The sequence below is a fragment of the Plasmodium knowlesi genome (assembly GCF_000006355.2).
Source record: "Plasmodium knowlesi strain H genome assembly, chromosome: 10".
NCBI lineage: Eukaryota > Apicomplexa > Aconoidasida > Haemosporida > Plasmodiidae > Plasmodium > Plasmodium knowlesi.
Window position 1 is genome coordinate 1,041,526 of NC_011911.2, and position 139,229 is coordinate 1,180,754.

The following is a 139,229-nucleotide window of genomic DNA, read 5'->3' on the forward strand; positions in this document are numbered from 1 at the left end:
TTTGATTTAAAAACAAATGCAAATAAATTAAATGATGCTACTGCATATATGAAAGGCACATTTTTAAAGTCAAACACATTTGGAGCGCTTTAACACAAACATAATAGGACAATTTCATACTGTGTGCGCCAGCTGTTTAAATTAATAAAGAAACATAACAGAGTTTTATGAATCGTATTTTTCACATTATTAACAATTTCGGCATAATTAAAAGTTTTTCTAATTCTCTTTTTCCGCTCCCCTATCATCTACAATTATTTGGTGGCAAGCTTCAAGAGCTTAAAACTATAAAGAAAAGCATGCTTTGTTTTATATAGAGAAAAGTAAAGCAAAGTTGTTAGGGGAATATAGTACATTCTTGAATTTATGTTTAGAATTGTATCATTTTATAATATTGTTTTTCAGGATTTTATCTAAACCCCTCTATTTCCTTTTTATAGACACGAATGAAAATGACGAAATGAAAGCACAAAAAGTTTGTTTCGTAAGCGTTTTACCGTTGTGTACATATGCTTCGGTTGGAAATATGCATTATATTTTTCAATTTTGATAATACGTTACGCAAAAGAGGGAATTTTTTTTTAAATGTATAATTTATTCATTTTTTCCATGAAATAGACGTGAAAACGAGAAGCACTCATTTAACGGAAATGTTTCTTTTGTAGACGTGTAGGAGACATAATTGCGTAATATATGCTGTTATAACATTATTTTAGGTTCACATTATCATTTATTCGATCATATTTTTTAGTCCCTAAGAGGGATACACTGAAAATGTGTGTTCAATGACGTTTGCAAATTTTTGAACTAAAACGTTAAGTAGGTAAATGCATTCTTAAAACGTATTTTTGATATTTTTAAATAGATAGCACTTGGGGGTAAAAAGAAAACGTATAGTTACACAATTATAATACGAATAATGGTCTATTTTCAGTTTTATCATTTGGAATTGTTCACAGAAAGACTTGGGAACTCTCTTCGCAGTGCAAAAAAAAGCAATGTTAACGCGTAAGGAGAACACACACGTGATTCAAAAGGGTTGTAAGTAGAACACTGAACAAAATGGAATTGGCATTTGTATAGTTTTTATCGGGTGAAAATTTTTACTTGACAATTTCGTTTTTAATTAACTCCATGAAAGCGCCTCTGTGCCCTCATGAACGCATCATCTTATGTTATAGGAGATATTTTTATTGAAAGAAATTAAAACATGGCACAAGCGTGAAATGCATCATAATTTTTCAAATTTTTCTTTGACCGTTGCAGAAATGTTTGTATTTTGATAACTAATTTTTAATATATATATGGAAATAAGTTACGATGCGAGAAATCATGAGGGGCGGGCTATGTTATCCTCCATGTTTTGTAAGAACACTATAGGTAAAGCGGAAAATAACTTGAACAGGAATTAAGAATACCGTTGTAAATTTTTTTTAGCGAAAATTCTTGGAATATCTATAAGACCGCGTGGTATGAAATAGTGCGGCAGATGCCATAATAAGTCCGTTATGTTTCCATGAACATGAAATATAATTAAATGTTTTTCCTTCGAATAAAAAAAAAAAAAAAAAAAAAATTATATTCAAAAGAATTAGGTTCTAAACACTATAATGTATTAATTAATATGACCGTAAAAACTACGAAAATTTTTTTCCCCTTTCTGGGTAGGCAATAAAATTGTCAGAAGTGGGGTTCGAACCCACGCCCTTTCGGACAGCGGCCTAAACGCTGCGCCTTAGACCACTCGGCCATCCTGACATCATCTTTATGCACGCGCAAATTTGTCCATATAGAAATACTGTTATGCAATAAAAAAAAATATAATAATAATAAAATAATAAATAAAATCAAATCATGTTTTTCATTCTCTTTTTACGCCTTAAATTTAATGTTAAACTCATTTTATATGCTCTTACCAATTTTGAGTTTACGTTACATATAAGGAAATTCGTTTAAACATTAAGAAGATCATTATATAAATTATTTTCAGTTTTTATACCTCTGCAAAACCTACCTACATTTTTACTTAAGCTAACTAGAAATAATTTCTTTTTCTGAATGAGTGTCAATTTCTTGTGGATAAACTAAGGAACGTGAGAAATGCGATGGGATATAAACTTACAATTTTGTTTTTTTCCACTTTTGCATTTTCCGAACTCCTTTTTAAAGGGAATTCCATTTTTTTTTCAAAAGAACTTCACAACATTCATTTTGGCATAGGATTATCATAAGATGAAGTTATAAAAATTTCCACATTTCAGTACATAAAAGTAAAATACTCGTAAATATTTAGGAAGATGGCTCAAATATAAGGGGATGAGCATTTCGTATAACACTACAGCTTTACTATATGCAATATAATGTTGAACTTACAAGCGGGAATAACATGCCGAAAACATAGTGTGTGTTACGCTGTGTAGATATGTATGCTAATGTGCAACGATTCAGTGACCTTCGCTGCTAAAAATGTTGAAAATTCGTGAGAATTATTGAAATGTTTTTTAAAATACGTTGTTCAGTATGTTCTGAGTATAGGACTTAATCCTCTCAAATACACAAGTGTGTGGTGGTAAAAAAAAAATAAATTTATGTTATTAATTTATAGAAGCTCATAAAGGAATGACTGGACAACATACTGAGAAAGTGTTTTTTTCAGTTCTTCTACTTACCCCATGGGGGTATTTCCCTACAAGGAAAACGCACCTTAAGGGAAGATGATCGCATGATAACAAATTTTAAAGCTGCAATTGTTCATGTCCTCATTGGGGGAAGGTTCCATCTACGGTGCGGGTTATATACTGTGCATTATGCTGATATTAGTAAAAACGGTTCACGCGTACGCACATATGTACATGCATATATACGCATGAGAAAACCCAGTGGAAGGCATAAACAATTCATGTATTGTAAAATGGGGAAAATGAACTGGTTAACATCGCGTACTTCTTATTTTCTTAAGTCCGTTCATTATTTCTCCTTTTGCATTTCCCAGTAATAGTGATTATGAATCTACATTAATACAACTAGCTTTTTTCTTTTTCCTGCACTTAAATTGTAATTCTTTGTTTGGATATCCTCACATATGTATGCACAAAAATAGAGAAGTAAACAACTGCGTACCATTTTGGTATTGCATTACTATAAAATACGCGAAGTTGTCTTTTTTATTATTTGTATCATTTTCCTTTTTTTTTTTTATGGCATGAAAATGATAATTTATGAATTTTTCCCCACTGACTTGTAAATGTGAACAGGAAGGTATATATTTGCAAGATGAAAATGCGTAACCTTCAAATTAGTGAGAATTGTAAGAATTGTCCATTTTCATTGTATTGTGAAATTCACGAAATGCGCACTAATGATGAAAATAAATAAAAAAAAAAAAAAAATTGAAATCCATTTCTGACATCTGAGAGTAAAATTTTTGTCATTAAACGTGAAAGTTTAATTTTATTCTATTTTGCCTAATTTTTTGGGGAAATTTTTTGCCTTATACGCCCAGTTGTACGTTAAAGTACATCCTGTTGTAGGTTTTTATTTTTACAAAAATTTCAATCATTTCATTTGTAAGATAAGGGAATGGTCTTTTAAAAAAAAATGAAAAGAGAACAAGCTAGCAATACACACCACTCATTAATTCGTACAAAGTAAAATATTGCAGAAGCTGAATTTAAAAATGTACTTTTGCTCCCATTGGTACTTTATGCCATGTGTTTGAAATGATGTAAGGAAAATTCCCTTCTGTTATACTCAAAGCGCACATTTCATTTTTTACATTCATTTTTAAAGGCATTAAAAGAACTCAGGATGGGAAAAAAAGAAAAATAACGCGTATAGAAGTGTAGGTAGTAAATGTGATGACAAAAATGAGTAAAATAATCAATGTAAAAGGAGGCAGACAAGCAATGAATCGTCAAACGCAGCAGGGGGAGGGGGAAAGCAATTCTTTCAAAATGATTTAAAACTATATATAAATATACACATGTATATATGTATACACAAAAGCAGCACATGTACTTCCAAATTGGCATTAATAAATTAAAAAAGCACAGTAATGTCAAGTACACTTCAACGCATAGGCCATTTTAATGTTCTCACATATGAGGGAATAAAAGTTTTACAAAATTTGCTCTTCTCATTTTTATTTACAATGAGGTGGTTCGTAATTTTCTTTTTTTCTTTTTTTACGTAACAAGTTCATCATTTTACTGGGATAAAAATCAATACATTATTGTTGGCAAGTGTGATATGAATGGGGCGTATGTTATCACATTTGAGGAGCATTTTAAAAAGACATTCACTGTGAAAAAGGTGTATGATCATCCATCAGATTAAGGCCCTATCTAAAAAATGAATTTTAAACGATAAATGATACACATTTTTCACCATTTGGATAAGGATATCACCTGCTTTTAATTAAATTGCATATTTTGTTTCTTCTCATTCTTTTTATTTTTCCAATTATTTTTCTGTGTACTTTATTTATTTTATTTTATTATTTTTTTTTTTTTACAGTTCTGGCAAAAACAAACTGTTCAATATTAAAATTTTATTTTTTCCTTTTGGATGGACGAAAAGAGAGGAAACCATTTAATTTGCTACATGACTCCCCACTTTTTTTTTTATGTAATATTTTTAATTTTGCTTTATGATTTATATTTTGTGGTTGCTCTGCAATTCATTTGTGGTCCACTTCACACCTCGCCTGCGCCTGCGCCTGCTCTGCAATTCATTTTGTTTTCACGTGATGTGCCAAACGCAGCACACTTTTTTAGCAATTCCTGAGATAAGCCATTTGGCTCTTTTCGCAACTTTTTTTGTCGCATAAAATTTTTATATGAACTGGAGGGAAAAAAACAAATTTTCCCTGCTCACGGAACTTTTTTTTTATGTATAGCAAGTGTATACCCAAGCCGGAAAAGAAGGAAAAGCGGAGGGCGCGAAGGAAGAAGCAGTCGCAGTACGCACAGCAGTACTGGCATTCGTGGCGGGCAAGTCAGCCCCTTTATGAGAATCAAAATTTGCAGCGTTTATTGGCCCCCCCCATCGCAGCTTAGTCCTGTTCTATTCGCAAAGCATGAACGAATGTTCATTCTTAGCGAATAATTTTAAGGGCGCTTTGCATATGTAAAGGGGGACCCAAGTCTACGTAGAAGTATACACCGTACCGTATTGTCACAACACTTACAAATTACTTCCCATTTTGCGAATTTTTTTGGGCGCTCATCTGAGGGAAAGGCTACGAATCATGCGGAGTTGCTTAAAGTGTATGTGGGTAAAGCCAAGCAGATGGTTATTGTAGTTCCTTCAAAAATTGGCCCAGTACATATGCAGAGGTGAACTCACCGGAAGGAGAGAAACATTACCGCAGTTCGTTTTTATTTTATTTTTTTGTATTTTTTCCTGTGCACACCATGGAGAAGAGCGAACATCACAATATGGATGATAAGAGCACATCCGATGATGACATATTGATTGAAAACATTAAGAAAAAAAACCGCTGCATCAAATTAAAGGACTCGAAACAAATAAATGAAGAAAAAAAGGAGGATACGAAATCGAGGAAGGTTGTGAAGAGCAATAGTAGGACAATTTTGAAGAAAGAGACAAGCACCGTTATTCGAAAGACCAAGTCGAAAACGAGTGCGAAGGAAAGCAAAGAGGCTCCCCTAAATGAGTGTAAACTGGTGAAAAGAGGTAAGGGGGCTACCAACACGGGGGATGGAGTTAAGGAAAACTCCACTATTAGCAATAAAAAGACAGATAAAAAAAAAACCCTGGTGAAAAAAAGAAAATCAAGTGTAAAGGGGAAAAAAGACACTGATGGGAAGACCACAGGCGCCAAAGTTGTAAAAAAGAGAGAAAGCAAAGTCAAGAAAGAAACAAATAAAAGACCGAAAAAAATAATTAAGAAAACAGAAGAAAATTTCGAACCCATAAATAGATGGTGGGAAAAGATAGATCATCAAACTGATATTCAGTGGCATTACTTAGAGCATCGGGGTCTTATTTTTTCCCCCCCATACGTACAACACCATATTCCAATTTTTTATAAAAGCATCAAATTAGAGTTAAATGAAAAAGCAGAGGAGTTAGCTACCTACTGGTGCAGCGTAATAGGCAGTGATTACTGTACCAAGGAAAAGTTCATCTTAAATTTTTTTAGAACATTCATATGTACCTTAGAAAAGGATAACATAATAAGACAAGAAAATGAAAACAAATTGAAAAAAGGAGATATATCCAACTTTCAATTTATCGATTTCATGCCAATCAAAGATCACTTAGTTAAGCTAAGAGAAGAAAAACTTAATAGAACGAAAGAAGAAAAAGAGGAGGAAAAAAAATTGAGATCAGAAAAAGAACTACCACATACGTACGCCTTGGTGGATTGGATTCGTGAAAAAATTTCGAGCAACAAAGCTGAACCGCCTGGTCTATTTAGAGGTAGAGGAGAACACCCAAAGCAGGGGTTGCTGAAAAAAAGAATATTCCCAGAAGATGTCGTGATAAATATAAGCAAAGATGCCCCTGTCCCTCGATTGTATGGCGACATGTGTGGTCACAGTTGGGGAGACATATACCATGACAATAAAGTAACATGGCTAGCATACTACAAGGACAGTATAAATGATCAGTTAAAGTATACATTTTTATCGGCCCAATCAAAATTTAAAGGTTATAAGGATTTTCTCAAGTACGAAAATGCAAGGAAGCTAAAATCATGTGTTCATAAAATTAGGGAAGATTATAAGCATAAAATGAAGAGCAAAAATATCCTAGAGAAGCAGTTAGGCACGGCTGTATATTTGATAGACTTTTTGGCCTTAAGAGTGGGGGGGGAGAAAGACATAGATGAGGAAGCAGATACGGTTGGCTGCTGCAGTTTGCGAGTGGAGCACGTTAGCTTTTCCCACGAGGTGCCCATTAAGAATGAATGTTTGCGAGGGGAAAATGCCAAGGGAGGGAAGATGAAGGGGGAAAAGAGCAAGGTGAAAAACACCAAGGAAGAAACCACCAAGGGGGAATTCACCAACGGGGAATCGGCCACAAACGAAAGTGACAAGAAAGACAGCAACAAACTGCCGCTACCGAAAAATTTAAACGACATAGAGGAAGACCACTGCTATATAACTCTTGATTTTTTAGGAAAAGATAGCATTCGCTATTTTAACACTGTATTGCTGAACAAGCAAGCATACATAAACATGATAATATTTTGCAAAAACAAACACAAAGATGAAGGGGTCTTTGATCAAATTAACTGCTCAAAGTTAAATGATTATTTAAAAGAAATTATGCCAACGTTGTCAGCAAAGGTTTTCCGTACGTACAATGCATCCATTACCCTAGATCAGCAACTGAAAAGGATAAAAGAAATTCGGGGTAAACCAACGGACCCCTTGCTCGCATATTATGATGATTTTCCAAAGAAGAAAAAGAGGAAGCTTGAGAACTTAACTTCCTCAACCAGCATTCTGAGCGATACAAGTGACTCCACGGAAAAGGAGAAAAGCGGAGATGAGGAGAACAACAAGAACAATGGCGATAATGCGTCTGGGAACAACGCCCTTGGCAATAACAGTGCAGCATCCCCAAGTAGAAGTAACACCAACTCCTTGGGAGGCGTCCACGCTAGTGAAAAAAACACGCCCATAGAAGTAGACGTTTCAAATGTGAACGAACTCATCAACTTTTTCAACAACGCCAACAGAGAAGTTGCAATTCTGTGTAACCATCAGAGAAGTGTCCCAAAGCAGCACGACACAGCCATGTCCAAAATAAAGAAGCAAATAGAAATTTACAGCGAAGATATAAAGGAATATAAAAAATATCTACAGTACCTGAAAAAGGGAACGAAGGAGGAAAGCTTCACCTTTGTGTCCAAGGTTGTTGCGTTAGATGGATCGTTAAGACCCAACAAAGTGAAGGAAAATATGAAGGAGGAGTCTTGCAAGAAGAAACTAATTGCGCTCATTAAGAAAGTGGAGCAGTTAAAACACCAAATGAAGGTACGTGATGACAACAAAACAATTGCCCTTGGAACTTCTAAAATAAATTATATGGATCCGAGAATAACTGTCGCCTTCTGCAAAAGGTTTGAAATACCGATAGAGAAAATATTTAATAGGAGCTTAAGGCTTAAATTTCCCTGGGCAATGTTCGTGACGAAAAATTTTACCTTTTAACAGAGTTGCGTCGAGGGGATTAACGGATGAAGTGGAGCGACTGATCAGAGACCGCGCCACATAACTAATTAAATAATCGCACCTGCGATTAACCTTAAGTGCAGTGTCCATACTAGCATATGTTGCCCACACATGTCTGTGCGAATGTAATTTTTTTCCAACTCGCACATGAGCGCGTGTTATAATTCCCTTCAAAGGAATGCTTTTAAGATGACAAAAAAAAAAAAAAAAAAAAAAAAAAACCAAAGGGGAGTTAACGCAGACAAAAGTTGCCTGCAATTCTGCAACGGTGCACGTGTGCCACCTCCCTACTGCTAAAAGACTTCCAACTCGACGTGCTCATATGAATACATATCGTCCACCGTAACACAATCCCGTTCACATGTGAATATGATGACATTTCCCACGTTGAAATTGTTTAACAAATTTCCTGAAAGGTTATCCTTTTCTTCTTCAAGTTTTTTCTCTATTTGATAGACAAAAGTGGAAAAGAACTGCATTTCGAAGAGAAGCTTGCTCCCACAGTGTACACATGTCATTGTCCGTTCCTTGATGTATTTCTTTGTACATTTGTACATATATAAAAATTTCCCATTATAAGAATACCTTAATATTTGATTGTAATTTTTACTTAAGTAGGAATAAAACTTTACACATCCGTTAAAATCATTTTCAAAAAGTTCGATCTCTCCAATGTCATCCAGATCGTGACCATTTCCTATGGCCAAATCTGTGTCCTCTTCTGTGTTTTCCTTATTTCGTTGTTCATACGTTTCATGCATTTTCTTCGCCTTTTCATAGAGGTAGTCTCCCTGTCCACAATCATCTCCATCGTCTTCAATGAGGGAAATGTAAAAAGTGGGTAGTTTATAACTTGTGTCTTCTCCGATAAACTTCTCCTCATTCTGCCTCCTTTGTGACAGTCCAAGAAGTTCGTCTCCCCTGGTAGGTTCACTTGCTTGGGGATTATTACCTACGTCAGGTGAATGGTTATGTCTTGTCTTTTGATTTACACCACTAAAGGTTGCACTAATGGCGTTACCAAATAATGAGTTGTTCCTTTTCTGTTCGGTAGCCTTGTTCGAAAATAAGGATTTCCAATCGATTAATTTTTCCTGCATAAAACTTACACCTTCTGTGAGAGAGTCTTCTTTTTTTATATTTTCGTTTGAGAAATCAAAAATGGGTTCTCTCCTATTTGTTCTGTTATAATTGGAGAAAACTCCTTTCTGGGGATCATTTGAATTTCCTCTTCCATTGTGACACATTTCATCTTTGGCACAGCCGCTGCTTACCCCTACCTCTGGACAAACTTCATCATCGCCCACATTTTGAAATAGTTTTTTTTTTCCCTTAATGCATATCCAACTGTTCCTGTTCACATTACACTTCCCACTGTTCAGGCAACAGAACAAGTAAAGAATTCTTACGTACTCATTATAGGACGTTGATAATTGAAATAAAAAGGTTAAGTCTTTTTTGCATGTTGGACACTTCAAATTGAAGTTTGTTGGTTCTTTCCCATATAACCACACGGGGGCACCACCAAATTTGGAGTCATTCTTCAAGTCAAATTTGGAGTCAATTTTCTTTGATAGTACTCCAATGTACATGCTTTATTTTGGGGGTGGTGGTGGTTAGGGGAAAGTAATGATGTTTTATTTTATGGTTACCTCCCTTCACTTTTGAGCGCTTGTGGGATGCGTATGTATTAGTGAAGGCATTTATATTTATGTGGCCTTTTTAATTCGTCCCCTTTTTTTTTTTTTTTTTTTTTTTTGGGGGGGAGGAAACCTTTTTAAGAGAACTTATAAGAGTTGCGCATTTCAGTTGCATATAACAGTACCCCTGTGCTGAAAATTTTGTTTGAGAACTTGTGCCATAAGAAAGTCCCTCAGGATGAAGTTAGAAAAAAGGGAGAACTTCGCCTCTAGGGTCTATTCGTAAAAGCCATTTGGTCATATTTCTATCTTTCACAGCTTAACATTTCGCGCATACTTTTTATTTTATTTTAATTTTTTTTTTTTTTTGCCCCCTTTAACAAACAGCAGGTCCTTCGGTTCTTTTGCTGAACACATGATGTTAAATGTAAAATTTGCTTCTACGGGGTGGTGATGCAGTGGAGTTGTACCTTTGCTTACAACGCGTTAGGGCTAGGGAAAGGCGTTTTCTTAGTGTGCTTAAAAGGGGAAGTCCAAATTGGGTACAAAAAAAAAAAAAAAAAAAAAACGCTTAACTATTTTTGTACAACTGATTTTAGAAAAAAGGGGGAAATGCACAACATGTGGTTTTCATGCTTTTAAGAGGGCCACGGTCACCCTGCCTAAGGAGTACACATAGAAAAATTCGTGTATATGGGTTACATCAAATGTGGAAGTAGTTCCACTCTTGAAAAATGTATAGTTGGGTGAAGTTAAGAACCCGCTTGGCGGTCTACGTGCAACATGCTAAGCAGGGACATCCGTTTCTCCCCCCTTATCACACCAATCATGTTTCTTAACAGGGTGTGTGTTTTCTCCAACAGAAAAGGAGCAGTTTTAGAATTTTGCGCCTCTAAAAAGATTTCTGCGATTGCTCATTCCTTTTTTGCACATCCCTTAAGAAGGTGAATCATCCCTCTGTGTGTATTCATAGCGCATTTGACATTTAAGCCAAATATGCGTGGAAAAAAAAAAATTTAGGGGTTCACTCTAATTTGCTTGTTTGTCGTTTTTTTTTTTTTTTTTTTTTACTGCGATGAATTTGTTCCAAACGAGGAAAAGAACAACCCCGTCAATTAGTAACCACTGAGACATTATACGCATTCGAGGTGGTTATCCTCGACATGCTAGATTATGTAACGGTCTCTTCTGAAAACGAGATCTCCTTCGCCATTTGTATTTGGCAAGCTATCACTAACCAGGTGAGTATCGGTTTTGGCTTTTTTTTTTTTTTTTTTTTTTTTTATTCTGCTATTTTTTTTTTTTATTAACAGTTAAGGCAAAAACGTGAAATGTGCGACCCTTTTACGCACACGAATTGAGAAATTACCTGAACCGTTAATACAATAAATAAGTTTTACATTCCCAAATGGTAGAAAGTTATTTGAAAAGCGAAGCTGTCTGGAAATTGCAAAGCCGCTCGACGTGGCATTTCTTCCATGGGTCTACACAAACACATGTAGTGTTATTTTGTGGCTTTACAAAATTGGTATACATATAAAGCATGTTTTGAGTATTTCTGCAAATATTGCTTACTCCTTAAAAACAACATCACAAAAGGAAGGAACATTTCTATCGTTTCTTTTTTTTTTTTTTTTTTATATTTAAAAGGTTACCTCCTGTGTATAAGAAAGAATGGGTGAGATAATTCACGGGGAATATTTTTTTTTTTTTTTTTTTTTTTTACGCTTTGCTTTTGAAGGGGTAGGCATAATAAACGTACTGGACAGGCAAGGAAGTCCAACTTGTTAGACCATACTTCCTTTTGATTTTTCCCTTTTCCCTATGCCTTTATCACGTTTTGTTCATTTTTGATGTGCGTGAACGGTTGCCTTTTAGCGCGTTTGTTAAAAAGAAAACGTGGTAAATGAAAAAATTGCAAAGCTATACACTTGGCCAGTTTAAATTCTGCTGAAGGGGGAAAAAAAAAAAATATATATATATATTGCCTCTGTATATCCTGCCTCTGTGTATGTTACCGCTACACGCCCTACCCACTTTGCTCGAGCCAAAACGTCCAATTGGAAGAAACTCCCCATGCCTGTCTGCACACATACAAACGTGAAGGCTTGGCAAAATGTCCAAAGATTCCAGCGTGGCGCGTTCCCATGCGGAGCATAACTCCGATAACAAGTCAAAAGTGGAAGACGACTTAATATCAGTCGCAGGCAGCAATTGCAGCTCCACGAAATCGAATAAAAAGAGTCTTTATAGCAGTAATTCGAATGTCCATCAGTTGTTGGCACGAATAGCGCAGGTAAAGAGGGGCATTAACGTGGGTGCCGTCAGACAAGTCTTACCATGTGCCCCCAAAAGTATGTGTAATAACAAGTGGAGTCCCATTTTTGGCGTAAAATTTGAATAAACACGCATCTCTTCATTTATTTACAGGAAATTGATGAACAAAAGCCCAAGAACGTTATACATTTCATCGTGGATTTTTTATGCAAGCACTACCCGGAGCACTTGCACGGATTTGAGGCCATATGGAATGGAGGTTTCTGAACAAAATGGCGGTTTCCGTTAAAAGCAGACTTAATTGGATAACACAATGTCCAACTAGAGAACATGCATCCCACGAAAAGGAAAAAATAAAAACAAATTTACACAAGTGGATTCATTTTATTATTTTTTTTTTTTTTCTGACCCTAATTTGACTTATCATTTTTATGTTTCCTTTCTGTAGATCCAGATTTGGAACAAGAACGAATCCTCGTCGTGGAGTTTTTCAAGCAGCAAAAATTACCAGTTGAAATATCTGTCCATTTTGTGAATGCAGGCTTCGACACTGTTGAGACGTTATGTACATTATCTACCAACGCTCTTGATGACATTGAAAAATTTAACAACACGAGATGGTTACCTGGACATAAGGTGCGACTACAACAAACCTTTAACGATATTACGAACCGAGTTCGGATCTTCAAAGAGCAAAGAGATGACCTGGTAAAATATGTGAAGCATCGATTTGTGGGTAATGCCACTCCACAACTAGTCAATTCTGTTGTCGTTCCTAAAGTGTCAAGCCCTATGATATTACCAGCTCACCCCCATACTCACCCACCATTTGGTGTTTCCACTAGAGGGGGAAATTATATAGCAGTGGATAAAATGGTACATCCTCCGTATTTTTACAAGAGGTAAGAAGGGATGATGATTCACTCAGTTGAAGTGTTTTTTTTTTTTTTTTTTTTTGTTTTTCTTTTGACTGAGGAGGGGAAAAAAAAAAAAAAAAAAAGTTATACTTTAATTTTTAATGAATTTGTTTTTTTTTTTTTTTTAATTTAAACTTGAGTGATCAGTAGGTGAAGTGGCTCCTTGTGGGTATGGGCCACGAAACTACGCAGGCCACTCGGTCTAATAATTTTGTCTTTCCATTCGGTGGAGTAGGAAGGACTAGATGGAGGATTTTCATCAAGTTGCGTTTATACCTAGTGGGTGATAATTTAAAAAAAAAGACAATTTGCTATACCGGGGGGATTGGCACACACGAAAAAAGGTGTAGGCAGTATCTCACGTGACACGCCGTCAATCCATTTGTTATAGAATGTCATCTTTCGTGTTTTACATTGCCGCGTTGCTCTGCCTACACAGACAGCGCATTTTTCCATTTGCCCATTTGCTTCATTTTTAAAGTTGTTGAGTAGCTACATTTGTCGCAACACCTGTGTGTACACAACGAGCGGATATACCCATTTTAAACGCCCGCTGTTTTGTCTTCATGGTTTTTCATCGAAACTGAAGAAATTTCATTTATGATGAGAACTTTATGCGTTTTTTTTTTTTTTTTTTTTTCTTTTTATCTTTTCAACGATGTGGTAAATTAGGACGATGCGGTTTGTCGGGGATACCCCTCCGCTTCCAACCACGTGTGACACAACCTAACATAACACAGTGTTGCATAACAGGGGAGGATTAAAAGATCGGTAGTGGTGGTTGTTATTAGTGCCAAAAAAGAGAATCAGCCTCGCTCAATCATCGCAAAGTTGAAAATCGCGGGGTGGGAGGGGAGTAAAGAGGGGGTTACATCTCCTCGTGTGGTTCAACAAAACGGAGGAGGGATAACAACAAAAAAAAAAAAAAAAAAAAAAAAAAAAATACAGACGAGAAGACGGAGGAAGGCCACCTCAGAACATGCTAATGGCACATTTTGATGTTCAAAATTTTGATATCCTCGAGGGGCTTGTCCCTTTTGTCTGTGCGCACTTTCTCTATGTCTAAGACAACTTTGGTCCCCTGGGTGACTTTTCCAAATACAGTGTGTTTGAAGTCAAGCCAAGGGCACGGAACAGTGGTTATAAAAAACTGGGAGCCATTGGTATTGGGCCCACAGTTTGCCATGGACACCATAAAGGGTTTAGAGTGATTCAGATGGTCAAAAAATTCGTCCTCAAATTCCTTGCCCCAAATGCTTTCCCCACCAGTTCCATCTCCCAAGGGGTCTCCAGTTTGTATCATAAAATTTTTGATAACACGATGGAATATGCAGTTATTGTAGTATCCATTTGTAGAATGAATAGAAAAATTTTCAACTGTTTTTTTGCATTCTTTGTGAAAGAGAGCAATGTGTATTTCTCCAAGGGTTGTATAAATTATTGCACTTTTATACGTCCTGTTGTTACCTTCTACCTTTTTAATAGGTGAAGAAAAAAAAGAGTCCAAATCATTTTTGCTTGGTTGTTCGTTGTAAATATCTCTATCGTCCAGTTCCTGTTCTGATATGGTCTTTTTGGTGAAGACGTAGAAGCGCGCCTTTTTGTACACCGTGCAGAAAAGAGCACAGTCGGAGATATTTTCATCATTGATGTAGAGTGACTCGTGAATATTTGCCCTAGTTTTATTTGCTGAGATAATTTTTTGATAAAGCCCAAGGGACAGGTACCTCAGATTCATTTCGTTTTTCCCAATGATGTAGCACAATTGGTTACTAACAAAATTGACGACCTTAATTCCGATAAAGGTCGAATAAATAATGTATTGATTGGATTCATCAAATATCATCATATTTAATTTGATGTTTTTACTTTTAATGTGTTTTTTTATTTCCTTCTCTATGAAGAGTCTTTTTCCAAAATCTAGGCTATCAATGTGTAGGTCCTTTTTCAGGGGGTCGTTTTGGGCAGTTAAATACATCTCTGTACTTTCATCGTACACTCTGTACAACTTCATGGTGGCAAATTTGTAGATAAGCAGAAAGTAATTTTCCGACATGATCGCCATGAACTCTCCATCGGGGCTTATGCTCACACATAGTGCGTACGTTTTGTATTTGCACAGTTCGTATAGGTCTGTTTCACTTTTGAAGGAAAAACTCAGTTGCTTCTTCGTCAAATGGTACCCTTTTCTATATCGGGGGGCGTCACCACCATCATCATCATTATCATCATAATCATCTTCGCTCTGGCTATCCCGATTGGGTCTACCCCTTGCGTGATGGCCCTTACCCCCCCTATGTGTACTTCCCTTGGGAAAGTGAAAAGTGTCGACATCCACTATGTCAATGAGACCACTATTATCGCTAAGCACACACAAATCATACTCCTTGTTGTACTTAATAATTTCTATCACATTGGAACTAAAGTTTATTACCTGTGTACAGACATCACTCTCTAAAGGCTTGTAAATATATATGCACGCCTTTTCGCTAGACGAAATGGCTACTTTCACTGATGGAGAGAAGAGAGAGGAATACACAAATTCTCCCGTCTGAGGAGAGAAGTCTAACTTTATTATAATGTTCATGTCGAAACTACTCACATCAAATTGTTTGTACGTCTTATCTTTGGATAAACTACCCATCACTTCCTCATCTTCCGAAAGGAATAAACAAATAATTTCATTCAAATGAATTTTAAAATGCTTTACAAATTCTATGGAGCCCACATTTTTGTACCAGAATTTTACTACTCCATTTGCGCTTCCAGTTATTATGTATTTTTTTTTATTGCTGACAAGGACATGTGTCACCACGTCAGTGTGCATGTAGCTCACTTGGTAGTTCTTGTTCGTTGGTAGGTTCTTTAAGTATATGTCGTTGTTTATTCGTTTTTTCTTCGTGCCCCTGGTTACCGGGTTGCTTTGTCTCTTGCCTGGCGCACGTGGGCCTGGCTGCGCCGTCATTTCAGCGTCCTCATCCGAAGTTCCATCTTCCTCTTCTTGTTCTTCTTCCTGTGCCGCCTCTTCATGAGGACTGGAGGCCTCCAACGGGGCGGGGCCAAAACTGGCGTCGCTGGATTCGCCATCCGATGAATGCGCCTCGCTCTTCCTCCCCTCTTCTTCTTCATCTCTGCCTGGGTCACTTTCTATCATTTTCCCCTTTCTTCACGTTCAAAGGGAATCTCTTAAATAATGTTGTGAAGAGCATCCGCTATGTTTCACCTGCATGGATGTTCACTTTTTGGGTGTACGTATATAAACAACCCCCCCCCTTCTCTTTTTTTAGAAAGCGTCTCCAACAAGAGAGCTGTGCTTTTTTTGTTCCTTTTTTGATGCCTGTTTTTTTTTTTTTTTTTTTTTTTTTTGGAGGAAAAAATGACAAGCTTGGTAACTTAACCGCTAGGAAGAGTTAAGATTCTTCCCACTTTGTTTTACTTTGATATTTCATTCGTTTTTGTGAAAAAAAAAAAAAAAAAAAAAAAAAAACACAAAAGGGAGATGTCCCATAAATATGTCGTTTTGAAGGTGTCACTTTTTTTTTTTTTCTCTCTTTTTTATTCTAGGGAAGGGCCCCTTTTTCCAGAAATTTTTTTCAGCATTCAGGGGGGAAACCCGGAAAAGAGCAAGGAGAGGTCCACTAAGTGGGACAAAAAAAAAAAAAAAAATGCCTTTTAGCAATCCCCTCCTTAGGATAAAACTTCCCGAAGGAGAGAGTGACATAATCAGCACCGCAATTTTTACCAAAGATGCAACCAGGGTTGATACTGCAAAGTGGAAAAAAAAAAAAAAAAAAAAAAAAAAAAGGCATAACGAGGCAATTTTTCCCCGCGTAGGAGTCCATTTTTAATGTGTCACAACTGTATACATGGGTATGCCCTAACGCATTTACATGGGGATGTTTCTCCCCGTTTCGCACTCTCCATGGCTGATGGATCACCCCATTTTTGACATTCAGCCAGTGAATGACTTTAATGCCAAATGCTCTATATGTCGTTGTTCGCCTTGTCCGTGGAGACAATGATGCCATTTCATTTTTCTGGGAGGGCACCTCCCCCCCCCAACTTACATTATAACTTACATTGTGTGTGCAATCACCGATTCGGTCCTATTTTCTGTGCGACCGAAGTTGCGTGAATTGTGCGAACGCCTTTTCGAAGCAGATCGAAGTACTCCCCCATATCCTCAACAATAAAACCACCAAGAGGGATCATCCACTTTCGAAAAATCGACATAACCTCTGAAATTCTAACTGTCCATCACTCGTACTGTCCTGCATATCCACAAATGACGTATCCGCCATCATCCTAAATGCAAGAAGTAGCACATTTAACAACTTAAACAGTGTAGACATTTTTTGGGGGGGGGAGAGGTCGTGCAGGTGGCACAACTGGTGAGAATAATATATGTTGCCATGCTTCGACAAGAAAGTTAGGTGGCTCAACTTGGTATATGTATATCTACATGAGGATCCAATCGGTCCTGATTAATAATGACACCATTGACTATGCGTATGCTAATATTTGTGTATTCTTTTTTCTCTTCTTCACGATTGGCCGGAGGGAGAACCTTTTCGCATAAGTGCAAACCCTATGTATGGACATAAACAAAAATGCAACAAGCTTCTTTTGCCCACTCGGATGAAAGAAATAACGTCGTGCCCTATGTAGCGCGACTGAAGAATGTGTGCCGACTTGGAAACACCTTCCATGGAATGACACAGAAAACCACCATCATGGCCATTGCCACATATCCTAGAAATATTCTTTAGGCGCATTTTTTCGCTTCATGACAAAGGTGCCCGCCCCGTAGCAGTGTTACTGAAATGTTGGTTCCACTTACGCACGTACGTATACCTACCCAACATTTATAAAAATTGCTACACGATGCGATGCCGCAAAAAGGGGAGGAGGCACTTTTTTTTTTTACTTCCCGCGTGGGTGAAAATGATGAAGAGAAGATGCTACTGTTTTGTTTTCCCTTTTTAAACATGGTACTTGAAATGATGATTGGGGTAACGAATGACATACCCGTTGAAGAATTTTTTTTTTTTTTTTTTACAGTGTATCCTTCATTCTTTTTCTCCCCTTTTGCACAAATGGCCCTGTTCGCTGGGGACTGATGCGACATCATTACGTGAACAAGCATGTGTTAGTTCATTTACCCAAGAAACCAAATGGGTGAGGGGAGTGTATTCAGCTCATTTCGTGCAGCCCTTTGTGTTGAAGTTTTCTCCCCTTGCGCATGCAAAGGATAAGTGTGTACACTTCCTTTCCCTTGTGAATTAAAAACACTCGCCACTCTCCCCCCTCCCAAAAGAAAAGTGAAGTGATATGTGGCGCATTCTAGGCATAACACATGAATAGGGCATGCGTCACACGAACAAACGTGAGCACACCTATGTGGTGGTTTCCTCTTGCTACTTCTCACTTTTCACCGCTATGCAATTCGTTTGCAATCCTATTTAGGTTTCCACTCAGGTGAAGACATACCAACGCCTTCCTCACGCCTGAAGCAATTTGCACAGGTGGTACATTTCCTCTTGTAGTGACATTCCCGCGTTTGCAGTTTTTCACGTACTTTTTGCGTAGTGGCTTTTTCTTCACATTTTCACCTTGCCGTTCAGGTGAAAAAGAGGAAAAAGAAGAAGAAAAAAAAAAAAAAAAAAAAACACACACACATACATACGTACGTACGTACATATAGTATACATGCGTAGCACATACACACAGTTACACATGTGTAGCATATATGTACACAGATCGTGCTGATGTGGAGGTAATGTTATTTTTCACACTTATGGCTCTGCTTTGGAAACATGAAACCCAGTGTGTAGCATTCGTTCGTGATCACCTCGTTTTCACATGTGCCGAAAATATGCGCATACACCCCTGCCACAGGTAAAAGGGTACGTATAGCAGTTTTGCATTTATTGGTTCCGCGCACGACTGTTTCACCCGTTGGTACCATCTCTACCACAGCTCAGCACTGCGTATGTTTATGTGTAAAGCACGAGCGCATGAATGTTCGCCCATATGATGCTCGTGTATGTGATGTATACAGTGTATGCGTATAAAAACTGCGCATGCCCTAATGTACATCCGCGTGAGGAGCCAAGCGCTCGCGAGAAATACGAATGCATGAACAGAAAAACCATTTGATAGGATAATTACAAAAAATGTCATCTGCCATTTTGTCCTCCCCCCACTGAGCATCACTTTAAATGTACGAAACATTTTTATATTTTTTCTTTCTCCCCCTTTTAATGAACCATTTAGTTACCAAAGTGTGCATTGCTCGGGGCGAGTACGAAATTTATGTACATGCACATCCATACGCAATTGTATGACTGGAAAAAAGTTCATCTCACGTGAACGCATAGACATATGCATATGTGCCGCGTTCCGCCAGGAATGTATTTTTCTTTGCGAAGCCGATAAGCGTATGCTCGTATCCTCTCTTGCGCCCACCATTTCTCCACCCCCTTGGCTTCATCGCGCCAGTTCATCGCGCCAGTTCATCGCGTCAGTTCATCGTGTCAGTTCGTCGCGTCAGTTCGTCGTGTCACTAATTTTCATCACTTCGTCGCTTCACTTCTTTACTAACCCCTTTTGGCTTAATTTTTTCCCCCCCACCCCATTTTCAATTTTTTAAAAGGGAAAAATTCGAGTTTTTTAAAACCCTTCCCCCCCAGAGGCAAAGCTGAGTTTGCAAATATCTCGCTCCTTGCACATATGTGTACGTGAATGCATACCTGTTACATACATGTGTACATATGTGTAAAGGCCATGTATGTACACATTTATGAATATACATATGCGCATTTGTTCATGCTAAGAACGCCATTCCTTTTTAATCCCCAACAGTTTGTTCATTTTTACGAAGGCTCAATTTGTCAATTTTTAATGACTGCCTTTGTGTAAATTTGGCAGACATACTGTACTGGCAAAAAAAAAAAAAAAAAAAAAGAAGAAGAAATCTGTTTAACTGTGGGGGATCCACAGAAGAATTTCTCTTTGCTTGAAGTCGCATTTTTCTTTGAACTCCTGTCATGTATCGTGCACCTTTTATTTTCTTCTTCATTTGATACTTGCACGTGTTCACATTTTTTGAGGCACTTTTTTCTCTTGTGCAAGTCCACTCCTTTAAGGGGTGTGAAGAGAAAAAACACACATACCAAGTGCCAAATGTGCATGTATTTTTTTTCTTTTTTTTTTCTTCCTTTTCTTCCCCTCTCCACCAGTTTGTAAACGAGTGTGTGTACGGTAACTACTGCAGTTTCCTGTAGGTTGACATGTGTATTTACGGGTTGTGCAAGTTTTGCATAATCTGCGTGATATGTTTGTTATGCGTGCTCAGCGCGCGTTGCGTGTTGATCATTTCATGCATACTGTACCCTTTGCACCTCTGTTTGTGAAGTGAAGTTATGTTCGGAAGGGGAATTACCAATTACACCCCGATTTTTTCAATTGTGTACATTGCAAAGGGGAGAAAAAAAAAAAAAAAGAAGCAGGAAAGGTGGAAAGAGGCAAACAAAAGAGAAGGGCAAAAAGAGCAAAATCATTCATTTCTTCTTTTCTTTTTTTTTTTTTTTTTTTCCTTATCAACCAAACTGTGTTGCATTTTACGCATTTATTTCACCCTCTTTAAGGAAACCATGATCATGCACTTAAATTTCAATTTCACCCCCTTTTGTTTTCTGTAAAATAACCAAAACGTCATACTTCATTAAATGTTTGCTAATTTATGTGCCATTTTTTATTGCCCCTTCTTTTTCACTTTAGCTTCGCATCCTCTTCTTTTTTTTTTTAAATGATTTTTTTTTTTTTTTTTTTTGAATAATATATATATATATATATGTATTTTGAATAATATGTATATATATATTTTGAATAATATGTATATATATTTTGCATAATATATATTTTTTAAATTAATTTACAAAGTGTGTCAAGCATTTAACCATGGAATGTTTGAACGGAACATTTTTTGTGTATGCCAAAAAAATTCTTTGACTCTGTGTGTAACAGTATTCTTCGCGAGCTCCATACTACGACTGCTTTCCTGACCCAGGCAAGTTCGTTTCTGGCGTTGCGAACGCGCCAGTTCGTGAGGATGCAACAGCACAGTAGTGTCATGGCGCAATCAAGCGAAGCTACACGTGTGTTAGCGCCATCGGTGTGAGCATCCAAGAATTAATCTTCTAACGGGTACACGCAGGCGTTTGTGTATGCACGGACACACGGGTGTTCGTGTTTGTTTATGCATACGTGCATACATACACACACACACACATACACACGCTTTCGTGCATCACCCTGTACTCGCCTACCTCCTCTCGTGCGTGTGCCTGATGATGATACCCGTGGGTTTGTCTTTAACGCCCCCCCATTTCATGTTGCACAGGGCATCTTGCATTTTAACAAATTAGTTGCAAAGGCTACTTCACATATACCGTTGCGGTAGCTTAGCGCCAAACCATTCGGCTGTATTGTACTACACCTTGCATCCCCGTGCCCGATTGCCTTTTCTATAGTTACGCTGTTTTTCTCGTAAAAAAAAAAAAAAAAAAAAAAAAAAAATTCATCGTCCTGCTTGGTGCAATTGTTTGTCCTGGGGTGAACACGGATAATGACCCATGTGTCCACTTGAAGAGTGTGATTGTTAATGGACACATAAATCCCTTTTGGCGTTGAGTGGCATTTCAATCCCTTTGGCTATTTTAAAGGGCCAACATCTGTGCGGTGTGGAGCTCGAGCAGGCACAGACAAAAGACTTAGGCGGAGCCGTGGTCGGCCTTTTCTTCCCTGTGCCAATTTTATAAGCATAACCTCTCCACACTTCAATCTTCTGTTCAGAGGAGAGAAGACGCAGTCTTTTTTATTTCGAAGCATTCTTCTGTCATTTCTAAATTTTTTCACCTGCACACATGAATACATACACACATGCATACGTATACACATGTATATATTTGAGAGTGTACATATACACCCAGACATTTTCCCCCGTTAAATTATCCCCTTTTTAATTGAAACCAATTCGATTTACCCACTCATCTGTTTATTACTTCTACATTGAGTCTTGCCCACCAGTAATTGTACAGTTGTGCCAGTGTAGTGCCCACGCGAATATCTTTGCTTGTTCATGCTCTCGCGTGGACACTACATTGACAGAAAATATTTTTTTTTTTTTTTTTTTTTTTTTTATAAATATGTCTAATTAACCATCCTCCTTGTGCATGAGTGAGAAAAGAGGTTGTCTAAGTGGGAGAGGACACGACACAACACGAATGCTTTTCGGACTGAACTCCGTGGCGTGCAATGCGTCGTTGTTCTTCCCCCTCCTCATTCGTGTGTGTGTAGACAACCCAGTTCATGTGCGCACACATTAATCACGCTGCATGCACACTGGCTACCCCAATTAAAAAGAGAGAATAAAATAAATAAAAAAAAAAGAGCAGGTCTTGATTGCCGTGTTCTCTGGCTACAAGGATGTCGAATTATCCATCCTTGTTGCACCGAGTTGGCAGTAGACCTAATCTTCCTTTATAATTAAAAGAAAGCACAAGCTTCAAAGTCCAATTTTAAATCTCCATTTTAAATCTCCATTTTAAATCTCCATTTTAAATCTCCATTTTAAATCTCCATTTTAAAGATTCATTTTAAAGCGTCATTTTAAAGCGTCATTTTAAAGCGTCATTTCAAGGCTCCATTTTAAAGCTCCATTTTAAAGATCCATTTTAAAGTGCAATTTCCAGAAACGCAAACAGGCTTAAACAAAATGTAAATGCCTCTTCCCCCAAGCAACAGTAATTAGAGAGTGATCAGTTGCGAGGAGGAAGACGCAGAGAGACACATCCCAAGTTGGAGCAGTCCTAAAATAATTTCATACAAGATCGAAAGAAAACGTTATCTCAAATTAAACATCTAGCAGATTATCCAAAATTAAAAAAAAAAAAAAAAAAAAAAAAAAAAAAAAAAAAAATTCATTTCAAATTAAAGGAGAAAACAATTTTAAATTAATCAACTAGGGAAGAGCAATTCGTGGGAATTGCAACCCTGTGTGTGTTTATCTTCACACACATGCGCTCTTTTAAGTGTATCTTTTTAAACACCTGTTTTTAAGTGTCCATTTGTTGATCGTTTCTTTATTTTCATTCCTTTGTTTATTATTGTTCATTGTTGTTTCTTATTTTTAATTTCTTTATTTTATATTTTATTTTTTTTTTTTTAATGTGAAGAGGGAATTCTGGCACCCGTGTCACCACGACTTCATCGTTTCCACTACACACCTGTTTGTGCCTCTCTGAGAAATCACACGTTATTCTATCCTTTTCCTTTCTCTCTCCCTTCCCCTTTGAACATTTGCGCCTTAAGGGGGGCGGCAACCAAAGTGACGAAGTAACGTTGCCTTGTTTGCCCCCTGCGACGAAACGCGATGGAGAACAAGAAACTGCTCCAGGGGCCCAACGAAGGGAGCTTCTACACCGCCCACGAAAGAAACGTGCACGGTGAACCTGTAAACAAAGAGATCGATGAAGTGGGAGGTACGCAGGGTAAGATGCAATCGAATGAAGGGGTAGAGAAGACAGACAAAATGCACTTATCCGAATGCAAAATTGTTGAGTCAGAAAAATTGGGGTGTTCGGGAGGCCTGATCGATGCGAATGACCTAATGGATGAAAAGGAGGTGTTTTTTCTTGGGAGTTCGGCTACATGTGTTGGAAGAAGTGTCGACGAGGGGGGTAGTGACCGGGACGATGGGTACCACGTGGGTACTATTCCGGCAGATAGAAGTGTGAAAGATGATGAACGGAGCGACCAGAATTGTTCTACCCCTAACTATAACAACGTTAAAGTGAACTGTTACGTAAGGACTGGCGAGTCGAATTATCAGAACAACTTAAGTCACCAAGTGATGAATCACGGTAAGGTAAATTTCACTTATCTGAATGGTAGGGAGGATAGCCATCATAAGTCGAATGTAGTAATGGCAGATCATTCTAAGGACAAAACAGGGGAGAACATACGCACTATGAGTTTTAATCACGAGGGAGGTTGTTACCTCAGTCTGAGGAAGAGTTCTCCCCCTTATTGCACTGGTTCATTGAATGGAGGCGATACAGAGAATACGCCCCAAACGAGCCTACCCAGTATCAGTCTTCACTGCGATAAAATCACCTTCACACGCGAAGGATCAAATACATATGAGGGGAAGGTACCCCTCCACCAACGTAACAGTGCCGAATGGGGGAGTACCCCTAAAATGCAGACAAATGTGAAGGAGAGTTCACATGGAGGAAGAACAAACTACACGATGGTACATTCACACAATCAGATGAAAAAGAATTGTTTTATCCATTCGGGGAAATCTAATGATGAAGAAGGGGGAGGGGATCTCTACTTTGTTCAGAGTGGAAAGATATCACTACGGGAATGTGTAGATGATTATAAAACCGTTCGCGACAATCGAGCAGGGGAAAGTGCCAATTGTGATGCAAGTGGCAAGGTCACCATGTTAACCAGTTTGGATAAGAACGAGGAAAATGTGAAGTTCCTACATGAGGGAGAAATTATGAACACGCAGGGGGAGATGGGTAGGGAAAGGCTCCTCCCAAATGAGGAGCATTCAAAGAATTCACACCCCATGCAACATGATGGAGAAGTGCATGGACATGCTTTCCCGCAGGACTCAAACAACGGATCGACTCCAAATCGACATCATGTACAAAGTAGAAGCGATAGAAGTGTTTTCCTGACCGATTATGGATATGTGAAGAACTTGGATGATTTAAATAAAAACAGGAAAGAAGGCATCATCAATAACTCCCCCTTCAGTGCATACGACTCCAATTGGGGGATGGAAAGATGCAAAGTCGATATGTGTAACGAAGGGGCAGACGCCTTTCTAAATTACCACCCTGTAAATATACAAGGTGGAAGAAAGCCAGTTCGAATTAGTAATAAATCATATTGTTGTATTCCGATGGGAGATAATTCAGGTGGAAGATATTTCGACGGAACCGAAAGGTATGCCGCAAATTGTATACTGCATAAACAAGCAGGTCTAGGTTGTGAAAGCGCTAATGTGTTTGCGGATGGTGTAATATACTCTCCAGGGGGAGAGAAGAACCATCTCGCAGAAGGCAATAGACATACACCCGCCATAAGAATGGATGAAGAAACAACCAGTAGCAAACAGGTACCCTTTATCAGTGATAAGATGCAGTTTAATGAATACAATGGTGTAGGCAATATAAAGGGGAAAAAAGCATTGGGTGATTTTAGCAACTTGGTGAAGACACATGAAGAAAACTCGTTGAGTGTGATGTCGGCACCCCTGGTGGGTAAGTCAGATCAGAATGGTTCCTATGAGGGTGAAGACTTAATGTTCAGAAAAGAGAAGTTGGAAGAAGAAGCAGCGTATTTAAAGTTTGAAGGAGAGTTTAAAGAAGATTTTTTTTTTGATGAGATGTTAAGCGGGATTGGGCCCAATGCATCAGTCGAAAGGGGTGTGTGTGCCACGAATGGTACAATGCGAGATCAAGACTGCGCAGAAGAGAGTGGAGAAGATCACTGCGACCAATTCAAACGACATGCGAACAAGGAAGATGATAACGAGTGTAACGCAATATACAGCAACAGTGATACAACCAATGTGAGTTGCAATGCCCTGGAAAGCAACCAAGTGGTTAAGTGCAACGACGGAGCGGAGATGATCACACAAAATAGGGTCTCTGGAGACAACACAAAAATTGCACCCACAGGAGGAAGAAGAGAAGAAGAGGAAGAAGAAGAAAGAGACAACGAGGTGTGCCCTCGTCCACGTGATGGTAGCCTTGTGGATGATGCCTTCAATTTATTCATTAGTAATGAGGATCTCAATTTTGGAAATCCATGCTCCTCTGGTAGGAATCTAGAAAATGGAATTGCAAACGGCGTGGAGAACAGTGGGGCTCATTTCTACCCGGATGAAAGAGGCACAGACGATAAAGCCAATGATGATTATATACGTGAAGCACCCCACGACAACCAGGAAGATGTCGTGAGGAACTTACTGTACAGTGACTCCTACCTGCACATGAACGACCTGGAGAACCTAACCCTAGAACCCTCCAGCTCCAGAGCACAACCCGTTTTTTCTGCAAACTCCTACAGCACATGTGCAGGGGAAATTGGTGGCAACGATTCCTTCATGGCATACATAAAAAAGTTTCTGAAGAATAACTACCTAAATGACCACAAGAATTACATGGAGTTGTTTTACCAGACGAAGGGGGACGGAGGTGTCAGTGGGGTAGCAACAACAGAAGGAGATGCCCCCCTGAACGTAGAACCAACTGATGGTCATCGGGAAGATCAGTCCAATCGGGTAGATCTCCAAACTGGTGTGGTGAAAAGTTTGTTCAACGGCAAAGACGTAAGTGAGTGCGCCCCCACGGGTTCACACGTGGGTGCTGATTTGAGCTTCGATGTAGATCCCAAAAACGACAGCCCCACGGCTACCCTGGGGGGAGGAATTTCACCCTTAGATGCAGATAATGTGAATACCATAAAAAAGCAAGACGGAGGGGACTACCATCTAGAGAACTTTGCATGTGATTCCTGTATAAATCACGTTTTCAAATCTTTGGACCAGACACAGAATGATGCTCCTACCTCGCATGGTAGAGGCCGCGTTAATCCCCACTATGATGTGGTAGACAATTCTATGGAGCAGATGGAACCACTGGCCTTCTCCAGTGTTTACAATTGGGTTCAGGAGGTAGACAAGGACATGGAAGGTGATAAGGGTCAGGTAGACACCAAGGTTAGCATCGTGCCCAGTGAGAAGTACGGTGAGGGAAGGCTAGTCGGTGGCATGGGTCGTCCACACGGAGGAGGCGAGCCATCGAAGGAGGGAAATGTGAGTAGCCGGGCCAATATGATCAACCGCCTTAACAATGGCAACATCTCCAACATTGATAACTCAATCCAGGAGAAGCGGGAGTACTGCGGGGATGAAGAAAAGGTTCATCTGTGCGAAGCAGAAAGTTGGGCCATGGGTTCCGGGACCCAGTACACGACCAGAACGGATGGAACAACAGGATTTAACTACAGCGAAGGGAGAATCGATGTACGAAGTGATAATCGAGTGAATCAGTTTAAGGAGAAGACCAGAAATGCAGGCAGGTTTTTGAAAGGAGATAACGTGTATTACGGGCAATCCTCCCCCTTCTTTTTAAATTCTGCCACATTGAAGAAAAAGGAGGAAAGTCATCCCTTTTCCTCATCAGAGAAAAAAAGATCCATGCACAGGGTGCAGGATGAGAACTCCGGGGGGGTGAGCTACCCAAATGGTGTTCATAAGAACGTATCTCCCATGGCGGAGTGCCTACCCTACAATGAGAACTTTACACCTTACCTTCCGAATCAACGTTATGGAGAGAAAATGAACAACTTGGACGAGAGCATGAAGGTGAATAACGGAATGCCTAGCCATGCAGATTTTTACGTAGAACAACGTGGGGTGTATTCCATGGCTAGCTGTTACGATGGAATCACTTCATCTGTTAGACAAAGAAATCATATAAAGGGAAATAAGACAGATGATAATAATTCGAATGGAGTTGTTCGTGGGAGAATATCTCCAGGTAACAGACGAGGGGGAGTAAATGGTATCATCGCGATTGATGGACTGAGTACCTCCTCCCTCGGAGTACCAGTGAATGGGAATGGTTTAAATGGGAGCAACGTAAATGTGCACGTGGCGAACGCAAGGGGCCCCGCAGTAAGTATGGCATCAGGGGCGGCGACTAGGACGCTTGAGTACACCGAGCCGTTAATACGTAATCACATAGACGATAAAATGATGAAGGTTATTTATAGTGCAGATGGAAAGGAGAAAGGTTCCCTGAAGTCGAACAGCGATTGGGCTATATGCCAGGGGGTTTGTAGCACACCTAGCATAGGTAACCTCGCGAATGGATCCATTTCATACAACCGGAGCCCTTTTGGTGGCATGGTGCCCTCGGAGGGAGAAGACCATGATGATGGCAGCATTCTGAAACAGGAGAGCAATCAACAGAATGAACACATCCCATTTGAAAACGAAGGCTTTAATAATCTCTCCAATTGCCATAGGACCATGGACAAGAGCTACAGCAGAAATGTACCCCTCGATGAAAAAAATTATTCAATGATGAACTTATCGAAGGGAATGTATGGAATCCAAAGGAAGAAGGACGCAGACCATAATTCACCAATTGGGGGGGTGATGAAAACATCTAACAGTTACAAAAAAACATTTGACCAGTGTAATTTTATGGGGAAAGGTGGCTCCAGCCGGGAGAAGGCGTACGGAGAGATGGAGAACAGTTTGGGCGGAGCCTTGGATATCCGTTTCGATAACGGCATGTACGGTAGGAGGTTACAGAGCGTATACCACTACAATGCGAGTTGTGCTCCAGATGGGATGGGTTGCGGTATTACCCCTGTTAGAGGCCAAGGATTCAACTCTCTTCAGTTCGTTAACTACAGGAATGGGACGGGAAGGGACAGAGAAAGCAAAGGTCACCACGTGCATTTGGGAGGGCATTTGGGGGTGACTATGGGCACGCCATCTCACCATCAAGGTATGAGAAATTGCAGCGATGTGAAGGGAAAGAAGTACACCAACGGGAATGTTGGTTCCGTGGGCGATTTTGGTGGCATTGTCTTGGGTGCTAACGGAAGGGGCGGGATGACCCCCCCGAATAATTTTGCCAATGCAACCCTAATGAATAACTCGCATATGATGGATTACAGCTTGCCCACCAAGGGGAGCCCCACCTCCCGATGTTTATCAGACGACACAACGCTGGAGGCACATAACCTAAACAACCAAACGATGAAATTCAATAACTCCCTCATGTCTAGCTACTTCAGCAACGGTTCCCCCATGATGGAGAAGAGCGGTGCAGTTTACAAGAACAAAATGAGTAATGATGAAGGCATCTGTAACTTAGTGGAGAAGATAAAGGCATATGAAAAAATGAAGTCTGATTCGAAGGTACAGAATGGAAGCTTTGCTTACGACGGTGGGAAGGGTAAGGACCAGGTGGGAGCTTCCCACAAGGGGTCCAACGCCGGGGGGGCGAGTTGCGGAAACGGAATTATTGGCAGTGGAGTGAATGACAATATTGGGGTGCATTCGGGTGGCCACACGATTGCACACGCGAACGGACACGCGAACGGACACGCGAACGGACACGCGAACGGACACGCGAATATCCACGCAAGCGCTCATGGGAATGCCCAATCGAGTAGAGCGAGTAGCGCTAACGGAGAGGGGCATCCCAAGGACAACGGCACCCTGCTCTACGACGAGAAGGAAAAGTTGCTCCCAAAGGACTCACCAAAATTTGGGGACAAGTTAAGCTCTGTTAATGCAAAAAATTTCAACAACATAAAGAACAATTACCACATACCCAATGAGTCTCCTTCCTCCGACAATTTCGTTGTCATTAAAAAGTACACGGCTAAGTATGAGATGCAGATAGATCCTTTCAACGGGTTTGATATAGCGAAACGAATTATCGGGCTTAAAGGAACAAACATGAAGAAAATTTGTATCGACACTGATTGTAAGTTAAGGTTAAGAGGTAGGGGTTCGGGCTACTTAGAAGGGGAAGAGAAAAAGGAAGCAAATGAAGCGCTACACCTGTGTGTCTCTTGCCAAAAGTACGACCACTATGTACTAGCGAAGAAGCTCATCGAGCAACTCCTTGTCAAAATCTACATGGATTACGATACATGGCTATACAACCACGGAAAACCCTACGCGAACTTGAAGCCGAAAACATATGAGAAGTTCATTCCCCTGTTTAAGTTTAACCAAAATGGAAACGGGAAACAGCAGAACGTAAATCAAAACTGAAGGGGAAAGAAAATGTGGCGTGGTTAAGCGGTGAAGAGGAGCGAGACATATCCTTTTGGGTGATGGTGCATTCCTCTCTCTGCGCGCCACTCTGCACCCCAATCCCTTGGACAACACACGGAAGGACAAAAATGGAGACAAGTACCTGGATCGTTATGTGTCATGTTGTGCTGTATCCTTGTCCCTTTCTTTATGTAAATAGTGTGGGTATTACCTATTTAAATATTTTCACATTCCCTTTTTTGATTTTTTCCCCGGGGAATTTCAAACCAGTGGTGACAGTTTCACAAATGATGAAGTGTGACTTTCTGTACTTCGTACATGTTACCTTTTAACACCATTACATTATATCACATTTTTTTTTTTTTTTTTTTTTTTTTTTTTTTTTTTTTTGCTCCTGGCAATGTTCCATTTAAAGGGGCTCCTTACGACCTGTGTGCACCCATACAGACATAATTCTCCCCTCCCCCATGTTGGGGGGGTTTTCCCTTTGGAAAGCGCGTCATGTCCCTTTCCACGTTCAATTAAGTAAAGTTTAATCGAATCGAGTTCAGTTTGAACGTTTAAGTTACGATTATGGGTCAGACGATTCGTAAGCGCCTGTTGTGTAAAGGCTCCCCCCCTTCCCTTCCTCCTTGGGCCTGCTCACTGTTAATTCTACCTGACCCGTTCAGGCAATTTTGTGCGTCTTCTCCGAATGGAGAAATTCGAAATGAAGCTTTCCCCTTTTTTCACTTTCGTTTTTTTATTTGCACGGGTCATGGCCCCACTTGCTCAGTTGCGAGCATTTCTAAAAATGAATACATGTGAAGGAAAAGACGCAAGGAGGTAAAATGCAATTCCTTCAGTGTTAGCCATTTGAAATAGGAACATGAATGTGAATGTGAAGAACGAGCAACTACTGTACAGATGAGGAAGGGTGATGACTTCTCTTTGCTTTTCTGCGCCAACCTTCATGAAGCATTGGCAAGTTGTTCTTCCTTCACTTTAATAATTGCCTTTAAAATGTCCCTCGTCACCTGAGATGTGTGCAAATGTACACAGCGCAAAAAAAAAAAAAAAAAAAAAAAAAAAAAGAAAAAGAAAACGGAATGTGTGTTTCACATCCGGTGTGCAATTCGATATACATTCTGATGACATCGCCTTGTTCTCTCTTTTTTTATTTTTATTACTTTGTTGAAGTGATCTAAGAGGGTTAGTCCAAATGTAGTTATGTTTTCCATTTGAAGGGGTACATTTTTCTTTCTTGATGAGGAAACTTGATCCAACAGCACGTCCATTTGGAGCAACTCCTCGGTTCGTTTTTCTTTCGGAAAGGGAACAAAAAGGTTTGAGAGGGGACAATTTTGTATCGGGGACGAGCTGTAGGCAGAAAGCGCTCCGCTTTTCCGTCTCGCGAACTAACCTTCGAAGGAGACCAGCGGATCAAACGACATCAGTTTATCGATGAGGAAGGCATTAACACATAAGATGAGTTGCCCCCACTGGGTGTCTTCCACATCATCCGATGCACCAAACAAGGAGTAATCGTAACTCAGCAAGATGTAGCAGTTCAGTAAAATCGCTTTGAGGTTTTGGTTCCACTCCACCTTTATTTTACCTGCACAAAAAAAAAAAAAAAAAAAAAAAAAAAAAAAAAAAAAATGTGTGCAAACATTGGCTAGTTCATTCTGAGCTATTCCGCGTTGTAACTTCATAGCCCCATTGGTTTTTATACTCATCTGGAGAATCCTCTGCTGATGTGTGCTAATTTCTTTTTTTGTCCACTGCAAAAGACACATGCATTTGGTTAAATCTTCGGACTTGTTAAGGAGAGGATGTTCTGTTAAGGTGTTTTTAAATTCACTTATTATACGTTCGTGATTTTCACTTTTCATTTTGCTCCTCAGTGTATCGGTGGCCTCCTTTTCTTCTCCGTGCTCGCAGCTAATCATGTAGTTGACCTGCGTGTGGGTGAGGCATTTGGGGATGAGGCGATGTACCGCTTTGTGCTGCTATTTTTGTGCCTATCTATTTGTTAGTTTATTTGTTTGTGTGTATGCCGGTTTGTCCGTTTTTTTCTTCAATTTGTGTGATCATCTGAGGGGATGTCCTCCCTTTGTGCGCCTGCTCGCTCAGCTCACCTGCTCCTCCACACATTTGCGCTCCCCCCGCACAATTCGGGTGATTAAAAAGTAGGAGAAGTTTATCAGGTCGTTTATCTGCCTTCTGCTCATTTTGTTCACGCTACCCCTGTTGTCTAGGCAGAGGCACATTTCCACTGGCTCGCTTTTTTTCCAGTCCAACTTAGGCTTCGCATCCTTTCCGCTTGTCCGTCCCTGTGCTGTTTCTTCCTCTTCTTTTTTTTCTTCGTTTTTTTCCTTTTCTTCTTTCTGTTCTTTCTGTCCCTCTTCGGGGTTCCCTAAAACTTGATCTGCTTCCCCTTTAACAGATTTTTGCAGAAGGAAGAGGAGGTTGGATCGAGAGGAGACAATCACTACAAGTGTGCATACGTACACACGACTCCTTCAAAAGATGAATGAAATCATGCTTGCATATGGGGGTTAGTTTCCCCTTCTCACACAGGCGCTATTATTACCATGTGTCTCGAGGTTCACACAGGGTGCAGTCGAATGCAGGAAGACCCTCTCACGGAGGCAGTACAGCTCATGCAGGAAGTGCCAGTTGTAGTAGGAGTAATAGACAAGCGGGATTAAAAGAAGGTCTCCTGGTTTGTTCATAGAATAGAGGAAGGAATTGTCTTCTCTCATTACTTCATAAATGTAAAAGCAGTCGTAGGACAGGTTCATGTGTAGAGTGTTAAGTAGTTCTATTTGAAGTTCTTCCTCTTCGTTGCACGATGGTGCTTTTTTTTCTTCACTTGGATCAGCGGTGTGCTCGTGGCCACTTTCCCCGTGTCCGTCAGTTAGGGGATGCTCTTGCTCCTCTTCGGTTTCCTCCTCAGGCGCCTCATCCTCCTCTTCATCATCTGCTTCGGCGCTGTTGTCTCCTTCTGCTTCTTCTTCCTCGTCTGCATTTTCCTCCTCCAGGTGGTTTTCCCCTGCTGAGGGCCCCATGCCGTTTTTCACTCTGCGCGCGCAGTTCCCTCCCTGGTGAAGTGGGTTGACCCACGTAAACAGGTCGTCTCCAGGATCGTCATAGAAGAAGTCGGGTTGCACAAAATGCGGGAAGAGGAAACCCGTTTCAAATGGAAAAATATTTGTGTAAATAGAATAGTCCACCTTAATGTGTCCACCGGATTTAGTATAGATCCTGTTCAGTCGTTGTTGGTCCCGAATGGTATAATTCTGTAAATCGCAATTTTTAGTGGTCTGGATGAATCGCATAATTTTCTTTTTCTTTTTTTTTGTATGTCCTGTAAGGTATGTCCTACCAACGTATACATTTTTTACGTCGAAAACTTGTTTTATCAACTGTAGCAACTGGACACAGTCTTCTGACCAATCCTTCTCTGCACTACTTTTTGCCAATGAATATACATCCGCTAACTTGCTTTGGGAAAAGGTTTTATTTATTTCATCGCGTATCTTTATATTGTACGAGTTTATTTTTTTTATCAATACTTTTTTCTTTTTTTTTTTTTTCGCGTTGAAGGAGGCCACGTTGGCGAGGTGCGCACTCAGCAGGGCCAGGGGATCTGCTCAGGTTGTGGTGATGATGGTGGTAGGTGCGTGTTGTGGTAGGTGCGTGTTGTGGTAGGTGCGTGTTGTGGTAGGGGGAGAGGTGAAAAGAGGGAATCCAAAGGGGCAGTCAAGATGGAAGTCAAGGCGAGAACGGACATGACAACCAACATGGCAAATATATGACAGATATATGACAGATATATGACAGTGCTGCAGATGCACTTCCTTTTGCACGTTACCTTCCGTGTTCGTTTTTATGGTCCAGAGCAACGACTTTGCTAAGGCATACCCCGCATTTTCCTTTATGTAGTTTAGGTCCTCCTGTGTAGTTCCCTTGGGAATGGTGTCCATTGTGAAGGGCCTGTGCGGTTCTGAGTGGAGGGATTCCTCCCCTTTTTTCACGTTGCGTCTTTCTATCCCTTTTTGAATGCTTCTTTCGATTCGCCTTTTTCTACGCCCTATGGTTTCTCTTTAGATTCGTCTTTTTCTACGCTGTGTGGTTTCTTTTTCCATGCGTCTTTTTCTACGCTCTGTGATATCTCTTTGTTTCGCTTAATGGGCGAGCTACCCATATAGCCTTTTCGACGTGCGTTTTTTTTTTTTTTTTTTTTTTTTTTTTTCGCTTTCACGGAGAGAGACATGGGCGAGTGGGCCGTATTGGAATGTTCGAAGCTTACCGACGGAGTGGATACGTTGGACGAAAAACAGCGGGAAGAAAAGAAAAAAGAAAAAAGAAAAAAAAAAAAAAAACGAAAAAATAAGGGACACTACATTGCGTCATACTACTTACAAGGAGGATGACAATCCCGTGTGTGAAATCGAAACGGAAGGATGATGATTCGAGTACCTCCCCCTTCATTGAATTTTCCAAAAACGCAAATGGAGACATGTTTCATTCCTTCCCGTGCCGATTCACTTGATGAGAAAGATATTCACCGTGAGGGAGAGCAAGACGCAGAAAAATGTAGCATGTATTCATTTCCATTCATTTCCCTTTCCTCTTCCTTGCGTTACCGCTCCCGTACGTTGCACTTCCCCTCAGCGGTGTGGCGCCAGGCGCTTGACGAGCTTTTCCCACTTTTCATATGACCAGGCAGTTAGGAGGGCCTGATTTTTCCTTGGAGGGAGTGTCTCCCCCCTGTGGCGCGCTGAGTATCTACTTCCGTCATGGTTACCATCATGGTCATCGTGTCTGTCGGCGTCATCACCATTGGGCCTCTCCTCGGTGTGCCTAAACAGGTTACTCGTTCGGATGCAGAGCACTTTGTTGGCATCCCTATAAAATTCAATGTGCCCCTTGGAAACCAGGAGAGTCACGAGGAAGAGACGGAAGGTCGTTTCATTAAACCCATTGACAGGATCACAATCGATAATAAATTTTAGAAAAGGAATGTTTTCTTTTTTTTTTTCAAGTTGTTCTAATTTCTCTTTTAACCTCATTGACTGCTCATAAGTTTCCAGTTTGATTTCCGGCTCGTTCTCATGTGTGAACTCCCTTAACTTTCTGTAGCTGGTATTTCCGAGAGTGTGTTTGGACCTGCTCTGTGTTCTTTTTTGTTCTTTCCTTTGCAAACAGAATGTGTTTTGGTTATCCAGGAAGAGGCTCAGTGGGATGGTATCGTAATTAATAGAACAGAAAGGGAGTGTGTCTACGCTGAAATGTTTGGAGAGCTTTGTGAAGCTTAGCTGCTTCGCTCGTCCATCTGGTGAACTCTCCCCCGGTTCGTCCGCCAACGCATCAATTTCTTCTTTCCCTTGATTCACATATTTCATTTCTCTGCGCCCCTCGTCAGAAAATTCCCCTGAGAGACTCTCCAGAATTAGCTTCAACTTCTCCTTCAGAGAAATGCTGCTAAGTCCCTCCGCCTTGAAATTAATAATCTTGGATACCTGTGTGCCATACTGGCATGATTTGTGGAGAGTACTTATTTTGCTATCTAAGTAGGTAACAATTTTTCTGTCTGTTCTTATTACTCTCTTAAGAGCATTATTTTGTTCCGGCTGAACTAGTTCCTCCACATTTAGCTTATCTATTTCGCTTTGTATGTATTCCTCATCTATCTGGGCGGAGCCCAAAGGCTTACTTGGGCTTACTTCCCCATCCTCTGACATGGCTCCCCCTGCGGGTAGACGGACGACAGGGGAAGGTGGGTGGGTGGGGGCTAACAAGTTAACCTAGTTAGTGAAGTTGGCAAAGTCGAGAGGAATATATGCTTCCACTTGGGTGAGGCATATACCCCGCCAAGGTGTAACCTTGTCCTTATGGGATTCTCTCCCCCCGAAAAAACGTAATCGAGCTGAAAATGAAAGGGGTCGATTTCCCTTCGCGAAACTTCCAAATTTTTACGTCGATCAAAATCTCAGTTTGAGTGAACTCCTCCTCCCCTGTTCTACCAGTTGGTAAGATTCCCTCAAACTGACGTGAAGATCTCCTTTTCCTTTTACCCATAAAATGAATGTACGTGGCGAAAAAAAAAAAAAAAAAAAAAAAAAAAATGACACTTTCGAATAGCAGATTTTTTTATAACGTTTTGCGCACAAAAAGGGGGCACAAGGGAAAAACGCCTTCTTCGGAATGCACACATGAATGAAAAAGAACGAACCCGTTGGCGGGAGAATACGCGTGTTTTGCACTTGAATAATCCCGTTAACAGTTGCATGAAGAGGTTTGCATAAGCACATCCCCAGGAGAAGAGGGGGGAAGGGGGATAAGCTGCGCTTGCATGGGCAAAACAAAATAACGAGGGAAAACAAAAAAGGGGCAAAGGAGCATCCGCGTTAGGGATGGTTCGGAGTGGAAAAGTGGCCATCGAGGGAGGGCGAAACGCCCAGGTGCATATGAATTTTCCTTCACCTCCTAGAACATGGCGGGTGTGATATTCCAACGCAACTGACTTACTTGGCACCCCACTGTGGGGTTATTACATTATGCCGTTTGTGATTCTCTGGAAGTAGTCGTACTGGACACTTCGGAAATTGTTGATGGAGGATTCAATGAGGGCGTTGATTCGTTGGATGCACTGCGGGGTGAAAGGAGTGTATACATGGTGTGTGTACTTTGGATGCATACATGGTGTGTGTACGCTGGGGGTACTGAAGGGTATACATACAATGATGCCCTTGGCCACTCTGGTCCGGCACGCTCACTCACCACGTCCACAGCCAGGTTCGTCATGAAGCGCTCCTTCAGTGAGTCAATGCAGAACTGGGTTCCATTCGCAAAGCAGGGAATTTTTAAAGCTGCGCATGGAAGGGGTGTACATGCATGTGCATGTGGTAAAGTGTGTGCGTGTGTAGGGGTGCGTGTGTATGTATGTGTGTATGTGTGTGTGTGTAGGGGTAAATTGAGAGGGTTGCAAAAAAGTAGAGACACAACATGGCAATAACATACTATTCAGACCACTGTCATAGAGCAGGCTCCTGAACTCACCTGGCATCATGAGCTCCACGAAAAGGATAATTTCCTCCGAATGTTTGCGAGCCTCCAGAAAGCCACTCACGATGAGGCGCCTGAAGTACTCGTAATTTTCAGATTTTTCTCCGTCCATGATATCCAGGTATTCCTGGGTGAGCTTGAAGGGAGAGGTTTCAAAATTCACATTCCCCGGAGAGTTGGTTAGCATGAACCCGTAATCTATGTGGATCAGGTGGCCGTCGGAGTCGAGCAGGAGGTTTCCGTTGTGCCTGTCCTTCACTTGGAGGAGGTATGAGATGAGGGAGTAGGCGGCGTGGCTCTCGATGAAGTTCTGCGGAAGGGTGAAAGTCACACAGGGTAGCGATGCAACAGTGTAACAATGAAACAAGGTAGCCGAGTAACAAGTTAACAATGCAACAGTGTAACGATGAAACAAAATAGCCGAGTAACAAGTTAACAATGCAACAGTGTAACACCTTGGGTAGCGAAGTGGCGCGCGGACAACACCGCAAACTGCCCCAAGGGTGCTCACCTTCTTGGCCTCGAAGATGTAGTCCGCAAAGACCACGTTGAAAATGGTGGAGATACTCTCGACACCAAACTTTCTCTTTAGAGAGTCCACCGAACACGTATCATTCACGTATTCTATGATACCCGAGTTCGCACCGGTGACTAGAATTTCATAAGGACGCAGCCACAGGGGTAGACCTGCATTTTCAAATATCACTTTGAATTGTCGTATCAGTTGGGATGCCAAAAGCTCTTGCCGCAAATCATCACCACCCTTAACAATTACGCACTTGAGATCCCATGTTTTCAATTTTCCATATGGAGAAGTTTTCCTTATTTTTTTTTTTTTTTCTTCAAACAACTCTCCCCATAAAAGCCTCTTTATAATTCTACAGTTTTTTTTTTTAAATTCTTCATTTGTATAATTTTCTGGCTTGAAATATTCACTGATGTCTAATGGATCGATTGTTTTTTCTCCGGAGGAGTGCAAACTGTTGCGCGTGTGGGTGGTGACAAGGGAGGGGTCGCTGGGTTGGGCTGCAATATGGCCATCATCGGGATCCTTACCCCTGGAGAGATTACATTCTCCATCTTCAGCGCCCATTTTATTCTCGTACAACCCTCCAGGCGATAAGCCACTCAACTCACTACTGATGCTCTCCACCGATGTTTTAATTTCATTGCTGTCGTTGTCGTTAGAACTGATATTACATTTTTCCATGGAGCTACTTAGATAATTTGGCATGGAGGCAGAGCGGGGGGTTACTAGGAAATTCTTGGCTCCCTCCCCGATTCCTTCCTCTGTGGGAGTGATACTCAAATTGGGAGATGCCTGCTGAAGGTTCGTTGGTTCTGGATTTACCTGTTCGACGTGTCCACTTGCACATTCTACGCTGCTTTCCCCATCGTTCTCTACATCTCCATCATCATCCTCTTCGCCATTCTCTTCGTTATCCTCCTCGTCATCCTCGTCCACCTTCATTCCAATGCACTTCCTAATTATGGAGAGGTTGTCCTCCTCCACTGAGGGGAAGGAAATCAGATTCTCCTTCCGCAGGTCGTTCACTATACAGTTGTACACGTATAGATGTTCCATTTTTAGGTCGTCCAGGTTCGCGTGCGTTTTTTTTCCTTTCACTTTGTCCTTACCCATATTATTACTTTCCTTTAGTACATCGTTCCCTTGTTCTACATCTGAATTACTTTGATCAGTTTGCCCCTTGTCCTCCTCTTCCTCCCCTTCTCCACTTTCGCTTTTTTTTTTTTTTTTTTTCTTTTTCTTCTTCTTCCTCTTCCCATCGTACATACTACTTCGCGGCTCGTAGTCGTAGGAACTACTGTTCTCGTTAAAGATTCCATAATTTTTGGACGAGCAGAAGTTTTTTTCGATTCGGTGGCCCTTCCTGCGTGGTTGCGGTTGCGGTTGTAGCGTCGATTCGTCCAGGGGTACTTCATCGTTCATGGTGTGCGTCACTGTTCCCGTCACACTGTCAGAAATGTGACGGGTTGCAGAATCTGTTGTTTCCCCACCTGTTCCATCGATTGGTCCTTTGACCCCAGAGTGAGAGGTCTCCCTGTCCGGCTGGTTTTCCCCCCTAGTGGGGTAAAATAGGTTATCCGGAATATGGCTGATGTCCTCGTCCAAATCGGCCACCTCAAACATGAGCAGATATGGCGCTCTCTTTTTCGAGAAAAATATTTTACATTCATCGTAATTGAAGTGTAGGATTTGTAAGGAACTACATTTGTTGGTTCTTTGTTCTCTTCTATGATTTAAGTGCGAGGAGGACGATAGGCACTCCAACGGAATGCACAGTCCCGTCATGGAGAATACATTTGTGCATGCAGCGACGATACATCTCCGCATGAGCATCCAACTGTTCAATGAGTATATGAACCTGTTCAGCAATTCATTTCGTATCTCTATATCAGGTTCTGTGGAGAGAAGGTTCGAAACAGATATTGTAAGGTTCACGAAGTTATTCAGTAGACTGAAATAATCACATCTCCTTTGTTTCATAAAGAATTGTTGTAGATCCTCAATCATGTCGAAGCTGCAACTAAATTCTGGAAGAAAGAATTTTGATGCACTCAGCGGATTTCCTAGCTTCGCGTACGTACTTGGTAACTTCACTTTCGCCCTGGCTATGGACAAGGCTCCAGAATTTATGATGTAACAATGGGGAAGCTTTGGGGGAGGAGCTGTGCTCGTTGTTTCCCTCTTTCGACACTTCTTGGGGGAGGCCATTTTGACTTTACCTTGCCCTACTGTTTCGACTTTACTTTGCCCCCCCGGTTCGACTTTACCTTGCCCCTCCGGTTCGACTTTACTTTGCCCCCCCGGTTCGACTTTACCTTGCCCCTCCGGTTCGCTGCCCTTCAACAAGTAAGAGTTGCATGGCCTTTGCAGGCAATTCTTAAAGAGCCTGTTCTGACGGAACCGCGCATTGTCTTTGATCCTTTTAATAATGTACTTCCTTTTGAAGAGAAGAGGATGAGCGAGGTTGAGAAGGTAAGATTGTTTGTTTTCGTTACCCGAGGTGCACTTACTGTTAAATGGTTTACAATTCACAACAGCCATTTCTATTTCCTGGGTCATCTTGTGTGCCAAGTCCTTGTATTTGGATGTGTTATCCTCCACTATGGAGTGGTAAATCCAACTTAGTTTCAATGCGAAGTGCATTGACTTGCTAGCTTTATAAAGAAGGAAACGATAAAGGGAAGAAGAATCGTAACGGACGAGAGATATTAGGCTCAACTGTGGAAGGTAAAATAATATGTCTTCATACTTCCTTTGTGTGTAAAGAGAATTCACTAGGTATTCATGAACTCCCACTTCTCTCCTGTCGTACAGGTACCTAATGTGAAGGTGGGTGTCGAAATATTCACACCTGAATAATCTTAACAAGCTTCCTTCCTTTAGTGCACTCTTTGCTCCGTTGGCCTTATTATCTGCTTTGTCCCTATCGTTACTACTGTTTCCGTGGTGACTCTCCCTATCGTTGCTACTGCCTCCGTGGTGGCTACCTCCCCCGTCGTCTCCCTCCCCCACATGACTATCACTACACTTGATCTCGTTTATTATCTTCGGCTTGGAGGATGGTGACTCGCTAAAAATCCGAGAGATGCTTTCCCGTATTTGTGTGCGGCGGTTAGAGGAGGTACTGGGGGAATCCACACCTGAATGGTCATCGTCACGCTTGCCATCATGTTCATCGTCATGTTCACCAACACGTTCATCGTCATAACATGAGGAACCAGGATGATGGACCTGACCATCATGACGACTTCCATATACATCATCACAGAAATGGCGACTCCTGTTCATTTCCTTGTTTTCCAATTTCATTTTAAACATTTCGATAATTTTTATTTTTTTTTGTTTTTCTGCCGGTTGATCCTTTTCCTGCATTTTGTGTACTTCCCAACTTGGCATGTCTTCACTGGGATGGTTACTTTCATGTGGACTGTTCTCCTCCTTCATGTGATTGTCACTCCTGTGATTTCCTTGAAGGGTGTAATTATCATCCGCGTGAATGCAGAGGTTCGAGTTCTCTCTCTTCTCCTCATTATTTTGATTACTATGTTGAGCCCCCGTTTTGGAGTATGTTCCTTCGTCTGGTTGACGATCCTCCATTCTTTTCTCTACCTCCACGTATTGATCATCTTCCCTTGGAGAGCTTGTTTCGTCAATTCTATGGACGGAACCCCTTCCTACGTTACTCCTCCCTGGGGCAGGCACTTCCTCAAGGTTGACACTATTCCCACTTGGTTCTCCGACAGGTTTATCACCAAGTCTATCATCAGGAGAATCATCATGTGTACAGCCACCCATTGGGGAATCCCCCTTGAACGGGTCTACACAGTGCTTAGGTTCTTCACTGCTCCTATCGTCGTGCACCTCACCCCCCCGACCTTTCAATCGAAGGCAAACAAAATCGTCCACGTATGCGTGCGCTTTGTAATTGTGTTTGTACAGAGACCTATATGATGTACTTTCTCCTGGTGTGGAGGTGCATTTTTCCCTTTGGTCGCATTCTGCGACAGTTGCACATTGGCCACTTGGGTCGGCGCCCTCAGTTACATTGTCAGCATCTTCCTTACTGGTCTGTCCTTCTGCGTGATCAGTTTTGTTGTCCATCTTGCCTATTGCGTTGCTCCTCGTTGGTTTGTTCGTCAGTTGGTTCGTTTTTTTTTTTTTTTTTTTTTTTTTTTTTTTTTTTTTGCCAAAATGGCTAGCTAAACACGGGGATGTTAAAAACGAGGAGAAAAAAAAAAAAAAAAAAAAGGGATTGTCCTTTTTTCTCTCTTCAATTTGGAGAAGTGTGGCAGCTTTGCCGTGTTAGACTCCCACAGTGGTATCACATCGTACCATGTTGTTTAGTGAGCGTTTTCGGCAAATTCTGCCTGACTCGGTCAGGTGAAGAAACGCGTTTTCGGCATAATCTGCCTGACTTGGTCAGGTGACGAAGCACCCTTGCGGCATATTTCTCCCGACTTTGTTTTAGATCATATGATACATTATTATGTAATACACGTTGCCTAACTCGGTCAGGTTTTATCCCTGGGGATTTCTTTTCTCCCTTTTTCTTGTTCTTCTTTTGTCCTTTCGCATAAACCAGGAGTTGCAAACGCACGAAGTGGTGGGGGGAAGGCATAGTTGACTCCCATGCTATGCTCTCTGTAATGTCAACATAACTCCCTCTCGTCAATGTCACTGATGTGAGCTGTTGGTGCAGATCCTTCGCGTCGCGATGCGTGATTTCTTAACCTTCCGCACAGCTTGGAAAGAATTTGCAGATAGTTTGAAATAGTTTGGAAGCTGCATGGGCATATGGATGGGAAAGGTTTCTTTCTTTCTTTTTTTTTTTTTTGGCCTCCTTTTCTTTGCCGCCTTTTTTTTTTTTTTTTTTTTTTTTTTTTGCCCCCATGCGGTGGAAAAAATGGCCGCAACTGGGATGTGCAGGAAAAGGGGGCTAACAAGTGACGCCCAAATTAGAGGGCAGGGAGAAAGCACAGGGGTCTTAAAAGGAAAAAAAAAAAATAAAATAAAATAAACGTGTGGGAAGGCATGTGCATAAGAAATGGTAACCTGTTTATTGTTTATTTATTCTTTATTTTATTTTATTTTTTTTCTCTCTTTGTGTAATTAGTTTTCCCCCTCTTTAGAGTTCCTTTTCTCGTTCTCTCAGGTTAGCAGTTAGCCTCACTTCTACTTCACGAGGGTGCAGAGATGTCTGCTCTCGACTGACCTACACATCTGTGCTTTCCCATGTGGATCCTCCGTCGAACGTATGCGCAGTTATTATGTGTTTCTTCCTCTGCGCTAAGGAGATTGCCATGTGAACCTCTTTGGAATGGCGGCGCTAAGGACAGATAATAAACTGCACTCCCCCCCTTCACGGTTACGTGTGCACCCCGAGGACGGCAAACAATACACCTAGGAGTGATGCTCCATTGTTTCTATTGCGACTACGTAATCCCATCTCATCAATGCCAACGCGCTCACTACTAACATCGCCGCTACTTTCAGCTCTGCCCATTTTTTCCCTTAGCGGAGTGAAGAAGACCTCCGGGTGACCTCCAAATTGGAACAAACGCCTGGTGGAGGACATGCCTGATTTTTGTCCCCCCTGATGTTACGTTTTCACTTTTTTGTACCACGTCTTAACGAGGAGAGAGTTCACAGGTGGGTGGGTAGGTGGGGGGGAAAGACCTAAGTAAACTATTTGGAGTGCTAAAAAGTGGCTGAACAACGGCATGGTGTTAGTTCCTATCCGACTCATCGTCTGCCTTCTTCTCCTTTTCCGAATTGAAAAATGAGGTATAGTGAAGACATTTTTATTGGCCACATGGGGGGAGGGAAGAGGTGTATGTACCCTTCCCCCCCTCCCATGACAAGGGGTGCCTCCGCGAATGGTCATTCGATGGGATTTAACCTCTTCTATCTGGTATAAAAATTAAAAAAAAAAAAAAAAAAAAAAAAAATAGGATGGCCATTTCTACCGTTACGTAACGCTTGTTCCTTATTCCCTTCTAAATTGTATACAGAGTTGTGTTTCCTTTGTGTGTCTTTCTAGCAATTTTTTTTTTTTTTTTTTTTTTTTTTTTTTTTTTTTTAATAAACAAAAGAGCATTTCGTTATTGCTATAGTTGTGCCTTTGACAGCTTGTTTTGCAAGCAGTCAGTTGGTGTGGAGTCTCCATAAGTTTGTAATACTCGCTCCCCATACATTGTATCCCTTCCTGTAGGGGATTTTCCCCCCACCTGTGGTGCCTTGTCTGTGTTGCCTCCCTCCATGAGGAAAAATAAAATGGGACCCCAGTTCAATCCCTTCGGTTCGCCACAAACTGTGATTGAAGACTCCGTCAAAGGGGAAACGGATTATCTGAACAGAAAGTACAAAAATGAGAGATTAATAAAAGAAAAAGGGGGGGAAAATATAAATTAGGATCTCCCTCCCTTTGTAATGTTTGTCCTTCACCTCACTAATGTCGTTGTAGCATCTATGTGTGTAGATAATGCGTCAAGGTTTCTACTGCGGTGTTGCATCTATGAATGGTGTAGATTCACCGCTACCTCTGCCTGCACTCCTTTCCACTTAAAGTGAAACGCTAGAAAACTACCTGAGTCTGTATGATGAACCCATGAAAGTGGGACTAAACAGAGTAAAGGAAGACATCCAACTGAAGGATCCTCCTGGTTCCATGGATTCCATAATATTCAACGACATGGAAATGGGAGAAGAGAACTACAGTGTGCTAGACAATGTAGATGGGGATTCCCTACGAAGTTTTCCTGATTCCCGGTAACTTATTAAGACGACAGGATGATGTGCATTTTGACTTGCTCCGTAATTCCAATGGGGAGTGCACTTGTAGAAGGCCCTCTCCTATCCACTTGTTTGCTTCTTTTTTCCTTCGCAGAGATGACAGTTTTAGCAACACGGGTACCAACGATACACCCTTCCAGGAGCGCAGGTACGAAGTGGGTCAGTTGGCACTTGTCTCGCTTCCAGTTTACCAGTTAACCGGATGACCACGTGACTGCATGGCTGCTCACCACCCCCCCCTCCTACGTACCTCTCCTTGAAAGCGGCGAAGACGCGAAGCGCACACCAGAAATGGGACTTGTCCTGGAAGACAACTTCGAGTAGGGCATTTTATGAGGATCCTTCTCCCATGGGCATTGGGACCTATGCTCCCACTGACATCGCCTCCACCACTTTCACCGTTTCAACCGTTTCAACCGTTTCCACCACTTCTACCACTTCCACCGCTTTGCGACAGGGCCAGACGCAATGACAGCCTTCTCCTGGTGCACAGTTTCAAGGAGGGCCAGAGTGGGCCACTGGAAGAAACTCTAGTCGGATATTTAGGAAGAGAAAAGGAGGAGGACTCTCCCAAAGCTGTCGAGGTTAAGTACCTTGGTGATGATGGCACGGTTAATTACGTCGGGGATGCAGTCGAGGTCAGGCAGGTTGGTCAGGTGGACGACCTTAATATCCTTTGCGATGTCGAACCATTTATCCATCAGAAGAGGAACGAGTTTAGGTGAGTCATAGGTGAACCATAGGTGAGCCATAGGTTCGTGCATCCTTCACCCCCCCTCAATTCTGCTTAACCATTCGACAAAAAGCGCTACATGTTCACCCCCCCCTGGTGGACCGGCCCCTTCCTTCCAGTGATGCACATGGAGAACTGAGCCAAAAGGATAACCCCCAGAAAGGGAACTTCGAAAATCATCGTAAGTTCGAAGGACGGGGATGGAACAATCCGACTCATAACCTAGTCGAATGGTAGCCTCCCGCTTCACGGGAAGCACATCCCCCCCCCCTCTTCCTTAGCAGATTTACAGAGCGAAATGCCCTACGATGAGTGTGCCCTAACGAACGGTTTCTTCGACACAATAGAAAATATAAACACCAAGGTGGTGGAGAAATACAAAAACTTAAAAGGAGTTTCCGAAAGTCTAATAGGAGTTGTTACGAAGTCTGATTTCGAGCATAGAATAGATGAATTGCTCCAACTCAGCGATAAAAACTCTTTACTCATTGAGGAGTTCCGCAAGCAGAGCGAGGAGTGCATTCGCCGATGCCGCAAGTTTGAGACATCGTCTGAGCAGGTAAGGCCCATGCTCCTTCCTTCAGTCGTTTCCTTCACTGGCCTTTTTCCCGTTATTCGTTTTTCCGGTTATTCGTTTTTCCGGTTATTCGTTTTTCCGGTTATTCGTTTTTCCGGTTATTCGTTTTTCCGGTTATTCGTTTTTCCCGTCATCCTTCCTCACTTACCTGTTCTTTCCCCTCCCCCCCCCCAATGACAGCTCGTCGGAGAATGCATCGAGACTCTGGCAAATAGCAGTATCTGCTACGCAGAGTGGGTATGTCTGCACGCGCGCAAGGTGGACCCGTTGGAGGTGGTGCTCTCAGACGTGCAGGAGTTCGTCCGCGCAAATGAATAGGACAGGTGCCTTCCCGTAGTCGTTGGTGAAGCCAAGTGCTACGTATTACATGTTACATGTTACGTATTACATGTTACGTATTACATGTTACATGTTACATGATACGCGTTACGTGAGGAGTGCTTAGCTTGCCCTACATAAAGAGCGAACCGGGGGCGCGCGGAAAGGGAACAACATCGCGGATGTTAACCATGGAGGTGATAAACATAATAAGCCTATCCATGCCAAGCCCAAAACCCGCATGAGGGATATTACCATAACGGCGAAGTTCCAAGTATGGTTCATAGAGTTGGAGATCCAGACGTTTCTCTTTCATCCTCCTCTCCAAGGTGTGTATCCTTATCTCCCTTTCTGATCCGCCAACCACTTCTCCAACCTCCGGAAGGAGGATATCCATACAAGCTACTGTTTTTCCATCCTCATTTAGATTCATGTAAAAAGGCTTCATATTTTGTGGGTAGTTAATAACAACAACTGGAGATCGAAAGTGCATATCCGTTAAGAACTTCTGCTCCTCAAGAGTTAAGTCGGTTGTACGTACAGGTAGTTCATCTGTACGAACCATATTCTTCTTAATCACATGAATAGCTTCATTATACGTGATTACAACGAATGGTTTTTGCAAAACGTTCTGTAGCTTATGCTTCAATCCTTGATCATGGTGTTCATTGATGTAGTCGATATCCTCCGATTTGTACAGAGCAAATTTTATCATCGCCTTAATGTACTCTTCTGCAATAGATATTATGGAAGACAAATTGCAGAAGGCCAATTCTACTTCCATCATCAGGAACTCGCTCAGGTGTCTTACTGTATTGGAGTTTTCCGCACGGAAGCACTGGTTAAGCGTGAATACATCTCCCATGGAACAACAGAGGCATTCCAGGGCTAGTTGACTGGACACGTTTAGGTAGCATGGTTTTTTAAAAAAATCTCTGGCGAAAGGGTTGTTCCCTTCGTGGGGATAACCTTCCTCTTTTTGAACTTCCCTTTTGCACCCTTCATCAGTGTCATATCCATCATGGAAATTTACATTGGTGTGTTCACCCCTGTGGTTCACCTGAGACATTAGCGTGGTTGCGTGAAATAATTTTCCCGCTCCCTCGCAGTCGTTGCTAGTTAGTACAGGTGTGTTGATGTACGTGCAGTTCTTCTCTCTCCAGAAATTAAACGTTTCCGTTACTATGTCGGATTTGAGTCTGAATACGCTACTGTAAAGTTTGGTTCTTGCTCGGAGGTGGGGGAAGCACCTCAGGTGTTCCTTGGTGTGGTACTTTTTGGAGATGGCGTAGTGCTTGGATGGGGAGCTGCGCAAGCCGCCATCGCCACTACCTTTCTCCCCTACGCCAACATCACCAGTACCTTTCTCCCCTAAACCACGATCATTGGTCTCCTCCCCTACGTCAACATCGCCACTACCTTTCTCCCCTAAACCACGATCATTGGTCTCCTCCCCTACGTCAACACCACCGTCCAACTTTCCGAGGAGTTTCACGTAGTGCGCCTTCTCCGCGGCCTGCACACAGAGCTCCACCTGTTGCTTCCTCCCCAAGGAGCCCTTCAGTTCTCCCACGCATTCCACCGCGTCATCCCTAAGCAACCGAGAAATTTGTCCATAGTTGGGGATACCAGAGTCGATTACGACTTGTAGGTTTTTCACGTGAGAGCCATCGTTGATGTCAATAAAGGAGAAGCGATTTTTCCCTACTGTTCTGATTGATTTGACCCATCCACAAACTGTATATTTTTGCCCTTCACGGTGAGTGACTTGGGCCCCAAGAATATCTTTTATTTTTGTGCGTCCACTTGGTTCCAGGTGTTGAGCACCAGACGGAAAGGATGGGAAAGCTTCACTCGACTTCTCACCCGACCGTTCACCCGACTTCTCACCCGATTCGTTGCCAACATGTTTACCTGTCTGTTCTCCAACGTTGCTTATCCACTGTGAGCCATTTTCACCGCTCAGTTTTGCAAAAAATCGTTTCCTCCCTGGAGATCTGCTCCAATCCAATGCCCCATGTGCCCCCCTGGAGAAGTACCAACTGTACTTTGTGTTGTCCTTAAAAAGAAAAGCACCTCTCATGAGAGCTGTTTCTCCCTTTCTTCTTCCTCCTGCGACTGTTGTCGTGTTCGTCGTTGTTCTCCTTGTTGTTGCTTTTATTCCTCCTTCCCGCCGTTGACGTAAGGGCCCCCTCTGACCACACAACTGAAGAGTTAATGCATTCGCCCCTACTCTTCCCTTACTCCTTTGGATACCCCTGGCAAGCAGCCCAAGAAGAGTGATGGAGAGAACAAGGTGGGAGAAAGCTATTCCCATTAACCGCTTGGCATGGTACTCGGTTCAAGGTGTGGGGTGGATGTGGTGGTGCTCACAATCGTGTGCAAGTATACTACACCACGTTCTTCCTAACATGAAGAAAGGGGCATCCCTTTAATGAGAGCCCTACAGGTTAAATGGATTTTGAACTGCTTTAAGCACACGTCCAATGGGCGATCAGTCCCCGCTGTGCTAATCCAGCCAACCGCCTGTGGGTTTTCTTTCTGTTATTCTGGGTCTGCTAGCTAAAGTGAAAATTAACCCCACATTAACAGAAAAAAAAAGAAAAAAAATATATGAACAAAAAAAAAAAAAAAAAAAAAAAAAAAAAAATGAACAAAATAAACAAAAAAAGCTAGCCAAATTTCGCACTTCTGCTGGTGAAAAAAAAAAAAAAAAAACAATGTCGCTTTGGACCCTTTGGAGAAAAAAGGCAGACTATGTAAACAACAGGAGGGCAATAACCTCACATTGGTGCACACTAACAAGTGTAGCTTGAGGGCCTACGAAACATAGTTGTCGGGATGCGCATCGGGGGAAAAAACGCGGAACACTTTGCGCGAGAGAGCTTTGCCCAAGCGTCGATCCCCGTAGGACGAACTAATGATAAAGTCACGTAAGCACTCTTCATCGCCTTTTTTTTTGAAGTGCATAATTAAGTCGAAGGGGGTATTGAAGGCCTGGGCGATGTTTATGGAGGCATCTTCGGATAGGCCGTTGATTTGCATTAACTGTGAGATCCACGTGGAAAAATGTCTGCGTTCAGAAAGTGTCCCGGGGGGGGCCGGGCTCAGCCTGCTCTGGTTTAACCTATCCTGGTTCAAGTTTTCCTGGTTACATATTTCCTCGTTCAATTGTGAAAACTTCAACTGGCTGAGTCCAGCAGGCTTCACCTTAAAATATGAATTGACCTTCCGAACCTTGGACATGTACAGATATTGGCAACACTTAAAAATAAACCTGTGCAGGTATTTTTCATTTTCCATTTCGATGGAGTCCACTTGGTAACGAACAAGTAGTGTTGTGATGAGTCTATCGAGCATTTTTTCGTTTATCCTGGAGTGTTCTCCATCATATGGGTTGAGTCTTCCCCCCTCAGGGATACTCCCGTCTAAGGATACGCTACCCCCCTTGTCGAACGATGCATTAACCTCCCTGTTGAAGTTCATTCTGCTTATGTACTCACGCACTCCTATGAAGAGACAAATGATCTTAACGTGATCATATGATTTTTGTATCTTTTCTATTTTATTCAAAATGGAGGTTCGTAAAAACGGGCATTCGTTTTCGACATAACGTTCGTCGATAAGGACAAGTATCAACGCCAGTTGGAGTTCAGTTGGTCCGGGAGTTTCCTCCACTTGGTTGTATCCACTCAGATCCATGTCCTCCATGTACCTATTAGAACCATCCTCTTGGTTCTTCCTTTCGTGATTCTTCACGAAGTGAGATTTGTAGGGGAAATTTGTATAAATGTGGCAGGTGTGCTGCTCCAAAATGGGTGTCCTTCCTTCACCATCCATTTGGGAGTGACCCTCTTGGAAAGAACCCCCCTGGAGCATCTTCCCATACGCTGTTTCATTCTTGTCCTTTTCCTCCTCCTCCTTTAAGAGTTCCTGAAGATCTGTGTGCACTCTTCCCCCCCGCAGATCTTCGCTCAGCACAATTCTGATATTTTCCATGGGGGCAACAGTGTGTGAGTGTGGAGTGTAGGCGATTGGTGATGAGTTACGCGCAGGCGATTCTTGATGAATGGCCCGCTTTAGGGGATGATGTATACCAAAGAAGGGGGTTTAAACATTTCAAGGTGGACGGGAAGTGTTAAGATGTACGCGATTTTCCATGTTCTTTCCCCCAATTTCTTTTTTTTTTTTTTTTTTTTTTTTTCCGCACTAGGAGCCTCCCTCCGCATTATTTGAATACACGCGGCGGGTTTCCCCTGTCGATCGCTGATCAGGCCTCGTCCTTCTTTTTAACTTGTCCCTATGAGCCAAGTGGTACATTATCACTTAGATGCCCATGGATTTGTGTGTGCACCCGGAGAAGGCGGGGGGGTAGTATGAACGGGAAAAAAAAAAAAAAAAAAAAAAAAAAAAGCGAAAGGCGCGAAGGTTACCCATTGGGATTCCCCGTAAGAGGGTCACCTTCACCCTCGTGATGAGATAATACAGCAGAGCAATCCGCACCTTTGCACTTTGCCACTTTTATCCAGGGGTTAGATCTGGTGATCTGTCCCCAATGCATATATGTTGGGATATCACGTGTAAGAACCACAGCGAACATGAAAGGAATTGAACGAACGGAAGTATGGAGCGACAATGTGATGACATCAAAGGAAGGTCCCTACCCTAACACCATTTGATTAAACCTTTTATTATTATTATTATTTTTTTTTTTTTTTTTTTTCTTCGTAAAGGGTGAAATTGTGGAGAGGGGTAATGCTGATGGAGTTGCCTGGCCCGTTGCCACATAGAGGCATGTACATTTTAAAAAAGGCAAGAGGAAGAGGTTGGGAAAAGAAGGGCGTGAGGAAAGAGCAGTGAGCTCTTCCCCTGGTGCGATGCTTCGTCTGGGTTGATAGGAACCCGAAACGACTCTGCTCTGTCTCGATCTCATGCGTACCGCGGGTTGAAAAAAAGAACGCCATGTGGAACAAAACCTTCTCGTTTCTCTTAAGAAATCAGGACTATACCTTACCCGTTCCAGAATCGATCCTTTCGCATAATCCATCTTATGCCCGCTGCACCCAAAGCGTTGGGACTTTCTTCTCTCCCCGTGGGTGCTCCCTACATTCATAGGCTATTTGTAGAGTGCTCCTACAACCTCTCATGTTGCCACAACTGGCTCATTCAAGTATAGGAAGGGAAAAAGAAAAAAAAAAAAAAAAAAAAAAAAAGAAGATATATTATAATTAACTTTTTCATATTCGAAAAGGCGTATGTACAATTCGGCATGAGGTGACGATTCTTTTATTGGATTTAAAATGGAAGCACCCCCCCCACGCGGTCGGTGATACGAGAAAAAAAAAAAAAAATTAAAAAAAAAGGTATCGCTGCTACTTACTCCGTTTAAGCGGACGCGAATAGAAGCATGAAAAAAAAAAAAAAAAAAAAAAAAAAAATTCCCCTTGTAGTTGTAGATCATTTTTTTTTTTTTTTTTTTTTTTTTTTTTTTTTTCATGTTGCGCGACATATCCTTTATTAATCATAACCTGTTTAAAGCGCATGTATTTTACTTGGTATGTACTTGCGTACGTACTTTTAAAAGTATTCTGCGCTACATCGTTTGGGATGTTGCGCGCAGTGGTATGTAATTTTCTCCGTGCAACGCGCGGGTTTTTTACATAGGTATGTATGCATGGGGACATAGAGAGTTATTCTTATTTGTATGAACACGCTTTAAGGAGCGAGAGGGGGAGTGCCTTTTGTTTTTTTTTTTTTTTTTTTTTTTCTGCCACTCGTTAGGTGATCCTGCTTGTGCAAGGAGAAGGGGGGCATTGCATCATTTTTGCATTTTTTTTTTCTCCACCTTCTTTGCCCCTTCTTTGTAACTTTTTTTTCATATCCCCCTTTTGCTCCATCCCAGTTGAGCTTTTTGCCGTGTCTGCTTGGAGAATCCCCAAGGGGGGGAAGGCGCAACCACGCAGTGAAGACAAAACCTTAAGGGAGGGAAAGACTCATGGACCACCCTATATGAACCTACATGGGGTGTAGGATTCACACGGGTTGTGTTCTTCCGGCCGGTTGAGTTTTTCACACCCACTCCATGTTCAGTGCATTCCATGTTCAGTTCATTGCATGTTCAGTTCATTGCCTGTTCTGTACATTGAATGTAGAGCCCACTCCATGCTGAAGAGTCCACTGTCTTTTGAGATCCACCATGTACGACATCAACAAGGTGGTGAGTGTGGAGGTGAGGAGCGCAGAGTTGGACGTGCTGAACAGCGAGGAGCTAAGAAAAATATCTCTGGGAAAATATGAAAATGAGTTGTTAGAATATGAAAAGACCAATTCCAGTGGAATGACCTCAAAAATATATTTCGACCCCAAATATGGTACAATAGACTACAGGCAAATATGTAGTGTCTGCTTTGAGAAGCATGAAAACTGTGTAGGGCATATTGGGCATTTGGAATTCACCTTGCCATTATTCAATCCTCTTTTTTACAAAGATGTGTATGATTTACTTGGATTGGTTTGTTTGAACTGCTACCATGTGTGCTGTTCTGAGGATACCATTTTTTTGTTAAAACATATTTATCAACTGAGGGCTCTGAACGAAATTGAGAGTTCCAGTGGGATCAGTTGCAAGACGAACTACGATCGGCAGTACGTTGTCGGTAAGATTGAGGAGTTGTATAGGAAGATTTGCGAACAAGAGGGACTCATCTCCGGAAAGGAATTTGAAGGAACGAATTATGCCAATCAAGCGGATGGACAAGACTACATCAATTTATCCGATGCACCAAACACCAAAGATGAAGATGAGAAAACACACCAGAAGGACGATGTCCAATTGAATGTGAAAAAAATAAAAGAGAAAATTAAAAAATTCAATTTCGATGCAAGCAAGTTAGCCTTCGAGTCGAATTACAATTACGAAGAATACTTGAAACTGATAAAAACGCTAAAGGTTCTAATGAAAAGGAATGGACGATGTCCAATCTGCAAATTTAAGCGAAATATATCGGCAAGAATGTCACAAAAAAGGGATACGATTAATTTCGTGGGAATGTACCTTCAGAATTCTTTTTTGAAAAAGTACATGAAGGAGGAGAAAAAGCGGGGTAAGGGAGAGGACCCTTCTGTGGGTGGGGAAGAGGAATTAGAAGAGATGGTGGAGCGAGAGGAAGAAGGAGAAAACATTTACGGAAGTCGAAATGAGATGATGAATGCGCCAGACGATATTGGCATCTCTCCGTCTGTTCAAGTTGGTCAGGCGTATGACGCAAGTGAAGCTTCTCCTTCCCTTGCAGATGGGGGAGGCACTCCGACGCGGGATAACTTTCCCGGAACAACATTCAATTATAGAAAACAAAACGTGAAGGAGAAAACCACCGTGAGGTTATTCAGCTTCCAAGTGATAGATCTACTGGGAAAAATATTCAAAAAAAACGACAAAGATATTATGAACCTCTTGTATCCATTCACAAAGAGAGATGGACACAAGGTTTTTTTTCTCCACGACATGGGGATCAGTGCAAACAGATTCAGAGTAAAGTTGAGAGGTATCCACAAGAAATCCAAAATGCTTAATGTCTTGAATAAATTCAATGCTCTCCTTAACTTATGTATTAGAGCGAAGAAAGAAATTGATTTTGAGGAACTAATGGAAAAAAACAAGAAGGATCTACAACTGTACAAAGAAATGTTCTCCCTATTTTCAATTCGAATGAAATACAAATTTAATGTTGAGATAATGGATGACGACACGGAGATCACTAAGGTGGATTTCCTAAAAGGTTACGATCTTATTTATCGTAATAAAAGTGCCTACATTAATGTTCTGTTCAGTAATTTACAAGTGGCAATGAACACGTTTTTCGACAACTCCTTCTCTGCTTATTTATCCAATGCAAAAATGAGCAACCAAGGACTGAAAGAAATTTTAGACAAGAAAGAAGGAATCCTTAGAAAGAATATTATGGGAAAGAGAGTGAACAACTGTGCTCGTACAGTTATTTCTCCAGATACATTTATCGAGACGAATCAGATCGGTGTGCCACTTGAGTTTGCAAAAAAACTAACTATGGATGAGTGCATTACTGAAAGTAATTTAGATTATGTGAAGCGACTCATTTTAAACGGACCTGATGTCTACCCTGGTGCACTAAGTTATAGAGATGCAAGGGGAAATGTTTTTAAACTACCCAGTGAATACGAAAAAAGAGAACATATTGTAAGGCTCCTAGAAAAGATGGATTTAAAAAAACAATGCGCAACGATGGTGTTGCATAGACATGCTAGAGATGGAGACATCGTTATTATGAACAGACAACCAACATTACATAAATTCTCTATCATGGCTCATTATATTAAAATTTTTCAAAAGGAGAAAGTGTTCCGTTTGAATTATGTAAACTGTAGTTCTTACAATGCAGATTTTGATGGAGATGAAATGAATTTACATTTGCTTCAAACTCCACATGCCAGATCAGAGGCTAGTCACTTAATGAATAGCGATTTTCTCTTCACAAGTTTTAAAGATGGTTCTCCTTTAAGAGGATTAGCACAAGACTTCATCTTAGGAGGACTGCACTTAACTTCTCTGGAAACCTTTCTCGATTACGATGAGTATTGTAACCTTCTTCAGTGTGCCCTAAACTGCTTACTCTCCAGGAAGGATTGCTTTTTCTTTGAAAAGAGTCGTTCCTCTAACTCCACGTGGAAGATACGAAACCACAGTTACCTGGATCCCTACGCTGTGGTATTGAATAGGACACACTTTACCATCGTGACGGAGGAGCCAACCATTCTTTTTCCGCGCAAGCTCTGGACCGGAAAACAACTAATAACAAGTATACTGAAAACTATTATAGATAAAGTCGCCATGGAGACTTACAATCAAAGGAAGGATAACGAATTCATGCAAAACTACAAAGGGATAAATTATTACGCCAAGGCAAAGACGGATCCATCACTTTGGTCCTTTGATCCGATAAATGAGTGTGAAGTTATTATAAAAAATTCAGAGTTACTTCAAGGAGTGTTAGATAAATTACATTTCGGAGCAAGCTCCAATAGTTTTGTTCATCTATGTTACGAATTGTTCGGTCCAAAAATAGCAGCTGTCATTTTGGATTGTTTTGGAAGACTCTTCATTAGCTTTTTACAATTACGAGGAACGAGTCTAAGTCTTTTTGATTTTATTTTAAAGAAAGATGCAAGAGAGGAAAAGATTAATATACGGAAGAGAATTTCTTTCACTGGTTTTTATTTACAGAATTTGTTTACGCACTCGATAGCCAAGGCACTTAATGCAGATGTGAATGAAATGAGTGCTTATAGTAGGGGGAAGTTAAATTCGTATCGACAAAACAACGATCTGTTTGCAAATAATTTGTATGAGCTGTACAAACGTAGGAGTGATTTCATTAATGATTTCGTGGGGGGGGAATTTGGAGAGAAGATTCTTCTCACTGGAAAAGGGAAGAAGGAGAATGTTATGTCGAGGGAGACACACCAACGGGAGGAGGAGGAGAAGAAGTTATCCTCGTCGGTGGAGAAGTTAAACTCGTCGGTGGAGAAGTTACCCTCGTCAGAGGAAAAGATACCACCATCGGAGGAACAGTTAGACATAAAGGAGGAAGCATATTTCTCCGCTCTGCTGCATAAAGAAATACAGAACCTGTTGGCGGCGCACCCAGGGGAGGGAACCCCGAATTCGTCGCCCTCTTCCCTAGTGGAGTGCGCGCTAGAAAGGATGGCGAGCACTCATCCGAATGGTGGAAATGATGCATCATCAGACCAAGAGGATGAAGGAGATAATGCAATAAAATATGCGAAAGGAGTGAAGGAAGAAGTTCCACAGAACATGAGGAGTGCCCTGGTGAAGAAACTCTTCCGGTCGTTAAGCGAACCTCATTTCATGGATAGCCCGAACTTCATCGGGGACAAGGCCACGAGGGTGATAGAAAAAGTTGTTCGTTTTTTGAAGAAAGCCAACTGTAGCAGGAGGCTAAAGGTTTACATCTTATTTGAGTTGTTCCAAAACAAAAGTGTGATGAAGCATTTCCCAGCATTGGCTAGTTGTGTGAACGACCTCTCTCACAACGTGAGTAATGAGGAGATCCTACATCACGTACTCAGTAGCGTTAGCGCAGACAGGGCGCAGGTGCAACCTGATCAATCGGATCAACCGAAGCAAATGGAAAACGGAGTTGTTGCGCAAGAAATGGTAAGTAAGTTTTTGCGATTGTTGCAGGACATGGAGAATGGGCGCGGGTTTGAAGAGAACAGTGAAGAAGACCAGGAAGAGAGAGAAGGATACGATGGAGAAGGATACGATGGAGAAGGATACGATGGAGAACGTTACGATGGAGAACGGTACGAGTCGTCTCCTCCATGTATGAACCAACACGATGAGGAAATGATAAGGGATTCCTTGAAGAAGAGTTTTCCTTCCTTTCTACTGAACGAAGAAATAGGTAACTTGTCTTTCAATGGAAAGGACCACTATTACGAGAGTTACGTGAATCAAAAAGGAACGGAAGAAGATACGATATTCCAGTTTTATAACATGAAGGATATATTCAACAAATTAGAATTCCTCATCCATACGTACTTTCTCCAAATGAGAGGTGATTTCGACGGATTAATAGACTCTCTGTTTCAACCATACCTTTGTCGTGTCTCTTCAAACACCAACAATCTAATCTCTATGGAAAATATTATGAACAAGTTTTTAAATAATGGGTTCAGTAATATGATATTTACAGGTGCCAAAGGAAGCAAGGTGAACTACGCTATGATATGTGGTATGCTAGATCAGCAGTACTTAGATGGAAAGAGAGTACCGAGAATGAGATCTGGAAAAACTTTACCAAGCTTCCATCGATACGATTATGGTGCTAGAGCTTGTGGATTAATTACAGATTGCTTTTTGGAGGGACTGAGACCACAAGAATACTTTTTCCATTGCATGTCGGGGAGGGAGGGTCTTATTGACACAGCAGTGAAGACAGCGAAATCAGGATACATCCAGAGGTGCCTCGTTAAATGCATGGAATCTGTTATACTTCATTATGATGGCACCGTGAGGAATGAAGATAATGCAATTATTCAATTTTTGTATGGAGAGGATGGTATCGACCCGTCTAGGATATCGTACCTAGACACCCCCAAGGATCTTATTAGCAACTACCATGTTGCTTTCAGCAAGTATCTGCTGCACGATGTGGTGCCAAAGATGGAGCGGAACGAACGCCTCTTCGAAGGAAGAGATAGAACTGATCATTGGGGTGATGACCCAATAGAGACGCAGTTTTCTCCCTACGCATACATGGGGGCTACATCGGAGCGTTTCCGGGAAAAGATGCACCACACCATCGCTAACGACCTGAATCTGGCAGATTGTTACAACCTCCCGGACGACTTTGACACGCAATCGGCATCCCTCCTTAAATCAAAATATTTTAGATCCCTATGTGACCCTGGTGAATCGATAGGAATTCTAGTAGCCCAATCCTTTGGAGAGCCTGCCACGCAAATGACACTCAACACTTTCCACTTGGCTGGAACGGAAAACGTTACAATGGGAATTCCCAGATTGAAAGAAATATTTTTAAACTCTAAGTTAACTTCCAAGCCGATGATATATGTTCCAATCAAGATGGATGAACGAGGGAGCAGTGGGAATGATGCAAAGGCGGTGAAAAGTTACATTAACGAGATTGCGGAGAAGATATTGAGTACCTACAAGAGTATCTGCCTGAGTGATGTAATATACGGTGTAGGTGTGGATAGAAAGTTAATTCTACGTGAATCTGGTGCAAAGGATGCACAGATGCACAGTATCCAAGTGGTTACCAGACAGGGAGAAGACGAACAGATGGAGGGACGACAGAATATCTATACCAGCGTACCTGAGGGAGATGTACAAGCAACGAAAGTAATGAACGCTTTACAGAACACACAACTGAGCTTCGAAATTCAGAAGGAATGGAATTACGAAATTGTAATTCAGTTTGAGAACTTGTACCACTTCTGCCAAATAAATAACCATCTAACGGTGCAGAGTATTTTGAGTAAAGCAGTTAGCTGTGTTCTGTATTCAGTGTTGAATAAGATCCAGGAGAGTTTACTTAACTACAACATGCGATACGTACACTCCTTCAACCATGAGCATTACGATGAGTTGTTTGAATTTGTTTGCGCGAAGATGCAGGACGAATTCAACTTTAGTATGCAGAAGTTAGAATATAAAAATGATGAAGATAAAATTAACGCAAAGTTGAAATTCATGGGTTCTGCGGGAGCTGGGTCCACAGGCCAGATGGATTCCACTGTCGTACGCGATGAGAACCACATAGATGAGGAAGACGCCTACAATAATGGAGGTATTGGTGGCCCCTTTGGAAGGAACTCCAACGGAGAAGATACTCCAAGGAAATATGGTAACGAAGAAGAAGAAGATGGGCTAAGTGACCACATGGATAGAAACAACATGGGAATGGAAAACGATAATGAAGATGGTGGAGAAAGCAACACCGATGATGATGGACAGGCTGAAGAGAAAAACGATAGCAATAGCAGAAGTAGCGAGTCGGGAGAGGATGGAGATCAAGATTCTCCGTCTGAGGAAGACAAGGATTATGATGAAAGTGAGCGGAGCGAGGGGGATATAGAGGAAGAAGAAGTAGAAGCAGAAGAAGTAGAAGCAGAAGAAGTAGAAGGAGAAGAAGAAGAAAACGTCCAAGCAGAAGATGAGGAACAACTTGAAGAGGACGATGACCAAGTGAAAGACTCTACTGCTTTTAAGGGAAGAGCCAAGAGGGGAGAAAATTCGGACAATGAGTCTGACGTGTCCAACAGAGATAAATTTCTCTCCTCCGTTCAGAGGATGACAAAGAATAACTCGTTGGTGGAAGGGAAGGAACCATCAGTTGGTGGGAAGGGTAGATCTCCGAAACTGAAGGCTAACGGGTCTCCCCTGTCAGAGAGATCGACATCGGCGGAGAGGCTCGGCGAAGAAGTGTACACGGAGGAGAGTGGAAATCAGTCGGATGGGCACCCCGGAATAGTAAACTCCGACGGGGATGTGTTAAGCTACCGTGATGATGAAAATGAAGCCAACCCAGAAAATGAAGAATGGGAAAAGAAAATGGCAGAAGATTTTGCAAATCTCCCATACGATTATAAAAATAATGTGAAGCTAAAGAATGACAGTGAGGAAGAGGACAACCATGAAAGAATGGGAAGAGAAAACGCCAGCACAGAAAAAATAAAAAGTGAAAATAAAAAATGGGTAAGAAATATAATAGAGAAGTTGAAATGCAGTTTGTTATGTTTCGTGAAGAATATTAGTTTCTCTCCAGTCACATGGGTATTGAAATTTGAAATCGGATGGGACATTAACTTCTTTCCTCACGCCATAGACTTCTTAAGTTATGTGCAGGCAGAATTATCTAAGGAAATTCTCTTTAAGGTGAAAGATTTGAACAATCCGAAAGTGCTGAAAGGAAAAGATATAACTCACTCGGGTGCAGAATATGAGTTACAAATTGAAGGGAAAAATATTTTTCAGTTATATAATATTAAGGATACGTTCATTGACAAAACAAAGCTATACTGCAACGACATTTACACGATTGTGAAAACATATGGAATTGAAGCAGGGCGACTGTGTATTACGAAGGAACTGAAAAAGGTTTTCGAGGCGTACGGAATTAAGATTGACTTCCGCCATCTGTCTTTCATTAGCGACTTCATGACCCACACTGGTAAGGAAAAAATAACACTTGCAGAGGGGAGGATCACATCTCCATATATATCAGGGGCACTTTGCCTCCACTGATTTATCCGTTATAGTGTATTTATTTTTAAACATAACTATACCTCCTTTTTTTTTTTTTTTTTTTTTTTTTTTTTTTTTTTCCTTCTGCGTAGGCGACCTGAAATCATTTAGCAGACACGGACTGGGATGTTTCCGTAATGTCTTTCACAAAATGAGCTTCGAGTGCGCCACCAACTTCCTGACGCAGGGGTGCGTGCACAACTCAGTCGGTAAGTACAGAAGTATATGGACGGTTGTGTGTTTACAAGCGTCTTTTACGCATGTGCAAATATATTTTCTCTCACCCCAGCGCTATTTCCATAAAAAAAAAAAAAAAATTTGCTTACTTCCCCTTTTTTTCTTCTCCCCCCTTTCCATTTGCAGACTACTTGTCCACCGCCTCGAGCAGTTTGTTCTTCGGAAAGCCCATCAAGGTTGGCACGAATGTCGCTGACATCGTGACGCACATCGAAGGGTCTGAATGAGCCGGCAGAGCTCCTTATGCCTCCCACAATTTGTACATTACATTTTGACGCACCGTTTTAACGATACGTTTTGCCCGTTTCACATTTTACTTTTTTTTTTTTTTTTTTTTTTTTTTTTTTTTCTAACGAATATGGCTGACTGGGCCAATTGCGCTTTGCCGCCATTTTGAGGTCCTTTTGCGAAAACTTCGACTGTTTTAAAAAAAAAAAAAAAGAGTTATACATATATATGTACATGTGGAGGGCACCACTTATGTGTATGCCTTGGTACACTTATGTCATCCCCTGTTATTTGGTAATAGTCGGATTGGTGAGGAGGTAGCATTCTTGGCGGGGGTCCTGCCTGTTGTTCGGTTGGTCGGCGGTGCAGTTTTTTTGCAGTGATATTACACAACGCAACCCTGCTTCTCCATCTTTAATGGGAAGGGCTATACATCCACCGGTAGGTCTTGTTCTACACCAACACAAAAAAGGTGTGAATGCTTAACAGTTTAGTTTTGGTGCTCTTCGTGCTAACCAAGGGATTCGTTTTCTCCCTGTTCATCATTTGTTTGGAGTCAAGTAGCCATATCTCCGTTATGGCACGAAAGGCAATATTACTTCCACTCATATTTCACACAGAAAAGGGGGCGTATGCGGTAGGACCTTTTTTTGGTTATTGTGCTTCCTCCATATTTTAAATTTTCCAAGTGTTTTTTTTTTTTTTTTTTTTTTTTTTTTCCATGGGGTGATGTCCTTTACTCACGGGGAGAAAATCCCACTGGCAAGAGGACAATTACACCAGCGCGTGTACCTTCACGTGTGCTTTCTGAATTTGCCGCGTCAGGAATACGAACGTAAAAGGATGATACTAACGCCGGTAAGTATAACTTCTGGAGAGAAAAAAAAAGAAAACCCTTTCCCTCAACGGGATGTTAATGGACCATAGCAGGGCATAAAATGAACTGTACAAAAAAAAAAAAAAAAAAAAAAAAAAAAAATTTTAAAAAAGTCAAAAAAAAAAAGGTATTTTTTTTTTTTTTTTTTTTTTTTTTTTTTTTGGTACAGTTCATTCCCATTGGGCGTTTAGTAACTAATCCGCTCTGTCACTAAGCAGTTCTTCCGCCAGCGGATTTGCTTACTCTTGTTGAATTCCCCCCCTTAATAATCCACAGCAGAACGATGAGCGAAAAGGGAGAGGAGAAAAGCAAGGACGATGACTCGCTGGAGGATCAGCCAGTGGAAGAAATGAAAGTGGACGATGATAAAGAAGAAGATGTGATGTCGTCGCCCGCCACTAACTTGAATGGAGGGGGCAGCAGCTCCACGCAAGGTTATGTAGACCCCAAGAAGTACAACAAGTTCAAAAACGACGGATCGTTTTTGGCTCAGGTGAGTGATGAGGTGGCGAAGGATCGCCCAAATGAGATGAAAAAGGGATTTTGCGTGTTTTTCCCCGTCAATCGAACATCGTCGTAAATGCGCAGGACATACTATGAGAAAAGGTTTTTCCATCTTCTTTCATGGTCCACTGTTTTCACACATTATTGTTCACCTTTCCCGAGTATGTATTGGCAACATTGTCGTATGGGATACTCGCCGCCGTGTTGCACATACACCAGTTTTGCAATTCCTGCTGAACGATTTTTACACTTTTCTCCCTGTACAGGTGCTAGCGCTCCAGAAAAAAAAAAAAGTGAGGAAAGTAAAGGAAGCCGAGAGAACAGACGGGAAAAAGAAGAAGTCCAGGAAGACGCCCCCCCATCAAGAGGAGGACGGAAAGGAAAAGGATGCTAAAGAAAATGAAGAGGATGAGGAAGATGAGGAAGATGAACGAGAAGTGGCTATAAAAAATGAATACATTGAAAAGATTAACAGAATGAAAGAGGAGGGTCTTTTCACGGACAAAGGAATTGGCGCTGGGATGGTTAAGTGAGACGCACAACACAAGACACACGACCCGCGACCGGTGGGCAATTTTCCACTTTTGTTAAGTTATATCTCTCCAGATCGGTGAAGTTTCGAGCTTCGCTTCTCTACGTTGCGCTTCTTTTTTTTCTTTTTTTTTTTTTTTCCTAACCCATCTGTACAACAAAGTTTGAGTTATTCCTCTGCACTGTTTTGTATTTCCATTGTGGACGTATGCCCCGGGCCGTCCTTTTCCAAAAAAAAAAAAAAAAAAAAAATTGACAAAATAAAGGGGCTTTGCTCTCCACCTCTTGTGGTGAAACAAAACACAAATACAGATGAGTGAGGAGAAGCGTCATGGAGGGTGTACCTCTCACCTTGTCAGGAGCCTCCACTTTGAGCCATGAGAAACGCATGAAACTTCTCCGATAAGTTTTTGTATTTTTCCATTTTTCTTTTCTCAAATATTTTTTTAAGTTCCATTTCTTGCGCGGGCCCCCTTTTCAAGAACATTCTCGCCAGGCAGATATCCTCTTTCTTTATCTTCTTATCGTCCAGGAAGGTCAGATTGGGTATATCTGCGAGTGTGTGTGTGTGTGTGTGGGGGGGTATCCATGCGCATTCATCGATGTATGTAACATGTATGGTGCACCTCAGTGTGTGCACCATGCGCAATGCATACGCTTTACACACACATTTCACACATGTTACGTCAAGACCACATGCGGTCAGATACTTACTGGCAACCAGGTACCTAGAGGCATGCCTGATTTTGCTGAGGAATGGATTGTTTTTAACGAGGAGCGTTCTTAGCTTCCCCAACTGATTTAACAGAATAATCAGTTCACACAGAAATATAATTTTCTTCCTTGTCAGTTGGTCCATCGATTGGACATTTTGGTGGTACTTGACTTTTCGAGGGGGTTCCCTTTCACATCCATCCTCTGGGGGGTCTTCACGGAGATGTAGAAATTCTTCAAAAAGGGTAGATCGATGGGGAGGGCAAAGTGTACCTAGCGTAGTCGCCTCGTCCAGTGCCATACCGTGCTTGTCATCTGCCCCCAAATGGTGAAGACCAGCAGAAGAACACCCATCCATGTCGTGTAAAAAGTTCTTCAGGTTATCAGCATCTATCCCTTCGTGGAAGTTCAAGTGGTTGCCAGATAAATCTAGATGGGAGAGATTGTGGAGCTTAGCAACTTCCGCAATGTCCTGCGAGGTGAGTGGATAGATAAGTACAATCGACGTGTTATGAAGGCACTCTGTTATCTGTAGGACGATTTCCCCACCTCTATTTCTTCGATAAGGTTGTGAGATACGTTGAGCGTTTGGAGCCCCTTCAGATGGCCCAGATTTCCAAGTCTCTTAATTTTGTTGTTCGCTAAGTTCAAAGTTACAAGGGATGTACACTCTATGTTTTTTATCGAATGAATGTCGTTGTTTTGGAGATACCTGCAGTGAGGAGGGGAAGACACGTCATCGTGTGGAGCATACCTCCTGCTGAGGAAAACTACCATATATATCTATATCTATATCTATATCTATATCTATATCTATATCTATATCTATATCTATATATATATATATATATATATATATATTGTAGCTGTATGGGGGCTTGCCCTTCTTACAAGGCCCGCAGGTTGGTGAGTCCACCTAGGTTTTCAATTTCCTTTATGCAATTATTGTTGAGGAAGAGGCACTTGAGGTTGGTAAACGATGCCAAACCACCGATGCTGTGGAAGCCCTTCATGTGTAGGTAGAGAACTTCGTTCAACTCGTCCGTTTCGTACAGATTGCTTTCTGTGGGGAGGGGAGTGGCGAAAGTGGAGAAGCGATGCGATGGAAAGGCACTGTACACGTGCGCTGCGCCATTATGCCACACTGTAAATCTGCCCATGCGAACCCACCTCTGCAGATTTTCTTCACCTCCTCGTACGTCATGACCTTCTGTGTCTGGGTCGTGCCTAACTCTACCTCCTCCATCTTGTTGGCGTAAGGGGAAGCGTTTCTGTAGGTGTGTCTGTGCTTGTATGTCTACCCGGTGAGGAAACGCTCCCTCGGGTTATGGTATCCCAAAGGAGATTAACACCTGAAGAAAACGCGCAGACGCGGACGCAGGCAACGTCGCGTCGTTTTGCGAGGCGCACAGTAAGAAAACGCCTATTTTTGCTCTGTCAATACTTTTTTGAAAATGCTTAATATTTTTTTTTCTTTTTTTTTACCGTATGGGAAGAAGTTAGACAAATGGAGATGACTCTCCTTGGGGAATGACACGAAGGGCATATACATGTTAGAATAAAAAAAAAAAAAAAAAAAAAAAAAAAAAAAAAAAATTCCACCGTTTATCCTTTTGGCTAGCCTTTCTAAATGGCTAGTCGAGTGTGTGTGTGTGTGTGTGTCATCGCGGGTCGTGCCCGTGTGGTAGATGGTCCGCGCGGTGGGGTTTATGCAGTAAGCAGATATTCAATGTACAGCTACCCAGGTGGCCATTCACATGGGCACCGCAACGTATGCACTGGTAGGTTCGTGGATTTTTTCTTGCGGGTCCTCCTCCTCCACCTGTTCTTCCCTGGGCTGATCCCCCTGGAACCTTCCCGGGTTAAGGGTTATACACTTGGTTATATCATTGGTCTTGTAAATACCAATCATCCTGTCACACAGTTCGAACATTTGGTTTCGCAAAGAAATGACAATGAACTGGGCATCGCTAGTCTTGGTTTTGATGTAGTGGGAAATGATGGAGACATTTTTGAAATCGAGTGCAGCATCGATCTCGTCCATGAAGTAGATGGGGTTTGGCTTGAAGTAGTGAAGAGCAAAAACAAGAGCTAAGGAGCTAAGTGTTTTCTCTCCTCCGGATAAATTCTGTATATGTTTCCAGCTTTTTTTCGGAGGTCGAACAGAAAAAAGAATTCCTTCATTAAAAATTTCTGAAGAATCTATTATTTCTAACTCTGCATCTCCACCTATAGCTATCATTTGGTACATCTCTTTCAGCTTTGCAGAGATAATGTTGAATGCCAGGAGGAACTCCTTCCTTCTTTTATTGCATAGGCCATCATACTGCTTTTTTATCTTATACTTTTTCTTCTTGGATTTATTTACATCTTTTCTCCTTTTCATGTAATCATACAGTTTCACATTATAATCTTGGAAAACCTTAAGGTTCGGTGCCTTCTTCTGTAATAGGAGTAACTTACTTTCCAGTTTGGTCTCCAGTTCCTTTTTGTTGATGACTTCAAGTTGTTCTTCCGTTACGTTTAAGTAGTCGTACTCAGTTTCGAGATCGCTCCATTCTTCGTTATCGCAAGCCATGTCTTCCAGGGCTTTGAGTTCCTCCTCCTGTTCCTCGTCGTGCTGACGAGGGCACACCACTCCCTCATCTTCATGGTCATCATCACCTACGTGGTCATCCTGCTCTTCACCTTCACAGTCATCCTCACCATCATCTTGTACATCGCCCTTCCCTCTCTTCCTCTTGCTGATATTCCCTCCTCCCCCCGAGTTGCGCTTTCTCTTTCCCCCCACCGCTTCATCATCATTCTCATCGTCATATTCCATGTCATCCTCCTCACCGCTTTCCTCGCCTGTACTACGGTCAGAGCTACCCGCGCTATTTCCACGACACGGTCTGTTCTCCACGACAACCCTATCAGCCTGGTCAATCAACCGTGTGTACTCGTCAATCTTACCTTCGTAGGCAACACCCCTGTGTCGGAGTTGCTCTATTTCCTTTTGTAAATTCTCTGTCTTGTACACTAGATCCACATTCTCTAGATCCTTCTTCGAAATGTTTTCATCAATTTGTTGCTTCTTCTTTTGGTTCTGCTTCATCTGCGTTTGCACTTTGGCTAGCTCCTTCTCCATCTTCTCTATTTCTTCATACACCACGGATCCTTTTGTCTCTAGATCCTTCAGCTCATTCTCTAGTTCCTTCTCGTTCTTTTCATATTCTTCAATTTCATCCGTAAATTTAAGTATATCCTTCTCTCCCTTCTGTAGATTAGCCAGGGCGTTGACCTCTTCACTGCTGTGTTTGGCTATTTCATCCCTGGTGATATTTAATTGTCTTTCCGCATGCAATAATTTATTTTTAAGTGTTTTTTTTTTCTCTCCTCCGACATCCTGGAGTTGTTCATAATACATTTTCACTTTACTTTCCTGTGCTTTAAGTAGAATCTCGACTTTGTTCTTCTCATCATTTTTTTTTTCTATCATTTCTTTAATAGATTCCAGTTCCTTCTTCTCTTCCGAGGTGAGTTCTGGCACATCGGAGTTTTGTAATTGTCCTTCGATGTCCTTTAGTTGTTTTTTGCAATTCTCAATTCTCTTCTTCGCAATTTCTATCTTACATTCGTTGTCATCTATAAGTGTGGTTATCTCTTTTATTTCGTTCAGGAGATTTCCCTTCCGTAGTTTCAGCTCGTCCATATGTTTGCTCGCTCCCTTAATATCCCCTTCAATCTTGTCGACATCGCTTTGGTCATATTGCGACTGGGCCTCCTCCTTGAAGAATGTACTTGCGGAGTGTCTTTCTTGTTCTTCCGTTTCTCCGTTGGCGGAACCCCTTCTTATGGATCCTCTAGCCATTCCACTATTTGTATCTTTCCCTTGGTTGTTTGGCACCCCACCACCACATATGCGACCATCGTTTTCTATTAACTCTCCCCCGACAGTGACTACTCTCCTTTTGTGAGCATACCCGATGACATGTGCCTCCTCGAGGGTGTTAGCTACGAGAGTTTCCTTCACTGCGTAGTAGAAGCAGACTTTGTATTTTTCATCCTTAAAATGGATGAAGTCGATAAGTTTGTGAACATTAGGAAGGAGAGGGGTGTAATTCTCTTCATGTTTCTTCATCACTGGAAATAAATTGGTTTCCAGAATGGAGAGAGACAAAACGTTCACACGCCCAAGGTTATGCTTGCGCATTTGTTCGAAGAGGAGCACAGCATCGTGTGGCTTGTCCACTACAACAAAGTCGGTGCAGTTATTTCCTGCGATGAGAAAGGCTTTCTCATATTTTGGATCTATAGATCCTAAGTCACCAAGAACGCCATGAATCCCTTTAATCTTTGTTCTCTTCAAATGGTAAATGAGTTCATGTAACTTGTTCATACTTTTATCAGTGTTCAGTTCCTTCTTCATCGTTTCGTACTTTACCCTAAGGTTGATAAGATTATTTGTTACTTGCTCTGTTTCCATGTTTATCTGGGTTAGTAATTCTTCTTTCGCGTGTATGGCTTTCCTCTTTTCTGTGTCCACCTTACTCATATGTTTCAACTGTACATCCATTTCCTTCAATTCGTTTATCAGCTTTCCCTGTAAATATTTCAATTCTTCCTGATGGGCCAAGAATTCCTTTTGTTTTTTTTCTATTAGGTTGGACTTATTGGCGTATTCAGATGTAACTCTCACTAAATCATCATAACTCTTTTGCAAAGGAGCTAGTTTTTTCTCTTCGTTTGAGTAAATTGTATTAATTTTATCTGTGTCTGCTTTAATCTCTTCATTGTATTTTTCCATTTCCTCTTCACATTTTTCTAGTTGTCTTTCCAATTTTGGTATGCTCTCTCTTTTTAATACATTCAATATTTTTTGTTTTTCTTCGATTATGTTTTTGTACTGAGGGATGTCCTTCTCCCTGAGTTGTTCTCTCTTGACATACAGATTTTGCATTTTCTCTACAACTATCAACAACTCCTTTTTCACATTTTCATCTTGAGTATTCAATATTTTGAATTCGTTGTCTACCTTGTTCTTCCTTTTGATAATTTCGCTCTCTTCATTTTCTAGGGTACTTAAAATCGTATTCATTTCTTTTCTCTCCCTCAGTAACCTTTCATACATAACATTGTGTTCTTCTTTTTCTTTTACGCATTTGGCTAGCTCCTCTTCTTTTATTAAAATCCTTTTAGCTAGCTCGAATTTTTCCTTCTTTACAATTAATATATTTAGTTTATATGTAAACTTTTGCAACTGCACGTAATACTTTGCCTCCCTCTTCGGTCCAGCCAATTCTTTCAGTTCGTTATACACATGCTTCAGTCGGTTTACTTTATCATGGTATATTTCTTCACTTCTTTCCAACTCTTCTAAGCTTTTATTTATATCTTCTATGTAGCAGTTGGTCCCTATGATATCCTCCAAATATTCAAGGAGACCTTCTTCGTTTTTTGTTCCTTTCGGGCTCATTTGTGAGATTTGCTCCACTTCACCTTGCAGGATGAGGAAACGATTGTTCCGTAGGTCGATTCCATTTTGGAGTAGCAGATCGAATACCTCCTTCTGTGTTACCACCTTGTCGTTTATGCGATACTTGGATTGGTTGTCCACCGTCGCTTCTCTGCTGATGGTGAATCCTTCAGACAAACTCCGATCCGTCTGGCCTAACTGGTCCGTCTGGCCTAACTGGTCTGTCTGGCATACCTGATCCGTCTCCTCCGTTTGACCTTCCCACTTTCCTAGCTCATCCTCATGGTCTCCCTCCGAGATCATTCTGAATTGGATGGATACCTTCGTATATTCATTGCGCATGGAATACTTGGAGCTGTGAATTAGGTCGCACAGCTTGTTCTGTCGAATCTTCTTCGCCCGACGTCCAAACACAAACAACATAGCATCTATGATATTGCTCTTTCCACTTCCATTCGGGCCCACGATACAACTAAACTTTTTGTAGAAGGGTCCAATAACCTTCACCCCAGAGTAGCTTTTAAAATTTTCTAAAATAAGCCTGTCAATTATTAATCTCGATTTTTTCTTGTTCTCTATACTCAATGTGTATTCCTTTAATCCTCCGCTGATGGCCTTCTCCGCTTCACTGACGGAATGGTATAGTCCCTCTTCGTTCATAATTCTCAGTGTGTGTTCGTTCACAACATTTTCTTCCGGAATGAGATCCTTCACCTCCAGGGCGCTGATGTCGTCCCTCATGTTGGAAACCATCACCAAGTGGTGCTCAAACGAAGGCGTTCAATCGAAGGCGTTCAATCGAAGGCATTCAATCGAAAGCGTTCAAACGAAAGCGTTCAATCGAAAGCGTTCAAGCAATAGTGTCTGAACTTCGCCTTGTAATTGCATCTCCACCGGGCCGACGTCTTTAGAGATTCCTCGCGATAATCTTCAGTTGGGCTTTCCCCTTGGTGGGTTCCTTTCCGGTGATCCTCCGGTAGGTCCCCTTCTGGATGGCGCTGGTGAATTTTTTTTTTTTTTTTTTTTTTTTTTTTTTTCTTCGCATACTTGGGTAAGGCGGTACTGATGAGTGGATCCCTACCACATGGTCGCGCTTATTATCCTTCTTTTAGCGTTTCCTTTATTAGGTTCGTCCTTTTTTTCCCTTTTGTTTTTCCCCCTTCCAGTTAGTCATACTGGGCGTTTACTTTCTCCGTGTGTGTGTGTGTGGATCCCTCCGTGCAAGGATCCCGAGCGACGGTTTCGGGGGCAAGCCTTCGACAATTAAACCGCCCCCCGGATTCCCCTGTCTTGGGGTTTCCGTTCAAGGGGCCCTCACGAGGAGAATACGAAGGGAAAAGGAGGGAGGGGCAGACTCTGTTACGCTGATCCGTAGAATCGAGGTGGGGAAAGAAGTTTAAACATTGCCATGGAGGGAAATGCAAAAAAAAAAAAAAAAAAAAAAAAAAAAAAAAAAAAAAGCATACAAAAACATGCATACATAAGTACATAAATATATAAATACAAACGTTCATGTTTACATATCCTCACCTGTTCCTACACAAGCGCATGCGCGATTGGAGAGTCGCACAGGGAATCCTCCTTTTTGCCTGAGTCTGGAGGGAGAAGCCAACTGTTTTGCTGAGCGCTCGGGGTATACTGCGCACGCTGAGTTATTATGCATGTTGGCACATACACGCGGAGTGTTTCCGCGAGTGAGGCATCCCGACTGACTGGACGTCAGCTCTTTCTCCAACCTTAACACCAAGAAGAGTGTGTATTGCCAGTTGCAAATGTTTTCCGGCAAATGCCTTTTTACGGTTGGCCGGGAGGCGAGCAAGTTTATGTGGGCGCGAACATCGTGTGTGGGGATAGCACCCTGCATGAATGAGAATGGTCGGAAATTAAGAAGTGGGTGCACGCTTCTTTTTAAGCGCTAACATGTTCGTTCATTTTAAATTTTCCAAGATGATACGACGGAGCAGGGGAGAAGCCAGACCTACGACTGGAGCGTTTTCTCGCCTCGAAGTGTCTAACCGATGGTTGCTGTCGTGCTCATACATGAATCGTCCTCTCTTGTTGCACACCACAGGTGGCACAAATATGAATTATTGTATCCTTCGCACTTCTCCCCCACGTTGTATCCCCTCATTCAGCGATGTGAATAGCATAGCGAGAGTATCCCAGCGCACTGCTGAATAGAGTTGCCTAGCGTTTAGTGACTCTTTTTTTTTTTTTTTTTTTTTTTTTTTTTTCCCACGACCATGGACGGTTACTTCGATTTGGACGGGCATGACACAGTCGAGTGGAATGCAAGCGGACGGGGAGACACTCCCTCCGATGAATTAGCACTGGGGACCTGAACAAACAGATTTTTTTTTTTTTTTTTCTAACTTGAATACGTGCAAATCTTTTGCTTATGTTGTGCGAGGGTAGGGAACGTGAAGAAGGGGAGTTAAAAAACAAAAGTACAGCAACGTTGCCGTTGGGAAGTCGCCAATGAACTTGCTCTTTGTATGTTATGTAGCTAATTTGACAACTGTTCATTCCGAATGAAGTGTAAGGGAGGGCTCGGGGGAAGTCCGCCAAACGGAGAAAGGAAAAATTACCCCCACTTGGCATGCTACACATATGGAAAATTTCCTCTTCCGCGTACGTATGGATAGTGTTCCCATGTATCCACCAGTTACGTTCTCCCCTTAAAAAGAAGAGAAAAAAAAATATATATATATATTCAGTTTGTCTCAACAGGATGACAGCCCTTTTTTTGCTCATTTTTGCCTGAACCGTTCAGGTGAAAAAAACTGAATGGTTAACCGAATTATCGATTTTTTGTAATACAATGGAAAAAAAAAAAATAAAATAATAAATAAGTATTCCCCGTAATATTTTAATTTGTACTCCATTTTATGGTTTTCTTTAGAAGTAATTTTTTTTTTTTTCCGTTAAGAAAGAGACACGTGTAACACACCTTGTCCCGTTTAACAACTCGGTGGGGTTGTCCATATGGGGATGTTTCATTGGTGGTCTCTACAGTTCAACGTCCCTACACCGTCATGCAGCTGTGTAGAAGTATCTCCAACTGCACATGCACACAGCTTCATTCCATATGTGAGTTGCTGTCAATTGATTTATCGATAAAAAAAGGGGAAAGGCGTGGACTGCAAACATCAAGTAGATAATGCCTTATAAAGGGAGAAGTGTGTCACACCATGTATATCACGTAAAAAAAAAAAAAAAAAAAAAAAAAAAAAAAAAGGAATAACAAAGTTATTACACATATATATTTGCCCCTTCACAAATATATATAATGAGTGTATTTTCTCTTCACGGGGAAAAAGTCCCCTCAAAAAAAATGCCTGAACAGTCAGGTAACTTTGTGGAATACAAACTTTGTAAATCATTTCACCAAACAGAGGGAAATTGGAAGAGAAATTACATCCGAGGTGACAAAACCAATTGTATATGAAAATGTTCCTGAGACTTGGAAAGTATGCCTTTGAAAGGGTCCTTTTGTGCCGGTTTGCAGTTAAATTAAAGAGCTCTCGTAAATGTGACAAGAAGTTGTGCCAGAATTGGGACGGATAGGAAAAATAAATCATATGGAAGCAACCAACTGGTATTAAAAAAAAAAAAAAAAAAAAATTAGGGGGAGTATTGCCAAAACATGCTACTCTACGCTGGTTATATCACCATTGCGTAAGAGAGGATGACAAGAAAAAGAGTGATCATGGCAAAATTAAGTTGAACTTTCGATGTTATTTCGCGATCACCATTTTTTCCTCTTAGTGAATTCCCTTATACATGTACGATACGCGCGTTCACTGCGCGCTTAAAGAACACAGGACGATTCGAGACCGAAGGCGTGAACAGTACATGTTGAGATCCTTCCAACGCATATACAATGGAATACGAGGCAAGGGAGCTGGAAAAGAAGGCTGAACAGCTAAACAAGAAGGGGTTCCTCTCTTCCTTTTTTGGGGGCGACAATACGGACGAAATGATCAACTGCTACAACTTGGCGGCCAACAAATACAAGCTATGCCACAAATGTAATAAAGCATTTTTTTTTCGTGAGTGATTTTGGGGTGAGACGGGACGGGGTGACACATTGCACCATAGAGAAAGAGAGGTCTGATCTTCCTTCCTCCTCTCGGTGTCATACTTCCCGTACGGGAAACTCACCCTTCTCGAGTGTTCCAACGCGGATGTGTGCTTATGTTGTACAGCTGACGGTTCGTTGTCCCTGTCACTTGTTGACTAGATCGTTTGTTGTCCTTACCCTTCATTGGTATTGTAGTTCATTCATCCGCTCCCCTGGGGAACGATCCATCTTACAGGGAAGGAGGCCACTGCATGCATCCTGAAGAACGCCATCCTGCATAGAAACAACAATGAGACAAGCTACTGTGCGAATGCGTACTTAGAAGCGGGGAATATAGCCAAAAAATATGACAAAATGGGTAGGGACCGCCTCCCTTGTATGAACCGGACATACACTATCAACATAGCGTGATTGATTTGAGCGTATGGTCAGTATTTTGTGCTCTGTGCGATGGCCTTATCATTATCAGACTTCCTCCCCCCTTTTCTATGCAGAGGCCATAAAACATATCGAAGAGGCTGTCAACATGTACGCAGCCATTGGGCGCTTCTCCAACTGCGGAAAGTGCGAAAAGAACATTGCGGAAATTTACGAAGATCTGTACGAATATGGCAACGCGTCCAAATACTACAAAAAAGCGGCCTACTACTTCGAAATGGACGAATATTCCAAGTAATCAGTCAGCTAGCGGTTTAGCTAGCCAAAAGGAGAAATTATAATAATAATAATAATAATAAAAAAAAAAAAAAAAAAAAAAAAAAGTGCACGTTGCCTTACTTGTTCATGTGAAAATGCATTTTTACGTGGCTCCATTTTACAAGTGCATAATATTCTAACTGTTCCATAGGTCCGCCTACACGCAATGCATCGTAAAATACGCGGAGCTGAGTTCACAGTACAGCGGACAATATGAGGAGGCCATCTCGGTAAGTAAAGAGGAGTGTGTGTGTGTGTGTGTGTGTGTGTGTGTGCCTGTGTGCCTGTGTCTGTCTGTAGTTTTGTGGGGGTTGCTCTCCATCACTTCTGTGAGAAAATATGAACATATAATGTGTGTGCATACGAATGTACGTTTGTTGGTACGTACGCACATGTTTCTTTCCCTGTTCTTTTTCCTGCGCAGATCTTCGAGAACGAAGCGGAGAAGGCCCTGAAGAGCACGTTACTGCAATACGGCGCGAGGGATTACTACATAAAGGCAGGCATTTTACACATTGTGCTAGGGGACTTGGTCAATGCGAAAATCTCCATCGACAAGTACTGCATGAACGACCCACGTTTTTTAAGTTCGAGGGAGAAAAAGTTTCTCGATAATATTATGGAGGCTGTGACAGAACAAGACGTAGAATACTTTGAGGAGGCTGTGCACGAGTATGATCGCATTACCAAGTTGGACAACTGGAAGGTACACTTTCTTTACCAAATAAAGTCCAAAATGAATGCTGAGCCGAACGTCGAATTGACGGCTGATGGAGCGGTGGACTTAACGTAGCATGATGAGGCTCATTGCATTGCGGTGCAGAACAGATTGTGATGGTATCGCAGAAAACACCCTTGAGCCTTTTTTTTTTTTTTTTTTTCTTTTTTCTTTTTTCTTTTTTCCTTTTTTCTTTTTTCCTTTTTTCTTTTTTCTTTTTTCCTTTTTTCTTTTTTTCCTTTTTTTTTTTTGTGCGATTCTAGGCGAAATAGTAGCGTTAGCTTTACTGCGAAAACGCCTGGGACGTTTCTTCCGCTTAGGAGGTCAACCCCCTTTGTTAGGAACTCTGCGGGGAGTCCCTTTTCTTCTACCTCTCATCATCTACCAATTTAAAATTCTACAACAATGTGGAAAAAAAAAAAAAAAAAAAAAATGCTCCATTTTTATGAAGCATTAACAAATTTTAATTTATGTCTTTACACATTAAAAAAAAAAAAAAAAAAAAAAAAAAAAGTTGTGCGTCATTTAACTTCGGGGATATTTGCGAAAGTGGAGATGTACATGGTGATCATATAAGAGAGGGAGGAGTTGCTGAGGGTGTATTGCATATGTCCAAACAAAGGTTTCAAAAAGAAAAAAAAGGGGCGTTGAAGTGGAGCAGTTAAAAAAGGGTTGGAGGATGGTCCTCTAGAGGGGTGCTTTTCACAGTGCTACACACACAACCTCCTTACAGCTCCTCTGTTCTCTTTAGCTGATCACTCAAGTTCGAACTGCGGGACGGGTACCTTCCCCTTTGTATTGTGCGCATCGTTCTTCTTGAGGAGATCCAAATACACCTGCTGTTGTTCCTTTATTCGGACGAGACCCCTCTGTATGAGTATCTGCTCCTGTAGCTTCTTCTTTAGCTCTTCGTTGCATTTTTTTTCTAGTTCCATTTTCTTGGAAATTTCGTCCAGATACATATATGACCCGTTGGAATCACGTGCCTTGTCTTTTTTGTGTTCTTTAGGGAAATCTGCACCGTAGTGGAGATGCCTCTCACCCCCATTCGTGTGGTCTCTTCTTCTATGCTCTTCGTTCGTGCAACCACTCAAGCCATTTTCTACAATGGTTTCATGTGAGAATCTTTCCAAATTGGAATGCTTTCCAGGAACATTTGCGCAGAAAACACGTCCTTCTGTTTCATCATCAGAATGATTTTGTGATAACCTGAAGGTCCCCTCCTCCTGTAATGTGTACGACTCGTTGCTCTCCCTACGCATCGAATCGGAGTTTATGGTGTGCTCACTTCCGTGCAGGTAGATGTTGGAGTTTTCTCCGTTCTCTTCTACACATTTCGTGCTTTTGCGAAGGACGATACCTTGCCCGGAGGTGTTTTTCCTTGGAACATTTTTGTACCCACGGGGGGATTCCTCCGTTTCCGCCTCGTCATCGGCGTCAGCAGCGTGGTCATCATCCTCCTCATCACCGTCCTCATCCTCTTCATCGTCTGCTTCATCATCATCCTCTTCATCGTCTGCTTCATCATCATTCTCATCATCTTCTTCTTCATCTTCATCGTCATCCTCCACGTCAGCTTCGTCTTCTTCAACTTCCTCCTCTGAACTTCCAACTTCTTCTTCTACTTCTATTTCTTCCTCTTCGACGTCTTCTTCTTCTTCTCCCTCCACATCTACATCACTCTCCCCTTGACCTTCTATTTCAATATCCTCTTCTGTAGTTTCATCTTCTTCTTCCACTTCTATTCCACTTTCCTCTTCCTCCACTACTTCTTCGTCTTCATCTTCTTCTTCGTCTTCATCTTCTTCTTCTTCTTCATCTTCTTCTTCTTCTTCTTCCTCCTCTTGCTCTTCCTCTTCAACAGCTTCTTCTTCTTCCTCCTCCTCATCATCATCACCTTCCTCATAATCTCCCTCTTCATCGTCCTCTCCGCCTTCTTCCTCGTCTTCCTCCTCCTCATCAGCATCATCTTCTTCTTCGTCCTCATCTTGCTCGACGTCTACTGCACTTCCCTCTCCTTCATCTTCATCTTCCTCCCCCTCGAGACTTTCAACTTGGTCTACCTCTACACTCTCCTCCTCGTCATCCTCATCATCATCATACTCATCATCGTTATTATCATCGTCAACTTCTTCTCCACTTTCAACTTCGTGCACATCGCTTTCAACCTCTTCTTCGTCCACTCCACTATCTACTTCACCTTCGTCCTCGTTACCATCGTCATCATCATCATCATCGTCATTATCCTCCTCATCCTCCTCCTCATCATCATCGTTGTCGTTTTCTTCCTCCACGTCACTTTCCTCTTTCTCTACTCCATCCACTTCACTATCTCCATCCTCTTCTTCTTTCTCATCATCGTCATCATCATCTTCTTCATCGCCTTCATCGTCGTCATCATCCTTCATTTCATCCTCCTCCCCCCAAGGTACCACCGAACAGTTCTCACCAGAGCCCCTTTCCCCTTGAGTGTTTTTTTTCTTCTCCTTCTCCTCCATCTGTTTATCCACCCCCGGAACTATTTCACATTGTTGCATGACATTTCCCTCCATCTTCTTACCTTCTTGCTTCATCTCTCCCTCCACAGTTTCTATTATATTCCTGTAGACATAGTCAGTAGTGCAACTCACATCTGCGGGTGCGTTACGCATCGGTAGAGTTTTCTTATCCCAGTCTGTACTTCCCACGTTACTTACATACCTGTCACCTGGGGTCGTGAGGCCATTTGTACTTACCCTCGACCCATTTATTAGAATGGCTCTGTTATATTGCACAACACTGGGTGCATTAAAAATAGACAACCCCGTTTGTTTCTCTCCTAACTGAGTGTTCACAGGAGGAACAATCTCCACCATCCCTTGAGTAGTCGTTCCGTTCATGCAGAAGGTTTTCTTCTTCGTCATATCTACATGAGGAGAATTTTTCGAAGTCGTCATTTTGGAGGAAGGTTCAAGTGGATTCCCCTGCGACATATCCCTTGCATACATATGGTATTGCGTTTCGTTTGTTTTTCTAGGAAGGTACTTTTCACTTTGGTACCTTTGGATGGAGGCACTTGGCGTGGTCCTACTGTTACTGAGATTAGCTCCATGGTGGGGATTTCCCCATTGGGGTGCACCCCGACTGCTACATCGGGAGGTAATTCCCTGTCGCACCACGCCTTCATCCTTCATCTCACTCGCCTGGCGTAAGGTGCCTCCCGTCATCCCAACGCGGTTGCAGTCACTCATGTAGCTACTGACATAGTCACTCATGTAGTTACTCATGTGGTTACTCACATAGTTACTTCCTTGGGGTAGCAGGTCCTTCCATGAATCTGCCACTTGATTCCTTCTACCCGGAAGTGTTCCGATACTGTTACTCATTAGGTGTGGACAATTCTTCTCGGTCATCTGCGTCTCTATGGATCCCCTTGCCCCGCATCCCTCCGGTGCATCTCCACTGGTACCGAACCTCGGGGGGAGTGGCCCATCTGGTCTGTTTTCTCTACCTTGACTACCACGGTCGAAGCTATATCGTTCGCTTCGTTCGTTAGATCCGTTTGATCCGTTTGGCCCCAACTGGGCCCCGCTCATTGCATGGCCCATGTACCTCATAGGCTTCACGTGTAAATCCGCAACCCTACTGCACATAACTCCATTGCGCGTGTTGTAATATCCATTCACCTGTTTAGCTCGCCTCGGAATGAACCCTATGTTACACAACCTTGCCCCCTCTTTCATTCCGTTCATGTTATGGAAATGGGTGGAGAAGCTTCTTCTACCCATGACAGACATGTCTGGACAGGACCCCTCTGCAAGGGAGGCGTTTCCTTGATTGAGTGCGCTACCTACCGTGGTAACCTTTTTCTGCGCGTTCCTCACAAAGTTCGTCGTGGAGGGAAGGGCATACCCGTTGGATCTACCCAGAGAGATGCAACCACCTTCAAGGTTCTTCGCATAGCAATCGCTTGAATGGCCACTTTGGTTTTTCTTTTTAAAAAAAATAGGCACCTGAGTATTTATCACATTTGAGGGGGCCCTTTTTGAAACTACTTCTATCTCTTTCTTTGGTCCTTCCACCTTTTTTTTTTTCCCACCCGGATCGGCTTTACCTTTTTCATTTTCTGTCCTTATCCCGAAAAATCCAAGAATTATGTTTGCGTAAGATTTTTTCGGGGGCGCCTCCTTGTTCTGTTCATCCTTGCTCTGTTCGTCCTTGCTCCGTTTATCCTTGTCGTGTTTATCCTTGTCGTGTTCACCCTTGTTCTGTTCACCCTTGTCGTGTTTATCCTTGTCGTGTTCACCTTTGTTCTGTTCACCCTTGTTCTGTTCACCCTTGTCGTGTTTATCCTTGCTCTGTTTATCCTTGTCGTGTTCATCCTTGTCGTGTTCACCCTTGTCGTGTTCATCCTTGTCGTGTTCATCCTTGTCCAGTTTACCGACGAGATGCCCAGTCGTTGCCCCCCCATGGGTTGCATACCCGCACACGTTTGCACACCCCCCGGCGGGCACCCCCATAGAACCTTCACCGCAACGAACACCACATAGGGATTCTCCCCCCTGCATGCAATTCAAGTTCGGTTTAGAGGTACCAGGGATATTGTTGCTATCATAATGGAAGTCTTGCCACTCATTAGTGAACCCCTTATTCATATGAAGTGTAGATGCAGATACTTCTGGGATCACGGAAGAAGCACGCTGAGGGCATATCTTCTCATTCTCCTTAGGAGTATCTGCCCCCATTTTTTTTATCTCTCCTTGAGGGAAGTCACCCGAATCAGGTCGATTCCCGGAATTGACAGGAAGATCCCCCATGATAGAATTGGTCTTGTTGGAAGGGAAGGTGGTTGCATCCGTAATGTGGGTTCTTAGTCTATTGAACCCATTTCCTTCAAAGGAGTTGTTATCATCACAATGAATAGTGGTGGACCTGATAGCCATTTTGATGTTCTCCCGTGATGGCACTTCAGGCAGATGAACCTGCTTCTTCTCCCCCATTGCAGGCACTCCGACAGGGGTTCCTGTGTACTTACTTTCCAGATGTAGCAGATCCTTGTCTACATCTACTTCATTGTCCTTCTTTGATGATTCATTCGGATCAGTCCCACCAAAGCAATTCATTTTGCTAATGAAAGGATCCATGGAACCTTTAACTGCAATGTTGTTGCAGGTGATGATAGGAAAGCATGTCGGATTGGCCACTCCAAAGAGGTTCTTATTGAAGCAGGCCATTTTATCAACATTATGTATCCCCGTAGGTGTTCCATCTACATCTAGATTGTTACCTGCATGGTGCGGAATCTGAAATCCATTTTGTGCCCCCTTCACATAACATACTTCGTACGAGTTAAAATTTCTGCTCTGTTGTATTTTGTCTAACTGTAGTTTTGGTATAGGAATAACATTTTTTATCATTACGTAATTGTCTGGGGTGGATTCTATCAAATGTGGCATCATCACCATGTCGTCTTTGTCCTTTACCCCTTCTTTTATTTCTTCCATGTTGTCCCTAGGAATTGGAAAGCTATACGTGGTGGGCCTCCTGTTCATTTCGTCGTAATTCTCTTCATATAGAATCTGTACTTTGTCTACTGAACTTTCAACTGGAGGCAACTTCACATCTGAGTGAAGTATTTCTTGAGCCTTCCTCACAAGGCTGGTACCTGCATCTTTCTTTTCATCTTTTCCTAAGATGGACTCGTCAACAAATTCGTTGCCTTTCATTACCCCTAGGTAGGCATCTAGTACATCCTCTACTGCATCTGTGTGGAGGTTTGCACTTTCGACGATCTGTTGATTCGCATTCTTTAGTGAGTACATTTTAGAAACTCCTACACTAGGCATCTTCCCGAGGATACTTTCTCCCATTTGCGCATCCTCCCTCAATGGAGAGTTGTTCTCCCCGTTCAGAAGTACTTCGTCAAACGAGGTTCCCTTCGCACTCCACATCATGTTATTACCAATGGTGAAAGTTCTACCGCAAGAGAGGGGTACACCGTTCTGGTCCTGTAATGGGTCCTTCTCCTGGAAAGGCTTCTTCACAACAGAATCCCTTTGATAATCTCCACCCTCTGGGAAAATTACCTTACTGTTCACGGAATCCACAATGCCCTTGGAGTTAATGTCTTGGGATGTTTCAACCTTTACGTTTGTTACATCCACAGAATTGAATCGACTACAAGGGTTGCTCTTCTCCTTTGCAGAAAACAAGGGGGGTGCAGATATCCCTGAGCACTTGTTCTCCTTGGCAAAGTCGCTTACTCTCTGAATATTGTTACTCACGTATTGCTTCCAGTTGTTCAAGTAGTTGTAATTATCGGTGCAGTAATCGATACACTTATCGCCGACGTTCTTATACACATGCCTCCCTTTCAGCTTCAAATTGATGCATTCGTTTTTTACAAGGTTATCATTTTCACCTGCACAAGTCAGGCGAATTCCATGGCATGCAGAATTATCTTCTTTTTCGTTACTCTGGGAGACACAGGAATTTACAGTGGGTTCTTCTTCAGAATAGAACTGGGACTCCATGTACCCTACAGCATTGTCTCTCTTGGGGACGTTAATAATGATTTCGTAGATTCTTGGAGGAGAATATTTTTCTGTATGGGAAGTCGTTTCTATTTTACCTGACTTGTTCATAATTTTTTCATTCATTTTTGTGTAACTTTTTCTTTTAGGAATTTTTTCTAATGGTAATTTGTCTTCCGCTTGTAGGAAGTGTTTTCCTGTGTCTGACCGATTTGTTTTGTCTTTGGTTAAGGAGGAGATATCTTTTGTGTTACGTTGTTGCATGGAGGGATGCAGCTCATCCGTAATGGGTGGATCGTCCGTGCAGAAGGGGCCCTTTTTCATGTACACGTGATGGTCGTAGTTGTCCTCATCGCTACTAGTACTACTGTTAGTTGGATCATCTTGGGAAAGCTCCGGGGAGAGGGGTCTAACTATCGAGGCGGCGCTACTCAACTCATTTATCGTATTCATCTGATTGATGCTTACTCCACGTGCAGTGTTTTTGCGGACGAATGTCCTCTTCTTCTTTGGGGCTGTTTTACTGTTTACCCTACTGAGGCTTCTGGAGAAGGATGTCCCAGAATCACCTCCTCTCATGTTGTTCACCCCAAGGCTGTTACCCCTACTCCCTTTCCAAGAGTTCTGTCTCGTCTTACTCATCGAGTTGCTATAATTTCTTAAATTCTTTACCCAGGAATAACTCTCGTTAAGATCCCCTATATGATAGAAATCGAATTTGTCGTTAATGTTTGAGTTCATCCTTTTCGCTATCGAGATCTGTTTCTTCATCACCCTGTTCCAGAGCTTCTCAAATGCGTCGTCATCAGCGTGGATCTGCTCATTGAGGTGGTCACTGAGGAGATGCTCCACTTGCAATTCTCCTCCTTCTAAATTCCCTTTGGAAGATTTACCTAGCTTATTCATCCTCCTCAGCTCATTTAATATATTTAATTTTTCCAGTTTATTCATCATGCCAAGTTTATCCAACACCCCCCTTCTCGAAGACTTGGTTAAAGCATTTCCTACGGACATAGTTCGCTTCGCATTGGACAATGTCCTCTTCGTACTAGCCAGATTTCTCTTTGAACCTAATAGAAACTTCTTCCCATTGTGTGTGTTTCTTGCCTCCCTCTCACTCAACCTCTTCTCTTGAATAGATCTTTGCGCACTTAGATTCTTTATGAATGACGAAACGGTGTGTCGCTCGAAGTTAGGAATGGTCTTCTTAAAGTTACCTGAGGATGCTTGTCTCTTTAAATTGAAGCATTCGTATTCTATCCCTTTTCTACCTGTACATCCTTGTCGGATGAAGTTATCCACGCTTACCAAGTTACACATTCTGGAAGATTTCGCATCACTCTCCCGACCGTTATTCCATGATATGGACAGGAAACCGCATTGGTTCCCTTTGCTTTTCTCTTCCAGCAGTCCTTCTTCCGTTGGATATTCTTCATCTGTCCATTCTACTTCTTTTTTCGACTTCTTCCTGTGCAGGGGATTATTCTCGTTTGTGGGTTCAACGACCCCGCCATCCTTTCCTCCCTTCACTTGATCATGCTTTGCGCCCTTGGCTACACCCACTTTTTTTTTTTCCTCCGTTTTCCCGTCTTCGTAATAGTATAAGCATTTCCCCCCCCCGCACCCAACTTCGGCAGGATCACCAACAGGCGTGTCGCTAACAGGGGGATCGCCAACGGTGGGTGCGCTAACGGTGGGATCGCTAACGGTGGGATCGCTAACGGTGGGTGCACCATCATAGAAACAGCCTCGGTAATTCACAATACGCCCCATTGCACTGGTCTCTTCACTTGATACTCCTTCTGCCATGACAGCAACAGTGCTAACCTCGCCGCTCACTTCACTCCGTATTGAGTCTTCCCCGTTCAACTTGGTGGTGCTCCTGCTCCTCCTCTTTTTTTGTTTCTCTGTCCACCCATCTTCTTCGGATACCCCTCCAATTGGTCCCTTAAAATTTGTAACAAATTCACGGACACCCACCTGTCTATGAGAGCAAGAACGGATAAGATCCTTGAAGCGAACTGAGGTTTTCACCTTATCATGATGGGCTGATCTAGACCTAGCGTTCTTAATGGAAAGGAAGGAACTCTTCCCTTGTCTTCCTTCCTTCGCATTTTGTCCATGGAGTTTCTGTAACTTTTTTAAGTATTCCTTTTTCCTGATTCCAAGTTCGTTTGCCGTCTTCTGATATACATAAGGCACGGTTCTCCATTTTTCGCACTTTTTTAACATGTCTATTTTTTGCAGTTCGACATTTAGAATGTACGTTGCCGTTTGAAGAGACACATCCTTCAGTGTTAGTATCTCTTTTATCTGTTTGTGTGCGCTAAGGAAGTTTTTTACGAGGGTGTTGCGCGTGAGTTGTGCATCGGGGTGGCTCTTCGCACTGATTTCTCGGAAACTACTCTCCCGCACGGTGCTCTTTCCATAACGACAACTCAGGGCCCTCTGCTTCTTCTCCTCCTTTATAATCTCCTTTTTGTTCTTAATGAGATCCACAATGTTGTTGTACAGGCTCATGGTGCACACATGGGGGATGTAGTGGTAGTATGCAAACTGGCGATGGAGCACAATCTGGTGATGGTCGCAACGCAGACAGGACAGTCGTTCTACCGGATAGCCCTGTGTGTCCTATTCCATACACACAAGGGGTAGCTAAGAGGAGAACTAAACGGATCGAAAAAAAAAATGATCGTAATAAAAATACAAAGTAGAATGAGACAAGCGCATTCGACGTGAACTTACACACCGAGCGTAAGTAAGACCGGGTGCATAATACACAGAAGTCGGGTAAAGTGGTTGCACACGAAAGGGTGTAGTAAGGTTAAGAGCGTTACAACCAAGAGGGGATCCCTCTCATCGTGTCAAAGAGAGAAAAAAAAAAAAAAAATTCTGTGAACATGGTGTGTATTTTTTTTTTTTTTTTTTTTTTTTTTTTATTATAACTTTTTTGACCTGTTTATTAAGAAAATTTTTTTTTTTTTAATAAGTGTAATCGAGTTTACCCGACCACTGAGGAAATAATTTTTTTCTTTTTTTTTCTATTTTGGCTGAGGGGAAGGGAGGTCTTAAGTTGCGTCCGCGTGGTTGTGCGGGTATACGAAGAGGGGGGGGGGGGAAGAAGTGTATGTGCATGGAAAAGCGAGCGAGTTGCACGCCGAAGAAATTACACACCAGGGAGTATGCCGCCAACTCGGTTAGCGAGAATGCACCGACACACATGTATGCCCGTAGTGCACCTTGGGCGAAGTTAATGATGATACTTTCGCTTGCGTTGAACGATAATTTGGAAAGATGTGACGGAGGTCGTAGTACTTTTCCTTCGCGCTTTTTGTTTACCGTTGTTCTGTTTCTCGTTATTTCCCTTTTTTTTTTTTTTTCCTTGTCTTGTGTATGTACATGCGGCGCAAGCGCGGTTTTCTCTCCCATTCTCATATTCCCCCCCCCGTTCACACATGTGGCCGCTTCGTGTGCGCATGTAAGGTGCATAACCTAGTATGGAAGCGATGAGGCAATTAACGGGTTAAGTGAACAAAAGGAAAAGTGTTTCTTTCTTTTTTTTTTTTTTTTTTTTTTTTTTTTCCGCTCTTAACAGTGTAGTCACTCTGTCCTTCCACTGCACAGCGTGTGCAAAGGGGATACCATCAAATGTGTCCTCCCCTTGGAGGGGGGGGGAGGGTAAGATACACATGCACTGATGTGCAGTTTGGTGGATAAAGGACATGTGAACATATACACACAGAGACATATGTACTAGGAGAGGGTACAAGTTGCTTTATCATTGTTGATCGACCTGCATTGGAAAATACGCAAATGAAAGGAGACCCTTAAATGGTTTTGTTTTTCTCGGGCGAAAAAATGAACAAATGGGGACCAATATATTTTGATGAGCCTACTGAGGAGAGTTACAGTCACTTTAACAGAATCAACCTCAGGTGTGTCCTTTTGCCGAGTAATATCCCCCCCCTTTTTCCTGCATTGCAGACAATGTATGTAATATTGAATATTCAATACGTGTGCCTGATAAGTAGACACAACTTTTCAATCCCTTATGGAGCGCAAAGAGGGAGTAACCCGATCATGTTGCAGTAGATGTTTCGCATGGTCAACCACAAATAAGGAATCCATGCGATGTGGTTGAAGGAGGACCATTGCACAAATGTTCGCGCGCTATTCAATCGTCATCCTGAAGGAAAAACAACAGAAAGGGGGAGAGTAGTCCTGACCGTAACTTCAAATGGGAGGGCAAACCTGCCCAGCCGGCCCTCAAGAAGTAGGCCGCATATGGACACTCCACCTTAAATGAACAGGACACCAACGCTGAATGTTACAGAAGGGATAGGGGTGTCCGCAGGTGGCCCACTTTCTGCGTATATTTCTTTTTTCTTTTCCAGGAGCGCCGCGAGGTTAAAGCAACATGTTTATAGTCGCCAAAAGAAAGGCTCCAATAGGGGAGGGGGGAGGTGTATTAAAATCCTTTTGGGCATTCATAGGTTAATAGGCATAGCGAAAAAAAAAAAAAAAAAAAGGTGTGTTGGTTTCCTTTCTTCTGTGTTTTTTTTTTTTTTTTTTTTTTTTTTTTTTTTTTTCGCACTGCAGTACGATTCGGCAGTTGGGTTGAGCGGTAGTTCATTGTACAGCGACCTGGTCAGTTGGACTGTGCATGTAACTCTATTTGCGAGGAATAACTTCCTCTGAGTGTATCTGACTCCCCCCCCCCGCGTTTTCGTTCAAATGTGAGAAACGGTGCACACCTATACCAAGGTATGCTATAGCAAGGTATGACTGCCTCCCTCAACGCACGTGTTTTCCTTCTCTGTTTTGATTTCACCAGGAAGAGTTCCAAAGATGAAAAGAGAGAGAACAATACAGATGAAACTTTTTTCTTTCCTCTTTTCGATTGATAACTCCCGTGGCGTAATTTTACTCCTACCTCCCGTTGACTGTTTACATGGCTGCTTTGTCGACATGGTCACGAAAAGAGAACACTGACGGTTGCCTCTAACGCGTGGCACGTTGCCCACGGACGCCCCCCTTCTCTCCTCCAAAATAAGCTACTCGTCATTTCTCCATCCCAGAGTTTATCCACGCGCGCTGCGATTATGTGACCACCCCCCGGAACGGAAGCATGAAAGCGCTACTGCTATCCACCGTGATGTACGTTCTGTGCCTTCCAGCAATATGGGGATATGTGGGGGAGCCGAAAATGCATAAGCTGACGATGGGCGGTATTTCAAACCAGAGGAGAACATCAACCCGGAAAATGAATCTCTTGAAAACTAAGATGCAAAGCGACTTCAATTACGAGGGTAGTAAGAGGTACTACAACAACAGGCCCATGACGGGGGAAAAGTCGCTGAACAAAATTTCGCTCATAGGACGCGTTGGATGCGAACCAGATATAAAAATTTTAAATGGAGGAGACAAGGTTGCTACGTTCAGTTTGGCAACAAATGAATTTTGGAGAGACAGAAACACAAATGAATTGAAGTCCAAGACGGATTGGCATCGCATCGTGGTTTATGATCAGAACATTGTTGATCTTGTAGATAAATTTTTACGAAAGGGAAGGAGAGTTTATATCCAAGGATCGCTACACACGAGGAGATGGTTTGGCAATGACCTGACCAATCAGCCGAGACAGATAACTGAAGTGGTATTATCATACAATAAAGGTGATTTAATATTTCTGGATGATAAGCGGAATTTTATTTCGCGAAATACTTCAAATGTGCAAAGTACTGAAAGTGCTAGTTCAAGCAACGAAGCAAATATTGCAAACAGTTTGGGGGGAAATGCCGACGAAGCGATAAGTGCATCCAACAGTGACAGTCATGGTGGTGTGGAACAGGATGAGTTTGCACACGGACTGGAGGGGGCTGCTGCAGAGGGGTTCGATTCGCTGGAAGACGGCCTCGGGAAGGAGGACGGAATTTACGACAAGATGAATACGCAAGAGTTTGACGAATGACAAGTGGTGAAAATGGAGAAAGGCGTAAGTTTGGGTCTCTTCTGGTTTTGAAGAGTGATGCGCAGATGTTGCCGTGATATATAGAAGCTTCTTACCTGACCAGCTAGCCAATCTGTCATATTTTTTTTTTTTTTTTTTTTTTTTTTCCGTTTAGCCAGTAGAAGATGTGAAAGTGTGTGTATGCAGACAAGCTGCTCTTTCCAGTTTTTTTTTTTTTTTTTTTTTTCCTCCTTTTTGCGCATTTTAGTAACTTTGACCACTGCATGAGTGAACATGTCCCTCGCAAGATAGGATCGCGTCCCCCCCGCGGTCTGCATTTGTCCCGTGCACACTGTTTGCAACATCAGAAAAACGGCATGAACTGTTCAGAAAAAAAAAATAATAATAATAATAATAATTAAAATGGCTAGCTCCCGCAGGGGGTATACTATACATAACGTCCTGCAACGTTATGTTATGTTGTGTAAATTTTGTTTTTCTCCTGAACAGTTCATGTAGTTTTTCTGAAGTTGCAAACAGTGTGCACCTATTTGTATGTAATTGGTACCGTGTGCATGCAAATGCCCAACTCCGGTTTCCATCGCTAGTTTTTTTTTTTTTTTTTTTTTTTTTTTTGTCCTACCGTAGGTAGTACTTTTTAAAAAATGCAACCAAATATTGTGATCATGCGTGTGCGTGTATGCAGCCCCCCTTTTAAAACGCTTCCCAAAGGTGTGAATGTGTGTAGGGGCAGAGACTACTAAATGGCTTGACAAACCATATGCTAAGCAACTTGCTACGCAGCTTGCTCAGCAACATGTTAAACAATCTATCTACAACCCAAGGAGGCTCCTCTCGTAGCGGATTAACAAAAATGTTTTGAGTCAAACGGTGGAGGGGAAAAAAGAAAAAAAGAAATCACAACAGCGGTGTTTTCGATGTTACGCAAAAATTGGGATGTGCCAAATTGGTTGAATAAAACGCCCCCCCCAGAAAAAAAAAAGGACAGAAAAATATGGGCACATGGAAAGGTCAAAATGTAAGGTAGAGGATCAACTCGACATGCGTGTCCCCATCAGCAGCATACAAGATAAAACATTTAATTATTAAAAAAAGAAAAAAAAAAAAAAAAAACAGTTAAGTAGGTGAAGAAACGCAAAGGAAATGGCCACAAATCCAGATTGACCAATCACAAGTGTAACAAAGTGAACTGGGTGATGGAGTGCCTGTTAGGCATTCGGAATGGTTGTAATAATTTCCTCTATATGGTGAGATGCGTGTTGTGATTTCGTTCGCATCTTCTTCTGGTCACCCCTTCCGATGCCCCTTCATGTTGCTATTCTGAAGTAACTGATTAATCATGGAGGTGAATTCGTTGTGTGCAATCTGCACCTGATTATAGTTGGATGCGGTTATTTCAATGTGTAGCGGCTTGGCGTCAAGAAGAAAGGTGGTCTTATTTGGCTGATTGGGGTTGGAGTATTGACCCTTTATCTGGCATCTTGAACCAGACATGTCGGAAATGCGAGAGAGCACCTCTCGGTTGCATATCCTCAACCTCACGTGTTGCGGATAGTCATTAATGTAGAACTCCTGCATAATGGAGTTGTCCTCCATAATATAGGTGTGAGGAATGAAAGGAGAGTATTTTTTCATGTTTCTTGTCCTCATGGAATTTAAAAGCATACTCCTGTGAATGTTCTCCGCCTTGGAGTTGCTCTGCATCTTACTGTCCATTAATTTTTTTTTTACGTCTTGTTTAATTTTGTTAAAGAGTTGCTTTCTTTCCGTTTCATTCTTTATGTGTTCTGTTGCCTTGGTGGCCTCCTGTTCGGCCATTTTCTCTATATCAGTATCCTCCGTGCTGTCTGCATTTTTTTTGAGGGTACTTTGTTGGAGGGCCACGAAGTTGTAGGTCTTCATCAACTCATTTATTTGTTTGGCCTTTAGCGACAGGTCCATGGTGTCGTTCATTTTTATCCTCTGTATCTCCAGTTCGATTCGCTTTATTTCGCTTTGTGGGCTGGGCTCTCCAGGCGGTGGAGGTGGTGGTGGTGGTTGCGGTTGTGCCTGTTGTGGTTGCGATTGTGGAGTTACCATTGGAGGAGCATTTCCACCCATTCTGCTTGCCGCTGCTCCATCAAATGATCCCTGCATTTCTCCGTCGGGGGCATCTCCCTCCGCTGGGTTCTCCGCCGCCCCCTCCTTGTCGCGCACTAAGCCAAGTTCTCTTTTGGCATTGGCCTTATCCATCTGAAGGCGGGATTTTTCATTTGGAGTAAACTTGAAGCCTTTCCCTTTGTAACCCTTCTTTTTAACCTCCGCAAAATTACTACTCTGGGTGTACTCTAGAACGAGTTCTTCCAACTGTCTGGGGATATCAATCGTTTTATTCATGTAATATATGTTGTTCTTAATGAGGCTGTAGATATCATACGCCTTGGCATGTTCATCAGGGCTGACAAAGGTATACGCATAACCAATTTTGTTCGACCTACCTGTTCTTCCAACACGATGAATATAATCTTCTATATGGTCTGGGCACTCATAATTAATTACAACGATGATATCCTTTATATCGATACCTCTAGCCATAACTGAAGTGGCAATAAGTATTTTGTTTTTCCCTTCCTTGAACGTTTGAAGAGTGAATTCTCTATCAGCTTGATCCTGTCCTCCATGCAAAACTAACGTTTTGTAATCATACTTAAAGAGTTCTAAATAAAGGAGATCTGCTTCTAACTGCTTATTCACAAAAATGAGGATCAAACCATAAGTGCTCCAATCTCCAAGGAGCTTCAAGAGCCTAAATATCTTCTCTTTAACCTGTAGAACTTCAACAAACTGGTATATGTTGTTGTTTGTTTTTCCCTTTTCGCCGACAATAATTTCGATGGGTTTGTAAAGCAACTTCTTAGCTAGGTTCTGGATGTAACTTGGGAAGGTAGCCGAAATCATAGCTGTCTGTTTATCCTTCCTGCAGTTGTTAAGAATGTTGTGTATTTGAGATTCAAATCCCAAGTCCAACAAACGGTCTGCTTCATCGAGAACCACGAAAGATACTCTATTAAGATTAGTAACTTTACAATTACTTATCGTTAGAATATCAATTATACGACCGGGGGTACCAACTAATATTTCCACTCCTCTCTTAAGTGTATTTAGTTGTGTTCCAATGTTTGATCCCCCATAGACAGCCAAGATTCTCAGGTTCACCGCTTGACAGTAGGGTCTCGCTTCACTCTTCACCTGCTTGCTCAATTCTCTAGTCGGTGTAAGTATTATGGCAATTGGGCCATCATTATTTCGAAGAGGTGCTTGGTGAAGAACGTGTCTAATCAATGGAAACAAGTACGATAGAGTTTTCCCACTTCCTGTCTCAGCAATAGCGATAACATCTCTCCCACACATCAAAGCTGGAATCGTCTGCATCTGTATGCCAAACATTTTTTTAAAATTTTTTTTCTCCAAAATGGGTAGTATTTTTGATGGCAATCCGCATTGGTAAAAGTATTGCACTGGTCGTGGACAGTTCTTTCCTCTCACAATTATATTTCCGTTGTTCTTCCGGAATAGGTCCACGTCGCTATCCTTCATGTTTGTTATCTCACTTACCTGCACGTATATGTTTTTTTTTATAGGTAGATATTCCACTTCCTCACGATTCACCTGAAGAAACTTCTTATTCGTTTTCTTCAGGACATTCGTTTCGATGTTGTACTCGCTGTCTTCGCTCAAATTTTCTATGGCTTCGCTACTACCTGCGCTACTACCTGCGCCACTACCTGCGCCACTACCTGCGCAAATTCCCGCGTCATGGGGTGCCAACGCCTCATTTCCGTTGCCTTCCTCTTCTCCTTTCTTCCTCAATGCTTCAATGAACAATCGGTGATATTCCTCGCCGTCTTCATCTTCTTCCAAATCAGCTCTCTGGGGCGCCTGCATATCCCTTTGGTTCGTCTCTTTAGCGACCTCTCCTGAGTGGACAGCTTCTACGGGGTCTTCTTCCTCCGTTTGCTTTGCCCCCTCGAATCGGTGCCTATTTTCATCATACCTATAAATCTCCTCCAGTGTTATGGCCTGATTGGGGCCCACCGCTTCTCCTTCTTCCTCGCCACAGTTTTGCTCCAAGTTTCGCATGAACACTTCGAGGGGGTCTTCATTGTCATCCCCTACAGCAGGTTCCTCCTCGGGCCAGTTGGAAAGCAGATCCCCTCTTCCCAGACCTTGACGTGTGTCACAATTCTTCTGCTCCCTCTTCGTCAACTTCTTTTTCCCCTCCTCTTCATCATCGCCATCCTCTTCGTCTTGTCTGCCTCCCCCAAATGCGTCCAGGTCGAACTTCCTGCCGGCGCTGCTGATTACCTTATTAAGCGTAAACTTGGTGCCCTTTGTGCCAATCTCCCTTTCGACCTTCGCGTTGATCTTCGTGCCAGCCTCACCACTTCCCTCGTCGTTTCCCCTGTTCATGATCTTCTGTGCGAACCGCTTGAGTCGCTCCAGCCTGGAGAGCTTGTTTTCGTCTTCATGGTTTTCCTCACCACCACCTCCGACAACGTTAGTGGCAGTAACAATAGGTGCTCCATTTTTGTCTTCCCTTTTCGATCGTTCTCCATCCCCCCCCTCCTCATTTTTCTCCCTTTTTTTTTTATTACCTTCCCTCCGTTTGTTCACCTCCTTGTCCGTGTTGCTACTTTCCTCGTCTGACGAGGAGTAACTTTTTTTTTTTTTTTTTTTTTTCTTCATCGAATTCTTTTCGGAGAAGCTACTGCGCTCCGAGGAATGGCGACGACGGAAGTTTTTCCGTTCCTTCCTTCTGTCACTACTTCCATCGTCGCTTCTGTCGTCACTGGTGCTTCGTTTCCTTGACCTTCTCCTTTCCCGGAGACTGTCTTTCCCTTCGTACCTATCCCTCTCGCGCTCCACCCTCCTTGTCGCGGCGTCTTTTGCGTACCTTCCGCTACTCCCTCGATGTCTGCTTCTGCTATTCCCTTCGTCCGTCTCTTCGTCTTCTTCGTCACTGCTACTGTATAGGTGTTCCTTCCTCTTGGCTCTTTTCGGGCGTTCCTCTGGGGATCTGTCTCCGCGGCGGTCCCGGTCCCGTTGGTAGTATTTTTCGCGATCTCGGTCTCGCCTTATCCGATCACCCCACTGTTCCTTCAGGCGCTTCCTATACGATTTCATATCTCTGCTATATCTCGCCTCCTCCTCTTCATCGTCCTCCACCCCCCTGGCTCTTTTGTAGGTACCCTCCTCGTGGTGCTCCTTCTTCCTTTCATGGTTATCGTGTCGACTATTGCTTCTCTTCCGCTTGTCGTTACTGAAGATGCTTCTGTTCATGTCTTTTCTGTAATGGTCGTAGTGGTCACTCATCTTCGAAGAAAATCTACCTGGAGGGTATGACAATTGTTTGGGTGGTCCGTATCATGTGGACATGTATTTTTATTCCTTTGGGCGAGATACTCTCTCCTTCCTGCTGAGAATACGGAGAGTTTTCACAGGTACCCTTGAACTTCTCAACGGGTAGAAACAATTACTTGCAAGCAAATGGAGATGTGTTCACAACACGTATCCCGCCCGGTGAAAAGATCAACTTGCCAGGTTGCCTCTCAGGTGCAGATGTCAGAGGAACACACAGCTAAGGAAAAACAGGACGACACACCACTCCCTCCGTCGATCAATGCACACATGTTGTTTGTGCGAATCGTTCATAAAACGATGGAAATGCCGATGGGAGGGGGGGAAAAAAAAAAAAAAAAAAAAACACCTTCATATGAATAACCATACAGAGGAGCTAATCCCCATCTGGTATTGGGATAATGGAGTTCCAAAAGATACCTCTCTCCCATGTAATCCCACATAGGTTTATCTTTTCCATTTCTCTTTTTTTTCTCTTACTTTACTAAAGAAACGATGATAATGGTGGCATATATTTTTGCGAGCACAGGGATATATACTTGTAATGATATATTTTTTCCTCTCCCGTCCGCGCGCTGCGTTAAGGTATATAGTCATTTTTTTTTTTTTTTTTTTTTTTTTTTTTTCCGTTGTGAGGACCGCTACCTGCAATCAGAGTACAAACTATTATTAGTATTTCTTACTTCCTCCACGGGATGGTCGCTTTTCACGTCGGCATAGGGGAAAGCAAGTCAATGGATTCACACATGTATGTATGACCCTGCAGAACGTTTGTGTGGTGTCGTGTTTTCGACCCTTCTAGGGGGGGTGGGTTAAGTGGCACTACATAAGGGAAAAAAAAAAAAAAAAAAAAAAAAAAAAAATCAAAACAGAAAAAAATATCTAAATAACCTTGTCATTTTTCCGTAGGACCTGCTTCGTAGCCCAGATAAATGAAAAAGTGCAAAGAGGAGAAAGGAACTCTGTTTTTCACCACTCCGATGTATGCCTTTTCCCGATGTCGCATTTATATGCATTGAGCACATATATATATTTTTTTTTTTTTTTTCACCTCCCCAGTTAGCAAGCTAAAAGGATAGTTGTTTCTTTTCTGGCCATCTGAAAAATGGCGCAAAGGAAATTTTTGTTCAAGTGAAAAAAAAAACAAAAAGTGAAAACGTTACATATCATTGTGTTAGAAGTTCATTTTGGTGAACCCATCCAAAATGTACAATTCGTCTGGACTCCTTTTTCCTACGTTCTCCTCATCAAATAGGAAAAAAAAAAAAAAAAAAAATTAATTACTTCACGCTATAGCAGTTTGCTTTTGTAGCTTTGCTGAAAAATTAACAGAAAAATGGGGGGGGGGGGGGGGGGTAGCATTTGGAATGGAGAAAGAGTCACCCATATGCTTCTTCACCCCTCCTTAGAAAAAAAAAAAAAAAAATAGGAAAGGCAATTTTACACAAATGACGGAACACTTAACAAAGGAATTGAATTATATTTAAAGAGGGAAAACATACATATGTGTACACGTCGAAAAAATGATTGATCAGTTGTCGAAAGGGAAGATGTCTCAAGATACACTCTGTAATCGTTTCGAGTGTTCTTTGAATTTTTTCCACTTGTCTTAAACATTACAGACAAATGAGAGGTGGTTGAGTGCCTGTGAGGGCGGGGATTCAAAAGAAGGGAATGCATTACCACACCCCGATTGACCCCTGGTTGGACTTTTAAAAAAAATTGTTACTTCACCACTTTTTTCGTTTCACCCTTTTTTTTTTTTTTTTTTGTTCCTCCTTTGCGCGATTACATATGTTCTTTCGGTCAATGGATCCGATCACCTCTCTACAATGATCCATTTTTTTCCTCCCACAAAAAAATGTTCACGAGCTTGAGGAGGTCCTCCTCCTGTGGCGTTTTCCCCGCACACCTTCGTCGTCCCTCTCTCTCGTCCTCTTTTTCCTCTTCTCCTTCTTTTTCACGTTTAGTTTGTCACGGTCACTACTGCTGTGACGACTGCGTTCCGCTTTGTGCTTCCCCGTCCGCTCCCTCTCCTTGCGGGAGCGACTCTCCCGTTTGTCGCGTTTGTCTCGTTTGTCCCGTCTATCCCGTTTATCGCGTTTATCATGTTTATCGCGTTTATCGCGCTTATCGCGTTTATCGCGTTTATCGCGTTTGTACCTTCGCTTTTCCCGATTGTGCTTCTTCCTCTTCTTCTTCTCCTTCCTTCGTTTGCGAGTTGAGTCTTGGCTATCACACCCACCACTACTACTTTCGCTCCCGCCATCACTACTGGTGACTTCGCTACTGTCGCTATCGCTGACGATGCCCAGGTTGCGGCGTTCCTTCAGGTCGTCTTCTGCCTCCTCCTTTATGTCGCTCTGGAAGTTGAGTTTTTCCAGGCTTATTAAATTTCTGCATTGGTAGGGCAAGTGCCCGATGTGGTTGCACAGGGTGCACGCCCCCGGGATCGTAGCTGAAGCACTGCCGGTTAATCTGGCCAAACTAAATAGGCTCTTGGCCTTTTCATTGATTTCTTCATTCGTCTCTTCCTTTTTTTTGAGCTCTCTTTTGTTTATCTCCTCGACCGACGCATATGGATCATAGCCAACTGAATTCTTCCATATATCCGATGTCCTGAGAGAGGCCGACACGGGGAGTCTGTTGTCAGGAGGCATTCTTACTCTCCCTGCTTTGCTCGGCATGTTTTCTTTAAAGTGTAGGAAGGAGGCGAGAGGAAAAGGAAAGGTGGGTTAGCCCCCGGAGGAATTATGTATCCCCCTTACATAGTATCTCCTTGGCTGCGGGATCTCTCGTCCCGCAATGATAGCGGAATCGCCTTCTTTTTCTTCCTTTAAAAGGTGAAGGTTGTGAAGAGAAAAGGCGGGCTGTTTGACAAGCATACTAAGGAATTCTCATCTTGCCATGGAAGCGTTTTTTTTTTTTTTTCCTCTCTTTTTTTTTGGAGGTACCCACTGGGGGGTCCGCAGGGATGTACATGTATAATACATGAACAATACATGGACGTAGTTTTTTTTTTTTTTTTTTTTTTTTTTTTTTTTCTGTTGTTCAGGTTGCCAACTAGGTGCGAAAGGAAAATCCGCTGGGAGAAAAAATCGGTGCGTTTTCCCCCCGCAGAGAATTGGCGTGCGGGCTGCTCGGAAAAGCACCCGAACAAGAAAAAAAAAAAAAAAAACAAGTAAATGTGTATACGTGAACCTATGCATACGTTCACACAAGTTGATACATTTACCTTATTTTTTTTTTTTTTTTTTTTTTTTTTTTCTCCTTTGGACTTGCCCAGGAAGGAAAGTTGCAAGGACTAGACAAAGAGGTGGTTGAAGAACCACGTGCAGGGGGTCATCGCAGTGGGAAGGTAAACTGGACGAGAAGAAAATAAACTCCACTGAGATGACACTAATTGGGTTGCCAGTCAGATGTTTGATCAACCCTCTGAATAATCGCGCTAGCACACAGACGTATTCCTCCTGTGTGTCCATCCCAGGGTTACGGAAAGATGAAAGGACAAGGGGAGGAGAAAAGCGAAACTGAGAAATACATTTTCAGCTTCGCGCCGAAAGTGAGTTCCGGGTTAGATCATTTCGCATGCGTTGGATACCATAAAAACAAACCGACGGTATTCTGCTGGGGAGGGAATACAAGTAACCAGTTGGGGGTAGGAATAAATACAAGGGAATGTAAAGTCCCGACACCGGTGCCATTTTTCGAAGATCTGTTTATCTCCTCCGTGTGTTGTACCTATTACTGCACATTTGTTTTAGCCAAGAGGAATGCACTCGATGTCGGGTGCTCGGTGTACTCCTTCGGGAAGGGCAACAATGGGTTACTGGGTTTTAGGAAGAAGAGGATCGCTTTTTCGAAACGTGTAGATGCGCATGCCGAGGGGAAGGAGAAACTATTGCGTAAGCGGAACAGCAAGGTGGACCAAAGGTTGTTGGACGCGTTCGGAGTTGGGAAGGGGGGGGAGCCATCTCCCTCATTGAAGCATGGTAATGACGATAATAGCAGTAGTGACCGTGGCGACCATGGCAATCGTAGCGATCGTAGCGATCGTAGCGATGATGGGTTGCTCCATTTTGATGTGGATAAAATTTCCAGTGAAGAGGGTTCGTCCGAGGACGCCCTTCCAGTGAACGACTACGCAGAGGAGAAGGCCGATTGGTTTACCCCTGTGCCGATGAAAGTGAAGTTTCCAGAACGAACGAAAATTATGTTCATATCTTGTGGGGATATGCATACGTTGGTTATATGTACCAGAGGATTTCTTTACGGATGGGGCGGCAACACCTTTGGATGCGTAGGGAATGGGACGAACAGAAATGTGTACGAACCGACTCCTATATTTGTAGGGGGTAGAAAAGGAGTGGATCCAGGTGATAAATTTGGAGGAGTTCAAGGGGGAAGACAGGCCTTTGGTAACGAAAACAACCGAGATGTTATTATTCATTGTTCCGCGGGAGGAAAGCATAGCCTGGCATGCACGTTAAGCGGGGATATGTACAGCTGGGGTTATGGAGCCAACGGGAGATTAGGCCTAGAAAGCATTCAAAGTTACAACAGACCACAACTGGTGAAGGCGCTTCAAAAGAAGAATCGAATTATATATGTCTGTTCGGGGGAGTCTCATTCAGGGTGTATAGATGCAGATAACAATGTATATACATGGGGGAATGGGAAATATTATAAGCTCGGTCATGGAGATGATAACGATGTGTGGAGTCCAAAGAGGTTGGAGTATCTGTGTCGCTCCCGTAAAATCTTCATGCTATCTTTTGGTACCTTCAATTCAGTAGCCCTAAGTGCAAAGGGGGATATATTTCTATGGGGAGTTTTTACTAATATAAAAAGGGGGTTCTCTTCCTATACTTGTAAAATCCCGAAGAAGGTTAATACGAATTATAAATGTCTATCTGTTCATGCGTCTGTGTACATGTCTCTGGGGGTAACTGTGGTGGGGGATCTAATCGTGTTGGGCGATTGCAGTCGAGTCATCGCACCTGGGGGAAGTGGATCCTCTTCCAATGTAATATCAAAGGGCAACTATGGAGGAGAATCCGACTCGGGGGATAGCAACGTAGATGTACTGGATCACCTCATAGGAAGTGAAGCAAACTGTATCCACCACCTGAATCGCAATAACGAATTTCCAATAAGGTACGTAAAGGAGTTACGAGGAAAGGTACATGTAAAGGATATTATTAGTACCTTCTACATGTTAGACAAGGAAACCTTTCCATCAAGGTGGGGTGAACAAAGTAGATTGAATAATGGAAGTGAGCTTTACGGTGACGATGTAGCAGATGGAACATTTTCAAAGAAAGGACTGATCATAAGATCCAAGATCAAGATGATAGATGGGAGTGAGTACTTTACAATGTTCCTATTACAGAGTGGGAAGCTATACACCTGTGGGGTTAACAAAAACGGAGAACTAGCCAATGGACAATACACCATAGGAAAGAAATTTTCCGTTCCTATTCCTGTAGAAGTATGTGTAAATAAAATTGTTAAAATTGCATGTGGATACAACTACACCTTAGCGTTGAATGAAAGGGGTTTACTCTATGGATGGGGAGCGAATGATAAGAGCCAACTGGGTGTAGGAGTAAACAAAGATTTTTACGAACCAGTGCTCATTAAATCTTTAAATAAAGTTATCGATGTTTATGCAGGACATGATCACAGCGCTTGTATAGTGAACAATTCCTTTGATGAAAATGATTTGAAGGAAAACTCCAACCATCTCCACATAGACAAAGAAAATATTTTGCAAGAGGGGGATCTGTATACCTGGGGAAGCGCAGAAAGTGGTAAGGTAGGATTAGGGGTGGACTACACACAAGGAGTGATCTTGTTACCTAGAAGAATTAATTTAAAAAGTAAGATACAGAAGTGCTCTTTGGGGTATAATCACACTTTAATATTAACCGATTCAGGTGATTTGTACGCATGTGGTAGTTCAAGTAGTGGGAAGTTGGGTGTAAGAGATGATAATATAAGTTACATGGTTAGTACACCAAAGAAGGTTCACATAGATCCGAGGATCTATATCAAAGAAATGGTTGCGGGAGCGACGTACAGCATGATACTGTCCATGGATGGGTTCATCTACATATGGGGCGAATTCATAAAAAATGAATTATCCTCGGAAGTACCAATGCTGTATCCTCAAATAAGCAAGGTAAAGCATATCATCGGTGGAAAAGACAAGCATGTTCTGTTGCATACATACGACAATAAGTTATTTGGGATAGGGGACAACGCACATATGCAAATATTACATGACGAGAAAGAAACATGTATACGCGGTAGACCAAAACTAATTCCTTACTTTATGAGAGATAGAAACATAGAAAGCGCCTACTCGTTTAAAAATGCATCCTTCGTTCAGTTGGAAGGAAGTTACGATGTTTTTGCATGGGGGTACACATCCAATTGTCATTTGGGCATCGGGGTGACCAACGCCACACATCTGAAGCAACCGAAGAAGGTGATAAAAGTATGGGTAACATATGAAGAGGCAGATGCAGGAGGAGACAACGACAGCGATATAGGAAGAGAGGATGGTCTCTTAGGTGGGCCAATCAACCCCCTTTATAACGACGAAATAGCAGATGAAGTAGATCTTGTAAGAAGGAGAGTTTTAAAAAGGACGACATTTGAGGATGATTTGATTTGTGGATCCCCTTACCAGGAGGAAGAAGTGGAAAATATAATTAAGCGAATCCAAATGATGCCTCATCTGCTAAATTGGGATTCGATACAGTTGTTACTAAAGAAGGAGAGATACACCAACAGTATACAGTATGTTCGTTCTTTTGAAAGAGATCTAATTGACATCTATACGAAGCATATGGAATTTCTTTTAAATTTGCATTCTATGGAGAGTAAGTACAACGAATTACTTCTCACATACCAACACTATATCCTCTCAAACGTAGTCTACTTAGGAGAAGAGAAACCTTCCATCATGTTTTCTGAAAATACACATATCTTTGATTCCAACAGAGAGAAATTGCAGAGGTTCGTATATATAATTCAGCATCAGCCCATGTACCTTGTGATTCTTTGCCAGATCCATAACTGCAAGAATTTGAAGTACGGGGGTGGGTGTTACCAATATTACGCCTACGAATATGGGGGTGGTGGTAATCAGAAGGACAAGCCCTTTGGGAAAACGCCTTACCAATTACAGATGGAGACTAATAACATGGATGAGCGTAATGATCGGTGTGATCATCGTTCCTCTCAAGAAAAGCGTACCTTCTACCGAAATAGCACCCGCATTCTCTGCTCCTTCATTTTCGATCTCTACCACGATCTACGGGACGAACGAGTGAGAAACATCTTCACCATTTTTCTTATCAAGCTCGGTGTAGAGGAGATAAACAACTGTCTACACCTGGAGGCCTTGTTCAGGGAAGACACTTCCATTTTTTTCATTCTCATCAGGATGCTATTCTTAAAGAATGATGTATTGGTGACATTCGCACGATGTCTAGCCGACATGGGAAATGCCAACTCGTTCGTGAGACTGGTGGATTCCCTATCGCGATGTGTCCCTGAGGGGGAAGGTGCACAAACGGCGGAGGGGTCACCACTTGTTTTGGATTCATTTCACGTACAACCGACAAGGCCAGATGCAATAATGCATGACTCTCTTTCTCCTTCTTCAATCAACCATGATGCACTCGCTCGCGCTTCGGTGGGTGTTGTTCCACCGAAGCGAACTCCTCCCAGTGCCCCCACGTGCAACCGTTTCATCGACGAGGCGAACGACCCGCTAGACAAGGAGTTCGCAGCGTTCATGAAGGGACAAGTTCCAGAGAACAACGACCCCCTTAATTTACCTATTAACATGTATAGCGGGTTGACACCCATTCCACATGGTCACTTGGAGGGAAAACTTCTTGATCATCTCCAAGGAGTAGTCCCCACTACGGGGCAAAGGTATGATCAGAACCCAAACGAACCCATGCCAGCTAGCCAAAGAAATGTACTTATCGAAATAGATATGGTACACGTGTTCAGGGAGTTATGTAGACTATTCGAAAAAATGAGCTTTCCAGAAATTTTTCAAATAGTTGTAAAAAATTTGTTCAAGCATCTGTCCCTATGCGAGATGAACAGATACAGTGAGAACGATTCTGAGAACAGGATCTTCTATTTCAGTGGAGAGCATTTTGTGTATGTACCCTTTTTCCATTTGTTCATCATGGCTATCTTGAATCCAATGTTAAGGGATGTAGATAAAATGGCAGAGAGGTTCTACTTGCCCGTTATCCCTCCCCATGTCAGTAATCTGTGTAAAAGGATATCGACTTTGTTGGAGGTTTTTTGTGTGAACAAATATGAGTGTCTGTCAAGATACAATCTTAAGGAAAGTTTTGTCTCCGTGAAATTCATCCTTCAGAGAACTTTCTCCTCCATGGTTACAGTAACGAACATGTTATGCAAGAACAAGGAGAATGTTTACCTCAATGCATATATCAATATGTTCAGCTACCACTTAAGTATGAAACCCTGCTATGTATATTTGAAGGTATTCCAGTTGTGCCATTTGTTCAACCTGTTCTTCCGCTTCCAGAACTACCTGTGTCTGTCCTTCGATGACCCCGCGATGGGGATCGTCAACGAGTTCTTCGCGTGTCAGGGGGGAGGTAACGGGAAGGACCAGATGAGAGACAACGGGAAGGACCAGATGAGAGACAACGGGAAACGCGATCCGCCCAGTGATGTGACCCGCAAAGTGCCCGTGAACGATGCAATGGGCCGCGCGAGCAACGCCAAGCAGAACAAGAACTTCCTCCTGAGGTTGATGACCAAGGGGAAGAAGGCGGGGGGGCAATCCAAGGGATCTAAAATGCGTGGACAACCTGAACAGCACGAGCAGATTAAACAGCATGAACAGCCTGCACAACATGTACAGACGAAGACGCGGCATGAGCGACGCCTGATCTTCACAGAGGCCCAAATCGACCTGTTCGCGCAGTGCAAACTCGTGTACAACATCCAGCTGGACATACGTTTCCTCTTGGAGGAGAAGAACATGAGCATTTGCGAATTCACGAAGATCCCCATGCCACAGTCAATGTGTTACCGAAAAAAGACACGCATACGAAATAAGGAGTATCTCTTCTCCATCATCCAGGAGTACAAACAGGCAACTGATGAAATTTATATAGTCAGCGAATGTCTACGCGCATGTCCTTTACTGGAACCATGTACAGAAACCTCCACATTGCTAATCAAGTTGAAGGCATTGAGAGCCAATTTCCTTTCCCTGGCTCAGCATAAAGAAGCAAATTTAGTAGGTCTGATAGACAAGGCGGTGGATATTTTTTTGTCGAACGAAATGGTATACGTAAATCATGAGGAAAATATCCCACCCAATTTGTATACACACAAATTTAAACAAAACTATACGCAACAAACAAAACAACCTTTCGAACGCTTTTTAATCTCCCAAAATGGCGATAATAGCAACTCGTTTTTTTTCTTAAAGTGGAGAAATATAGCATTACAAATTTGCTTGGAAATTTTAAAAAAAAAAAAACAGCTCAACTTTTTGAAAAAATTACATGAACGGCAAGGTAAAATTGACGAGCTAATTTTTCGACACCAAAATGAAGTAAAGGAAAATATGAAAATTATGAAGAGGGGGTTAATATTAATTTCGAAACTATTGATTGAGAAACCGATACTTATACATAGTAGTCTCTTTGGAAAGAATTTATTTTTTGTAAAAATGAAAATCGATAAAGATATTCGAAGACGAGAGAAGAATAATTTTTCCTCTTTTTACAATACATCCACTGTTCATGTATATTCTGTGAAGAGGCTACATGAGGACGGTGTGTTGGATAGCCTGAATGAGATGCTACTTCCCGTGGTGGATTTACTGTCCCTGGAAATATTCTTCGACATTGACAACGCTCTGAAACTTAGCTTGGTACTAAGGGGAGGAGCGGAGCGCAAGGTCTTGCACGTGCAGACATTCCGAGGTAGAGACATTCAACGCATGTACACTCGGTCGCCCTTCATTTCTTACTCCCTTTTTGCATATAATAGGGAGAGTCTCTGCTCGATTCGTGCGTTCAGTTTTGTGCACTTGCTCCATGACCTGGTGGTCGACCTGTATTAACGCGTTACCTTGGCCATGTTGCCAGTGAGATGAGTCGCCCGTTCGTTTCGTTCCGCATTTTTTTTCTTTTTTTTTTTTTTTTCTTTTTCTTTTTCTTTTCTTTTTCTTTTCTTTTCTTTTTCTTTTCTTTTTTCTTTTTCTTTTTTTTTTTTTTTTTTTTTTTTTTTTTTCGTTCGTACGGACTAGAGGGTGGCGCCGCTTCCCTTCCGGGTTGCACATCAGTGGTCGTCATTGTTGTATGTCTCGTAGTTGACGTCTTCGTAGAGCACGTTGGTGTCGTCCATCTCCAGCGTTTTGATGTGCGCCAGATGCTCCGCCTCTTCGGCGTCCTGTTGGTCTTTCATTGGGCCGTTCATTGTGCCTGTTACTGTGTTCTCTGTTAAATCCATTGTCATGTTGTTTGCCACCTCCGTGGATTCTTCACCTCCCACGAGCAGCTCTTCACCCCCGATGACCTGCGCCAGAGGAGTACCCTCTCCGTCATTCTTTTCGTCAAAAAAAGGATCATCAGTACTCTCTTCATATAACTCAATCCCCTCAGTCATGTCTATACTTTGTAGGTTCTTCTGACTAGTAGGTTCTACATCTGTTTTTTTTGAATTTCCACTAGTTGAAGAATCTTCCAATATTTCATTCTCCGTTGTTGCCTTGTTAGCCTCCACTTCAGTCGGTAGGTTCTCTCCCCCCTTGGATACTCCTTCGGTGATGATACTTTTGATGGTCATTTTTTTTAAAGGCTTGTTTAAGCATTGAGGAGGAGTGTACTTAATCTTCTCTTTTTTCTTAGAGAATATTTTGTACTCATCCTTCAACTCATCGTTGTTGTATAGTTTATCACAAAAGTATATGCATCTGATTCGTATGCTTGCATTTATTTGGATATCCATTGTCTCCATATACTTTGTTCGAAAAGCTTTCTCTGTGTATTCTTGCAAGTTTATTTGAATTATGTTCCAGCCTTCGTTTAGGATCATCGGCATGGTGCACCACTTGTTGGAGAGTCTCGTCACAGTCTACAAAGGGGCTCGTTACCGTTCCGCATGTGTGTGTACAGGTGATAGTGTGAAGGACACGTAGTGATACGCTTATATGGGGGGGGGAGGAACTACATTGGTGTTTGCCCATATTATGGATGATCAACCCACCTGAAAGTTTGAAATGCGAAAAGTTCTCCTACATTTCTTGTCGTCCATTATGCTTATGCGGAAAGAAAAGTACTTGTTCATCTGAGATGGGGTAGATGTGGTTGTTGTGATGACGATTGTGCGTTGTGAGAGACTGGCTTACGAAGCGGGTAAATGTAGGGCCAACCCTACTCTATACCCGTAGTATGTGTACTCTATACCCGTAGTATGTGTACTCTACCCGTAGTATGTGTACTCTACCCGTAGTATGTGTACTCTACCCGTAGTATGTGTACTCTACCCGTAGTATGTGTACTCTACCCGTAGTATGTGTACTCTATACCCGTAGCATGTGTACTCTATACCCGTAGTATGTGTACTCTACCCGTAGTATGTGTACTCTACCCGTAGTATGTGTACTCTCCTAGTAACAGCGATGCGAGTCTTACATTTTTCACGATGAGCACGATAAAGGGGAGGCTGATGCCCAGGGAGGAAAACTTCTCCGGAGAGGTGTAGATGTACGAGTCAGACGTATTCTCCGACATTATTTCAATTGCACTTAGCTTGATGGTATCGTCCAGGACCTTCCTCACACATCCCTTCTTCGTCTTTGTCTTCCATAGGTCCAGTGGTTTGGAGCTACAGTGAGTGGGCATATGCATGTGTGGTGGTGAGAACGGTGCGGTCAAATCGTGTTGCTGCTCCAAACGGATCATCTCCGCTTGGGCGCCTCCTTACCCCGCGCTCAGGAGGAGGGACAAGATATTCGGCTGGTATTTGTTCCGATACATGGTGCGCAGTGGATATGGGGAGAGGTAAAGGGGGGATGAAGCTCAGAGAGAGGAGCAAATGACTGATGAGTAAAGAAGTTAGCGCATGAGTGTCTGCTACTATCCACTTATCGGTGTGCATACATACGCAGGTGGGAGAACGACTCTTTGCTATACGACATCTGGCTTATTCCCCTTGGCGTAACTTCGCGCGTGAGATGTTCACCTTATCGCGGTGCATTTCTACCCTTACCTTGCCTTCCTTTCGCAAAAAAAAAAAAAAAAAATAAAGTAAAATGCGCGTCTTCGGAGAGGTGTGTCTACATGAGCAGAAGCTATGTAATTTTTTTTTTTTTTTTTTTTTTTTTTTTTTTCCTCCCTTTCTGGAGAGTGCTAAATCGCGGGAGATGCGTAGAATAGTCTGCAAAATCGGTGGACAGAGAATCATCCTTTCACCATCCACGCTTCTAGATGGCTCCACAACATTTCGGGCGCTACAAAAATATATGGTCCTTAGATCCCTGCGTGGGAATTCTACAGGTGGGAAAAAGGAAGGACTTCTATATGGCTAAGCACAGCCTTATCAAATTTGTGGGTACAGCTCTCTCCTCTCCCTTTTCAGAAAATTCTTTTTTCAGTTCATGCTTATTACAGCTGCGGAGTGACTCGTGTAGCTTTAAATACACTCGCCAGATTGGACGAGGTAGGAAAAAGAAGTACGTGGTGTACATAACTGCAAAGTGAGGTGGGTGGTTGAATTTATGCCGAAGCATGTGCACATGTGCACGTCTGTCTGTGTGGATTCTACAAATGGGTTCTCTATGCAAGTGCCCGCTCGACTTCCGGAGGGGTGGCGGGGCTCAAAAAGAAAAAAAAAAAAAAAATTACATATATATATATATATATATATATGTGTATAAAATAATATTAATAATAGTAATGATAATGAACACAGGGACGCACCCCCCCTTCGCCACAGAAGTCCTTTCGAGGAGCACAGGCAATGAGACAAATTAAAAGGGGGTAAAAAAAAAAAAAAAAAAAAAAAAAAAAAGGGTCATAAAATAGCTAGTAAAAAAAGTTCATAAAAAAATGTCATAAACAAGGGTTGTAAAAAGGGGGGGGGGATAAAAATTTGCCAATTTGTAGAAACAGTCAAAAAAAAAAAAAAAAAAAGGGTCGACGTGATGGGCACGTATACACATGCGGTAATACAAAGTTGGCTCGATGGCATGTGGTTGGTAGTGGGGAGCGGTTCTGCGTGATCTCGCAGAAGTTCCGCCCTCCCCCTGTGCAGATCTTACGGCGTAGCGGTTGCTACAGGTGCTGTATATGGTACGAACGCTACGTACGCTGAGGGATCTTCGTCTCCTTCGTTTCCTTCGTCATCTGTCTGATCGAATTACTCTCCCCCCTCGCAAGGCTGTTAAACGGGTGGGCGCTTCGCCTCACATCTTCATCGTTCATGCAAAGCGACTACCAGTGCACGCACTATTTTTTTCCGCTCAAATGACGGAGTAGAGGAAGGCACCCGTGATGGCGACGGCAGAGCCGAGAGCGCCGAGTAAGGTAATCTGAGTCTGGAAAATAATGATAGACGACACGATAATCACGACACGCTTAATACAATTGGCCACAGCGTGAGTGACTTGGTTGACTTTCTCAAGACACATAAACGCAACTTCATTGTTAAGGTAGTACCAAATACCACTCAGAAAAATTTTTGTAATTATCTCTCCGTATGTGTGGTTACTTTGTGCGCTACTCTGATAATTTGTAACGAAGTTGTATGCGGATTTCCCCTCGAAAATTATCACTAGGGGTAGAGACATGAGAGCTGAACATATGGTTATCATAGAATAGATATTTGAAGCGCTCAGATTTTCTCCAATTAACGATTTCTGTGTCATCATCTTCTTGGCACAAATAGATCTCAAGGAAGATCCAAGGTTCGAGATCGTAGCACACCAGAAGGACAGCCATGTGAAATGGATCTCCTTCACAGAGGCACAGATAACTCCCCCGACAATGATCAATAGCGTTAAGTATTTACTTATCTTCATGTACTGTTTTAGTAAGAGGATGGAGAGTAGGGCTGTAAAAACGGGTTCACATGCTTTCACCACATGAGTGAAGGATACCGTTGTGCATGACATGGAAACCACAGCTCCGAAGTGAACCATAATGTGACAAAAACTCTGGATCCCTATATTCTTTAAAAATAAATCCAACGTATATATTCTTGGAATCTTCTTATAGCCAGTTAACCAGTAGATGGAAATAAAAACCCATCCTGTGAATAACTGAACGGAGCTGATAAACCAAGGTAGCTTTGTCATGTTCAGGGCTATTTTGTTGTCAACGTTGTATAATATATTTAGGGCGTACCATGTCAGGAAGAGGCACAACAACTTGGCTTTCTCCAGAATGGAATGGTAGATGCCTCCACTTAGGAACTTCTTCTCGCCCACTTGGTCCGAGTGCCCTTCGTTGATCATTATCGGAAAAGTTCCGTACTCATTTTTCGTGTTGTCTTTCATTCTGGGCGAGGTAGAAGCGTTATGGGAAGTAGTATACACGAGGGTAGCGACGTAGCGACACGACGCGGGATTGTGAAGGTTAGGCGAACTGATAAACACGACTGGGTGAGAAGTAAACGACAGGAGAGCAGATTCTCCGGGGAGGTAAGCCAAATGACTGCTCCGCGTTGGCGGCTTGGGCGATCAAGCACTCAAGTACTCACAAAGTAATGTGGTAACGTGGTGATGTAGCGATGTAGCAATGTGTTGATGTAACGATGTAGCAATGTGTTGACGCAACGATGTGGTAATCTGTTGATGCGGTCATGTAGTCATGGGGTCATGTGTTCACCTCCCTCCTGTGCTACGTTCTGTAGAACAGTCCGTGAGGCGACACGTGCGCATCAACAAATGGGTGAAGGTATGTACGAACCCAGCATGGACGTATACAACGGGGTAAAAAAAAAAAAAAAAAAAATGAAGTAAAAAAAAAAAAAAAGGGCAAAAAGAAGGGGTTAAAAAAAAAATTGGTAAAAAAAAAAAGATCTTAAAATGAGTAAAAAAAAAAAGATGTTAAAATGGGGTAAAAAATTTTGAAAAAAAAAAAAAAAAAGTTGCAAAAAAAAAAAAAGGGGCATAAAATGACAGGCAGAATGATCCAACTAGGGATGAACGAAAATGAGAACCTACTTTCAGCGCAGCGTGTATTTTTGGCGCGTTGCATGTAGTGCCTGTAGTAATGATGGAGGCTGGTGTGGTGCCTCTGAAAAGTACTGTGGTGTTCGCAGGGGTGAAAAACAAGATATGCCTCTATTTTTATTGTTTTGCCCCCACGACACTCTTTCCTTCGTACGTGAGCAGGTACCGCCTAGGGCACAGAGCACTCCAATAGGCACACGCAAGGTGCACCTGATTTATGGCCTTATGGGGGTAGTGTACCCCGCCTACATATAAATGTACGTATGGTATATATATTCCTGTGAGGTTGTATTTGCCCGATTAGGGATTACATGTGCGCAGCTTTTTTGTGCACGCGAGGAAATCGGCCTTGGTCTGCACCTCAGGGCGTTGCCCACCCGTTAAATGATGCAAACATAGCCGTAGAAGAATGCACAGAGAAAAAAAAAAAAAAAAAAGAAAAAACAAAGGGGGGCATGAAAATGAAGAGCCGAACAGTTTGCACACACGAACAACTCTGACGGTGACAACTCCAGCGACTTCCTCTACTCGCCCTACCGGTTCCTCTCCCTATCGCGCTTCGGTCCGGCTTGGCATCACATGATGCATCGTTGCGGTTCTCACGTGGTCACTGACCGCAGCGCCTTCTCCACCTCTTCCTCAAATATCTTCACTCCTGTTTCTATTTCGACGTTCCTCCCGACGACTGCAGTAAAGGTTCAATGTGGAGGTGACTGAGGGCTTGCCATTATCGCTTCGAGGGAGGTTTTTCTACAAGGGAAGAAGTTCACCTCCCGCAACGACTTCTCCCTGGAAGCGATAATGGCAAGCGCACAGGGTGAGTACACACACATACATATGTGCAAAGTGTATATCCAAGTCGAGGGGCTCAGCCCCGCACTGTGAAAATGGGCATGCTTAAAAAAAAAATTCAAGCCCATTCAGGGCAGTCATGCACGCCATGTTGATCTCAAGGGAAGAGCCTCCAAGAAGGTTGTTGCACACGGGTGTTGGAGGGAGAAACCCTCCCTCCCACCCCGAACGCAGCGCGGAGCTCTTCATTCTGGGTGTGAAAGTATTGCAGCAGGGGAAAATAATGTTAACACAGAGGACACTTTTTTTTTTTTTTTTTTTTTTACAAAATATGGATCGTACATGTTTTCAGAGAGAAGCAGGAAGAATTAGCTACTTGCACACACATTTGTGCTTTCCACAATTGGCCATTTGATGGTACCTTCTCACCAGGTTGTGCCTTCCTTTTTCCATTTTTATTTTTTTTTTCGAGAATAAGAATTCCTACAATTACACACACAAAATGTGTGTACGTGGTGATTCCAATGGATTTCCCTTCAAACGTGTAATAGGCTGACTTTCCCATTTGATGTGTGTAAAGTACCACTGGCAAAGTTCTTAAATGGGTTGGCTCTCTCTTTTTTCAGCAACACTTACAGAGGTTGTTTACTACGCCTTCGCTTTTTTCCTTGCCCCTCCCCGTGTTGCAAGGTGTTTTTTTTTTTTTTTTTTTTTTTTTTTAAATGGCCAAATTGTGGTCCCCCCTGAATGCTGTAGAATGGGGCAAGCGCTATATTGCGCTCCAGCGCACGCAGAAAAAAAAAAAAAAAAAGAAAAGAAATGCAATGCAAAGCGAAGAAGAGAAAGGGGGAAAAACGTGCCGCATAACATTGGAGTGTATTATTTCCAAATGTTTAGCGCCCATACCTCCCCCCATATGTGTGTGTACCACCAAAATGGAACCTTTAAAGTTGCCAACAATTTGCTTTTTAAAAACGCTTTAAATGTACGTACGCCCCTGTTCCATTCTATCTCTTCCGGGGGGGAGGTAAGTTATGTACAAGGGAGAGTTTATTGGTCCCCTCAGGCTGGTGGACAGGATCGCACTTGAGCAGAGGAACACATTAAGGAGATATTTTCCTTCTTGTGTGTTTAATTATTTAAAAAAAAAAAGAAAAAAAAAAAAAAAAATGATTACCCATTCCAAATGGCTGTGTTTATCATCACGCCTTATGCGACTCCTTTGGGGGGAATATGAAGACGACCCTATACACACAGGAAGGGTGAATCTATGTAAACGACGTGAAGGTGAAGCAACACTTCTATCTCTTCCAGGTGGCTTCTCCTTTTAGGACAACAGACACGTAACGATAATTTATGGGTGGACGAAACTTCTTCACAATTCACCTGACCTGTTCAGGTAAAAAAAAAAACAAAAAAAAAAAATCTTCCACATGATCGATCAATTGTGGTACGACATGCAAAGTTTGTCTCTTCACGGGATATTGCAAACGACGTGATACACACTAAAGTATGAATGGTTTTAATTTGTATAGAGTTTACGACGTCATGACTTTAATCCCCACCGGGAAAAATTGACACATGGTGAATGCCACAGCGTGTCCATTTCACTCCTTTCAACTTGTTTCCACGTGTGTGTCAGCTTAAAAGGGTTCATTTCTCCTGCACACGCACACACATATATACACACATATATATACACATATATACATATATATTTATATATTTATATATTTATAAAGGGCTATCCTCTATGTAGCTCATCATTCACATTAACTTTCACAGGGGAAAATATATAAACCACTGTTGCGTGCACGTTGAACGGGCATCCTCAAATGTGAATCCTGGTTGTTACGGCAATGGGGGAGAATTGGCCAAGGAAATTCGTTATCGCAGAAATGTTAGGACTTCTACGCTGATCAACTTTGTTTTATTTTTAATAAGCACTTGTATTAATCGGTCGTTCCACGTGTGTTCCTATACTCTGTTGTTTATTCCACTTTTCCTTTTTTTTTTTTTTTTTTTTTTTTTTTTTTTTGCCGTCCACAAGTCGGTGTTATGAAAGAAGAACGGTATGCCTCTCTCTGCGCTATATCAGCTATGGATAAAAATAAAAATAAAAAAAAAAAAAAAAAAAAAAAAAAATGTGGAAAAAGAACATACTTTACCTTTGGAAGGGCTTATTTTTGGCACCTTTCTGATAAGCCTTTTCCTTTTTTCCCGATTCATTTTTTTTTTTTTTTTTTTTTTCCCCTGAGCATGACACTTATGCATATATGTACTTAATTAAAAGCTCGTACAACATTACACACTCAATGATGCGTACATAGGCACATGCAGACCTTTACACGCAGAAAAAAAAAAAAAAACATTTTGTACCCCTCGCCTGTTGTGAAGCGGCCCTTGTTAACCCTTACATGCAACACCTTGTGCCTGCTTACGCGTCCATTTCACGGTTACGTGTTTTTACCGAGCAGAGCTTTTCCTTCACCTAACATATTTTTGCTTATCAGTTAAACGTGCACTTGAGGGTTGCCTATAATTTGTGTGTCTGTACAGATCACTAAAGAGGGGGAGGAGTCTACCTTGCGTTGCCTGTCTTAGCACCATTTGAGCGGGTCGTTTTTCGAATGTATGCATATAAGGCGCTCTTCCGCAGGAGCAACTACATTCTACACTTTTTTCGCGGGGGCACGTGTGTGCAAATGCTTTTGTAAGTTTTTCCCACGGGTGCGCACAAATCGCCGCTCAACTGGTACGCTGACACGCCACCCGATACGCCACCCGATACGCCACCCGATACGCTCATCGATACACACACCGATACACACACCGATACACACACCGATACACATACCGATAGAAGAACCCATACACTAACGATTGCCCGTAGCGACACCCGATCTCCTTTCCTAAGCACAACCAAACCGGAGGATGAAATTGGATACTGTTTTTAAATTGCTCCTAGTTGTAGTTATCCTCTTCACAGTGCAACAAATATGTCCTCTACATGAGGTGCATAGGAAGTTGCAAAATGGAACCTTGGTGTCCTGGGTGAAGGATGCATTGAGAAAACTCTCTTCCCACTTTTGTTTTAAGAGCATCAAAAGGGATATGGAGATATTTTACCGTGACAAGGATATAGTGCCGAGGCCTTGTTATTTTTTATTTTTCATCGTTAGCGGTTGCCTGACCCTGGGGGCCAAGTGGTTGATGCACAGGATTTCACACCCACTGGGAGAAGCCTGGATCCCCCGCAAGTAAGGACACGACCTTCCAACTGACGCGTCCACATTTGCATGACTTGTGTGTATGCACTTGACGTGATAGACAACGAACGCAAACCACAACCAACTTGCACGCATTTTCCCACGCGTTTTTTTCTCCTCAGAAAATGGAGCGAACGCATACGCAAGATCAAGGTAGCCAGGTTCAACCTGATGTTCTTCAACCTGTTTTACTTCACCCTCATCAGCGCACTCGGTTTTGTGGCGCTCAGGTGCCAGACGTTCTTCCCGCACGAAATGGGAGGCCAGGGCAAGCTCAGCGATTACTTTGCAGGTACACCAAGGCACCACGGAAAAAAAAAAAAAAAAATCTACATGTGGTGGATAGTGTACACGTCTATTAACGGAGAGTAGCACCACCAAAATGAAATATATTTTCTCCCATTTTTCTTTTTTTTTTTTTTTTTTTTTTTTTTTTTTTTTTTTTCTACTTTTCCCCCATAGGCTACCCGAAGCAGAAAACGTCTAGTCTTATACACTTATATTACTTCCTAAATGGAGGGTACCTGCTCACGTCTGTGTATTCCCTACTCATGGCTGAGAAGTTGCCCGACTTTTATGAAAACTTCCTGCAACACCTGTGTGCTGTTATCCTGGTTTACTTTTCCTACGGGCAGAACTTCCTCCGTGTTGGGTCCATCATCATGCTCTGTCACGACATATGCGAGGTTTTTTCGTCCGCGTAGGGAAGGAGGAAAAGAGAGAGTGGGGACATGGTTGTGCGTAGCATACAGACCGACTTTTCGCGCGCACTACACTATCGACTACCCCACACTAGTCTTATTTTACACCACACTAGTCTTATTTTACACCACACTGCATCTGTTTTACACATCGCAATGCGTCTAATTTTACTTACCTCCCCCGCAGGTGCCGCGTCTTTGTCGACACAAGACACAAAGTTGTGACCGTAAGCTCCTTCTGCATCCTTTTCTCAAGCTGGGGGCTCCTCCGCCTGTACATTTTCGCCAAGAGGTGTATACTACCAGTCCACAGAAACCTCCACATGCTTAATCCCCTGATTGGATACGAAGCCTGCGTGTGGCTAACATTTCTGCTCCTGGTTATTCTCTTAATGAATGCTTATTGGTTTGTTCTAATGGCAAAAATGTTTATTCATTTCGTTGCGAGTGGCAAAACGGAGGATATTTTGACGCGGGTGGACGAGCTGGAGGAGGGGGAGAAGAAGGTAAAGTGAGCGCATCTACGCTGGCACACTGATAGAACGATTCTTCACATTCCTTCCTCGTCTTTTTTCCCCTCCGTCCTTCTTCTTCCTCCATTTGTCCTTATAAAATTAGCATCCTTTTAAATCTGCGCAACGTATATTTATGTATATAATTTTTTTTTTTTTTTTTTATTATTTTTTTTTTTTTTTTCGCATCCTTTTTGGAAATGTGTTTGTCGCTCCTAGCCGCGCTGCTCTTTTTCCTCTAAAAAAATAAGAACCACCCAAGTGCTCTGCAATATATGTTGCATGCATGATGCGCAGTTGGAATGGCTCAGAGGAATGGATTCCTCAGTCCTCTACATGTATGAATCCCCGTATGGTATGCAAAAAAAAAAAAAAAAAATATGCAGGTTGATACACACAAGTTATGGCAAGGTGACGGATAGATCTCTTTAAGAGCATCTTTTTTTTTTTTTTCTAACAGATTGCATGATCTATCCGTCTAAAGATTACGTTGACCCTCCCTCGCCCCCTTATTTCGTCTTTTATATACACCTACTGCTTCTTTGGAGGGGGGGGCATCTTTGCCTTCTTGGGCCCCATTTTTTTCGGTACGATGGTAGCTTTTTCGCTCGTGGTAGCTTTTTCGCTCGTGGTAGATTTGGTTTCTCCCGGGGGATTCGCCTGGGCCGTGGGTTCCTTCGGGGGGTTGGTAGGGGGGGACCTCACCCCTGGCGAAGTGGTCACCTCCTGTTGGGAAGTCTCCTCCTCAGTTCTGGAATTTTCTCCCCCCTTGCATTCTTCCATTTGCGTGATCTCCTGTTTCCCCATGAAGTTCGCGTAGATGGAAGTGAGCACTGAACGATCGGGGCGTAAAATAGACAATAGCATATTTACCAACGCTGTGATAAGGGTCCATCCTTGGATGATGATATTTTTCTGATGGTGAGTAAAGGCAGACAACCTGAGATCTGCGTTGGCGAGCATGCATATGCGTTTCTCACAAACTCTCCTCCATGAAGCCCTCAACATCTGAAAGGGGTTGTATCCATTTATGTCTTTGACTTCATATAAGTACAATGGACAGTGCATTATGAGAAACTTGAGTATCGTGATGGCCTTCTTAATTCTATGTAATAATTTAAATGGTAGAAGTAAGAGGTCGCTTGGTAAGTCTTCGATAATGGGTATGTGTGCATTGAGATGATAACTCCTTTCACTAGATAACCCTTTGGAAGTGGCTCTTTCCATGAATGGTCCTCCAACAGGGACAAATGATGGGTTCTTGTTATATGCTCTGTGGTGATAGTAAATTGTATGTGTCCGTAGAATTCCCTGTACGAGGCAATGTAATACGGTAACGTTATCGTTGTTTTTTAAAACGACTTGTGCTCCATTTTCTACTAAGGTCTTTATCACCTGGAGATGCAAACCGTATACACCTAGCATGAGTGGTGTTTCCCCGTGGAATGTCATTGCATCCACTTCAATTTGATATTCTAGTAGGTTCTTTACAATTTCGTCTTGTCCGCTTAGAGAAGCCATGTGCAAGGCTGTACTACCTTCGCTATTCATTAGCTTTACTGGCACTCCACAAACCATTAACTGTTTTGCTAGCTTTCTTTTTCCCCTTATGCATGCGTAGTGAAGTGCATTGTTCATGCCTAGCAGTTTATGCGAAATAGACTTCGTCAAAATCTTCTGCACATAGTAATGTTTCACCTTGTTGTTTAGAACATCATCCGATTTACCAGAATCGAAGGTACTACACATGGGAGAGGTGCAACTTCCCTCTGAATTGCTTTTTCTCCTTGTATGATACAAAGAGAATTTTTTTTTTTTCTCCTTTAGGTCGTCACTTTTTGATGAATCTATGTCTTTGTCACTTCTCAAGGTATCTCCCCTTCTACGCTGACCAGCCGTGTCGTATTCGGTTCTTATCCCTGTGTAGAGGATGCTTTCTTCTGTTCCTTCTTCGTCTTTTTCGTCTTCTTCGTGATCGTATTTGCCCTTCCTGTTGTTGCTACCGATGTAGCTAGGCGGCGGATCCAAGACTAGCTCTCCTTCACTGTTCACTTCATATGGTTGATTCGTTACGTCCATAGGGCGTCCACCTGAAGCGGCGAGGTTAATGCGTTCATTGAGGATAACCTTTTCTTTGTACTTCCTCCTCTTGTACATCTGCTTCGCATCCAAATGTTTGAGAAGTATGGTAAGGATAATTTTCTGGTTATTGTCTAACCTACGGCTATCTGGTCCGTATATGAACTCTTCATCCTCGAGGAGGTTCTCAAAGGGGAATGGTCTTTCTAGATCATTCTTCCAGTGATGCAAATTGGAGTGTCCATCCTTCATAGACATTAATTTGGTTCCCTCTCCACTTTTCTGTGCGCCCTCCCCATGTAATAACCTGGCGTAATCAGATTCGAAATTATCCAGTTCCACCTTCTGAGATTGTATTTCTTCTAACAAAATGGGGATGTAATGAGAGTAATGGTTCTGCTCCTCAGATGGAAGGAATGAACTGGCCATGTGTAGAAGAGCATTCATATGTAGTTCATTCTTATAAAATGGAGAATAGTTTAACTTTAGGAGTACCTTTACTAATTCTACGTTCCCTACGGATGCAGCAATGGAAAGTGCATTCTGTCCATTGCCAACATATTGCATATGTTTGAATAGTTTGAAAATGTGAGAGACATATTTCTGTGTTCCATAATCTATGTTAAAACATTGACATGCCATGTAGATGGGGTAGAATGGATCTTCCTTCATAATTTTTTTTATTTGCCTATACGATTCATTTTTTTTTTGTGTCACATGGTGGTAGAACATAGTAAACTCTTCCTTCTTGTTAATGTAGAACTCTATCTCGTTGTATGGAGTGTAGAGATTGAAAAGGATGGCATATGCCCTCATTTGTTGGATTAGCGTGATTGTCAGGGTTGAATTATATCCTGTTGTTACTGCTGCATTCCAGATAGATGCAAAAATGGGTTCTATAACAGATTCTGCATCTATCTGCCCAGTTTTCATGTACAACTTGCAGTGATTGGAGTAGTCAAATGTGTAGTGAGCCAGATGTGCGTACAGGTGGACCTTCTCAAGTGAACACACAGGGAGTACATTCTCCGCTGCTATTATTGCTTTGCGTAAAAATATTAGAGCTTCATACAATTGTCCTTTAGGATCGTGTTTCATCAAACCTGCTAGTAGCGTATACACATTAAAAAGGATATGATGATTCGGGTGAAGTAGATACTGCACCTCGTTGTATATTTGTAGGAGCTTCTTCTTCGCCTGGATGATATCTCCTTGCATATACTTTTTCTCTGCGTCTTGATACTGAGCGTAGATATTTCTCTCCAAACGAATGAAGCGCCTATTTCCCTGGACGGTTAACTTCCCGCAGTTTGAGCACAGCCACCTCTCTGCGTCTCCCTCCAGTTTCCGTGCTATATCTTTAACTGTATCTTTTCCATGATCTGGTTGTTTTGCCCCATCGAGTGCATCAACCTTGCCAACCTTCCCACGTTCTTTTCCCTTACCAAGTGCGTTTCCTCCCTCCATGTTGAGTGCCTCGATGAGCGCCTCCGTCTTCATCGGGTAGATATATCCCACAATGCACCTAGGACACTTTATACTCCTAAGGTGCAAATTATTTTCCGTTGAGTCGGCGCACCTAATGCACCCACAACCGAAAATCCGAGCCATACTTCTACAGCTCTTTCTAACTCTCAGGGGAATATACTGATCCGATAAAATACTTATGCACAGTTTCCCTCCTTGCGGTATGTTACATATAGTTCTGACCGTTAGAACTCCATCTTCCCCATAATAGAAGGAGCAGGTAGGAACACAGCTGTGATGGAGTTTAGTTATTTCTGGAGAAAAAACTAATCCAAAGGTAGTTTCAGGGTTGGCTTGCTTAATAATAGAAGAAGGAGAGTAATACTTAACCGAGAGAGAGTACTGCCATACGATTAGCATAAACTCCACAAGCTCCTTCTGTTTCAGGTGAAGATAGAAGGACGAGGGAAACTCTAAAATAATTCTATTCGCTAAAGTGTTAAATGAATTAAATATATCAACTTGGTTCTCCTTAACCACTTGGTAGAAGGATTCATTTGTGAAAAGTTCCTTCAGAATGTGTTCTTCCTTATCCTTGTATTCTTTATCAATTCTTAATTTTATCAGGACACGAAATATGTGAAGTACCAAATGAATCATTAGATTTGCTTCATTAGCCGCAGACGAGATGATGGGAAGGAGTGGGCACTCTTCCATGTGTACTTTCATATTTTGTGCTAAGCACTTCCAGCTACAAAAAATATGTGTGCATGTGTGTGGATTCACTGGACATTGGTAGCATTTATGGGATAGGCTTCTTTCTCTCAAACAATGGTAACAGGTTGGATAGACGTAGTTATTGGAGAAGATGTGTTGGGTAAGTATTAGTGGTTTCACTTGAAGCACCACTTCACCTGGCTCCATGTCTCTCTTGGCGAGCGTCACATGCCCTTTGGTCTGGTTCCTTTTATCATGACTCAGTTTGGCTGACCGTTCTTCAGAGTATTTGCCACTTTCAACCTTGCTCCTATCGCTTATTTCATCGTTATCATCGCTTTCTTCATCGCCCAACTCGGTTGCGGAAGGTACGGGAAGGGCATGTTCCTTCCGCCTCTCCGCATAACATATTCGTTCCTTGTACTTGGTGGGGATCCTCGCCTCCTTGCTCACCTGGCGCTCCTCACAGAATCTCAACAAACTAGCCAGGTTCTCATTTTTACGGTCAAGGTACAAGGCGGCATAGAGTAGATTAAGAGCAGACTTGTAATCTCCTATTTTCACATAAAATTTAGTGAAGAGTTCATACGCAAGGATACTCTTAGGGTTTCTATCTAGGTAACTAGTAACCAAAGCGGAGATAACTTCCTTGTCGTTTCGTTCGTACAACTTTGGCAACTCAATTACAATATCTCTGAGCTCTTGTTTATCTTTCTGTGTCTGTTGGTTGCTCTTCTGCGTTTGTCGCTCCTTCCGGCGCCGAAGCACGCGCTTCTCCACATCTCGCAGGAGCGACACGTGCAGCATGGTGGTAAGTCGTTGCCGGTGTTGTCTCTGTTAGGTGGATGAATGAGTGAGCGAAGTGACTGTTTCTGCGATGCCCCCCCCACTGCCGTCTGTTCTACCTCTGGTGGTGATAGTGGTGGTGTGTGTGGGGGGGAGGGAAACCTCTTCCAGTGTATGCTGTCTACTCAACGTGGCATCCCACCATGCTGATGAAGGATTCGCCTCAGACGAAAAAAAAAAAAAAGAAAAAAAAGGAATGTCCCTCCCCTTATCACAAGACTCGTGTCTACTTATTTCCTCGGGTCTGTTCTGATAGGAGAAGGGTCTCACCCAGATCAACAGGACATGTCACAATATCCTATTATCCTCATGGACAAAATCCGAATTAAAAAAAAAAAAAAAAAAAAAAATTAAAGTGCAATTTGATTTTCCTGGGGTTAGTGCACTAACAGGAAGGACGCATGAGAAATTCTCCTTTACGGTCTGTAGGAGGATTGTTCCGAGCCAGGGGGTGGGGGGGCGACTGTGCCTTCTTGCCTGGATGTATGAACATCAGGATATACTATGAGTATGTGTGAGCATACCCCATGTCTGGACATAAGTTTAAATGTATACCTTTATTTTATTTTTTCTTTCCACTTTTGTTAGCTGACTTACTTGTCAAATGGACAACATATTTCCACGTACGCCAATGTAAAAAGAGATTTATAAAAAAAAAAAAAAAAAAAAAAAAAAATTAACACATTGCAGTGTGGGCAATTCCACATGAGCGAAGAGGTTGTTTTCTTGGAAAGGCTTGAACTTTGTTCTGGTTTTTTTTTTTTTTTTTTTTTCATAAATTTATTTTTACATAAATCCCGCAAGGGAATTATTCCTCGGATGCAAGCGCGATGGCTATGCTTCCATGAAACTTTATGAATGGAATTTTTTTTTTTTTTCCTGGAAAATGAATGTGCAGTCTCTTATGTCGATGAGGACTGGTGGGGGAGTGTGTGTACCTATTGGAGGAAAAACTCGCCTTGAAGGAAGAGTGCACGCGAAGTGAAAGGCGTGAGCGGGTGGGTATATGGGAAGAGTGGCAAGTTGGACGGTGGTCCGGTTGGACGACTAGGAAATTGAAAGAGGAGCTCTGACGCGCGGGAGAGGGGCGAGGTGAATATCACACACTTTGCGTTCAACCCATTTCGCATGTCCTGAAAGGGTTACCCATGTCTCATCGCATGTGAAGAAAACTATGAAAAGGAACACACGGAGCGAGACGAGCAAAGCAACCATGGCACGCAAGGAGAACAAGAAGAACAAAACGCGTACCTTATGTGTAACCGACTTGAGTCCTGCCCCCCCCTCCCGGTTCACTTGAACCATTTGTCGAAATTTAACTCTCCCCATAGTGTCCTTTTTTTTTTTTTTTTTTTTTTTTTCCGCTTGGAACCGCGCGAACGAACAGAAAGTTGACAACCCAACAATTTTATCTGTACATGTTCAGAAAATAAAAAACAGACCAAAAGGGAAAGCGACGAGGACAAGCGCAACAGAAAAAGGCTACACACTCGCTGAACCATCTCGCATTTACTTTGCCTTGGAGCTTAAACCAAACATATGACAAACACCCCGGAGACTTCTCCGCAAATTTTTTTTTTTTTTACGCATGTGATTTCGTTATTGAATCCCCCCCTCAGGTGATCAGAATGATCTGATTCCCCCCTGCTCAATCATGCGAGGAGGAGAGTGAAAGGGAAAAAAATATGATGCATGTAATTTGTATTCCTGTACCTTCATGCGTAAAGCACATGTGTGTGTGCGTGTGTGTACATGTGTCTCTCCCCCCCTCTTCCACCCTCTCAGCAGAAGCGCACAAGAAGGAGGAACTGTGCATGGACCACTGGCTACCGACAGATTAATCCTTTGCAGTGGCGTCCGCCCTCTTGCATGCATGTTCAGTGTGCCTCCAAAACTGATCCTTTTGGCGGCAACCCACAGCTCTGCAAGTGAGCAGCGCAGGGAGAAAACGAAGAAAAAAAAAAAAAAAAAAAAAAAAAGAACCAACCAACCAACCAATCAACCAATGCAGTGAAGAGAACAAAACAGAGCTGCCCGCAGGCGAAGATGAAAAAACTGATTTGACCATCAAATTTTAAAAAAGAAAAAAAAAAAAAAAGGAGATTCCCTTTTAAGACAAGCCATTTGGACGAATGCCCATTTTGAACCACTCTCTCCTTGTCCCAGTGAAGACCCACCCAAAAGCAAAATCTTCTGCGTCCCTCCAACAGAGACCATTAAGCAAACCCTGCGATAATATGCTTATCTGTCTGGAACAGTTGGACTTCTATAACGTTGTTGGTATTTCAGACTTGCTTGATTTCTGTGGCTTCCCTGAAGTTTTCATTATTGCTGAATTACTATTCCTGCTGAAGCGGCTCTTTCCCCTTTTGACATTGTCTTGACTCTCTTCCCCATCAACCTGCAAATCGCAGAGTAAGTTCCATGGATACATGTGCCCCCCCCCCCCATACACACACACACGCGAGGTGTATAGGAAAGAAAAACATGTCTATGTGCTACCTTTCTCGCCCACATTTGTCCATAACATTCTATACTCATTGCTATGCTGTTATTTTCACAGGTTACGTGAATCTCGAGGAAAAATCCCCCATAGAGACACGCCCCACTCTATACCCACGCCAAATATTCAGGCCAAATATTCAGGCCAAATATTCAGGCCAAATATTCAGGCCAAATATTCAGGCCAAATATTCAGGCCAAATATTCAGGCCCAATTTCAGCCCCCCCCCCTGGACCCCCCCACCTTCACATCATCTTCAGAAAAAATGAGACACGCCAAGGGAATTGCGCGAGCCGTGCTCCTAGCCACGGTTCTACTAGCCAGGGTGCAAGTAGCAATGTCGAAGCACCACGTGGATTTATCGAACTCAAGCAAAAGTACCTTCCTCTTGAATGTAGTTCCAGGAGATACAGTGGTATACACATGTCCATACAGTTTTAACAAAGACATGAAACACATATGTGCACGTGAGAGAGATTTCTTCGATAGAAAGTTGTTCTGCTTTGACCATGTCATCATCAATAGAAATGTTTTTCAATTGAGAGATTACGTTAGAGGAGCATACAATATTGTGAGTAAATACGTGAACAATGTATATACATCAGAGTTCACTGTTCCACCAGTTGTACTTATGAATCGACATTTCGAATGCTACTGCTATCTGGATGATGGGGGCAGAATACAGAAGAAGACACTGAAGGTACATATATCTAAAGGTATTGTCAAGAGAACCCCTGGATGCGATTTCAATGATGAGTATAGAGAAAGCACTGCCATCACAACTTTCAACAACATGAATCGAAAAATAGCTAAGGCATGTGATAGTTATCCTCGCGGTGGAGACACCATCACCCTCTTGTGTCCTGTTAATTACACTGTCCAACCGGATGGATGCTTCAATCAGGTGTATGTAAAAAAGGAGGATATACAAAATGATAAAAACAAATTGGAGGAAAGATTCAATATAAGTCGTAAGTGGGAGCAAGACAAATATAAAGTAGTTAGCATAGAGACCCTTTTTGGTAAAAAGTTAGATAGCGTGGGAGATGAAATAACCAGGTTTGCTAAAATACCCGTTACAAATGATGAAATAAGTTTTACCTGCACATGTAAGGCAAATGATGGATCAGACACTCTCATGATGAATGTATATATAAACGAGAGTTATGACAAATTCGTTCAATCCAGCCATGATAAGTCGGACCAATCCAATCAGGGCAACCCTGTCCAGTCCAATCAGGGTAATCCTGTCCATTCCAATCAGGGTAACCCCGTCCAGTCCAATCAGGGTAACCCCATCCAGTCCAATTATAATAAGTACATCGAGTCTAATAAGAGGTTCGTCTATCCTAATGATGGCAGGGTGGAGTACACGAGGCATAAGTTCAGTTCCACCAGCACAGTTAGTCGGACGGAGGAACGCAGCGGAGCTTCTTCTTCCTTTTTCGCTTACTTCGTGCTTTGTGCACTGTCGCTGCTTTTCCTTGGTTAATAGCGGAGGTTTCAAGGCAATTATACTGTTTACGTGTGTACACTTTCCACTATATGTAGTTTTTTTTTTTTTTTTTTTTTTTTTTTTTTTTTTTTTTCTCACCTACTTTGTTCATCCTGTGTGTAATGCTTTAACTGACTGCACAACATTGTAGGCGGGCTTCTTCACCGCTTTGTCAGCATTTTCTTGGCACACGTCTACCCCCGTGGTGCATGTCAAATTGGGCAGAAAATTCGAAATCTTCAAAACCTTCAGGGAAAACTGGTGGCGCATGGTTTGGCTGGGTTGCATGGCGTACAGGAGAAGGTTTAGCATCCTGCAAGGGGGGTGGGGGGGAAAAGAAAGTGGGAAAACGCGTTGCAACAAATGTAGGAACGAACATAGGGGAGCACCTCTTAACGGAGGTCTACTTTGTGCATAATATATGAACCGCCGCGCTGAGAAGGACCTCCGTTCAGGTTTTTCTCCGTTGAGTTCTGTCGGTTGAGTTTTTTCGGTTGAGTTTTTTCGGTTGAGTGTTTCTCTGGCAGCCTGTTCCCACTTGCCTACCTCAAACTGGTGTGCACAATGAAGAAGCGGTTGCACTGTGCCACTTTCAACATTTTAAAATCGACCTTGAGTAACATGGCCAGCCCGAAGAGGTCGAACACGATCAACTTCAAAGCCTTCTTCACATGGCTGACGGCGTTGACATTTACCAAGTTTATGCTGTGAGTAAAGGGGGGAAGGGGAGGATTAATAAGCATCGGAGCAATGATTAAGGGAATAGGAAACGTGGTGGTGAAGTTCATATGCCTTCCGTTCTTATCTCCCTCATGGGACGATGCTGTGTTGATGTGGATAACTAACATCTTCACCAGGAGATACACTTGGTTCGACTTGGAGGCCAGTTCCATGGTTGGATGTCACTCCGTGGGGTATGGACTAAGCCAATAGCTCAACAGCGCAAGGACTCCTATTGTGAAAACAGGGGGCAGTCGCACCGACTGAGTAGCCTCTCTTCAAATGAAAGCAAAAAATGGCAGTGTTGCCTCTTCTCTCGCAGGGTTTCCCCCTTTTATGGCGTTTTTTTTATCTTCCCCCCCAATTTGAATGGACCACATATTCGGCTTACAACAAATCCGCGCAGCAGTGAATAAGGAGTCGCCCAAAATTAGCTGCGCGCACAAGTGATTAAAAAAAGGGGGAGCTATACATGGTGATGCATACGTTCACGTAATATAAATGTGGCTACATAAACGCACGCTTGTACATTTGTACGTTTGTACGTTTGTACGTTTGTACGTTTGTATATTTGTATATTTTATTTATTTTTTTTTTTTTCCTTTTTTACCTGAACAAGCAAGGCGAAATTGCAAAAAAGCAGACTGGAAAACTGCGAACGGTCGATTTTAACAACGCGAACCACGAATTGTGTGCCCGGAAACTGCGCGCAAGTCACAGCCACGTGAAATACCTGTTTGGGTGGGTATGCTCTGGCATTCAGCACTTTATATCTTTTTGCGGTTTGATGTTGTGTGGTTAACCAAAAAAGTTATTGGGACAGAGAGAAATCACCTGCTGTGCCCCTCAACTAGCCAAACTTCGGGAGCACACACACACAAAAAAAAAAAAAAAAAAAAAAAAAAAAAAAAAAAAAAAAATATAACGCCACATGAATTCAAACAATCATATCTTAAATTAAAACGTTTAGAATTGAAAGTTGCTACATCAGAACGAGGTGAAGAGTTCGATGGTGGGGCAAAAGAACGAATGTAGTAGCACCAACGGTTGTTGTATCGCCATGGGTAGAATACGACCGCTGTCACCCCCTGCATTCTTCCAACTAGCTAATAAAGTGCAGCTTCCTCTCCGAAATCTCGCGCATGCGTTGTGCGATGATTTTCTTTGTGCGGTTAACGGTTTCTGCGTTGTACTTGTCCAGTTCATCCATGGCATCACTCAATATGATATCCTTAATGAGGTCTTCCCATTTAGAGGAACTCGCAGGCGCTTTGCTCTTCTCCAAATCAAGCACAGCCTGCACGAGTACCCTCGTCAGTCCCTTCTTATCAATCAAATTGTAAGCATGTGCTTTGGTAGCAGCACCAATGTATGTGCGAAAGAAAAAAATTGGCACGGACTTAATAAAATAATCACTTGGAAGTAATGTGTTATCATCTTTACCTTTTACGTGGTGCAAAAATACAGCTTTCATCCTTTGTGGGTATGTCCTAATCATCATTTCTCCAGCCTGTTTGTCCATATCCCCAGTGTCTCCAATCCATATGTATCTCACAAGTGAGTTTTGTTGGAGTACATACTTGTGGAGGTGTTTAAAGTTTACAAACTTCTTTTCTCCTCTTGTTTCATTCCACACCCACTCCTTCAAAGTCGAGTAGAGGATTTTGTTTTCACAATCGATACCCCAGCTTTTGATTCCTCTCCTCTCTGCCACCTCATTAAATTTCTTGTTTAAAAAAGAATCCTCTGTTATGGGCACTTGTGGAATTCTCGCTGTAAGTACGGACAACAACAAGGGTTTCGCTTCTGATGAGAGCTTATTCATGGCTAGCTCGAAAATGAACTGAAAGGACCCTGGGTAAGTTTCTCCTCTCTGGTACTGCGCATCCACTCCTCCCAAGGCGTAGTTAAAAAACTTGTAACCACCGCTAGACCGAATAGTGTCGTCTATATCAATTATCACTTGGGTGGTTCCCCATTTGAGCCTCTCATTTTTGCAGTCAATTATTCGCCTCTTCACTTTGCCGCCCGCGCCGCCAGGGGCCTCTTCACCGCCAACGGGGGGCACAGCCCCAGGAACAGGGCCATCAGCAGCGCGCGTGGAGGAGGCATCCCCCTTCCCCTCGTCTTGGCGTTTAAGTGGGTGATCACTTGGTTCCTTTGGATGGCGACTTGGTTCCTTTGAGTGGTCGCTTGGCTCCTTTGTGTGGTGACTTGGTTCCTTTGTGTGGTTGCTTGGCTCCTTTGTGTGGGCGCGTTGCCCCCTTGTCTTGTCCCAGAGCTCATTTTCCTTGTAAAAAAATTGGTAAACATCTGGGGAGGGATGCTCATCTGGCGAGATCTGCGACAGACACTGAAAGTTATTCTCATACAAATTGACATCACTCGATTTGCATACATTCTGTACAGGTGCGTCCCCACGACCGATGTGTCTCCAACTTGGATGGTCTTTTCGTACAGGTGATTCACTCCACCTTCTCCTTTCTTCACAGTCCCTGATCCCAGAGGGCCGATCCAGATACTCACTGCATAGAGAAATGTTCCTGTCGCCACCAGATCTGTTCTTCCTCTTCCCATCCTCCACGTTACATAGGTCATTAATGGCATGGAAGCATTTCTCCAGTTTGGCATCGTTGATCTTAATGGGGTTCATTTGAAAGTGCGTGTCGTCCACGAAGGGTCTGTGTTCCTCCATTTCCCTGTGTATCCTATTTGGTGATACCCTACTGATATTCGTGGGGGAATTCAGTTTGTATTTCTCCGTGGTTGTATCTTTTATGGGTTCAGTGGAGTTCGGTTTCGGGCGACTAGGCAAATCATCACTCATGCCGCCATCCTCAACGTTCTTCTCCGCCATTTTCACACTGTTAATGCCGACTCGATAGGCATGTCGGTGGGTCTGATTACTGTGGGAATCGTTCCTTTCTTCACGCTTCCCTTCGGGTGCACTCCCCCTTTTATTTGGGTGGTTCGGTCTGTCCAAACGACCATATATTTGCATATGTCTATCTACTTCTTCGTCCATATTTCGATAAGAAAAATGGCTGCTACTAAGGGATTTTTTACCAAGTGGAACATCCATGTCGTTGTGTGTCTCCCCCCTGGGTTGGTATCCCACTACGTTTGAGTAACTCTCCGAGCCGTACTTCTTAAGTGGGTACTTGAGGGTGGGGTCTCCCCTAATTTTTTGCTTATCCGTAAGAGTCACTTGAATGGATGGGAGCGCGGGGTTAGCGCTATTGTTACTGAGTGGGGAAACAGCATCGGTCCGTTTCTCCGATTCAGCCCCCCATGCGTCGTGACGACCATGCTGTTTGTCATCATCATGCTCGTCATCACTGTCATCGCAGTCACTTCCTCCACTGTTCCCTTGCATGTCTCTCCCCCTATTATATTTACCTCCTTTCTGGGTCTTCTTCTCCTGGACAGATTCCTCTATCCGGCTAATAATCCGAGTCATTCTGTTGGTAACCCCTTCGTGACACTTTTTCTCCTTTTCCTTATTGGAATTTCTGACCCGTGAGGTCGCCCAACCATCTAGGGATAACTTGCGCAAAGGAGAGTTGCCCTCATCATCACTGTTTTCCTTGCTTGAGTGAACCAAAGGCATAGCATAAAATAACCCCCCTTCACCGTATTGTTTGTTTGTCTTCACAGTGGGGCTTCCCCCCGATTGACGACTCGTTCTCTTTTCCCATTTCGCATAATTATTGTCCTCGCTGTGTTGAGGGTTAATCCTATCTGCCACTTCTTCTTTCAAGGGAGTGCGTGGCATGGCAGATATGGGAACGCCCATATGGCTATCGCTGTCATCACTGTGACCATTCGAATGGTACACTCTCTCCTTCATGTCTCCTCCCCCGATTTTTTCTAAACGTTCGTTTGTCACATTGTGAGATTTCTGCCCAGTTTGCGTTTTTTCTCTTTCCTCATCAGAGGATGCATATTTTCTCCATTTTTCCAGTTCGTTCTTTCTTGTATTTTTATCCCTCTGTGTATGTCCCCCTACTGTAATTTCGGAGGGCTTATCCTTCCCCTTTTCATGGCAAAGAGGATTCTCCCCGTTCTTGTATGTATAATCCCATGGATTTTCATTTTTTTCACTTTTGCCTGAACAGTTCAGGTAATTTGACGGAGGCGGCTGTTCTTTCCTGTCATTATCATTAGGTTGTAGGTTGCCATGAACGTTGTTTACAGGGTTACCACGGAGGTTGCCTGTCGGATTGTTATTGTAGTTACTGTTCCTGGGGGTGTCGTCCCCCCTGTTGTTGTGGCTTTCATCATCCTGAAAGTGTTCTGGTGCTGCCTGTCGATCACCCGAAATTAAGAGCGAATTTGGAAACGCATCCACAAAATGGGCAGACATTCTCTTCTCATCAATATCATCATCGTCGTCGTCGTCATTGTTGTCGACGCGATCGAACCAATGCGTGTCTCTCTTCGGGGAGGTACTATTTACGTTATTCATACTTTCGTACAGCTTGGAGTGGATCAGTTTTTCCTGCTCTTCCTCCTCGTCGTCTGTTAAGGGGAATTTTCTGTGTAACTTACTTGGAGAGCATACACTTAGATCGTCAAGGCTTATTTTATCATCTTCGGAATTTTCCTTTTCTTCTGTTTGATTTAGCCTCTTTATGTCGTCCATTTCGATACATTCAAAAGTGGGTTTTTCCTTGTCTCGCTTTTTTATCATGAGTGGAGTGGTGGGGTAGTATCGTAGTGGGGTAGTATCGCGGTGGGGTAGTATCTCGATGGGGTAGTATCTCGATGGGGTAGTATCTCGATGGGGTAGTATCGCGATGGGGGGGTATTCTCTGCCTGAGCTATAATGGCAAGCGGAGGTGCTTCACTCCTTCCCGCTTATGAGAAAGTAACAAATGATTGGTGGTAGTCTCCTCCCTTGTGAGTTACACACATGCAGTAATGGCAGAAGGCAAATCGAGAAGGTGGACGATCCACACACGGTTGGAGAGAGGAGAAAGTATCTACTGGCGTGGAGGCCTTTGCAACTATCACCACGTGGATGCGGTTAAAATTGCTTAAAAGGTGGGCCCTTTAACACACCGTGCCTACGCAAATCTGGACACAAGCCAAGTCGTACCCATGCGCATAGATTCAAAGGGGCACATAAAAGGGAAGGTCGGCATGTGAAGCGTTGCACATTGTGCATGCAATGCATATGTGTTGATCAGGGCACAGACACACTGTCTCGTAAGCGTCACGAAGGAACGATAAAAATAAGAACGAACAAAGTAGCGATCCCGTCTGAGGGTAGAACCTCTTTTGCTCTCCTCTGTTGTACTTCGCTGTACTTCGCTATACTTCGCTGTCCTCTGCTGTATACTTGGCTTTGTTTTTCCTAATAGAACTCCATCAGGGGGTGGGTTCCCTCCTCATAAAATTGGTAACCTATTCAGTGCCTCTTCCCTCGTTGGTACCTTGTTCCGTGTTGGTCTTCTCCAACTATCCTCTCTTCTTCAAGGCGTTTTTCTCCGCAAGGAGGGGCACACCAGTGGGTACGATGTCTGAATGTTACTACGCACCGGTGTGATGAGCGAGCACATGCTTATGCGGAGGATGCAGCGAAGGGATATCCATTCGTGTTTGTACCCACGAAGCTCCTTCCTTAGATGCGACCTTCTATTTGGACTAACGGGTATAGGTTTCAGAACTTAAAAAAAGAAAAGTGAGCAGTCGCTCTAATGGAGTTTCTGTAACTATCTGCGGCTACGCAAATGCCCAGCCATATGCCTATCGATTTGCGTATGCTCGGGCGTTGATATATAGCTGAGCGTACGAGGGGCTCTCGGTGTCATGCAGGTATCCTACCTACATGTATGGAGGTAGGGTAGATGCGCGGCAACAAGACGATCGCAGAGCGATTACCGAACCATTACAGCGCAGTTACGGCGCAATTAAAGCGCGCGGTTTACGTGAACAAAAAAAAAAAAAAAAAAAAAAAAAAAAAAAGAACAACCAGTAGAGCTGAAACGGGCGGAAAACGAATATACATGGAACGCGAGCAGTTCACTCGGGAGATACTTACAAATGAATATTCATGCAGTTACGCACATACTCATATACGCACGATTGTATATACATGCATATATGCACGTAGGTATTCATAACGGCAGAGTGAAAAAAAAAAAAAAAAAAAAAAAAAAAAAAAAAAATTTGCTCGCGCATTAACAAAGCTTGGCACAAAAAAAAATTACAGGCAAGCGGATTGCGCAACTTGTCGCGCATGCCATTAGCGGTCGACGGGTTCCATGTCCGCTCGCTCACATATGCTACAAATTTTAAAAAGGATGAAAATTGCATAAGATAAAAAAAGATTTTTTTTTTAAAGCTTACCAACTTTCCCCAAGTGCATATTTTGCCAAGCGGAAAAGTGTATACTGTGTCCCGCCGACGGTTTTTTTTTTTTTTTTTTTTTTTTTTTTTATTTTCCCTGTAAAGTTCCTCGCAGGGTAAGTTCATGGGGGTCTACTATTTAGGATGCGGAGTGATGGCACAATGAGCGACACAGATATTCCTTCCTGTGTCTGCACACAGCCGTATAAAGGGGAAACGATGCAGATTCCGTCTCGATAACCCCCATTTGAAGTTCGTTGGGGAGTGAAGACGGCAATCTACCGAACGTAAGCGCAAGGCATGTATGTATGTGCCCGCCCGTGAGGACTTACGCCAACTGGCAACGTGGAGTGGCAGTCAGCATGACACCCTTCCTATGCACACCCCTGCGTCGGTTATAAATATGAACGAACCTTTTTATTTGTGATAATGCTAACAAATTCTACAAAATAGAAAAAAAAAACATGTCTACCCAGAGTAGGTATTCCTTGTACTTATAAACCTTCACAGGGCAACTTTTTTATAACAGAATGTTTCACGTGAAGGTTTATAAGTACAAGGAATACCTACTCTGGGTAGACATGTTTTGTTTTTGTTTTGTTTTTTTTTTCTTCTGAACCATGATTCTCTCCACCATTCCATGTCTATGTTACGAATTCCCGCGGCGTGAAGATATAAATATACATTTAACAGATTAGCAAATGTAAGGGGGGATATCGCTTTGTTCTTTCCCTTCACCTATCAAACTTCGACGGTGATGCGTATGGAGGAGGCGTCCCTCAGGGGAGGGTTCTTTTACTCCTCGTTTAGCGACCACCCTAATGAAAACACCTATGAGAGGTAACCCACTTGGATAGGTTCGAACATAACCCTCTCCTGCTTTCGCTTCAGCAGATTTTCCCCTTCCGATCCTGGACACGGAGCGTCCAATCCGGTACAGTATAGAAACGGAGAAAGCGCCCATACGCAGGGGTACATATATATAGTAAAGTGTGCCAAATATTCTAACACGGATTTTATCCCCTCTTGGGAAAACCAGATAAAATAGCGCCCCATGATGAAGCAACCTGGCTGTTGCAAAAAAAAAAAAAAAAAAAAAAAAAAAAAAAAAAAAAATGGCAAAAGAAAGGAAAAGGAAAAACACTCCCAAAAACGACATTCTGTTTTTATTCACTTTTTGATACCCAACAATTATCTGTGCCAAAATGAGGCTGTCGGTTTCGTTATATATATGTCTGCGAAAGTCGAGGGCGGGCGAGAGCACTCCACATCCTCACCTTCTTTTCTTAATTTATGGTCCATGAGGTAAACATGCAGATCATATAAGCGTTGTCCTTTGGAACTTTTTCCTATTTTTATCATATGGGATGTGAAATGCAGTAACGCACAGATGTGTGGGGAAGAGGCAATACCACTGTATCACCATTTGGTGTTCATATTTTATCCGTTTCATCGTAGCGAGTTGGAAAAAAAAGAAAAAAAAAATCACAATGATGTGATGAGTGTGGCGATGATGACTCTGCTCGAGGAGGCGAATTACTTTACGAAGCGACGGGAGGACGGGGGAAAAAAAAAAAAAAAAAAAAAAAAAAAAAAAAAAAATGAGATCGCCTTCGCCCCACGTTCCATCTTCGTGCGAGCGTACAAGGGAAGGGATGTGCACCGGCAGCCATATCCTTGCAAATTACGCTTTCCCGATTTTTTTTTTTTTTTTTTTTTTTTTATTTTTTCCCCTATTACTGTACGTTTAGTTGGGGATGCAACTTCAAAGGTTTACACGTTGAATAGGAAGAATAAAAAGAGGGAGTAAAAAAAAAAAAAAAAAAAAAAAAAAAAATAAAAGTACGAGGCATGGACGTGCAGATACATGGGCAAGAGGGGATGCCTGCGCAGACGCACGAAGATATGCAAGGACGCATCCAAGTACCAGTTCGTATGTGTATAGAGGAGAGGGTCTACCAGTGAGCACCTGTTGTGGAGCATTTCTCTGCAGGGAGAGTAGAAGTGAGGCACCACGGGAAGGGTAGCACTGGATTTCCAACGTTAGAGAGAGCCCAGTGCCATATGAACAAGTACCCCCCAACCCGTGCACAGACCAAGATAGCAAGGTAACCACACGGAACACGCCCCGCCACCGCAACCCCTAGACGAACGATGAGCTCCATCATCGTACGCCTGAGGTGCGAAGTTGGCATGTATCGCATCGAAATCAACAGCAGCAAAACACTTACCGACTTGAAGAATAAAATTGAGGAACTCCTAAATGTTCCAGTGGAGAAACAGGTGCTTTTTCTACAGACAGAACCCAACGTACCGTTGACGGACAATGGGGCATTGCTAGAACAGTGTAACATTATCCATGGGTCGATCCTTCATTTGAAAAGTGAAGTGAAACCCACGACCAGTAGTGGGAAGAGGTTGGATGGTGATGGACCTGGTGGAGGGAGTGCCAAATGGAAGAACGACAAGGGAGGTAACCAGAATGAGTATAACGTAGCGGATGCAAAGTTGAAAAAGGGGTATGAACAGAACCAAGGGAAGGGTAGCGGGGTAGATGGAGTTGGCTACCCGCCGCGGGAGGACCGTCTAACCCCTCAGAAGGAAAAAAAAGAAGAAGAAAAGGACAACAAGGAAAAGGAGAAGAACGAAAACCAGGCGAACTTCAAATCCTTTGATTACTTTCTAAAAATGAGAGAGTATAACACGACAGATCTTCCACTAAATTTGACCTACCAGTCTGTGTTCCTATCGAAGGGGAGGTTCATTAAAATTCCGTTGAGTGTGACACTGAAGCATCAGGAGTATCGCCACGTGGATCACCTTGAACTTATGAACGTGGAGGAGGTGAAAAACTTTGTGCAGTATTGGTACACCAATGGAAGCATGTGTGAACAGAGAGTTGGATGGATGTATGGTTACTATAGGGAAGATCCTCATTATACAATGGGAATTAGAGCGGTGTGTGAATGTATATATGAACCTCCACAGATAAATGAGGTGGATAAAGTTAAGCTTCTACCAGACGACTTTCTTGATTCTGTTGATGTCATTGCAAACCGATTAGGTCTAGAAAGAATTGGTTGGATCTTTACGCATTTACCAAGGAAAGAACACTTAACATCGGAGGAAGTGGTACAGATAGCTAAATTGCAGCTAGCTAATTTGAAAAAAAATGTACACTATACAAATTATAGTGTGTCTAATTTTATCACCTGCACCATTTCGCCAGATCCTATGTTAAGTAACGAACCAGTAACGAATGCCTTCATGGTGTCCGACCTGGGGATGTCATTAATTCAATCCAATCTGGTAGATCCGGTACAAACAGATCCTTCCGTCATACAACTGAGGAATCCTATGCCCAACGAGCTTCTTCCTCTCATCCTAGAAGGAGGGAAAGAAACAAACAAATTTGATACTGACTGGTTCATTGTTCGAATTAATGAATCAGCCCCTAAGGTTGTTAGGTCCCTTTTTAAAAATTTCCATTTTCCTAGAGAAAATCGATTGCGCTCACCCAATGCCTACGATGTGAAGGAGTACTTCGCCAGCACCAAGTTGGAGAGGGGTACCAATGGCATGCATAGGTGCTCCGACTTTCATTTGATTTTATTTGCGTGCCGAGTGCTCGACATGGAGACTGCTCTCGCTCTATGCGATGCTGCGCTCAGCAAGAAGGAGATCGACCCCATCATAGAGGAGATCCTCACCTCGGTGAAGGTGTAGCAGGCAAGCGGCACGTCAACCGTATGTTTCGCTTAATTGTTAGCTACGCTATGACACGTCTGACACGTGTATCAGTATATATGTGCACTCTATTTTTTTTTTTTTTTTTTTTTTTTTTTTTCCCTTCCTCAACGCTTTCCTATTTGCCCAATAAAATTGTCTATACCTTGTTGAACAACTTATGTTGTGTTTCCGGACATAAATAAAGTTACCCACTTAAGATGATCCAACGCGAAGTCAACTGTGTGTGTGTGAAAAAAAAAAAAAAATATATGGAAAGATGGCTTTTTCTACATTTTTTTTACCTGAACAAGTCAGGTTGTTCAGGCGAAAAAGGGGGAAGCCCTCCACGCGGACGAAAATTGTCCACTTTGCCCAAAGGAAATCCAACTAAACGAGGAATAAAGCAAAATGCTCTTCTCTTTTACCAACAAAACGGGGATAATTAAGTGAACTGCCTTTTGGAGAAGAGGATCTCCACCAGGGACACACACACATTAATAAGGGTTAACGTTTTTTATCCTTTTCTTTTTTTTTTCTTTTTATCGGCAGAAAGGCAAAACGGCACTCCCCTGGGGGAATAATAAACGAAAAAATTCAAAAAAAAATAAAATTAATAGAAGAATAAAATGAAGAGAAAAATATATATATAAAGTAAAATAAAATGCACACATTTAGTGTGACAAAGGAAGAGACACACACACATCGTTAATGCGTTCGTGTGATCCTCCCGTGGGCAGAGAAAAAGATACTACCTCTTTTCTGTGGGATGTGTTCTACGTCTGTTCGAATGAACACGATGCAGGAATGGTCCTCCTTCTCCCCTTCCAACGAGAAGAAGAAACAATGGACATTTAATGACTTAATCCAGTGGGTGCATTGCTTCAGTTGTTGTTGGCATTGGCTGCGTTGCTATCTGTCTTTCCGTTGATACTTGCCTTTCCTGCGTTGTTGGTGCCTTCACCGCTACTTCCCTCGTGTGCACTGGGGACGTTTGTTCCGTTACTGCAGCTCGTGTTGTTCATCGCCCCGACTCCACTGTTCTCGTTATTCGCGCTATTTGCACTACTTGCATTATTTGCGTTATTCGCACTATTCGCGTTGTTCATGACATTGCCGTTCGAAGCAGAATTACTCCGTGTACACGCTTCTGCACTACTCGATGCAGAGTTCTCTTTCGCCATTGCCTTAAACGTTCCAGCCTTGGTGTTAACATTTGGGTTGTTCACACTTCCAATGTTCACCTTGTCCTTAAAGGAGTTACTGTTGGAGGACGAGACGACGCCTCCACTAGGATGTGCCCCACCAACATGACTACTATTCCCGTGTCCACCGTTGGCTCCTCCCACAGAAGAACCCTCACTCATGTTGGCCGCAATGCTGACCCCCGCATAAGTGCTCTTCGAACCCCCGGCAGGGTACAGACCCTGTCTACCCGAAGGGTGCCCCCCGCTTACGCCGCTATGTACTCCTGAGTGGGGAGTGGTATGCCCTCCGATATGATCCCTTGTATGCATACTGGGGGCTCCGGCGCCTTGCCCGGCTCCATGTGGTCCAAGGTGATTTCCCGTGTGACTACCCGTACCATGATGGTTTCCACCGACATGGTTTCCACTGGCATGGTTTCCACTGGCATGGTTTCCACCGACATGGTTTCCACCGACATGATTACCACCGACATGATTACCACCGACATGATTACCACCAACATGGTTGCCACTGGCATTGTTCATGCCGACGTGGCCGTGCAGGGCATCCTCGCTGTTGATGTTGTACAGCAGTTGTAGGAGCCACTTCTTGGTGTACGGATCCTCCTTGAGGCATGGAATAAAAGCCTTGTGTACATGTCTCAAAGATTCGGGGAGGCACTCCCTAAGTGCCTTCAAGGCTTTCGGATTTTCAGAGAGCCTTAAGTAACACCTCACAATGTGCTTTAACAACCTTGACGAAGGATTCTCTATCAATGAATTAACCATGTTTGCAAGGACAGTGGACACTGCATAGAATCTCACAGGTGTAGCACATATATAGTTCAATCCTAATTCATCAATTAGTATTTTCTGCACAATGAAGGTAGCAACTGTTTTTGATAGTTCACTTCCCGTCTCCATAATGCGTAAGCAAAGTGGAATTATCTCCGTCTGCAATAAGAAGTTAATTACGTCTGGGTTGTCCACCTTAACTAATGCACCTATCACACCTAGAGAAGTTAGGCGTAGATATTCAAACGGTCTATTCTTAGACTCTGCGTTTAGAAATGGATATAGAAACAAAGGAATGTGTGCATTAAGGAAATGTTGTTTGGTCTCGGGGTGGGAAGCGACACACTGCAAGAGTGCCAAGGAGTTACAAACACGGTTCGATGATGAGGTCGTTAGTAAAGGAGGTGATAATTGAGGATATATTGAAACGATTTCTTGAAGTAACGTTGTTATTGTTCCAAATGAATTCCATAGAACCGGTGCAATATCTTGATATGTTTCTCTTTTTCTAGACAACTCTAATAATGCACTCTCCCTCTTATCTGTGTAGCATAAATCAAAGACCAGTTGATACACCTTCCTTTTTTCCTCATCATCTCCAGGAGGTGTATTACGTGGGTTGCTTGGATTGTTAGGATGCGTACTACTAGTGCCTGTGCTTCCGATGCCATTCCCGTTGTTCGATTCGTTCGGAAGGCTCTCGTTGTGTTGAGCATGGGGACCGACATTGCCAGTTGGGTTGCTGATAGCTGTGGAGGTATTGCTGTTTTTCACGTTGCGCGTGTTTGAAGTGGGAGGGATAGCGCCGTGGGTGGACGATGATCCCTGATGTTGGGGGGAGGAATGCCCCCCTGCGCCTGCAGCTGAGGTACTACCTTGTGCAATTTCCTGCGCCCCGTTATTCGGGGGAGCTGCTACCACGCCGTTCATTGGTGGTCCACCTTGGCTAGGAGTACTCAGGTTGGAAATTCCCATGTTTGGACCGCCCTGATTGGGGCTACCTTGATTGGAGTTACCTTGACTGGAGTTACCTTGATTGGAGTTACTTTGGCTGGAGTTACCTTGGCTGGGGTTACTTTGGCTGGAGTTACCTTGGCTGGGGTTGCCCCTCGCGGCGTTGTTCCTCCCCGCAGTACCTCTACTGGCGCTGATTTCATTCGTGCTGTGGCGGTAGGCGCCACCCCGCGACCCCAACCCAGGAGCACTGTTGACGCTACTTACGTTTACTGCAGTGTTGCCACTAGCCACGATGCCCCCAACACTCGCATTCACGTTGTTTGCGTTATTCACCTTGTATCCACTGGCAAAACCTTCATTGCTTACCATGGTTTGAAAAGTGCAGATTTCTCTTCGGGGGTGGGAAGGGAGTAAGCCCAGAAGGGACAGAAGAAAAAAAAAAAAAAAATGAAAAAAAAAAAAAAAAAAAAAAGGTACCCACACAAATGGAGGGGGGAAATTTAGTAAATTAACTAAAGGCGACGTAAACCAGCGCAAAGTCGTAGAAAACAACAAACCATCACCCGAACCAGCAAAACGTCGCTCAGAGGAAGGGCGTAGTGAAAAAAAAATAATAATAATAAATAAAGCTGACCCTGCCATGTGGCGGTTCAACACGCAGTTGCTATTTAAGTGATACCTTTCGCCCTCGGTGCTAAAAAAAAAAAAAATGGGAAATCTTATATTGGGGGAGTGGAAAAATGCCTCGAACTCAGGGACGCGCGGGGAAAAGGAATGTTTTTATTTTGTATGATGGATGCCCTACACAAATATATTTACGAAGCGACCTTTTAAGGTGGAGGGGGACAAAAGATATAATATATAGAAATGTTACGTAAGAATAAACTCATCAAGATCATTCCCTGCAGCTCTTACAAAGATGAATTTTTTTTTTTTTTTTTTTTTTTCCAAAACATGTATAAAGTTTTAAACCCCTTCAGGTGTAGCTGAGTCGCTGAGTAGTGCATAACCCACCACTCCCAGGGGGTTACTTTCCGTCGGTACACAGTTGATGGTACATTTTTTTCCATCCAATAATTACTTTATCGTCTCCTTTTTATTTCCATGCTTCATGATAAGATTCTTCTACATGAACGGTGCAGGTATTATTGGTAGGGACATATAAAGCGATGAATGATCAGGAGGATTGGAAATACCCTCAGTCTTTGTTGCACGCATGAAAAGGATGTACAGTTATGGAGTGTCGTTACCTTCCTCTCTCTTATCGCCAGGATACGGGAAGAATATAATTGCTCCATCGAGGTGGCCGTCATGGCGATCATGACAGTAGCAAGACGGCCACCAATACGAGGAACCCATGTCCTTGTAAAGGTATCCCGATTGTGGGAGATCTACTCCACTTTCAAAACCTCTCACGTGAAGAGACATGACAAGTTTTGCACACACCCGTGCTTGAGTTCCATCTGGACTGTGCCTTATCTTTCCAAACCAACCGCTAACCGATAATTTGTCATGGAAAGAATTTCCCCTTGGGGAGTACCGCTTGTTTTGATTATGGGTGGCTAATGAAAGAAGGGTAGAAGATGGCCAACCATTCGTTTCGCCTGTAGTAGCATCCCCCCCCTGTTTTGTCTTCACCCTTTTTTGTAGAACCCAAAGTCACCATCTGCTGGAGCCCCAGATGACGCAATAAAATGTTGCGTACGAAAGTGCAGATGCGCAGGGGGCTGTTATCCCCCACAGAGAGATAAAGGGGAGGGGTAGTAAAAGTGCATTGCTATTTTGTCATCCCCAGAGGGAAGGCGAAGTATGTTATCATCTTTTTTCCTAAACGCTAAGGGAGCTAAGTTATGGAGGTACCTAACCGCCTGACGTGATTACTCCTCCTAACCAAGTGATGCAGTCACTAAACATGTTCGCATTTTATCTGTGCAGTAAAAGGTTTTTCTTTTTTTTTTTTTTTTCCCCTAAAAAAAACAAGTCTGTAAAAATATATGTAAATGGGTATCTTCCCTTCGGTGTGAGGGTTCTTGCATGTTCTGCGTCATCCCGGACAAGGCAAAGGTGGTTGTCGCACGGGGGGTGGAATGCTGCCTTATTGCCATCGAGGGATCAGCGGAAGGTAGCAAAATAAAATAATATAAAGAGAGAAACAACAGATGGGACGTAATTTCCCCAACGCGGAACCCCAAGTTGACACATTACCTCTTGGAGAGGGTGAAACACCTGTGGCGGAACCGACCATGGCCGCTTCTCCGAGTACTCTGGAGTTGGCAAGTGGCACAGCTTTACTAAGAACTCCTCCTTTTTCCCATTCCGTGAGGGGAGATAAATTTCCAGGAAAAAACTCTCACAGGGGGATAGGAACAAATTTACAACTGAATTGAGTCCGCATTTGGTAAAGTGTACTGTAGGAGGTGGAACGAACTCATTGCGAGTTTTATTTATTAATTTTTTTTTTTAATTTTTCTTTTTTTTTACTGCTACTTTGAGACAACTACTGACAACCGATACTGTGCCCTGCCGTTTGGTCTACACACAACGGAGCGGTAAAAAAAAAAAAAAAAATTGGAAAATTGGAAAATTTTAATCACAGTGGGAAAAAAAAAAAAAAAAAAAAAAAACGGAGTTGCAAGGACAAAAATGGAATGAACTCACTCTACCTGATTCATGCCCTGACCCTGACCCCCTTCCTTCATGTTAAAAGTGGGACAAAGACGCAAAAGGAAAAAATTGTCGGAGATGAGAAAAAATGCACACGAGCGCCAACACTTCGGTGCGCAGAAGGAGAGAGTCGATCTTAGAGAAGAAGAAAAAAAAAAAAAAAAAAAAAAAAGAAGGAATCGAAGCGGGGCAAGGAATTCTCCAGAAAGGAAAATCGCAGAAACACTCTCCTGGGACAGTCTCACTCCGTTGAGTCAAACGAAAAACGTCGACACTAAGGTGCCAATGGCTTACCGGGAATGCCTAACTGAGAGTGTTTTTATGCAACTGTTTTTTTTTTTTTTTTTTTTTTTTTATTTTGCACATGGTAAATTTCCGCGTCTAGATATTTACGCACAGGGGGGAAAGGAGGAGGGTAGAAATGCACTCTTTTCTAATTAAGCACTTCTGGACATTAAAAGCAAAGGACCAGGTAGATGCAATGTACTAGGGGTTAATAACGTGTGTAATGAAATGAGAGAGAAGGGTCCGTCCGAGCGTTCCAATTTTCTTACACGAAATTGTTTTAACGATTTGCAGCTTGGTGAAGAAGAGGTGTGAATTTTGTGTGTAAAAAAAAAAAAAAAATAAATAATAAATAAAATAATAAATAAAATAAAAAAAAAAAAAAAAAAAAAAATAGAATTATATAAAATAAATTTCCTTCTTTTCTATTACAATGATTTCTCCTTTTTTAATAGCGATCACCACTGTCGCTACTTACACGTGAACACCAGCTCTACAAAAATGAACAGAAGAAAAAACGCCACTTAGACGCATTTTGCGGCTTTGGCTTTTCCTCTTAACACACCATAAAGCTTAATTTTTAATAGGACTGTTATTTTTAGTAAATTTTATATGTGCTTAATGAAAGGCATCTGATGAGGAGATAAAGAACCTCCATGCTGCTTGTTACCCTCTGATTATTCGTTTTTCCCTATTTTGTGTGAGGCATCCAACCCTGGTCTATAATAACGCCCGGGAGTACCTTGCTTGTCTGTGCGCACACACATAGACCGGTGTCGTTCTTCCATGTGTACGTACATCCGCGCGGCACTTCACCGCAAATCGACTTTTTTTTTTTTTTTTTTTTTTTTTTTTTTCATTATTCTCCTCTGACTTTGTCTGCATTACTTCTCCTAACCGCCATACAAGCTTGTTTAAAAAAAAGCGACACGCAAATTGAAAATTTTCGCGCTGAAGGGATAAGCCGTCCATCCGTTTGATGAACGTATCTGATCGGTACACCATTTGGGACAAGCATATTTGTGCAGAATTTTTCCGCGTGACAACTCGTTTGATAGAGCACAATGGTCCACACTGCAAGAGTGGCATTACTCCTCTTCCCGTGGGTAGTCCAACTGCTAATCCATCGAACCTTCGCAAGTGACATTGTGCCAAATGACGGAAAGAAGGATGATGTACAGAAGATAATAAGTG

At 42.5% G+C, this 139,229-nt stretch overlaps 31 protein-coding genes and 1 non-coding gene across 32 annotated transcripts in view; 13 read left to right on the top strand and 19 right to left on the bottom strand.

Annotated features, from left to right (window-relative positions):
• Positions 1 to 1,678: 1,678 nt before the first annotated feature.
• Positions 1,679 to 1,758, bottom strand: PKNH_1023000. Its single transcript has one exon. It is a non-coding gene; the product is annotated as a tRNA-Leu (tRNA).
• A 3,656-nt stretch (positions 1,759 to 5,414) lies between these two features.
• Positions 5,415 to 8,189, top strand: PKNH_1023100 (topoisomerase I, putative; the record flags this gene model as incomplete). Its single annotated transcript, XM_002259675.1, has 1 exon — positions 5,415 to 8,189. One exon carries the CDS (start codon positions 5,415 to 5,417, stop codon positions 8,187 to 8,189), a length of 2,775 nt encoding a protein of 924 aa, XP_002259711.1.
• A 314-nt stretch (positions 8,190 to 8,503) lies between these two features.
• PKNH_1023200 (PDCD2 domain-containing protein, putative) lies at positions 8,504 to 9,802 on the bottom strand (the record flags this gene model as incomplete). The annotated part of the gene is made up of 1 exon (XM_002259676.1): positions 8,504 to 9,802. One exon carries the CDS (start codon positions 9,800 to 9,802, stop codon positions 8,504 to 8,506), a length of 1,299 nt encoding a protein of 432 aa, XP_002259712.1.
• A 2,164-nt stretch (positions 9,803 to 11,966) lies between these two features.
• Positions 11,967 to 13,033, top strand: PKNH_1023300 (uncharacterized protein; the record flags this gene model as incomplete). Its single annotated transcript, XM_002259677.1, has 3 exons — positions 11,967 to 12,146; positions 12,281 to 12,386; positions 12,576 to 13,033. 3 exons carry the CDS (start codon positions 11,967 to 11,969, stop codon positions 13,031 to 13,033), a joined length of 744 nt encoding a protein of 247 aa, XP_002259713.1.
• A 993-nt stretch (positions 13,034 to 14,026) lies between these two features.
• Positions 14,027 to 16,198, bottom strand: PKNH_1023400 (peptidyl-prolyl cis-trans isomerase, putative; the record flags this gene model as incomplete). Its single annotated transcript, XM_002259678.1, has 1 exon — positions 14,027 to 16,198. The coding sequence occupies one exon, from the start codon at positions 16,196 to 16,198 to the stop codon at positions 14,027 to 14,029; it is 2,172 nt and encodes a 723-aa protein (XP_002259714.1).
• Positions 16,199 to 23,479: 7,281 nt separating this feature from the next.
• PKNH_1023500 (conserved protein, unknown function) lies at positions 23,480 to 29,938 on the top strand (the record flags this gene model as incomplete). The annotated part of the gene is made up of 1 exon (XM_002259679.1): positions 23,480 to 29,938. The coding sequence occupies one exon, from the start codon at positions 23,480 to 23,482 to the stop codon at positions 29,936 to 29,938; it is 6,459 nt and encodes a 2,152-aa protein (XP_002259715.1).
• A 953-nt stretch (positions 29,939 to 30,891) lies between these two features.
• On the bottom strand, positions 30,892 to 33,912 carry PKNH_1023600 (conserved Plasmodium protein, unknown function; the record flags this gene model as incomplete). Its single annotated transcript, XM_002259680.1, has 7 exons — positions 30,892 to 30,957; positions 31,111 to 31,244; positions 31,344 to 31,538; positions 31,656 to 31,881; positions 32,062 to 32,360; positions 32,517 to 33,575; positions 33,801 to 33,912. The coding sequence occupies 7 exons, from the start codon at positions 33,910 to 33,912 to the stop codon at positions 30,892 to 30,894; spliced, it is 2,091 nt and encodes a 696-aa protein (XP_002259716.1).
• Positions 33,913 to 34,599: 687 nt separating this feature from the next.
• Positions 34,600 to 35,673, bottom strand: PKNH_1023700 (conserved protein, unknown function; the record flags this gene model as incomplete). Its single annotated transcript, XM_002259681.1, has 1 exon — positions 34,600 to 35,673. The coding sequence occupies one exon, from the start codon at positions 35,671 to 35,673 to the stop codon at positions 34,600 to 34,602; it is 1,074 nt and encodes a 357-aa protein (XP_002259717.1).
• An 809-nt stretch (positions 35,674 to 36,482) lies between these two features.
• Positions 36,483 to 41,627, bottom strand: PKNH_1023800 (phosphatidylinositol 4-kinase, putative; the record flags this gene model as incomplete). The annotated part of the gene is made up of 4 exons (XM_002259682.2): positions 36,483 to 36,581; positions 36,713 to 36,801; positions 36,992 to 37,307; positions 37,509 to 41,627. 4 exons carry the CDS (start codon positions 41,625 to 41,627, stop codon positions 36,483 to 36,485), a joined length of 4,623 nt encoding a protein of 1,540 aa, XP_002259718.2.
• Positions 41,628 to 43,799: 2,172 nt separating this feature from the next.
• PKNH_1023900 (conserved Plasmodium protein, unknown function) lies at positions 43,800 to 45,946 on the top strand (the record flags this gene model as incomplete). Its single annotated transcript, XM_039114109.1, has 8 exons — positions 43,800 to 43,885; positions 44,094 to 44,294; positions 44,413 to 44,466; positions 44,582 to 44,638; positions 44,776 to 45,039; positions 45,171 to 45,232; positions 45,333 to 45,610; positions 45,809 to 45,946. 8 exons carry the CDS (start codon positions 43,800 to 43,802, stop codon positions 45,944 to 45,946), a joined length of 1,140 nt encoding a protein of 379 aa, XP_038969729.1.
• A 133-nt stretch (positions 45,947 to 46,079) lies between these two features.
• PKNH_1024000 (asparagine--tRNA ligase, putative) lies at positions 46,080 to 48,263 on the bottom strand (the record flags this gene model as incomplete). The annotated part of the gene is made up of 1 exon (XM_002259684.1): positions 46,080 to 48,263. One exon carries the CDS (start codon positions 48,261 to 48,263, stop codon positions 46,080 to 46,082), a length of 2,184 nt encoding a protein of 727 aa, XP_002259720.1.
• A 503-nt stretch (positions 48,264 to 48,766) lies between these two features.
• PKNH_1024100 (ERCC4 domain-containing protein, putative) lies at positions 48,767 to 49,945 on the bottom strand (the record flags this gene model as incomplete). The annotated part of the gene is made up of 1 exon (XM_002259685.1): positions 48,767 to 49,945. One exon carries the CDS (start codon positions 49,943 to 49,945, stop codon positions 48,767 to 48,769), a length of 1,179 nt encoding a protein of 392 aa, XP_002259721.1.
• A 2,197-nt stretch (positions 49,946 to 52,142) lies between these two features.
• On the top strand, positions 52,143 to 60,241 carry PKNH_1024200 (RNA polymerase I, putative; the record flags this gene model as incomplete). The annotated part of the gene is made up of 3 exons (XM_002259686.1): positions 52,143 to 59,703; positions 59,870 to 59,986; positions 60,141 to 60,241. The coding sequence occupies 3 exons, from the start codon at positions 52,143 to 52,145 to the stop codon at positions 60,239 to 60,241; spliced, it is 7,779 nt and encodes a 2,592-aa protein (XP_002259722.1).
• A 1,260-nt stretch (positions 60,242 to 61,501) lies between these two features.
• On the top strand, positions 61,502 to 62,156 carry PKNH_1024300 (conserved Plasmodium protein, unknown function; the record flags this gene model as incomplete). The annotated part of the gene is made up of 2 exons (XM_002259687.1): positions 61,502 to 61,612; positions 61,890 to 62,156. The coding sequence occupies 2 exons, from the start codon at positions 61,502 to 61,504 to the stop codon at positions 62,154 to 62,156; spliced, it is 378 nt and encodes a 125-aa protein (XP_002259723.1).
• A 353-nt stretch (positions 62,157 to 62,509) lies between these two features.
• Positions 62,510 to 64,114, bottom strand: PKNH_1024400 (leucine-rich repeat protein; the record flags this gene model as incomplete). The annotated part of the gene is made up of 5 exons (XM_002259688.1): positions 62,510 to 62,706; positions 62,869 to 63,340; positions 63,418 to 63,580; positions 63,760 to 63,931; positions 64,039 to 64,114. The coding sequence occupies 5 exons, from the start codon at positions 64,112 to 64,114 to the stop codon at positions 62,510 to 62,512; spliced, it is 1,080 nt and encodes a 359-aa protein (XP_002259724.1).
• A 507-nt stretch (positions 64,115 to 64,621) lies between these two features.
• PKNH_1024500 (structural maintenance of chromosomes protein 4, putative) lies at positions 64,622 to 69,079 on the bottom strand (the record flags this gene model as incomplete). Its single annotated transcript, XM_002259689.1, has 1 exon — positions 64,622 to 69,079. The coding sequence occupies one exon, from the start codon at positions 69,077 to 69,079 to the stop codon at positions 64,622 to 64,624; it is 4,458 nt and encodes a 1,485-aa protein (XP_002259725.1).
• A 3,130-nt stretch (positions 69,080 to 72,209) lies between these two features.
• On the top strand, positions 72,210 to 73,899 carry PKNH_1024600 (alpha-soluble NSF attachment protein, putative; the record flags this gene model as incomplete). The annotated part of the gene is made up of 5 exons (XM_002259690.1): positions 72,210 to 72,357; positions 72,646 to 72,768; positions 72,905 to 73,082; positions 73,258 to 73,336; positions 73,531 to 73,899. The coding sequence occupies 5 exons, from the start codon at positions 72,210 to 72,212 to the stop codon at positions 73,897 to 73,899; spliced, it is 897 nt and encodes a 298-aa protein (XP_002259726.1).
• A 680-nt stretch (positions 73,900 to 74,579) lies between these two features.
• PKNH_1024700 (conserved Plasmodium protein, unknown function) lies at positions 74,580 to 82,856 on the bottom strand (the record flags this gene model as incomplete). The annotated part of the gene is made up of 1 exon (XM_002259691.1): positions 74,580 to 82,856. One exon carries the CDS (start codon positions 82,854 to 82,856, stop codon positions 74,580 to 74,582), a length of 8,277 nt encoding a protein of 2,758 aa, XP_002259727.1.
• Positions 82,857 to 85,464: 2,608 nt separating this feature from the next.
• PKNH_1024800 (single-stranded DNA-binding protein, putative) lies at positions 85,465 to 86,307 on the top strand (the record flags this gene model as incomplete). Its single annotated transcript, XM_002259692.1, has 1 exon — positions 85,465 to 86,307. One exon carries the CDS (start codon positions 85,465 to 85,467, stop codon positions 86,305 to 86,307), a length of 843 nt encoding a protein of 280 aa, XP_002259728.1.
• A 1,287-nt stretch (positions 86,308 to 87,594) lies between these two features.
• Positions 87,595 to 91,659, bottom strand: PKNH_1024900 (pre-mRNA-processing ATP-dependent RNA helicase PRP5, putative; the record flags this gene model as incomplete). Its single annotated transcript, XM_002259693.1, has 1 exon — positions 87,595 to 91,659. The coding sequence occupies one exon, from the start codon at positions 91,657 to 91,659 to the stop codon at positions 87,595 to 87,597; it is 4,065 nt and encodes a 1,354-aa protein (XP_002259729.1).
• A 1,910-nt stretch (positions 91,660 to 93,569) lies between these two features.
• Positions 93,570 to 94,391, bottom strand: PKNH_1025000 (conserved protein, unknown function; the record flags this gene model as incomplete). The annotated part of the gene is made up of 1 exon (XM_002259694.2): positions 93,570 to 94,391. One exon carries the CDS (start codon positions 94,389 to 94,391, stop codon positions 93,570 to 93,572), a length of 822 nt encoding a protein of 273 aa, XP_002259730.2.
• An 812-nt stretch (positions 94,392 to 95,203) lies between these two features.
• PKNH_1025100 (guanidine nucleotide exchange factor, putative) lies at positions 95,204 to 101,851 on the top strand (the record flags this gene model as incomplete). Its single annotated transcript, XM_002259695.1, has 1 exon — positions 95,204 to 101,851. The coding sequence occupies one exon, from the start codon at positions 95,204 to 95,206 to the stop codon at positions 101,849 to 101,851; it is 6,648 nt and encodes a 2,215-aa protein (XP_002259731.1).
• A 218-nt stretch (positions 101,852 to 102,069) lies between these two features.
• On the bottom strand, positions 102,070 to 103,769 carry PKNH_1025200 (conserved protein, unknown function; the record flags this gene model as incomplete). The annotated part of the gene is made up of 4 exons (XM_002259696.1): positions 102,070 to 102,864; positions 102,997 to 103,077; positions 103,425 to 103,617; positions 103,717 to 103,769. The coding sequence occupies 4 exons, from the start codon at positions 103,767 to 103,769 to the stop codon at positions 102,070 to 102,072; spliced, it is 1,122 nt and encodes a 373-aa protein (XP_002259732.1).
• A 1,484-nt stretch (positions 103,770 to 105,253) lies between these two features.
• On the bottom strand, positions 105,254 to 106,288 carry PKNH_1025300 (triose phosphate transporter, putative; the record flags this gene model as incomplete). The annotated part of the gene is made up of 1 exon (XM_002259697.1): positions 105,254 to 106,288. The coding sequence occupies one exon, from the start codon at positions 106,286 to 106,288 to the stop codon at positions 105,254 to 105,256; it is 1,035 nt and encodes a 344-aa protein (XP_002259733.1).
• A 4,404-nt stretch (positions 106,289 to 110,692) lies between these two features.
• Positions 110,693 to 112,243, top strand: PKNH_1025400 (longevity-assurance (LAG1) protein, putative; the record flags this gene model as incomplete). The annotated part of the gene is made up of 4 exons (XM_002259698.1): positions 110,693 to 111,018; positions 111,150 to 111,319; positions 111,490 to 111,727; positions 111,916 to 112,243. The coding sequence occupies 4 exons, from the start codon at positions 110,693 to 110,695 to the stop codon at positions 112,241 to 112,243; spliced, it is 1,062 nt and encodes a 353-aa protein (XP_002259734.1).
• Positions 112,244 to 112,771: 528 nt separating this feature from the next.
• On the bottom strand, positions 112,772 to 117,310 carry PKNH_1025500 (uncharacterized protein; the record flags this gene model as incomplete). The annotated part of the gene is made up of 1 exon (XM_002259699.1): positions 112,772 to 117,310. One exon carries the CDS (start codon positions 117,308 to 117,310, stop codon positions 112,772 to 112,774), a length of 4,539 nt encoding a protein of 1,512 aa, XP_002259735.1.
• Positions 117,311 to 120,189: 2,879 nt separating this feature from the next.
• Positions 120,190 to 121,344, top strand: PKNH_1025600 (6-cysteine protein; the record flags this gene model as incomplete). Its single annotated transcript, XM_002259700.1, has 1 exon — positions 120,190 to 121,344. The coding sequence occupies one exon, from the start codon at positions 120,190 to 120,192 to the stop codon at positions 121,342 to 121,344; it is 1,155 nt and encodes a 384-aa protein (XP_002259736.1).
• Positions 121,345 to 121,455: 111 nt separating this feature from the next.
• On the bottom strand, positions 121,456 to 122,240 carry PKNH_1025700 (conserved Plasmodium protein, unknown function; the record flags this gene model as incomplete). Its single annotated transcript, XM_002259701.1, has 3 exons — positions 121,456 to 121,660; positions 121,894 to 122,052; positions 122,194 to 122,240. 3 exons carry the CDS (start codon positions 122,238 to 122,240, stop codon positions 121,456 to 121,458), a joined length of 411 nt encoding a protein of 136 aa, XP_002259737.1.
• A 929-nt stretch (positions 122,241 to 123,169) lies between these two features.
• On the bottom strand, positions 123,170 to 126,760 carry PKNH_1025800 (uncharacterized protein; the record flags this gene model as incomplete). Its single annotated transcript, XM_002259702.1, has 1 exon — positions 123,170 to 126,760. The coding sequence occupies one exon, from the start codon at positions 126,758 to 126,760 to the stop codon at positions 123,170 to 123,172; it is 3,591 nt and encodes a 1,196-aa protein (XP_002259738.1).
• Positions 126,761 to 130,575: 3,815 nt separating this feature from the next.
• Positions 130,576 to 132,147, top strand: PKNH_1025900 (nuclear protein localization protein 4, putative; the record flags this gene model as incomplete). The annotated part of the gene is made up of 1 exon (XM_002259703.1): positions 130,576 to 132,147. The coding sequence occupies one exon, from the start codon at positions 130,576 to 130,578 to the stop codon at positions 132,145 to 132,147; it is 1,572 nt and encodes a 523-aa protein (XP_002259739.1).
• Positions 132,148 to 133,031: 884 nt separating this feature from the next.
• Positions 133,032 to 135,455, bottom strand: PKNH_1026000 (protein CAF40, putative; the record flags this gene model as incomplete). The annotated part of the gene is made up of 1 exon (XM_002259704.1): positions 133,032 to 135,455. The coding sequence occupies one exon, from the start codon at positions 135,453 to 135,455 to the stop codon at positions 133,032 to 133,034; it is 2,424 nt and encodes an 807-aa protein (XP_002259740.1).
• A 3,644-nt stretch (positions 135,456 to 139,099) lies between these two features.
• PKNH_1026100 (subtilisin-like protease 1, putative) overlaps positions 139,100 to 139,229 on the top strand; it is a gene marked incomplete at both ends in the record, with an annotated part of 1,917 nt that continues 1,787 nt past the window's right edge. The window contains one exon of the mRNA XM_002259705.1: positions 139,100 to 139,229. This exon is cut by the window's right edge and continues 1,787 nt beyond it. Coding sequence (XP_002259741.1) covers positions 139,100 to 139,229 — 130 coding nt within the window.